Raw genomic sequence first — 144,179 nt, 5'->3', positions numbered from 1 at the left:
GTTTCTAGGGCGGGAAAAGACTGTTTCTGCATTCTCCAAAGAAACGGTTTCTGAACTGCTGCAAACACACTTGTGTTTAACTCTGGAAGTTGAATACACATATTGACAACCATTCTGCTAGATAGCTCCGTTTTGGTTTTAGAGCAAGGTATTTCTCTTTACAGCCTGTTCTCCCATCCACTCTGGAATGTCCAAACGCAGCTTTTAGAAGAAACGTGTTTCTATCTCGCTGAATCTAAACAAAGATGAAACTTCCTAAAAGGAACCAACACACAGCAGATGAGTTCGTAAGAAGCGGGTCTTCTCTGTTTAAAACGCATTCTTACTGCTAACTCTCATAAGCGTCTCTAGAGCTGGAAAAGACTGTTTCTGCATTCTCCAAAGAAAGGGTTTCTGAACTGCTGCAAACAAACATCAGTTTAACTCTGGAAGTTGAATACACACATTGACAACCATTCTGCTAGATAGCTCTGTTTTGGTTTTAGAGCAAGGTATTTCTCTTTACAGCCTGTTCTCCCATCCACTCTGGAATATCCAAACGCAGCTTTTAGAAGAAACGTGTTTCTACCTCGCTGAATCTAAACATAGATGCAACTTCCTAAAAGGAACCAACACACAGCAGATGAGTTCGTAAGAAGCGGGTCTTCTGTGTTTTAAACGCATTCTTACTGCTAACTCCTATAAGCGTCTCTAGGGCGGGAAAAGACTGTTTCTGCATTCTCCAAAGAAAGGGTTCCTGAACTGCTGCAAACACACATATGTTTAACTCTGGAAGTTGAATACACACATTGACAACCATTCTGCTAGATAGCTCCGTTTTGGTTTTAGAGCAAGGTATTTCTCTTTACAGCCTCTTCTCCTATCCACTCTGGAATATCCAAACGCAGCTTTTAGAAGAAACGTGTTTCTACCTCGCTGAATCTAAACATAGATGCAACTTCCTAAAAGGAACCAACACACAGCAGATGAGTTCGTAAGAAGCGGGTCTTCTATGTTTTAAACGCATTCTTACTGCTAACTCTTATATGCGTCTCTAGTTCTTGAAATGACTGATTCTGCATTCTCCAAAGAAAGGGTTTCTAACCTGCTGCAAACACACATCAGTGTAACTCTGGCTTTTGAATATACACATTGACAACCATTCTGCTAGATAGCTCCGTTTTGGTTTTAGAGCAAGGTATTTCTCTTTACAGCCTGTTTTCCCATCCACTCTGGAATGTCCAAACGCAGCTTTTAGAAGAAACGTGTTTCTACCTCGCTGAATCTAAACATAGATGCAACTTCCTAAAAGGAACCAACACACAGCAGATGAGTTCGTAAGAAGCGGGTCTTCTGTGTTTTAAACGCATTCTTACTGCTAACTTTTATAAGCGTTTCTAGGGCGGGAAAAGACTGTTTCTGCATTCTCCAAAGAAACGGTTTCTGAACTGCTGCAAACACACTTGTGTTTAACTCTGGAAGTTGAATACACACATTGACAACCATTCTGCTAGATAGCTCCGTTTTGGTTTTAGAGCAAGGTATTTCTCTTTACAGCCTGTTCTCCCATCCACTCTGGAATGTCCAAACGCAGCTTTTAGAAGAAACGTGTTTCTACCTCGCTGAATTTAAACATAGATTCAACTTCCTAAAAGGAACCAACACACAGCAGATGAGTTCGTAATAAGCGGGTCTTCTGTGTTTTAAACGCATTCTTACTGCTAACTCTTATATGCGTCTCTAGGGCTTGAAATGACTGTTTCTGCACTCTCCAAAGAAAGTGTTTCTGAACTGCTGCAAACACACATCAGTTTAACTATGGCTGTTGAATACACACATTGACAACCATTCTGCTAGATAGCTCCGTTTTGGTTTTAGAGCAAGATATTTCTCTTTACAGCCTGTTCTCCCATCCACTCTGGAATGTCCAAACGCAGCTTTTAGAAGAAACGTGTTTCTACCTCGCTGAATCTAAACATAGATGCAACTTCCTAAAAGGAACCAACACACAGCAGATGAGTTCGTAATAAGCGGGTCTTCTGTGTTTTAAACGCATTCTTACTGCTAACTCTTATAAGCGTTTTTAGTGCGGGAAAAGACTGTTTCTGCATTCTCCAAAGAAAGGGTTTCTGAACTGCTGCAAACACACATATGTTTAACTCTGGAAGTTGAATACACACATTGACAACCATTCTGCTAGATAGCTCCGTTTTGGTTTTAGAGCAAGGTATTTCTCTTTACAGCCTCTTCTCCTATCCACTCTGGAATATCCAAACGCAGTTTTTAGAAGAAACGTGTTTCTACCTCGCTGAATCTAAACATAGATGCAACTTCCTAAAAGGAACCAACACACAGCAGATGAGTTCGTAAGAAGCGGGTCTTCTGTGTTTTAAACGCATTCTTACTGCTAACTCTTATATGCGTCTCTAGGGCTTGAAATGACTGATTCTGCATTCTCCAAAGAAAGGGTTTCTAAACTGCTGCAAACACACATCAGTGTAACTCTGGCTGTTGAATACACACATTGACAACCATTCTGCTAGATAGCTCCGTTTTGGTTTTAGAGCAAGGTATTTCTCTTTACAGCCTGTTCTCCCATCCACTCTGGAATGTCCAAACGCAGCTTTTAGAAGAAACGTGTTTCAACCTCCCTGATTCTAAGCATAGATGCAACTTCCTAAAAGGAACCAACACACAGCAGATGAGTTCGTAAGAAGCGGGTCTTCTGTGTTTTAAACGCATTCTTACTGCTAACTCTTATATGCGTCTCTAGGGCGGGAAAAGACTGTTTCTGCATTCTCCAAAGAAAGGGTTTCTAAACTGCTGGAAGCACACATCAGTGTAACTCTGGAAGTTGAATACACACATTGACAACCATTCTGCTAGATAGCTCCGTTTTGGTTTTAGAGCAAGGTATATCTCTTTACAGCCTGTTCTCCCATCCACTCTGGAATGTCCAAACGCAGCTTTTAGAAGAAACGTGTTTCAACCTCGCTGAATCTAAGCATAGATGCAACTTCCTAAAAGGAACCAACACACAGCAGATGAGTTCGTAAGCAGCGGGTCTTCTGTGATTTAAACGCATTCCTACTGCTAACTCTTATAAGCGTCTCTTGGGCGGGGAAAGACTGTTTCTGCATTCTCCAAAGAAAGGGTTTCTGAACTGCTGCAAACATACATATGTTTAACTCTGGAAGTTGAATACACACATTGACAACCATTCTGCTAGATAGCTCCGTTTTGGTTTTAGAGCAAGGTATTTCTCTTTACAGCCTGTTCTCCCATCCACTCTGGAATGTCCAAACGCAGCTTTTAGAAGAAACGTGTTTCTCCCTCGCTGAATCTAAACATAGATGCAACTTCCTAAAAGGAACCAACACACAGCAGATGAGTTCGTAAGAAGCGGGTCTTCTGTGTTTTAAACGCATTCTTACTGCTAACTCTTATATGCGTCTCTAGGGCTTGAAATGACTGTTTCTGCATTCTCCAAAGAAAGTGTTTCTGAATTGCTGCAAACAAACATCAGTTTAATTATGGCTGTTGAATACACACATTGACAACCATTCTGCTAGATAGCTCCGTTTTGGTTTTAGAGCAAGATATTTCTCTTTACAGCCTGTTCTCCCATCCACTCTGGAATGTCCAAACGCAGCTTTTAGAAGAAACGTGTTTCTACCTCGCTGAATCTAAACATAGATGCAACTTCCTAAAAGGAACCAACACACAGCAGATGAGTTCGTAATAAGCGGGTCTTCTGTGTTTTAAACGCATTCTTACTGCTAACTCTTATAAGCGTTTTTAGTGTGGGAAAAGACTGTTTCTGCATTCTCCAAAGAAAGGGTTTCTGAACTGCTGCAAACACACATATGTTTAAATCTGGAAGTTGAATACACACATTGACAACCATTCTGCTAGATAGCTCCGTTTTGGTTTTAGAGCAAGGTATTTCTCTTTACAGCCTCTTCTCCTATCCACTCTGGAATATCCAAACGCAGCTTTTAGAAGAAACGTGTTTCTACCTCGCTGAATCTAAACATAGATGCAACTTCCTAAAAGGAACCAACACACAGCAGATGAGTTCGTAAGAAGCGGGTCTTCTATGTTTTAAACGCATTCTTACTGCTAACTCTTATATGCGTCTCTAGTCCTTGAAATGACTGATTCTGCATTCTCCAAAGAAAGGGTTTCTAACCTGCTGCAAACACACATCAGTGTAACTCTGGCTTTTGAATATACGCATTGACAACCATTCTGCTAGATAGCTCCGTTTTGGTTTGAGAGCAAGGTATTTCTCTTTACAGCCTGTTTTCCCATCCACTCTGGAATGTCCAAACGCAGCTTTTAGAAGAAACGTGTTTCTACCTCGCTGAATCTAAACATAGATGCAACTTCCTAAAAGGAACCAACACACAGCAGATGAGTTCGTAAGAAGCGGGTCTTCTGTGTTTTAAACGCATTCTTACTGCTAACTCTTATAAGCGTTTCTAGGGCGGGAAAAGACTGTTTCTGCATTCTCCAAAGAAACGGTTTCTGAACTGCTGCAAACACACTTATGTTTAACTCTGGAAGTTGAATACACACATTGACAACCATTCTGCTAGATAGCTCCGTTTTGGTTTTAGAGCAAGGTACTTCTCTTTACAGCCTGTTCTCCCATCCACTCTGGAATGTCCAAACGCAGCTTTTAGAAGAAACGTGTTTCTATCTCGCTGAATCTAAACAAAGATGAAACTTCCTAAAAGGAACCAACACACAGCAGATGAGTTCGTAAGAAGCGGGTCTTCTCTGTTTAAAACGCATTCTTACTGCTAACTCTCATAAGCGTCTCTAGAGCTGGAAAAGACTGTTTCTGCATTCTCCAAAGAAAGGGTTTCTGAACTGCTGCAAACAAACATCAGTTTAACTCTGGAAGTTGAATACACACATTGACAACCATTCTGCTAGATAGCTCTGTTTTGGTTTTAGAGCAAGGTATTTCTCTTTACAGCCTGTTCTCCCATCCACTCTGGAATATCCACACGCAGCTTTTAGAAGAAACGTGTTTCTACCTCGCTGAATCTAAACATAGATGCAACTTCCTAAAAGGAACCAACACACAACAGATGAGTTCGTAAGAAGCGGGTCTTCTGTGTTTTAAACGCATTCTTACTGCTAACTCCTATAAGCGTCTCTAGGGCGGGAAAAGACTCTTTCTGCATTCTCCAAAGAAAGGGTTCCTGAACTGCTGCAAACACACATATGTTTAACTCTGGAAGTTGAATACACACATTGACAACCATTCTGCTAGATAACTCCGTTTTGGTTTTAGAGCAAGGTATTTCTCTTTACAGCCTGTTCTCCCATCCACTCTGGAATGTCCAAACGCAGCTTTTAGAAGAAACGTGTTTCTACCTCGCTGAATTTAAACATAGATTCAACTTCCTAAAAGGAACCAACACACAGCAGATGAGTCCGTAATAAGCGGGTCTTCTGTGTTTTAAACGCATTCTTACTGCTAACTCTTATATGCGTCTCTAGGGCTTGAAATGACTGTTTCTGCATTCTCCAAAGAAAGTGTTTCTGAACTGCTGCAAACACACATCAGTTTAACTATGGCTGTTGAATACACACATTGACAACCATTCTGCTAGATAGCTCCGTTTTGGTTTTAGAGCAAGATATTTCTCTTTACAGCCTGTTCTCCCATCCACTCTGGAATGTCCAAACGCAGCTTTTAGAAGAAACGTGTTTCTACCTCGCTGAATCTAAACATAGATGCAACTTCCTAAAAGGAACCAACACACAGCAGATGAGTTCGTAATAAGCGGGTCTTCTGTGTTTTAAACGCATTCTTACTGCTAACTCTTATAAGCGTTTTTAGTGCGGGAAAAGACTGTTTCTGCATTCTCCAAAGAAAGGGTTTCTGAACTGCTGCAAACACACATATGTTTAACTCTGGAAGTTGAATACACACATTGACAACCATTCTGCTAGATAGCTCCGTTTTGGTTTTAGAGCAAGGTATTTCTCTTTACAGCCTCTTCTCCTATCCACTCTGGAATATCCAAACGCAGTTTTTAGAAGAAACGTGTTTCTACCTCGCTGAATCTAAACATAGATGCAACTTCCTAAAAGGAACCAACACACAGCAGATGAGTTCGTAAGAAGCGGGTCTTCTGTGTTTTAAACGCATTCTTACTGCTAACTCTTATATGCGTCTCTAGGGCTTGAAATGACTGATTCTGCATTCTCCAAAGAAAGGGTTTCTAAACTGCTGCAAACACACATCAGTGTAACTCTGGCTGTTGAATACACACATTGACAACCATTCTGCTAGATAGCTCCGTTTTGGTTTTAGAGCAAGGTATTTCTCTTTACAGCCTGTTCTCCCATCCACTCTGGAATGTCCAAACGCAGCTTTTAGAAGAAACGTGTTTCAACCTCCCTGATTCTAAGCATAGATGCAACTTCCTAAAAGGAACCAACACACAGCATATGAGTTCGTAAGAAGCGGGTCTTCTGTGTTTTAAACGCATTCTTACTGCTAACTCTTATAAGCGTCTCTAGGGCGGGAAAAGACTGTTTCTGCATTCTCCAAAGAAAGGGTTTCTGAACTGCTGGAAGCACACATCAGTTTAACTCTGGAAGTTGAATACACACATTGACAACCATTCTGCTAGATAGCTCCGTTTTGGTTTTAGAGCAAGGTATTTCTCTTTACAGCCTGTTTTCCCATCCACTCTGGAATGTCCAAACGCAGCTTTTAGAAGAAACGTGTTTCTACCTCGCTGAATCTAAACATAGATGCAACTTCCTAAAAGGAACCAACACACAGCAGATGAGTTCGTAAGAAGCGGGTCTTTTGTGTTTTAAACGCATTCCTACTGCTAACTCTTATAAGCGTCTCTAGGGCGGGAAAAGACTGTTTCTGCATTCTCCAAAGAAAGGGTTTCTGAACTGCTGCAAACACACATATGTTTAACTCTGGAAGTTGAATACACACATTGACAACCATTCTGCTAGATAGCTCCGTTTTGGTTTTAGAGCAAGGTATTTCTCTTTACAGCCTGTTCTCCCATCCACTCTGGAATGTCCAAACGCAGCTTGTAGAAGAAACGTGTTTCTCCCTCGCTGAATCTAAACATAGATGCAACTTCCTAAAAGGAACCAACACACAGCAGATGAGTTCGTAAGAAGCGGGTCTTCTGTGTTTTAAACGCATTCTTACTGCTAACTCTTATATGTGTCTCTAGGGCTAGAATTGACGGTTTCTGCATTCTGCAAAGAAAGGGTTTCTGAACTGCTGCAAACACACCTATGTTTAACTCTGGAAGTTGAATACACACTTTGACAACCATTCTGCTAGATAGCTCCGTTTTGGTTTTAGAGCAAGGTATTTCTCTTTACAGCCTGTTTTCCCATCCACTCTGGAATGTCCAAACGCAGCTTTTAGAAGAAACGTGTTTCTACCTCGCTGAATCTAAACATAGATGCAACTTCCTAAAAGGAACCAACACACAGCAGATGAGTTCGTAAGAAGCGGGTCTTCTGTGTTTTAAACGCATTCTTACTGCTAACTCTTATAAGCGTTTCTAGGGCGGGAAAAGACTGTTTCTGCATTCTCCAAAGAAACGGTTTCTGAACTGCTGCAAACACATATGTTTAACTCTGGAAGTTGAATACACACATTGACAACCATTCTGCTAGATAGCTCCGTTTTGGTTTTAGAGCAAGGTATTTCTCTTTACAGCCTGTTCTCCCATCCACTCTGGAATGTCCAAACGCAGCTTTTAGAAGAAACGTGTTTCTACCTCGCTGAATCTAAACAAAGATGAAACTTCCTAAAAGGAACCAACACAGAGCAGATGAGTTCATAAGAAGCGGGTCTTCTCTGTTTAAAACGCATTCTTACTGCTAACCCTTTTATGCGTCTCTAGGGCTGGAAAAGACTGTTTCTGCATTCTCCAAAGAAAGGGTTTCTGAACTGCTGCAAACAAACATCAGTTTAACTCTGGAAGTTGAATACACACATTGACAACCATTCTGCTAGATAGCTCCGTTTTGATTTTAGAGCAAGGTATTTCTCTTTACAGCCTGTTCTCCCATCCACTATGCAATGTCCAAACGCAGCTTTTAGAAGAAACGTGTTTCTACCTCGCTGAATCTAAACATAGATGCAACTTCCTAAAAGGAACCAACACACAACAGATGAGTTCGAAAGAAGCGGGTCTTCTGTGTTTTAAACGCATTCTTACTGCTAACTCCTACAAGCGTCTCTAGGGCGGGAAAAGACTGTTTCTGCATTCTCCAAAGAAAGGGTTCCTGAACTGCTGCAAACACACATATGTTTAACTCTAGAAGTTGAATACACACATTGACAACCATTCTGCTAGATAGCTCCGTTTTGGTTTTAGAGCAAGGTATTTCCCTTTACAGCCTCTTTTCCCATCCACTCTGGAATGTCCAAACGCAGCTTTTAGAAGAAACGTGTTTCTACCTCGCTGAATTTAAACATAGATTCAACTTCCTAAAAGGAACCAACACACAGCAGATGAGTTCGTAATAAGCGGGTCTTCTGTGTTTTAAACGCATTCTTACTGCTAACTCTTACATGCGTCTCTAGGGCTTGAAATGACTGTTTCTGCATTCTCCAAAGAAAGTGTTTCTGAACTGCTGCAAACACACATCAGTTTAACTATGGCTGTTGAATACACACATTGACAACCATTCTGCTAGATAGCTCCGTTTTGTTTTTAGAGCAAGATATTTCTCTTTACAGCCTGTTCTCCCATCCACTCTGGAATGTCCAAACGCAGCTTTTAGAAGAAACGTGTTTCTACCTCGCTGAATCTAAACATAGATGCAACTTCCTAAAAGGAAACAACACACAGCAGATGAGTTTGTAAGAAGCGGGTCTTCTGTGTTTTAAACGCATTCTTACTGCTAACTCTTACAAGCGTATTTAGTGCGGGAAAAGACAGTTTCTGCATTCTCCAAGGAAAGGGTTTCTGAACTGCTGCAAACACACATTTGTTTAACTCTGGAAGTTGAATACACACATTGACAACCATTCTGCTAGATAGCTCCGTTTTGGTTTTAGAGCAAGGTATTTCTCTTTACAGCCTGTTCTCCCATCCACTCTGGAATGTCCAAACGCAGCTTTTAGAAGAAACGTGTTTCAACCTCCCTGATTCTAAGCATAGATGCAACTTCCTAAAAGGAACCAACACACAGCATATGAGTTCGTAAGAAGCGGGTCTTCTGTGTTTTAAACGCATTCTTACTGCTAACTCTTATAAGCGTCTCTAGGGCGGGAAAAGACTGTTTCTGCATTCTCCAAAGAAAGGGTTTCTGAACTGCTGGAAGCACACATCAGTTTAACTCTGGAAGTTGAATACACACATTGACAACCATTCTGCTAGATAGCTCCGTTTTGGTTTTAGAGCAAGGTATTTCTCTTTACAGCCTGTTTTCCCATCCGCTCTGGAATGTCCAAACGCAGCTTTTAGAAGAAACGTGTTTCTACCTCGCTGAATCTAAACATAGATGCAACTTCCTAAAAGGAACCAACACACAGCAGATGAGTTCGTAAGCAGCGGGTCTTCTGTGATTTAAACGCATTCCTACTGCTAACTCTTATAAGCGTCTCTTGGGCGGGGAAAGACTGTTTCTGCATTCTCCAAAGAAAGGGTTTCTGAACTGCTGCAAACACACATATGTTTAACTCTGGAAGTTGAATACACACATTGACAACCATTCTGCTAGATAGCTCCGTTTTGGTTTTAGAGCAAGGTATTTCTCTTTACAGCCTGTTCTCCCATCCACTCTGGAATGTCCAAACGCAGCTTTTAGAAGAAACGTGTTTCTCCCTCGCTGAATCTAAACATAGATGCAACTTCCTAAAAGGAACCAACACCCAGCAGATGAGTTCGTAAGAAGCGGGTCTTATGTGTTTTAAACGCATTCTTACTGCTAACTCTTATATGTGTCTCTAGGGCTAGAATTGACGGTTTCTGCATTCTGCAAAGAAAGGGTTTCTGAACTGCTGCAAACACACATATGTTTAACTCTGGAAGTTGAATACACACTTTGACAACCATTCTGCTAGATAGCTCCGTTTTGGTTTTAGAGCAAGGTATTTCTCTTTACAGCCTGTTTTCCCTTCCACTCTGGAATGTCCAAACGCAGCTTTTAGAAGAAACGTGTTTCTACTTCGCTGAATCTAAACATAGATGCAACTTCCTAAAAGGAACCAACACACAGCAGATGAGTTCGTAAGAAGCGGGTCTTCTCTGTTTAAAACGCATTCTTACTGCTAACTCTTATAAGCGTTTCTAGGGCGGGAAAAGACTGTTTCTGCATTCTCCAAAGAAACGGTTTCTGAACTGCTGCAAACACACATATGTTTAACTCTGGAAGTTGAATACACACATTGACAACCATTCTGCTAGATAGCTCCGTTTTGGTTTTAGAGCAAGGTATTTCTCTTTACAGCCTGTTTTCCCTTCCACTCTGGAATGTCCAAACGCAGCTTTTAGAAGAAACGTGTTTCTACCTCGCTGAATCTAAACAAAGTTGAAACTTCCTAAAAGGAACCAACACAGAGCAGATGAGTTCGTAAGAAGCGGGTCTTCTCTGTTTAAAACGCATTCTTACTGCTAACCCTTTTATGCGTCTCTAGGGCTGGAAAAGACTGTTTCTGCATTCTCCAAAGAAAGGGTTTCTGAACTGCTGCAAACAAACATCAGTTTAACTCTGGAAGTTGAATACACACATTGACAACCATTCTGCTAGATACCTCCGTTTTGGTTTTAGAGCAAGGTATTTCTCTTTACAGCCTGTTCTCCCATCCACTCTGCAATGTCCAAACGCAGCTTTTAGAAGAAACGTGTTTCTACCTCGCTGAATCTAAACATAGATGCAACTTCCTAAAAGGAACCAACACACAGCAGATGAGTTCGTAAGAAGCGGGTCTTCTGTGTTTTAAACGCATTCTTACTGCTAACTCTTATAAGCGTTTTTAGTGCGGGAAAAGACTGTTTCTGCATTCTCCAAAGAAAGGGTTTCTGAACTGCTGCAAACACACATATGTTTAACTCTGGAAGTTGAATACACACATTGACAACCATTCTGCTAGATAGCTCCGTTTTGGTTTTAGAGCAAGGTATTTCTCTTTACAGCCTCTTCTATCCACTCTGGAATATCCAAACGCAGCTTTTAGAAGAAACGTGTTTCTACCTCGCTGAATCTAAACATAGATGCAACTTCCTAAAAGGAACCAACACACAGCAGATGAGTTCGTAAGAAGCGGGTCTTCTGTGTTTTAAACGCGTTCTTACTGCTAACTCTTATATGCGTCTCTAGTTCTTGAAATGACTGATTCTGCATTCTCCAAAGAAAGGGTTTCAAACCTGCTGCAAACACACATCAGTGTAACTCTGGCTTTTGAATACACACATTGACAACCATTCTGCTAGATAGCTCCGTTTTGGTTTTAGAGCAAGGTATTTCTCTTTACAGCCTGTTTTCCCATCCACTCTGGAATGTCCAAACGCAGCTTTTAGAAGAAACGTGTTTCTACCTCGCTGAATCTAAACATAGATGCAACTTCCTAAAAGGAACCAACACACAGCAGATGAGTTCGTAAGAAGCGGGTCTTCTTTGTTTTAAACGCATTCCTACTGCTAACTCTTATAAGCGTCTCTAGGGCGGGAAAAGACTGTTTCTGCATTCTCCAAAGAAACGGTTTCTGAACTGCTGCAAACACACCTATGTTTAACTCTGGAAGTTGAATACACACATTGACAACCATTCTGCTAGATAGCTCCGTTTTGGTTTTAGAGCAAGGTATTTCTCTTTACAGCCTGTTCTCCCATCCACTCTGGAATGTCCAAACGCAGCTTTTAGAAGAAACGTGTTTCTCCCTCGCTGAATCTAAACATAGATGCAACTTCCTAAAAGGAACCAACACACAGCAGATGAGTTCGTAAGAAGCGGGTCTTCTGTGTTTTAAACGCATTCTTACTGCTAACTCTTATATGTGTCTCTAGGGCTAGAATTGACGGTTTCTGCATTCTGCAAAGAAAGGGTTTCTGAACTGCTGCAAACACACATATGTTTAACTCTGGAAGTTGAATACACACTTTGACAACCATTCTGCTAGATAGCTCCGTTTTGGTTTTAGAGCAAGGTATTTCTCTTTACAGCCTGTTTTCCCTTCCACTCTGGAATGTCCAAACGCAGCTTTTAGAAGAAACGTGTTTCTACCTCGCTGAATCTAAACATAGATGCAACTTCCTAAAAGGAACCAACACACAGCAGATGAGTTCGTAAGAAGCGGGTCTTCTCTGTTTAAAACGCATTCTTACTGCTAACTCTTATAAGCGTTTCTAGGGCGGGAAAAGACTGTTTCTGCATTCTCCAAAGAAACGGTTTCTGAACTGCTGCAAACACACATATGTTTAACTCTGGAAGTTGAATACACACATTGACAACCATTCTGCTAGATAGCTCCGTTTTGGTTTTAGAGCAAGGTATTTCTCTTTACAGCCTGTTCTCCCATCCACTCTGGAATGTCCAAACGCAGCTTTTAGAAGAAACGTGTTTCTACCTCGCTGAATCTAAACAAAGATGAAACTTCCTAAAAGGAACCAACACAGAGCAGATGAGTTCGTAAGAAGCGGGTCTTCTCTGTTTAAAACGCATTCTTACTGCTAACCCTTTTATGCGTCTCTAGGGCTGGAAAAGACTGTTTCTGCATTCTCCAAAGAAAGGATTTCTGAACTGCTGCAAACAAACATCAGTTTAACTCTGGAAGTTGACTACACACATCGACAACCATTCTGCTAGATACCTCCGTTTTGGTTTTAGAGCAAGGTATTTCTCTTTACAGCCTGTTCTCCCATCCACTCTGCAATGTCCAAACGCAGCTTTTAGAAGAAACGTGTTTCTACCTCGCTGAATCTAAACATAGATGCAACTTCCTAAAAGGAACCAACACACAGCAGATGAGTTCGTAAGAAGCGGGTCTTCTGTGTTTTAAACGCATTCTTACTGCTAACTCTTATAAGCGTTTTTAGTGCGGGAAAAGACTGTTTCTGCATTCTCCAAAGAAAGGGTTTCTGAACTCCTGCAAACACACATATGTTTAACTCTGGAAGTTGAATACACACATTGACAACCATTCTGCTAGATAGCTCCGTTTTGGTTTTAGAGCAAGGTATTTCTCTTTACAGCCTCTTCTATCCACTCTGGAATATCCAAACGCAGCTTTTAGAAGAAACGTGTTTCTACCTCGCTGAATCTAAACATAGATGCAACTTCCTAAAAGGAACCAACACACAGCAGATGAGTTCGTAAGAAGCGGGTCTTCTGTGTTTTAAACGCGTTCTTACTGCTAACTCTTATATGCGTCTCTAGTTCTTGAAATGACTGATTCTGCATTCTCCAAAGAAAGGGTTTCAAACCTGCTGCAAACACACATCAGTGTAACTCTGGCTTTTGAATACACACATTGACAACCATTCTGCTAGATAGCTCCGTTTTGGTTTTAGAGCAAGGTATTTCTCTTTACAGCCTGTTTTCCCATCCACTCTGGAATGTCCAAACGCAGCTTTTAGAAGAAACGTGTTTCTACCTCGCTGAATCTAAACATAGATGCAACTCCCTAAAAGGAACCAACACACAGCAGATGAGTTCGTAAGAAGCGGGTCTTCTTTGTTTTAAACGCATTCCTACTGTTAACTCTTATAAGCGTCTCCAGGGCGGGAAAAGACTGTTTCTGCATTCTCCAAAGAAACGGTTTCTGAACTGCTGCAAACACACCTATGTTTAACTCTGGAAGTTGAATACACACATTGACAACCATTCTGCTAGATAGCTCCGTTTTGGTTTTAGAGCAAGGTATTTCTCTTTACAGCCTGTTCTCCCATCCACTCTGGAATGTCCAAACGCAGCTTTTAGAAGAAACGTGTTTCTCCCTCGCTGAATCTAAACATAGATGCAACTTCCTAAAAGGAACCAACACACAGCAGATGAGTTCGTAAGAAGCGGGTCTTCTGTGTTTTAAACGCATTCTTACTGCTAACTCTCATAAGCGTCTCTAGGGCTGGAAAAGACTGTTTCTGCATTCTCCAAAGAAAGGGTTTCTGAACTGCTGCAAACACACATATGTTTAACTCTAGAAGTTGAATACACACATTGACAACCATTCTGCTAGATAGCTCCGCTTTGGTTTGAGAGCAAGGTATTTCTCTTTACAGCCTGTTCTCCCATCCACTCTGGAATGTCCAAACGCAGCTTTTAGAAGAAACGTGTTTCTACCTCGCTGAATTTAAACATAGATTCAACTTCCTAAAAGGAACCAACACACAGCAGATGAGTTCGTAATAAGCGTATCTTCCGTGTTTTAAACGCATTCTTACTGCTAACTCTTATATGCGTCTCTAGGGCTTGAAATGACTGTTTCTGCATTCTCCAAAGAAAGTGTTTCTGAACTGCTGCAAACACACATATGTTTAACTCTGGAAGTTGAATACACACATTGACAACCATTCTGCTAGATAGCTCCGTTTTGGTTTTAGAGCAAGGTATTTCTCTTTACAGCCTGTTCTCCCATCCACTCTGGAATGTCCAAACGCAGCTTTTAGAAGAAACGTGTTTCTATCTCGCTGAATCTAAACAAAGATGAAACTTCCTAAAAGGAACCAACACACAGCAGATGAGTTCGTAAGAAGCGGGTCTTCTCTGTTTAAAACGCATTCTTACTGCTAACCCTTTTATGCGTCTCTAGGGCTGGAAAAGACTGTTTCTGCATTCTCCAAAGAAAGGGTTTCTGAACTGCTGCAAACAAACATCAGTTTAACTCTGGAAGTTGAATACACACATTGACAACCATTCTGCTAGATATCTCCGTTTTGGTTTTAGAGCAAGGTATTTCTCTTTACAGCCTGTTCTCCCATCCACTCTGCAATGTCCAAACGCAGCTTTTAGAAGAAACGTGTTTCTACCTCGCTGAATCTAAACATAGATGCAACTTCCTAAAAGGAACCAACACACAGCAGATGAGTTCGTAAGAAGCGGGTCTTCTGTGTTTTAAACGCATTCTTACTGCTAACTCTTATATGCGTCTCTAGTTCTTGAAATGACTGATTCTGCATTCTCCAAAGAAAGGGTTTTAAACCTGCTGCAAACACACATCAGTGTAACTCTGGCTTTTGAATACACACATTGACAACCATTCTGCTAGATAGCTCCGTTTTGGTTTTAGAGCAAGGTATTTCTCTTTACAGCCTGTTTTCCCATCCACTCTGGAATGTCCAAACGCAGCTTTTAGAAGAAACGTGTTTCTACCTCGCTGAATCTAAACATAGATGCAACTTCCTAAAAGGAACCAACACACAGCTGATGAGTTCGTGAGAAGCGGGTCTTCTTTGTTTTAAACGCATTCCTACTGCTAACTCTTATAAGCGTCTCTAGGGCGGGAAAAGACTGTTTCTGCATTCTCCAAAGAAACGGTTTCTGAACTGCTGCAAACACACCTATGTTTAACTCTGGAAGTTGAATACACACATTGACAACCATTCTGCTAGATAGCTCCGTTTTGGTTTTAGAGCAAGGTATTTCTCTTTACAGCCTGTTCTCCCATCCACTCTGGAATGTCCAAACGCAGCTTTTAGAAGAAACGTGTTTCTCCCTCGCTGAATCTAAACATAGATGCAACTTCCTAAAAGGAACCAACACACAGCAGATGAGTTCGTAAGAAGCGGGTCTTCTGTGTTTTAAACGCATTCTTACTGCTAACTCTTATATGTGTCTCTAGGGCTAGAATTGACGGTTTCTGCATTCTGCAAAGAAAGGGTTTCTGAACTGCTGCAAACACACATATGTTTAACTCTGGAAGTTGAATACACACTTTGACAACCATTCTGCTAGATAGCTCCGTTTTGGTTTTAGAACAAGGTATTTCTCTTTACAGCCTGTTTTCCCTTCCACTCTGGAATGTCCAAACGCAGCTTTTAGAAGAAACGTGTTTCTACCTCGCTGAATCTAAACATAGATGCAACTTCCTAAAAGGAACCAACACACAGCAGATGAGTTCGTAAGAAGCGGGTCTTCTCTGTTTAAAACGCATTCTTACTGCTAACTCTTATAAGCGTTTCTAGGGCGGGAAAAGACTGTTTCTGCATTCTCCAAAGAAACGGTTTCTGAACTGCTGCAAACACACATATGTTTAACTCTGGAAGTTGAATACACACATTGACAACCATTCTGCTAGATAGCTTCGTTTTGGTTTTAGAGCAAGGTATTTCTCTTTACAGCCTGTTCTCCCATCCACTCTGGAATGTCCAAACGCAGCTTTTAGAAGAAACGTGTTTCTACCTCGCTGAATCTAAACAAAGATGAAACTTCCTAAAAGGAACCAACACAGAGCAGATGAGTTCGTAAGAAGCGGGTCTTCTCTGTTTAAAACGCATTCTTACTGCTAACCCTTTTATGCGTCTCTAGGGTTGGAAAAGACTGTTTCTGCATTCTCCAAAGAAAGGGTTTCTGAACTGCTGCAAACAAACATCAGTTTAACTCTGGAAGTTGAATACACACATTGACATCCATTCTGCTAGATACCTCCGTTTTGGTTTTAGAGCAAGGTATTTCTCTTTACAGCCTGTTCTCCCATCCACTCTGCAATGTCCAAACGCAGCTTTTAGAAGAAACGTGTTTCTACCTCGCTGAATCTAAACATAGATGCAACTTCCTAAAAGGAACCAACACACAGCAGATGAGTTCGTAAGAAGCGGGTCTTCTGTGTTTTAAACGCATTCTTACTGCTAACTCTTATAAGCGTTTTTAGTGCGGGAAAAGACTGTTTCTGCATTCTCCAAAGAAAGGGTTTCTGAACTCCTGCAAACACACATATGTTTAACTCTGGAAGTTGAATACACACATTGACAACCATTCTGCTAGATAGCTCCGTTTTGGTTTTAGAGCAAGGTATTTCTCTTTACAGCCTCTTCTATCCACTCTGGAATATCCAAACGCAGCTTTTAGAAGAAACGTGTTTCTACCTCGCTGAATCTAAACATAGATGCAACTTCCTAAAAGGAACCAACACACAGCAGATGAGTTCATAAGAAGCGGGTCTTCTGTGTTTTAAACGCGTTCTTACTGCTAACTCTTATATGCGTCTCTAGTTCTTGAAATGACTGATTCTGCATTCTCCAAAGAAAGGGTTTCAAACCTGCTGCAAACACACATCAGTGTAACTCTGGCTTTTGAATACACACATTGACAACCATTCTGATAGATAGCTCCGTTTTGGTTTTAGAGCAAGGTATTTCTCTTTACAGCCTGTTTTCCCATCCACTCTGGAATGTCCAAACGCAGCTTTTAGAAGAAACGTGTTTCTACCTCGCTGAATCTAAACATAGATGCAACTTCCTAAAAGGAACCAACACACAGCAGATGAGTTCGTAAGAAGCGGGTCTTCTTTGTTTTAAACGCATTCCTACTGCTAACACTTATAAGCGTCTCTAGGGCGGGAAAAGACTGTTTCTGCATTCTCCAAAGAAACGGTTTCTGAACTGCTGCAAACACACCTATGTTTAACTCTGGAAGTTGAATACACACATTGACAACCATTCTGCTAGATAGCTCCGTTTTGGTTTTAGAGCAAGGTATTTCTCTTTACAGCCTGTTCTCCCATCCACTCTGGAATGTCCAAACGCAGCTTTTAGAAGAAACGTGTTTCTCCCTCGCTGAATCTAAACATAGATGCAACTTCCTAAAAGGAACCAACACACAGCAGATGAGTTCGTAAGAAGCGGGTCTTCTGTGTTTTAAACGCATTCTTACTGCTAACTCTTATATGTGTCTCTAGGGCTAGAATTGACGGTTTCTGCATTCTGCAAAGAAAGGGTTTCTGAACTGCTGCAAACACACATATGTTTAACTCTGGAAGTTGAATACACACTTTGAGAACCATTCTGCTAGATAGCTCCGTTTTGGTTTTAGAGCAAGGTATTTCTCTTTACAGCCTGTTTTCCCTTCCACTCTGGAATGTCCAAACGCAGCTTTTAGAAGAAACGTGTTTCTACCTCGCTGAATCTAAACATAGATGCAACTTCCTAAAAGGAACCAACACACAGCAGATGAGTTCGTAAGAAGCGGGTCTTCTCTGTTTAAAACGCATTCTTACTGCTAACCCTTTTATGCGTCTCTAGGGCTGGAAAAGACTGTTTCTGCATTCTCCAAAGAAAGGGTTTCTGAACTGCTGCAAACAAACATCAGTTTAACTCTGGAAGTTGAATACACACATTGACAACCATTCTGCTAGATACCTCTGTTTTGGTTTTAGAGCAAGGTATTTCTCTTTACAGCCTGTTCTCCCATCCACTCTGCAATGTCCAAACGCAGCTTTTAGAAGAAACGTGTTTCTACCTCGCTGAATCTAAACATAGATGCAACTTCCTAAAAGGAACCAACACACAGCAGATGAGTTCGTAAGAAGCGGGTCTTCTGTGTTTTAAACGCATTCTTACTGCTAACTCTTATAAGCGTTTTTAGTGCGGGAAAAGACTGTTTCTGCATTCTCCAAAGAAAGGGTTTCTGAACTCCTGCAAACACACATATGTTTAACTCTGGAAGTTGAATACACACATTGACAACCATTCTGCTAGATAGCTCCGTTTTGGTTTTAGAGCAAGGTATTTCTCTTTACAGCCTCTTCTATCCACTCTGGAATATCCAAACGCAGCTTTTAGAAGAAACGTGTTTCTACCTCGCTGAATCTAAACATAGATGCAACTTCCTAAAAGGAACCAACACACAGCAGATGAGTTCGTAAGAAGCGGGTCTTCTGTGTTTTAAACGCATTCTTACTGCTAACTCTTATAAGCGTCTCTAGGGCGGGAAAAGACTGTTTCTGCATTCTCCAAAGAAAGGGTTTCTGAACTGCTGGAAGCACACATCAGTTTAACTCTGGAAGTTGAATAAACACATTGACAACCATTCTGCTAGATAGCTCCGTTTTCGTTTTAGAGCAAGGTATTTCTCTTTACAGCCTGTTCTCCCATCCACTCTGGAATGTCCAAACGCAGCTTTTAGAAGAAACGTGTTTCTTCCTCGCTGAATCTAAACATAGATGCAACTTCCTAAAAGGAACAAACACACAGCAGATGAGTTCGTAAGAAGCGGGTCTTCTGTGTTTTAAACGCATTCTTACTGCTAACTCTTATATGTGTCTCTAGGGCTAGAATTGACGGTTTCTGCATTCTGCAAAGAAAGGGTTTCTGAACTGCTGCAAACACACATATGTTTAACTCTGGAAGTTGAATACACACTTTGACAACCATTCTGCTAGATAGCTCCGTTTTGGTTTTAGAGCAAGGTATTTCTCTTACAGCCTGTTTTCCCTTCCACTCTGGAATGTCCAAACGCAGCTTTTAGAAGAAACGTGTTTCTACCTCGCTGAATCTAAACATAGATGCAACTTCCTAAAAGGAACCAACACACAGCAGATGAGTTCGTAAGAAGCGGGTCTTCTCTGTTTAAAACGCATTCTTACTGCTAACTCTTATAAGCGTTTCTAGGGCGGGAAAAGACTGTTTCTGCATTCTCCAAAGAAACGGTTTCTGAACTGCTGCAAACACACATATGTTTAACTCTGGAAGTTGAATACACACATTGACAACCATTCTGCTAGATAGCTCCGTTTTGGTTTTAGAGCAAGGTATTTCTCTTTACAGCCTGTTCTCCCATCCACTCTGGAATGTCCAAACGCAGCTTTTAGAAGAAACGTGTTTCTACCTCGCTGAATCTAAACAAAGATGAAACTTCCTAAAAGGAACCAACACAGAGCAGATGAGTTCGTAAGAAGCGGGTCTTCTCTGTTTAAAACGCATTCTTACTGCTAACCCTTTTATGCGTCTCTAGGGCTGGAAAAGACTGTTTCTGCATTCTCCAAAGAAAGGGTTTCTGAACTGCTGCAAACAAACATCAGTTTAACTCTGGAAGTTGAATACACACATTGACAACCATTCTGCTAGATACCTCCGTTTTGGTTTTAGAGCAAGGTATTTCTCTTTACAGCCTGTTCTCCCATCCACTCTGCAATGTCCAAACGCAGCTTTTAGAAGAAACGTGTTTCTACCTCGCTGAATCTAAACATAGATGCAACTTCCTAAAAGGAACCAACACACAGCAGATGAGTTCGTAAGAAGCGGGTCTTCTGTGTTTTAAACGCATTCTTACTGCTAACTCTTATAAGCGTTTTTAGTGCGGGAAAAGACTGTTTCTGCATTCTCCAAAGAAAGGGTTTCTGAACTCCTGCAAACACACATATGTTTAACTCTGGAAGTTGAATACACACATTGACAACCATTCTGCTAGATAGCTCCGTTTTGGTTTTAGAGCAAGGTATTTCTCTTTACAGCCTCTTCTATCCACTCTGGAATATCCAAACGCAGCTTTTAGAAGAAACGTGTTTCTACCTCGTTGAATCTAAACATAGATGCAACTTCCTAAAAGGAACCAACACACAGCAGATGAGTTCGTAAGAAGCGGGTCTTCTGTGTTTTAAACGCGTTCTTACTGCTAACTCTTATATGCGTCTCTAGTTCTTGAAATGACTGATTCTGCATTCTCCAAAGAAAGGGTTTCAAACCTGCTGCAAACACACATCAGTGTAACTCTGGCTTTTGAATACACACATTGACAACCATTCTGCTAGATAGCTCCGTTTTGGTTTTAGAGCACGGTATTTCTCTTTACAGCCTGTTTTCCCATCCACTCTGGAATGTCCAAACGCAGCTTTTAGAAGAAACGTGTTTCTACCTCGCTGAATCTAAACATAGATGCAACTTCCTAAAAGGAACCAACACACAGCAGATGAGTTCGTAAGAAGCGGGTCTTCTTTGTTTTAAACGCATTCCTACTGCTAACTCTTATATGCGTCTCTAGGGCGGGAAAAGACTGTTTCTGCATTCTCCAAAGAAACGGTTTCTGAACTGCTGCAAACACACCTATGTTTAACTCTGGAAGTTGAATACACACATTGACAACCATTCTGCTAGATAGCTCCGTTTTGGTTTTAGAGCAAGGTATTTCTCTTTACAGCCTGTTCTCCCATCCACTCTGGAATGTCCAAACGCAGCTTTTAGAAGAAACGTGTTTCTCCCTCGCTGAATCTAAACATAGATGCAACTTCCTAAAAGGAACCAACACACAGCAGATGAGTTCGTAAGAAGCGGGTCTTCTGTGTTTTAAACGCATTCTTATTGCTAACTCTTATATGTGTCTCTAGGGCTAGAATTGATGGTTTCTGCATTCTGCAAAGAAAGGGTTTCTGAACTGCTGCAAACACACATATGTTTAACTCTGGAAGTTGAATACACACTTTGACAACCATTCTGCTAGATAGCTCCGTTTTGGTTTTAGAGCAAGGTATTTCTCTTTACAGCCTGTTTTCCCTTCCACTCTGGAATGTCCAAACGCAGCTTTTAGAAGAAACGTGTTTCTACCTCGCTGAATCTAAACATAGATGCAACTTCCTAAAAGGAACCAACACACAGCAGATGAGTTCGTAAGAAGCGGGTCTACTCTGTTTAAAACGCATTCTTACTGCTAACTCTTATAAGCGTTTCTAGGGCGGGAAAAGACTGTTTCTGCATTCTCCAAAGAAACGGTTTCTGAACTGCTGCAAACACACATATGTTTAACTCTGGAAGTTGAATACACACATTGACAACCATTCTGCTAGATAGCTCCGTTTTGGTTTTAGAGCAAGGTATTTCTCTTTACAGCCTGTTCTCCCATCCACTCTGGAATGTCCAAACGCAGCTTTTAGAAGAAACGTGTTTCTACCTCGCTGAATCTAAACAAAGATGAAACTTCCTAAAAGGAACCAACACACAGCAGATTAGTTCGTAAAAAGCGGGTCTTCTCTGTTTAAAACGCATTCTTACTGCTAACCCTTTTATGCGTCTCTAGGGCTGGAAAAGACTGTTTCTGCATTCTCCAAAGAAAGGGTTTCTGAACTGCTGCAAACAAACATCAGTTTAACTCTGGAAGTTGAATACACACATTGACAACCATTCTGCTAGATACCTCCGTTTTGGTTTTAGAGCAAGGTATTTCTCTTTACAGCCTGTTCTCCCATCCACTCTGCAATGTCCAAACGCAGCTTTTAGAAGAAACGTGTTTCTACCTCGCTGAATCTAAACATAGATGCAACTTCCTAAAAGGAACCAACACACAGCAGATGAGTTCGTAAGAAGCGGGTCTTCTGTGTTTTAAACGCATTCTTACTGCTAACTCTTATAAGCGTTTTTAGTGCGGAAAAAGACTGTTTCTGCATTCTCCAAAGAAAGGGTTTCTGAACTCCTGCAAACACACATATGTTTAACTCTGGAAGTTGAATACACACATTGACAACCATTCTGCTAGATAGCTCCGTTTTGGTTTTAGAACAAGGTATTTCTCTTTACAGCCTCTTCTATCCACTCTGGAATATCCAAACGCAGCTTTTAGAAGAAACGTGTTTCTACCTCGCTGAATCTAAACATAGATGCAACTTCCTAAAAGGAACCAACACACAGCAGATGAGTTAGTAAGAAGCGGGTCTTCTGTGTTTTAAACGCGTTCTTACTGCTAACTCTTATATGCGTCTCTAGTTCTTGAAATGACTGATTCTGCATTCTCCAAAGAAAGGGTTTCAAACCTGCTGCAAACACACATCAGTGTAACTCTGGCTTTTGAATACACACCTTGACAACCATTCTGCTAGATAGCTCCGTTTTGGTTTTAGAGCAAGGTATTTCTCTTTACAGCCTGTTTTCCCATCCACTCTGGAATGTGCAAACGCAGCTTTTAGAAGAAACGTGTTTCTACCTCGCTGAATCTAAACATAGATGCAACTTCCTAAAAGGAACCAACACACAGCAGATGAGTTCGTAAGAAGCGGGTATTCTTTGTTTTAAACGCATTCCTACTGCTAACTCTTATAAGCGTCTCTAGGGCGGGAAAAGACTGTTTCTGCATTCTCCAAAGAAACGGTTTCTGAACTGCTGCAAACACACCTATGTTTAACTCTGGAAGTTGAATACACACATTGACAACCATTCTGCTAGATAGCTCCGTTTTGGTTTTAGAGCAAGGTATTTCTCTTTACAGCCTGTTCTCCCATCCACTCTGGAATGTCCAAACGCAGCTTTTAGAAGAAACGTGTTTCTATCTCGCTGAATCTAAACAAAGATGAAACTTCCTAAAATGAACCAACACAGAGCAGATGAGTTCGTAAGAAGCGGGTCTTCTCTGTTTAAAACGCATTCTTACTGCCAACTCTCATAAGCGTCTCTAGGGCTGGAAAAGACTGTTTCTGCATTCTCCAAAGAAAGGGTTTCTGAACTGCTGCAAACACACATATGTTTAACTCTAGAAGTTGAATACACACATTGACAACCATTCTGCTAGATAGCTCCGCTTTGGTTTGAGAGCAAGGTATTTCTCTTTACAGCCTGTTCTCCCATCCACTCTGGAATGTCCAAACGCAGCTTTTAGAAGAAACGTGTTTCTACCTCGCTGAATTTAAACATAGATTCAACTTCCTAAAAGGAACCAACACACAGCAGATGAGTTCGTAATAAGCGTATCTTCCGTGTTTTAAACGCATTCTTACTGCTAACTCTTATATGCGTCTCTAGGGCTTGAAATGACTGTTTCTGCATTCTCCAAAGAAAGTGTTTCTGAACTGCTGCAAACACACATATGTTTAACTCTGGAAGTTGAATACACACATTGACAACCATTCTGCTAGATAGCTCCGTTTTGGTTTTAGAGCAAGGTATTTCTCTTTACAGCCTGTTCTCCCATCCACTCTGGAATGTCCAAACGCAGCTTTTAGAAGAAACATGTTTCTACCTCGCTGAATCTAAACAAAGATGAAACTTCCTAAAAGGAACCAACACAGAGCAGATGAGTTCGTAAGAAGCGGGTCTTCTCTGTTTAAAACGCATTCTTACTGCTAACCCTTTTATGCGTCTCTAGGGCTGGAAAAGACTGTTTCTGCATTCTCCAAAGAAAGGGTTTCTGAACTGCTGCAAACAAACATCAGTTTAACTCTGGAAGTTGAATACACATATTGACAACCATTCTGCTAGATACCTCCGTTTTGGTTTTAGAGCAAGGTATTTCTCTTTACAGCCTGTTCTCCCATCCACTCTGCAATGTCCAAACGCAGCTTTTAGAAGAAACGTGTTTCTACCTCGCTGAATCTAAACATAGATGCAACTTCCTAAAAGGAACCAACACACAGCAGATGAGTTCGTAAGAAGCGGGTCTTCTGTGTTTTAAACGCATTCTTACTGCTAACTCTTATAAGCGTTTTTAGTGCGGGAAAAGACTGTTTCTGCATTCTCCAAAGAAAGGGTTTCTGAACTGCTGCAAACACACATATGTTTAGCTCTGGAAGTTGAATACACACATTGACAACCATTCTGCTAGATAGCTCCTTTTTGGTTTTAGAGCAAGGTATTTCTCTTTACAGCCTGTTCTCCCATCCACTCTGGAATGTCCAAACGCAGCTTTTAGAAGAAACGTGTTTCTATCTCGCTGAATCTAAACAAAGATGAAACTTCCTAAAAGGAACCAACACAGAGCAGATGAGTTCGTAAGAAGCGGGTCTTCTCTGTTTAAAACGCATTGTTACTGCTAACTCCCATAAGCGTCTATAGGATTGGAAAAGACTGTTTCTGCATTCTCCAAAGAAAGGGTTTCTGAACTGCTGCACACACACATATGTTTAACTCTAGAAGTTGAATACACACATTGACAACCATTCTGCTAGATAGCTCCGTTTTGGTTTTAGAGCAAGGTATTTCTCTTTACAGCCTGTTCTCCCATCCACTCTGGAATGTCCAAACGCAGCTTTTAGAAGAAACGTGTTTCTACCTCGCTGAATTTAAACATAGATTCAACTTCCTAAAAGGAACCAACACACAGCAGATGAGTTCGTAATAAGCGTATCTTCCGTGTTTTAAACGCATTCTTACTGCTAACTCTTATATGCGTCTCTAGGGCTTCAAATGACTGTTTCTGCATTCTCCAAAGAAAGTGTTTCTGAACTGCTGCAAACACACATCAGTTTAACTATGGCTGTTGAATACACACATTGACAACCATTCTGCTAGATAGCTCCGTTTTGGTTTTAGAGCAAGATATTTCTCTTTACAGCCTGTTCTCCCATCCACTCTGCAATGTCCAAACGCAGCTTTTAGAAGAAACGTGTTTCTACCTCGCTGAATCTAAACATAGATGCAACTTCCTAAAAGGAACCAACACAGAGCAGATGAGTTCGTAAGAAGCGGGTCTTCTCTGTTTAAAACGCATTCTTACTGCTAACTCTCATAAGCGTCTCTAAGGCTGGAAAAGACTGTTTCTGCATTCTCCAAAGAAAGGGTTTCTGAACTGCTGCAAACAAACATCAGTTTAACTCTGGAAGTTGAATACACACATTGACAACCATTCTGCTAGATAGCTCTGTTTTGGTTTTAGAGCAAGGTATTTCTCTTTACAGCCTGTTCTCCCATCCACTCTGGAATATCCAAACGCAGCTTTTAGAAGAAACGTGTTTCTACCTCGCTGAATCTAAACATAGATGCAACTTCCTAAAAGGAACCAACACACAGCAGATGAGTTCGTAAGAAGCGGGTCTTCTCTGTTTTAAACGCATTCTTACTGCTAACTCTTATATGCGTCTCTAGGGCTTGAAATGACTTATTCTGCATTCTCCAAAGAGTTTCTGAACTGCTGCAAACACACATCAGTTTAACGCTGGCTGTTGAATACACACATTGACAACCATTCTGCTAGATAGCTCCGTTTTGGTTTTAGAGCAAGATATTTCTCTTTACAGCCTGTTCTCCCATCCACTCTGGAATGTCCAAACGCAGCTTTTAGAAGAAACGTGTTTCTCCCTCGCTGAATCTAAACATAGATGCAACTTCCTAAAAGGAACCAACACACAGCAGATGACTTCGTAAGAAGCGGGTCTTCTGTGTTTTAAACGCATTCTTACTGCTAACTCTTATATGCGTCTCAAGGGCTTGAAATGACTGATTCTGCATTCTCCAAAGAAAGGGTTTCTAAACTGCTGCAAACACACGTCAGTGTAACTCTGGCTGTTGAATACACACATTGACAACCATTCTGCTAGATAGCTCCGTTTTGGTTTTAGAGCAAGGTATTTCTGTTTACAGCCTATTCTCCCATCCACTCTGGAATGTCGAAACGCAGCTTTTAGAAGAAACGTGTTTCAACCTCCCTGAATCTAAGCATAGATGCAACTTCCTAAAAGGAACCAACACACAGCAGATGAGTTCGTAAGAAGCGGGTCTTCTGTGTTTTAAACGCATTCTTACTGCTAACTCTTATAAGCGTCTCTAGGGCGGGAAAAGACTGTTTCTTCATTCTCCAAAGAAAGGGTTTCTGAACTGCTGGAAGCACACATCAGTTTAACTCTGGAAGTTGAATAAACACATTGACAACCATTCTGCTAGATAGCTCCGTTTTCGTTTTAGAGCAAGGTATTTCTCTTTACAGCCTGTTCTCCCATCCACTCTGGAATGTCCAAACACAGCTTTTAGAAGAAACGTGTTTCTTCCTCGCTGAATCTAACCATAGATGCAACTTCCTAAAAGGAACAAACACACAGCAGATGAGTTCGTAAGAAGCGGGTCTTCTGTGTTTTAAACGCATTCTTACTGCTAACTCTTTTATGTGTCTCTAGGGCTAGAATTGACGGTTTCTGCATTCTGCAAAGAAAGGGTTTCTGAACTGCTGCAAACACACATATGTTTAAATCTGGAAGTTGAATAGACACATTGACAACCATTCTGCTAGATAGCTCCGTTTTGGTTTTAGAGCAAGGTATTTCTCTTTACAGCCTGTTCTCCCATCCACTCTGGAATGTCCAAACGCAGCTTTTAGAAGAAACGTGTTTCTACCTCGCTGAATCTAAACATAGATGCAACTTCCTAAAAGCAACCAACACAAAACAGATGAGTTCGTAAGAAGCGGGTCTTCTGTGTTTTAAACGCATTCTTACTGCTAACTCTTATAAGCGTTTCTAGGGCGGGAAAAGACTGTTTCTGCATTCTCCAAAGAAAGGGTTTCTGAACTGCTGCAAACACACATATGTTTAACTCTGGAAGTTGAATACACACATTGACAACCATTCTGCTAGATAGCTCCGTTTTGGTTTTAGAGCAAGGTATTTCTCTTTACAGCCTGTTCTCCCATCCACTCTGGAATGTCCAAACGCAGCTTTTAGAAGAAACGTGTTTCTACCTCGCTGAATCTAAACATAGATGCAACTTCCTAAAAGGAACCAACACACAGCAGATTAGTTCGTAAGAAGCGGGTTTTCTGTGTTTTAAACACATTCTTACTGCTAACTCTTATATGTGTGTCTAGGGCTTGAAATGACAGTTTCTGTATTCTCCAAAGAAAGGGTTTCTGAACTGCTGCAAACACAAATCAGTTAAGCTCAGGAAGTTGAATACACACATTGACAACCATTCTGCTAGATAGCTCCGTTTTGGTTTTAGAGCAAGGTATTTGTCTTTACAGCCTCTTCTCCTATCCACTCTGGAATATCCAAACGCAGCTTTTAGAAGAAACGTGTTTCTACCTCGCTGAATCTAAACATAGATGCAACTTCCTAAAAGGAACCAACACACAGCAGATGAGTTCGTAATAAGCGGGTCTTCTGTGTTTTAAACGCATTCTTACTGCTAACTCTTATATGCGTCTCAAGGGCTTGAAATGACTGATTCTGCATTCTCCAAAGAAAGGGTTTCTAAACTGCTGCAAACACACATCAGTGTAACTCTGGCTGTTGAATACACACATTGACAACCATTCTGCTAGATAGCTCCGTTTTGGTTTTAGAGCAAGGTATTTCTGTTTACAGCCTATTCTCCCATCCACTCTGGAATGTCGAAACTCAGCTTTTAGAAGAAACGTGTTTCAACCTCCCTGAATCTCAGCATAGATGCAACTTCCTAAAAGGAACCAACACACAGCATATGAGTTCGTAAGAAGCGGGTCTTCTGTGTTTTAAACGCATTCTTACTGCTAACTCTTATAAGCGTCTCTAGGGCGGGAAAAGACTGTTTCTGCATTCTCCAAAGAAAGGGTTTCTGAACTGCTGGAAGCACACATCAGTTTAACTCTGGAAGTTGAATACACACATTGACAACCATTCTGCTAGATAGCTCCGTTTTGGTTTTAGAGCAAGGTATTTCTCTTTACAGCCTGTTCTCCCATCCTCTCTGGAATGTCCAAACGCAGCTTTTAGAAGAAACGTGTTTCTACCTCGCTGAATCTAAACATAGATGCAACTTCCTAAAAGGAACCAACACACAACAGATGAGTTCGTAAGAAGCGGGTCTTCTGTGTTTTAAACGCATTCTTACTGCTAACTCTTATATGCGTCTCTAGGGCTTGAAATGACTTATTCTGCATTCTCCAAAGAAAGAGTTTCTGAACTGCTGCAAACACACATCAGTTTAACTCTAGCTGTTGAATACACACATTGACAACCATTCTGCTTGTTAGCTCCGTTTTGGTTTTAGAGCAAGATATTTCTCTTTACAGCCTGTTCTCCCATCCACTCTGGAATGTCCAAACGCAGCTTTTAGAAGAAACGTGTTTCTACCTCGCTGAATCTAAACATAGATGCAACTTCCTAAAAGGAACAAACACACATCAGATGACTTCGTAAAAAGCGGGTCTTCTGTGTTTTAAACGCATTCTTACTGCTAAATCTTATAAGCGTTTCTAGGGCGGGAAAAGACTGTTTCTGCATTCTCCAAAGAAAGGGTTTCTGAAATGCTGCAAACACACATATGTTTAACTCTGGAAGTTGAATACACACATTGACAACCATTCTGCTAGATAGCTCCGTTTTGGTTTTAGAGCAAGGTATTTCTCTTTACAGCCTGTTCTCCCATCCACTCTGGAATGTCCAAAAGCAGCTTTTAGAAGAAACGTGTTTCTACCTCGCTGAATCTAAACATAGATGCAACTTCCTAAAAGGAACCAACACACAGCAGATTAGTTCGTAAGAAGCGGGTCTTCTGTGTTTTAAACGCATTCTTACTGCTAACTCTTATATGCGTCTCAAGGGCTTGAAATGACTGATTCTGCATTCTCCAAAGAAAGGGTTTCTGAACTGCTGCAAACACACATCAGTGTAACTCTGGCTGTTGAATACACACATTGACAACCATTCTGCTAGATAGCTCCGTTTTCGTTTTAGAGCAAGGTATTTCTGTTTACAGCCTATTCTCCCATCCACTCTGGAATGTCGAAACGCAGCTTTTAGAAGAAACGTGTTTCAACCTCCCTGAATCTCAGCATAGATGCAACTTCCTAAAAGGAACCAACACACAGCATATGAGTTCGTAAGAAGCGGGTCTTCTGTGTTTTAAACGCATTCTTACTGCTAACTCTTATAAGCGTCTCTAGGGCGGGAAAAGACTGTTTCTGCATTCTCCAAAGAAAGGGTTTCTGAACTGCTGGAAGCACACATCAGTTTAACTCTGGAAGTTGAATACACACATTGACAACCATTCTGCTAGATAGCTCCGTTTTGGTTTTAGAGCAAGGTATTTCTCTTTACAGCCTGTTCTCCCATCCACTCTGGAATGTCCAAACGCAGCTTTTAGAAGAAACGTGTTTCTACCTCGCTGAATCTAAACATAGATGCAACTTCCTAAAAGGAACCAACACACAACAGATGAGTTCGTAAGAAGCGGGTCTTCTGTGTTTTAAACGCATTCTTACTGCTAACTCTTATATGCGTCTCTAGGGCTTGAAATGACTTATTCTGCATTCTCCAAAGAAAGAGTTTCTGAACTGCTGCAAACACACATCAGTTTAACTCTGGCTGTTGAATACACACATTGACAACCATTCTGCTAGATAGCTCCGTTTTGGTTTTAGAGCAAGATATTTCTCTTTACAGCCTGTTCTCCCATCCACTCTGGAATGTCCAAACGCAGCTTTTAGAAGAAACGTGTTTCTACCTCGCTGAATCTAAACATAGATGCAACTTCCTAAAAGGAACAAACACACATCAGATGACTTCGTAAAAAGCGGGTCTTCTGTGTTTTAAACGCATTCTTACTGCTAAATCTTATAAGCGTTTCTAGGGCGGGAAAAGACTGTTTCTGCATTCTCCAAAGAAAGGGTTTCTGAAATGCTGCAAACACACATATGTTTAACTCTGGAAGTTGAATACACACATTGACAACCATTCTGCTAGATAGCTCCGTTTTGGTTTTAGAGCAAGGTATTTCTCTTTACAGCCTGTTCTCCCATCCACTCTGGAATGTCCAAACGCAGCTTTTAGAAGAAACGTGTTTCTACCTCGCTGAATGTAAACATAGATGCAACTTCCTAAAAGGAACCAACACACAGCAGATTAGTTCGTAAGAAGGGGGTTTTCTGTGTATAAACGCATTCTTACTGCTAACTCTTATAAGTGTCTCTAGGGCTTGAAATGACAGTTTCTGCATTCTCCAAAGAAAGGGTTTCTGAACTGCTGCAAACACAGATCAGTTAATCTCAGGAAGTTGAATACACACATTGACAACCATTCTGCTAGATAGCTCCGTTTTGGTTTTAGAGCAAGGTATTTCTCTTTACAGCCTCTTCTCCTATCCACTCTGGAATATCCAAACGCAGCTTTTAGAAGAAACGTGTTTCTACCTCGCTGAATCTAAACATAGATGCAACTTCCTAAAAGGAACCAACACACAGCAGATGAGTTCGTAAGAAGCGGGTCTTCTGTGTTTTAAACGCATTCTTACTGCTAACACTTATATGCGTCTCAAGGGCTTGAAATGACTGATTCTGCATTCTCCAAAGAAAGGGTTTCTAAACTGCTGCAAACACACGTCAGTGTAACTCTGGCTGTTGAATACACACATTGACAACCATTCTGCTAGACAGCTCCGTTTCGGTTTTAGAGCAAGGTATTTCTCTTTACAGCCTGTTCTCCCATCCACTCTGGAATGTCCAAACGCAGCTTTTAGAAGAAACGTGTTTCTTCCTCGCTGAATCTAAACATAGATGCAACTTCCTAAAAGGAACCAACACACAGCAGATGACTTCGTAAGAATCGGGTCTTCTGTGTTTTAAACGTATTCTTACTGCTAACTCTTATATGTTTCTCTAGGGCTAGAATTGACTGTTTCTGCATTCTCCAAAGAAAGGGTTTCTGAACTGCTGCAAACAAACATCAGTTTAACTCTGGAAGTTGAATACACACATTGACAACCATTCTGCTAGATAGCTCTGTTTTGGTTTTAGAGCAAGGTATTTCTCTTTACAGCCTGTTCTCCCATCCACTGTGGAATATCCAAACGCAGCTTTTAGAAGAAACGTGTTTCTACCTCGCTGAATCTAAACATAGATGCAACTTCCTAAAAGGAACCAACACACAGCAGATGAGTTCGTAATAAGCGGGTCTTCTGTGTTTTAAACGCATTCTTACTGCTAACTCTTATATGCGTCTCTAGGGCTTGAAATGACTTATTCTGCATTCTCCAAAGAAAGAGTTTCTGAACTGCTGCAAACACACATCAGTTTAACTCTGGCTGTTGAATACACACATTGACAACCATTCTGCTAGATAGCTCCGTTTTGGTTTTAGAGCAAGATATTTCTCTTTACAGCCTGTTCTCCCATCCACTCTGGAATGTCCAAACGCAGCTTTTAGAAGAAACGTGTTTCTCCCTCGCTGAATCTAAACATAGATGCAACTTCCTAAAAGGAACCAACACACAGCAGATGACTTCGTAAGAAGCGGGTCTTCTGTGTTTTAAACGCATTCTTACTGCTAACTCTTGTATGCGTCTCAAGGGCTTGAAATGACTGATTCTGCATTCTCCAAAGAAAGGGTTTCTAAACTGCTGCAAACACACGTCAGTGTAACTCTGGCTGTTGAATACACACATTGACAACCATTCTGCTAGATAGCTCCGTTTTGGTTTTAGAGCAAGGTATTTCTGTTTACATCCTATTCTCCCATCCACTCTGGAATGTCGAAACGCAGCTTTTAGAAGAAACGTGTTTCAACCTCCCTGAATCTAAGCATAGATGCAACTTCCTAAAAGGAACCAACACACAGCATATGAGTACGTAAGAAGCGGGTCTTCTGTGTTTTAAACGCATTCTTACTGCTAACTCTTATAAGCGTTTCTAGGGCGGGAAAAGACTGTTTCTGCATTCTCCAAAGAAAGGGTTTCTGAACTGCTGGAAGCACACATCAGTTTAACTCTGGCTGTGGAATACACACATTGACAACCATTCTGCTAGATAGCTCCGTTTTGGTTTTAGAGCAAGATATTTCTCTTTACAGCCTGTTCTCCCATCCACTCTGGAATGTCCAAACGCAGCTTTTAGAAGAAACGTGTTTCTACCTCGCTGAATCTAAACATAGATGCAACTTCCTAAAAGGAACCAACACACAGCAGATGAGTTCGTAAGAAGCGGGTCTTCTGTGTTTTAAACGCATTCTTACTGCTAACTCTTATAAGCGTTTTTAGTGCGGGAAAAGACTGTTTCTGCATTCTCCAAAGAAAGGGTTTCTGAACTGCTGCAAACACATATACGTTTAACTCTGGAAGTTGAATACACACATTGACAACCATTCTGCTAGATAGCTCCGTTTTGGTTTTAGAGCAAGGTATTTCTCTTTACAGCCTCTTCTCCTATCCACTCTGGAATATCCAAACGCAGCTTTTAGAAGAAACGTGTTTCTACCTCGCTGAATCTAAACATAGATGCAACTTCCTAAAAGGAACCAACACACAGCAGATGAGTTCGTAAGAAGCGGGTCTTCTGTGTTTTAAACGCATTCTTACTGCTAACTCTTATATGCGTCTCTAGGGCTTGAAATGACTGATTCTGCATTCTCCAAAGAAAGGGTTTCTAAACTGCTGCAAACACACATCAGTGTAACTCTGGCTGTTGAATACACACATTGACAACCATTCTGCTAGATAGCTCCGTTTTGGTTTTAGAGCAAGGTATTTCTCTTTACAGCCTGTTCTCCCATCCACTCTGGAATGTCCAAACGCAGCTTTTAGAAGAAACGTGTTTCAACCTCCCTGATTCTAAGCATAGATGCAACTTCCTAAAAGGAACCAAAACACAGCATATGAGTTCGTAAGAAGCGGGTCTTCTGTGTTTTAAACGCATTCTTACTGCTAACTCTTTTAAGCGTCTCTAGGGCGGGAAAAGACTGTTTCTGCATTCTCCAAAGAAAGGGTTTCTGAACTGCTGGAAGCACACATCAGTTTAACTCTGGAAGTTGAATAAACACATTGACAACCATTCTGCTAGATAGCTCCGTTTTGGTTTTAGAGCAAGGTATTTCTCTTTACAGCCTGTTTTCCCATCCACTCTGGAATGTCCAAACGCAGCTTTTAGAAGAAACGTGTTTCTACCTCGCTGAATCTAAACATAGATGCAACTTCCTAAAAGGAACCAACACACAGCAGATGAGTTCGTAAGAAGCGGGTCTTCTGTGTTTTAAACGCATTCTTACTGCTAAATCTTATAAGCGTCTCTAGGGCGGGAAAAGACTGTTTCCGCATTCTCCAAAGAAAGGGTTTCTGAACTGCTGCAAACACACATATGTTTAACTCTGGAAGTTGAATACACACATTGACAACCATTCTGCTAGATAGCTCCGTTTTGGTTTTAGAGCAAGGTATTTCTCTTTACAGCCTGTTCTCCCATCCACTCTGGAATGTCCAAACGCAGCTTTTAGAAGAAACGTGTTTCTACCTCGCTGAATGTAAACATAGATGCAACTTCCTAAAAGGAACCAACACACAGCAGATTAGTTCGTAAGAAGGGGGTTTTCTGTGTATAAACGCATTCTTACTGCTAACTCTTATAAGTGTCTCTAGGGCTTGAAATGACAGTTTCTGCATTCTCCAAAGAAAGGGTTTCTGAACTGCTGCAAACACAGATCAGTTAATCTCAGGAAGTTGAATACACACATTGACAACCATTCTGCTAGATAGCTCCGTTTTGGTTTTAGAGCAAGGTATTTCTCTTTACAGCCTCTTCTCCTATCCACTCTGGAATATCCAAACGCAGCTTTTAGAAGAAACGTGTTTCTACCTCGCTGAATCTAAACATAGATGCAACTTCCTAAAAGGAACCAACACACAGCAGATGAGTTCGTAAGAAGCGGGTCTTCTGTGTTTTAAACGCATTCTTACTGCTAACACTTATATGCGTCTCAAGGGCTTGAAATGACTGATTCTGCATTCTCCAAAGAAAGGGTTTCTAAACTGCTGCAAACACACGTCAGTGTAACTCTGGCTGTTGAATACACACATTGACAACCATTCTGCTAGACAGCTCCGTTTCGGTTTTAGAGCAAGGTATTTCTCTTTACAGCCTGTTCTCCCATCCACTCTGGAATGTCCAAACGCAGCTTTTAGAAGAAACGTGTTTCTTCCTCGCTGAATCTAAACATAGATGCAACTTCCTAAAAGGAACCAACACACAGCAGATGACTTCGTAAGAAGCGGGTCTTCTGTGTTTTAAACGTATTCTTACTGCTAACTCTTATATGTTTCTCTAGGGCTAGAATTGACGGTTTCTGCATTCTCCAAAGAAAGGGTTTCTGAACTGCTGCAAACAAACATCAGTTTAACTCTGGAAGTTGAATACACACATTGACAACCATTCTGCTAGATAGCTCTGTTTTGGTTTTAGAGCAAGGTATTTCTCTTTACAGCCTGTTCTCCCATCCACTGTGGAATATCCAAACGCAGCTTTTAGAAGAAACGTGTTTCTACCTCGCTGAATCTAAACATAGATGCAACTTCCTAAAAGGAACCAACACACAGCAGATGAGTTCGTAATAAGCGGGTCTTCTGTGTTTTAAACGCATTCTTACTGCTAACTCTTATATGCGTCTCTAGGGCTTGAAATGACTTATTCTGCATTCTCCAAAGAAAGAGTTTCTGAACTGCTGCAAACACACATCAGTTTAACTCTGGCTGTTGAATACACACATTGACAACCATTCTGCTAGATAGCTCCGTTTTGGTTTTAGAGCAAGATATTTCTCTTTACAGCCTGTTCTCCCATCCACTCTGGAATGTCCAAACGCAGCTTTTAGAAGAAACGTGTTTCTCCCTCGCTGAATCTAAACATAGATGCAACTTCCTAAAAGGAACCAACACACAGCAGATGACTTCGTAAGAAGCGGGTCTTCTGTGTTTTAAACGCATTCTTACTGCTAACTCTTGTATGCGTCTCAAGGGCTTGAAATGACTGATTCTGCATTCTCCAAAGAAAGGGTTTCTAAACTGCTGCAAACACACGTCAGTGTAACTCTGGCTGTTGAATACACACATTGACAACCATTCTGCTAGATAGCTCCGTTTTGGTTTTAGAGCAAGGTATTTCTGTTTACATCCTATTCTCCCATCCACTCTGGAATGTCGAAACGCAGCTTTTAGAAGAAACGTGTTTCAACCTCCCTGAATCTAAGCATAGATGCAACTTCCTAAAAGGAACCAACACACAGCATATGAGTACGTAAGAAGCGGGTCTTCTGTGTTTTAAACGCATTCTTACTGCTAACTCTTATAAGCGTTTCTAGGGCGGGAAAAGACTGTTTCTGCATTCTCCAAAGAAAGGGTTTCTGAACTGCTGGAAGCACACATCAGTTTAACTCTGGCTGTGGAATACACACATTGACAACCATTCTGCTAGATAGCTCCGTTTTGGTTTTAGAGCAAGATATTTCTCTTTACAGCCTGTTCTCCCATCCACTCTGGAATGTCCAAACGCAGCTTTTAGAAGAAACGTGTTTCTACCTCGCTGAATCTAAACATAGATGCAACTTCCTAAAAGGAACCAACACACAGCAGATGAGTTCGTAAGAAGCGGGTCTTCTGTGTTTTAAACGCATTCTTACTGCTAACTCTTATAAGCGTTTTTAGTGCGGGAAAAGACTGTTTCTGCATTCTCCAAAGAAAGGGTTTCTGAACTGCTGCAAACACATATACGTTTAACTCTGGAAGTTGAATACACACATTGACAACCATTCTGCTAGATAGCTCCGTTTTGGTTTTAGAGCAAGGTATTTCTCTTTACAGCCTCTTCTCCTATCCACTCTGGAATATCCAAACGCAGCTTTTAGAAGAAACGTGTTTCTACCTCGCTGAATCTAAACATAGATGCAACTTCCTAAAAGGAACCAACACACAGCAGATGAGTTCGTAAGAAGCGGGTCTTCTGTGTTTTAAACGCATTCTTACTGCTAACTCATATGCGTCTCTAGGGCTTGAAATGACTGATTCTGCATTCTCCAAAGAAAGGGTTTCTAAACTGCTGCAAACACACATCAGTGTAACTCTGGCTGTTGAATACACACATTGACAACCATTCTGCTAGATAGCTCCGTTTTGGTTTTAGAGCAAGGTATTTCTCTTTACAGCCTGTTCTCCCATCCACTCTGGAATGTCCAAACGCAGCTTTTAGAAGAAACGTGTTTCAACCTCCCTGATTCTAAGCATAGATGCAACTTCCTAAAAGGAACCAACACACAGCATATGAGTTCGTAAGAAGCGGGTCTTCTGTGTTTTAAACGCATTCTTACTGCTAACTCTTTTAAGCGTCTCTAGGGCGGGAAAAGACTGTTTCTGCATTCTCCAAAGAAAGGGTTTCTGAACTGCTGAAGCACACATCAGTTTAACTCTGGAAGTTGAATAAACACATTGACAACCATTCTGCTAGATAGCTCCGTTTTGGTTTTAGAGCAAGGTATTTCTCTTTACAGCCTGTTTTCCCATCCACTCTGGAATGTCCAAACGCAGCTTTTAGAAGAAACGTGTTTCTACCTCGCTGAATCTAAACATAGATGCAACTTCCTAAAAGGAACCAACACACAGCAGATGAGTTCGTAAGAAGCGGGTCTTCTGTGTTTTAAACGCATTCTTACTGCTAAATCTTATAAGCGTCTCTAGGGCGGGAAAAGACTGTTTCCGCATTCTCCAAAGAAAGGGTTTCTGAACTGCTGCAAACACACATATGTTTAACTCTGGAAGTTGAATACACACATTGACAACCATTCTGCTAGATAGCTCCGTTTTCGTTTTAGAGCAAGGTATTTCTCTTTACAGCCTGTTCTCCCATCCACTCTGGAATGTCCAAACGCAGCTTTTAGAAGAAACGTGTTTCTCCCTCGCTGAATCTAAACATAGATGCAACTTCCTAAAAGGAACCACCACACAGCAGATGAGTTCGTAAGAAGCGGGTCTTCTGTGTTTTAAACGCATTCTTACTGCTAACTCTTATATGTGTCTCTAGGGCTAGAATTGACGGTTTCTGCATTCTGCAAAGAAAGGGTTTCTGAACTGCTGCAAACACACATATGTATAACTCTGGAAGTTGAATACACACTTTGACAACCATTCTGCTAGATAGCTCCGTTTTGGTTTTAGAGCAAGGTATTTCTCTTTGCAGCCTGTTTTCCCATCCACTCTGGAATGTCCAAACGCAGCTTTTAGAAGAAACGTGTTTCTACCTCGCTGAATCTAAACATAGATGCAACTTCCTAAAAGGAACCAACACACAGCAGATGAGTTCGTAAGAAGCGGGTCTTCTGTGTTTTAAACGCATTCTTACTGCTAACTCTTATAAGCGTTTCTAGGGCGGGAAAAGACTGTTTCTGCATTCTCCAAAGAAACGGTTTCTGAACTGCTGCAAACACACATATGTTTAACTCTGGAAGTTGAATAAACACATTGACAACCATTCTGCTAGATAGCTCCGTTTTGGTTTTAGAGCAAGGTATTTCTCTTTACAGCCTGTTCTCCCATCCACTCTGGAATGTCCAAACGCAGCTTTTAGAAGAAACGTGTTTCTACCTCGCTGAATCTAAACAAAGATGAAACTTCCTAAAAGGAACCAACACAGAGCAGATGAGTTCGTAAGAAGCGGGTCTTCTCTGTTTAAAACGCATTCTTACTGCTAACCCTTTTATGCGTCTCTAGGGCGGGAAAAGACTGTTTCTGCATTCTCCAAAGAAAGGGTTTCTGAACTGCTGTAAACAAACATCAGTTTAACTCTGGAAGTTGAATACACACATTGACAACCATTCTGCTAGATACCTCCGTTTTGGTTTTAGAGCAAGGTATTTCTCTTTACAGCCTGTTCTCCCATCCACTCTGCAATGTCCAAACGCAGCTTTTAGAAGAAACGTGTTTCTACCTCGCTGAATCTAAACATAGTTGCAACTTCCTAAAAGGAACCAATACACAACAGATGAGTTCGTAAGAAGCGGGTCTTCTGTGTTTTAAACGCATTCTTACTGCTAACTCTTATAAGCGTCTCTAGGGCGGGAAAAGACTGTTTCTGCATTCTCCAAAGAAAGGGTTTCTGAACTGCTGCAAACACACATATGTTTAACTCTGGAAGTTGAATAAACACATTGACAACCATTCTGCTAGATAGCTCCGTTTTGGTTTTAGAGCAAGGTATTTCTCTTTACAGCCTCTTCTCCCATCTACTCTGGAATGTCCAAACGCAGCTTTTAGAAGAAACGTGTTTCTACCTCGCTGAATCTAAACATAGATGCAACTTCCTAAAAGGAACCAACACACAGCAGATGACTTCGTAAGAAGCGGGTCTTCTGTGTTTTAAACGCATTCTTACTGCTAACTCTTATATGCGTCTCAAGGGCTTGAAATGACTGATTCTGCATTCTCCAAAGAAAGGGTTTCTAAACTGCTGCAAACACACGTCAGTGTAACTCTGGCTGTGGAATACACACATTGACAACCATTCTGCTAGATAGCTCCGTTTTGGTTTTAGAGCAAGGTATTTCTCTTTACAGCCTCTTCTCCCATCTACTCTGGAATGTCCAAACGAAGCTTTTAGAAGAAACGTGTTTCTACCTCGCTGAATCTAAACATAGATGCAACTTCCTAAAAGGAACCAACACACAGCAGATGAGTTCGTAAGAAGCGGGTCTTCTGTGTTTTAAACGCATTCTTACTGCTAACTCTTATATGCGTCTGTAGTTCTTGAAATGACTGATTCTGCATTCTCCAAAGAAAGGGTTTCTAACCTGCTGCAAACACACATCAGTGTAACTCTGGCTGTTGAATACACACATTGACAACCATTCTGCTAGATAGCTCCGTTTTGGTTTTAGAGCAAGGTATTTCTCTTTACAGCCTGTTTTCCCATCCACTCTGGAATGTCCAAACGCAGCTTTTAGAAGAAACGTGTTTCTACCTCGCTGAATCTAAACGTAGATGCAACTTCCTAAAAGGAACCAACACACAGCAGATGAGTTCGTAAGAAGCGGGTCTTCTGTGTTTTAAACGCATTCTTACTGCTAACTCTTATAAGCGTTTCTAGGGCGGGAAAAGACTGTTTCTGCATTCTCCAAAGAAACGGTTTCTGAACTGCTGCAAACACACATATGTTTAACTCTGGAAGTTGAATACACATATTGACAACCATTCTGCTAGATAGCTCCGTTTTGGTTTTAGAGCAAGGTATTTCTCTTTACAGCCTGTTCTCCCATCCACTCTGGAATGTCCAAACGCAGCTTTTAGAAGAAACGTGTTTCTACCTCGCTGAATCTAAACATAGATTCAACTTCCTAAAAGGAACCAACACACAGCAGATGAGTTCGTAAGAAGCGGGTCTTCTCTGTTTAAAACGCATTCTTACTGCTAACTCTCATAAGCGTCTCTAGGGCTGGAAAAGACTGTTTCTGCATTCTCCAAAGAAAGGGTTTCTGAACTGCTGCAAACAAACATCAGTTTAGCTCTGGAAGTTGAATACACACATTGACAACCATTCTGCTAGATAGCTCTGTTTTGGTTTTAGAGCAAGGTATTTCTCTTTACAGCCTGTTCTCCCATCCACTCTGGAATATACAAACGCAGCTTTTAGAAGAAACGTGTTTCTACCTCGCTGAATCTAAACATAGATGCAACTTCCTAAAAGGAACCAACACACAACAGATGAGTTCGTAAGAAGCGGGTCTTCTGTGTTTTAAACGCATTCTTACTGCTAACTCTTATAAGCGTCTCTAGGGCGGGAAAAGACTGTTTCTGCATTCTCCAAAGAAAGGGTTTCTGAACTGCTGCAAACACACATATGTTTAACTCTAGAAGTTGAATACACACATTGACAACCATTCTGCTAGATAGCTCCGTTTTGGTTTTAGAGCAAGGTATTTCTCTTTACAGCCTGTTCTCCCATCCACTCTGGAATGTCCAAACGCAGCTTTTAGAAGAAACGTGTTTCTACCTCGCTGAATCTAAACATAGATTCAACTTCCTAAAAGGAACCAACACACAGCAGATGAGTTCGTAAGAAGCGGGTCTTCTGTGTTTTAAACGCATTCTTACTGCTAACTCTTATATGTGTCTCTAGGGCTAGAATTGACGGTTTCTGCATTCTGCAAAGAAAGGGTTTCTGAACTGCTGCAAACACACATATGTTTAACTTTGGAAGTTGAATACACACATTGACAACCATTCTGCTAGATAGCTCCGTTTTGGTTTTAGAGCAAGGTATTTCTCTTTACAGCCTCTTCTCCTATCCACTCTGGAATGTCCAAACGCAGCTTTTAGAAGAAACGTGTTTCTACCTCGCTGAATCTAAACATAGATGCAACTTCCTAAAAGGAACCAACACACAGCAGATGAGTTCGTAAGAAGCGGGTCTTCTGTGTTTTAAACGCATTCTTACTGCTAACTCTTATAAGCGTTTCTAGGGCGGGAAAAGACTGTTTCTGCATTCTCCAAAGAAACGGTTTCTGAACTGCTGCAAACACACATATGTTTAACTCTGGAAGTTGAATACACATATTGACAACCATTCTGCTAGATAGCTCCGTTTTGGTTTTAGAGCAAGGTATTTCTCTTTACAGCCTGTTCTCCCATCCACTCTGGAATGTCCAAACGCAGCTTTTAGAAGAAACGTGTTTCTATCTCGCTGAATCTAAACAAAGATGAAACTTCCTAAAAGGAACCAACACAGAGCAGATGAGTTCGTAAGAAGCGGGTCTTCTCTGTTTAAAACGCATTCTTACTGCTAACTCTCATAAGCGTCTCTAGGGCTGGAAAAGACTGTTTCTGCATTCTCCAAAGAAAGGGTTTCTGAACTGCTGCAAACAAACATCAGTTTAGCTCTGGAAGTTGAATACACACATTGACAACCATTCTGCTAGATAGCTCTGTTTTGGTTTTAGAGCAAGGTATTTCTCTTTACAGCCTGTTCTCCCATCCACTCTGGAATATACAAACGCAGCTTTTAGAAGAAACGTGTTTCTACCTCGCTGAATCTAAACATAGATGCAACTTCCTAAAAGGAACCAACACACAACAGATGAGTTCGTAAGAAGCGGGTCTTCTGTGTTTTAAACGCATTCTTACTGCTAACTCTTATAAGCGTCTCTAGGGCGGGAAAAGACTGTTTCTGCATTCTCCAAAGAAAGGGTTTCTGAACTGCTGCAAACACACATATGTTTAACTCTAGAAGTTGAATACACACATTGACAACCATTCTGCTAGATAGCTCCGTTTTGGTTTTAGAGCAAGGTATTTCTCTTTACAGCCTGTTCTCCCATCCACTCTGGAATGTCCAAACGCAGCTTTTAGAAGAAACGTGTTTCTACCTCGCTGAATTTAAACATAGATTCAACTTCCTAAAAGGAACCAACACACAGCAGATGAGTTCGTAATAAGCGGGTCTTCTGTGTTTTAAACGCATTCTTACTGCTAACTCTTATATGCGTCTCTAGGGCTTGAAATGACTGTTTCTGCATTCTCCAAAGAAAGTGTTTCTGAACTGCTGCAAACACACATCAGTTTAACTATGGCTGTTGAATACACACATTGACAACCATTCTGCTAGATAGCTCCGTTTTGGTTTTAGAGCAAGATATTTCTCTTTACAGCCTGTTCTCCCATCCACTCTGGAATGTCCAAACGCAGCTTTTAGAAGAAACGTGTTTCTACCTCGCTGAATCTAAACATAGATGCAACTTCCTAAAAGGAACCAACACACAGCAGATGAGTTAGTAAGAAGCGGGTCTTCTGTGTTTTAAACGCATTCTTACTGCTAACTCTTTTATGTTTCTCTAGGGCTAGAATTGACGGTTTCTGCATTCTGCGAAGAAAGGGTTTCTGAACTGCAGCAAACACACATATGTTTAACTCTGGAAGTTGAATACACACATTGACAACCATTCTGCTAGATAGCTCCGTTTTGGTTTTAGAGCAAGGTATTTCTCTTTACAGCCTCTTCTCCTATCCACTCTGGAATATCCAAACGCAGCTTTTAGAAGAAACGTGTTTCTACCTCGCTGAATCTAAACATAGATGCAACTTCCTAAAAGGAACCAACACACAGCCGATGAGTTCGTAAGAAGCGGGTCTTCTGTGTTTTAAACGCATTCTTACTGCTAACTCTTATATGCGTCTCTAGGGCTTGAAATGACTGATTCTGCATTCTCCAAAGAAAGGGTTTCTAAACTGCTGCAAACACACATCAGTGTAACTCTGGCTGTTGAATACACACATTGACAACCATTCTGCTAGATAGCTCCGTTTTTGTTTTACAGCAAGGTATTTCTCTTTACAGCCTGTTCTCCAATCCACTCTGGAATGTCCAAACGCAGCTTTTAGAAGAAACGTGTTTCTACCTCGCTGAATTTAAATATAGATTCAACTTCCTAAAAGGAACCAACACACAGCAGATGAGTTCGTAATAAGCGGGTCTTCTGTGTTTTAAACGCATTCTTACTGCTAACTCTTATATGCGTCTCTAGGGCTTGAAATGACTGTTTCTGCATTCTCCAAAGAAAGTGTTTCTGAACTGCTGCAAACACACATCAGTTTAACTCTGGCTGTGGAATACACACATTGACAACCATTCTGCTAGATAGCTCCGTTTTGGTTTTAGAGCAAGATATTTCTCTTTACAGCCTGTTCTCCCATCCACTCTGGAATGTCCAAACGCAGCTTTTAGAAGAAACGTGTTTCTACCTCGCTGAATCTAAACATAGATGCAACTTCCTAAAAGGAACCAACACACAGCAGATGAGTTCGTAAGAAGCGGGTCTTCTGTGTTTTAAACGCATTCTTACTACTAACTCTTATAAGCGTTTTTAGTGCGGGAAAAGACTGTTTCTGCATTCTCCAAAGAAAGGGTTTCTGAACTGCTGCAAACACATATACGTTTAACTCTGGAAGTTGAATACACACATTGACAACCATTCTGCTAGATAGCTCCGTTTTGGTTTTAGAGCAAGGTATTTCTCTTTACAGCCTCTTCTCCTATCCACTCTGGAATATCCAAACGCAGCTTTTAGAAGAAACGTGTTTCTACCTCGCTGAATCTAAACATAGATGCAACTTCCTAAAAGGAACCAACACACAGCAGATGAGTTCGTAAGAAGCGGGTCTTCTGTGTTTTAAACGCATTCTTACTGCTAACTCTTATATGCGTCTCTAGGGCTTGAAATGACTGATTCTGCATTCTCCAAAGAAAGGGTTTCTAAACTGCTGCAAACACACATCAGTGTAACTCTGGCTGTTGAATACACACATTGACAACCATTCTGCTAGATAGCTCCGTTTTGGTTTTAGAGCAAGGTATTTCTCTTTACAGCCTGTTCTCCCATCCACTCTGGAATGTCCAAACGCAGCTTTTAGAAGAAACGTGTTTCTATCTCGCTGAATCTAAACAAAGATGAAACTTCCTAAAAGGAACCAACACAGAGCAGATGAGTTCGTAAGAATCGGGTCTTCTCTGTTTAAAACGCATTCTTACTGCTAACTCTCATAAGCGTCTCTAGGGCTGGAAAAGACTGTTTCTGCATTCTCCAAAGAAAGGGTTTCTGAACTGCTGCAAACAAACATCAGTTTAGCTCTGGAAGTTGAATACACACATTGACAACCATTCTGCTAGATAGCTCTGTTTTGGTTTTAGAGCAAGGTATTTCTCTTTACAGCCTGTTCTCCCATCCACTCTGGAATATACAAACGCAGCTTTTAGAAGAAACGTGTTTCTACCTCGCTGAATCTAAACATAGATGCAACTTCCTAAAAGGAACCAACACACAACAGATGAGTTCGTAAGAAGCGGGTCTTCTGTGTTTTAAACGCATTCTTACTGCTAACTCTTATAAGCGTCTCTAGGGCGGGAAAAGACTGTTTCTGCATTCTCCAAAGAAAGGGTTTCTGAACTGCTGCAAACACACATATGTTTAACTCTAGAAGTTGAATACACACATTGACAACCATTCTGCTAGATAGCTCCGTTTTGGTTTTAGAGCAAGGTATTTCTCTTTACAGCCTGTTCTCCCATCCACTCTGGAATGTCCAAACGCAGCTTTTAGAAGAAACGTGTTTCTACCTCGCTGAATTTAAATATAGATGCAACTTCCTAAAAGGAACCAACACACAGCAGATGAGTTCGTAATAAGCGGGTCTTCTGTGTTTTAAACGCATTCTTACTGCTAACTCTTATATGCGTCTCTAGGGCTTGAAATGACTGTTTCTGCATTCTCCAAAGAAAGTGTTTCTGAACTGCTGCAAACACACATCAGTTTAACTCTGGCTGTGGAATACACACATTGACAACCATTCTGCTAGATAGCTCCGTTTTGGTTTTAGAGCAAGATATTTCTCTTTACAGCCTGTTCTCCCATCCACTCTGGAATGTCCAAACGCAGCTTTGAGAAGAAACGTGTTTCTACCTCGCTGAATCTAAACATAGATGCAACTTCCTAAAAGGAACCAACACACAGCAGATGAGTTCGTAAGAAGCGGGTCTTCTGTGTTTTAAACGCATTCTTACTGCTAACTCTTATATGCGTCTCTAGGGCTTGAAATGACTGATTCTGCATTCTCCAAAGAAAGGGTTTCTAAACTTCTGCAAACACACATCAGTGTAACTCTGGCTGTTGAATACACACATTGACAACCATTCTGCTAGATAGCTCCGTTTTGGTTTTAGAGCAAGGTATTTCTCTTTACAGCCTGTTCTCCCATCCACTCTGGAATGTCCAAACGCAGCTTTTAGAAGAAACGTGTTTCAACCTCCCTGATTCTAAGCATAGATGCAACTTCCTAAAAGGAACCAACACACAGCATATGAGTTCGTAAGAAGCGGGTCTTCTGTGTTTTAAACGCATTCTTACTGCTAACTCTTTTAAGCGTCTCTAGGGCGGGAAAAGACTGTTTCTGCATTCTCCAAAGAAAGGGTTTCTGAACTGCTGGAAGCACACATCAGTTTAACTCTGGAAGTTGAATAAACACATTGACAACCATTCTGCTAGATAGCTCCGTTTTGGTTTTAGAGCAAGGTATTTCTCTTTACAGCCTGTTTTCCCATCCACTCTGGAATGTCCAAACGCAGCTTTTAGAAGAAACGTGTTTCTACCTCGCTGAATCTAAACATAGATGCAACTTCCTAAAAGGAACCAACACACAGCAGATGAGTTCGTAAGAAGCGGGTCTTCTGTGTTTTAAACGCATTCTTACTGCTAAATCTTATAAGCGTCTCTAGGGCGGGAAAAGACTGTTTCTGCATTCTCCAAAGAAAGGGTTTCTGAACTGCTGCAAACACACATATGTTTAACTCTGGAAGTTGAATACACACATTGACAACCATTCTGCTAGATAGCTCCGTTTTCGTTTTAGAGCAAGGTATTTCTCTTTACAGCCTGTTCTCCCATCCACTCTGGAATGTCCAAACGCAGCTTTTAGAAGAAACGTGTTTCTCCCTCGCTGAATCTAAACATAGATGCAACTTCCTAAAAGGAACCAACACACAGCAGATGAGTTCGTAAGAAGCGGGTCTTCTGTGTTTTAAACGCATTCTTACTGCTAACTCTTATATGTGTCTCTAGGGCTAGAATTGACGGTTTCTGCATTCTGCAAAGAAAGGGTTTCTGAACTGCTGCAAACACACATATGTATAACTCTGGAAGTTGAATACACACTTTGACAACCATTCTGCTAGATAGCTCCGTTTTGGTTTTAGAGCAAGGTATTTCTCTTTACAGCCTGTTTTCCCATCCACTCTGGAATGTCCAAACGCAGCTTTTAGAAGAAACGTGTTTCTACCTCGCTGAATCTAAACATAGATGCAACTTCCTAAAAGGAACCAACACACAGCAGATGAGTTCGTAAGAAGCGGGTCTTCTGTGTTTTAAACGCATTCTTACTGCTAACTCTTATAAGCGTTTCTAGGGCGGGAAAAGACTGTTTCTGCATTCTCCAAAGAAACGGTTTCTGAACTGCTGCAAACACACATATGTTTAACTCTGGAAGTTGAATACACACATTGACAACCATTCTGCTAGATAGCTCCGTTTTGGTTTTAGAGCAAGGTATTTCTCTTTACAGCCTGTTCTCCCATCCACTCTGGAATGTCCAAACGCAGCTTTTAGAAGAAACGTGTTTCTACCTCGCTGAATCTAAACAAAGATGAAACTTCCTAAAAGGAAGCAACACAGAGCAGATGAGTTCGTAAGAAGCGGGTCTTCTCTGTTTAAAACGCATTCTTACTGCTAACCCTTTTATGCGTCTCTAGGGCTGGAAAAGACTGTTTCTGCATTCTCCAAAGAAAGGGTTTCTGAACTGCTGCAAACAAACATCAGTTTAACTCTGGAAGTTGAATACACACATTGACAACCATTCTGCTAGATACCTCCGTTTTGGTTTTAGAGCAAGGTATTTCTCTTTACAGCCTGTTCTCCCATCCACTCTGCAATGTCCAAACGCAGCTTTTAGAAGAAACGTGTTTCTACCTCGCTGAATCTAAACATAGTTGCAACTTCCTAAAAGGAACCAATACACAACAGATGAGTTCGTAAGAAGCGGGTCTTCTGTGTTTTAAACGCATTCTTACTGCTAACTCTTATAAGCGTCTCTAGGGCGGGAAAAGACTGTTTCTGCATTCTCCAAAGAAAGTGTTTCTGAACTGCTGCAAACACACATATGTTTAACTCTGGAAGTTGAATACACACATTGACAACCATTCTGCTAGATAGCTCCGTTTTGGTTTTAGAGCAAGGTATTTCTCTTTACAGCCTCTTCTCCCATCTACTCTGGAATGTCCAAACGCAGCTTTTAGAAGAAACGTGTTTCTACCTCGCTGAATCTAAACATAGATGCAACTTCCTAAAAGGAACCAACACACAGCAGATGACTTCGTAAGAAGCGGGTCTTCTGTGTTTTAAACGCATTCTTACTGCTAACTCTTATATGCGTCTCAAGGGCTTGAAATGACTGATTCTGCATTCTCCAAAGAAAGGGTTTCTAAACTGCTGCAAACACACGTCAGTGTAACTCTGGCTGTGGAATACACACATTGACAACCATTCTGCTAGATAGCTCCGTTTTGGTTTTAGAGCAAGGTATTTCTGTTTACAGCCTATTCTCCCATCCACTCTGGAATGTCGAAATGCAGCTTTTAGAAGAAACGTGTTTCAACCTCCCTGAATCTAAGCATAGATGCAACTTCCTAAAAGGAACCAACACACAGCATATGAGTTCGTAAGAAGCGGGTCTTCTGTGTTATAAACGCATTCTTACTGCTAACTCTTATAAGCGTCTCTAGGGCGGGAAAAGACTGTTTCTGCATTCTCCAAAGAAAGGGTTTCTGAACTGCTGGAAGCACACATCAGTTTAACTCTGGAAGGTGAATAAACACATTGACAACCATTCTGCTAGATAGCTCCGTTTTCGTTTTAGAGCAAGGTATTTCTCTTTACAGCCTGTTCTCCCATCCACTCTGGAATGTCCAAACGCAGCTTTTAGAAGAAACGTGTTTCTTCCTCGCTGAATCTAAACATAGATGCAACTTCCTAAAAGGAACCAACACACAGCAGATGAGTTCGTAAGAAGCGGGTCTTCTGTGTTTTAAACGCATTCTTACTGCTAACTCTTTTATGTGTCTCTAGGGCTAGAATTGACGGTTTCTGCATTCTGCAAAGAAAGGGTTTCTGAACTCCTGCAAACACACATATGTTTAACTCTGGAAGTTGAATACACACATTGACAACCATTCTGCTAGATAGCTCCGTTTTGGTTTTAGAGCAAGGTATTTCTCTTTACAGCCTGTTCTCCCATCCACTCTGGAATGTCCAAACGCAGCTTTTAGAAGAAACGTGTTTCTACCTCGCTGAATCTAAACATAGATGCAACTTCCTAAAAGGAACCAACACACAACAGATGAGTTCGTAAGAAGCGGGTCTTCTGTGTTTTAAACGCATTCTTACTGCTAACTCTTATATGCGTCTCTAGGGCTTGAAATGACTTATTCTGCATTCTCCAAAGAAAGAGTTTCTGAACTGCTGCAAACACACATCAGTTTAACTCTGGCTGTTGAATACACACATTGACAACCATTCTGCTAGATAGCTCCGTTTTGGTTTTAGAGCAAGATATTTCTCTTTACAGCCTGTTCTCCCATCCACTCTGGAATGTCCAAACGCAGCTTTTAGAAGAAACGTGTTTCTACCTCGCTGAATCTAAACATAGATGCAACTTCCTAAAAGGAACCAACACACATCAGATGACTTCGTAAAAAGCGGGTCTTCTCTGTTTTAAACGCATTCTTACTGCTAACTCTTATAAGCGTCTCTAGGGCGGGAAAAGACTGTTTCTGCATTCTCCAAAGAAAGGGTTTCTGAACTGCTGCAAACACACATATGTTTAACTCTGGAAGTTGAATACACACATTGACAACCATTCTGCTAGATAGCTCCGTTTTGGTTTTAGAGCAAGGTATTTCTCTTTACAGCCTCTTCTCCCATCTACTCTGGAATGTCCAAACGCAGCTTTTAGAAGAAACGTGTTTCTACCTCCCTGAATCTAAACATAGATGCAACTTCCTAAAAGGAACCAACACACAGCAGATGACTTCGTAAGAAGCGGGTCTTCTGTGTTTTAAACGCATTCTTACTGCTAACTCTTATATGCGTCTCAAGGGCTTGAAATGACTGATTCTGCATTCTCCAAAGAAAGGGTTTCTAAACTGCTGCAAACACACGTCAGTGTAACTCTGGCTGTGGAATACACACATTGACAACCATTCTGCTAGATAGCTCCGTTTTGGTTTTAGAGCAAGGTATTTCTGTTTACAGCCTATTCTCCCATCCACTCTGGAATGTCGAAATGCAGCTTTTAGAAGAAACGTGTTTCAACCTCCCTGAATCTAAGCATAGATGCAACTTCCTAAAAGGAACCAACACACAGCATATGAGTTCGTAAGAAGCGGGTCTTCTGTGTTATAAACGCATTCTTACTGCTAACTCTTATAAGCGTCTCTAGGGCGGGAAAAGACTGTTTCTGCATTCTCCAAAGAAAGGGTTTCTGAACTGCTGGAAGCACACATCAGTTTAACTCTGGAAGGTGAATAAACACATTGACAACCATTCTGCTAGATAGCTCCGTTTTCGTTTTAGAGCAAGGTATTTCTCTTTACAGCCTGTTCTCCCATCCACTCTGGAATGTCCAAACGCAGCTTTTAGAAGAAACGTGTTTCTTCCTCGCTGAATCTAAACATAGATGCAACTTCCTAAAAGGAACCAACACACAGCAGATGAGTTCGTAAGAAGCGGGTCTTCTGTGTTTTAAACGCATTCTTACTGCTAACTCTTTTATGTGTCTCTAGGGCTAGAATTGACGGTTTCTGCATTCTGCAAAGAAAGGGTTTCTGAACTCCTGCAAACACACATATGTTTAACTCTGGAAGTTGAATACACACATTGACAACCATTCTGCTAGATAGCTCCGTTTTGGTTTTAGAGCAAGGTATTTCTCTTTACAGCCTGTTCTCCCATCCACTCTGGAATGTCCAAACGCAGCTTTTAGAAGAAACGTGTTTCTACCTCGCTGAATCTAAACATAGATGCAACTTCCTAAAAGGAACCAACACACAACAGATGAGTTCGTAAGAAGCGGGTCTTCTGTGTTTTAAACGCATTCTTACTGCTAACACTTATATGCGTCTCTAGGGCTTGAAATGACTTATTCTGCATTCTCCAAAGAAAGAGTTTCTGAACTGCTGGAAACACACATCAGTTTAACTCTGGCTGTTGAATACACACATTGACAACCATTCTGCTAGATAGCTCCGTTTTGGTTTTAGAGCAAGATATTTCTCTTTACAGCCTGTTCTCCCATCCACTCTGGAATGTCCAAACGCAGCTTTTAGAAGAAACGTGTTTCTACCTCGCTGAATCTAAACATAGATGCAACTTCCTAAAAGGAACCAACACACATCAGATGACTTCGTAAAAAGCGGGTCTTCTCTGTTTTAAACGCATTCTTACTGCTAACTCTTATAAGCGTTTCTAGGGCGGGAAAAGACTGTTTCTGCATTCTCCAAAGAAAGGGTTTCTGAACTGCTGCAAACACACATATGTTTAACTCTGGAAGTTGAATACACACATTGACAACCATTCTGCTAGATAGCTCCGTTTTGGTTTTAGAGCAAGGTATTTCTCTTTACAGCCTGTTCTCCCATCCACTCTGGAATGTCCAAACGCAGCTTTTAGAAGAAACGTGTTTCTACCTCGCTGAATCTAAACATAGATGCAACTTCCTAAAAGGAACCAACACACAGCAGATTAGTTCGTAAGAAGCGGGTTTTCTGTGTTTTAAACGCATTCTTACTGCTAACTCTTATATGTGTCTCTAGGGCTTTAAATGACAGTTTCTGCATTCTCCAAAGAAAGGGTTTCTGAACTGCTGCAAACACAAATCAGTTAATCTCAGGAAGTTGAATACACACATTGACAACCATTCTGCTAGATAGCTCCGTTTTGGTTTTAGAGCAAGGTATTTCTCTTTACAGCCTCTTCTCCTATCCACTCTGGAATATCCAAACGCAGCTTTTAGAAGAAACGTGTTTCTACCTCGCTGAATCTAAACATAGATGTAACTTCCTAAAAGGAACCAACACACAGCAGATGAGTTCGTAAGAAGCGGGTCTTCTGTGTTTTAAACGCATTCTTACTGCTAACTCTTATATGCGTCTCAAGGGCTTGAAATGACTGATTCTGCATTCTCCAAAGAAAGGGTTTCTGAACTGCTGGAAGCACACATCAGTTTAACTCTGGAAGGTGAATAAACACATTGACAACCATTCTGCTAGATAGCTCCGTTTTCGTTTTAGAGCAAGGTATTTCTCTTTACAGCCTGTTCTCCCATCCACTCTGGAATGTCCAAACGCAGCTTTTAGAAGAAACGTGTTTCTTCCTCGCTGAATCTAAACATAGATGCAACTTCCTAAAAGGAACCAACACACAGCAGATGAGTTCGTAAGAAGCGGGTCTTCTGTGTTTTAAACGCATTCTTACTGCTAACTCTTATATGTGTCTCTAGGGCTAGAATTGACGGTTTCTGCATTCTGCAAAGAAAGGGTTTCTGAACTGCTGCAAACACACATATGTATAACTCTGGAAGTTGAATACACACTTTGACAACCATTCTTCTAGATAGCTCCGTTTTGGTTTTAGAGCAAGGTATTTCTCTTTACAGCCTGTTTTCCCATCCACTCTGGAATGTCCAAACGCAGCTTTTAGAAGAAACGTGTTTCTACCTCGCTGAATCTAAACATAGATGCAACTTCCTAAAAGGAACCAACACACAGCAGATGAGTTCGTAAGAAGCGGGTCTTCTGTGTTTTAAACGCATTCTTACTGCTAACTCTTATAAGCGTTTCTAGGGCGGGAAAAGACTGTTTCTGCATTCTCCAAAGAAACGGTTTCTGAACTGCTGCAAACACACATATGTTTAACTCTGGAAGTTGAATACACACATTGACAACCATTCTGCTAGATAGCTCCGTTTTGGTTTTAGAGCAAGGTATTTCTCTTTACAGCCTGTTCTCCCATCCACTCTGGAATGTCCAAACGCAGCTTTTAGAAGAAACGTGTTTCTACCTCGCTGAATCTAAACAAAGATGAAACTTCCTAAAAGGAACCAACACAGAGCAGATGAGTTCGTAAGAAGCGGGTCTTCTCTGTTTAAAACGCATTCTTACTGCTAACCCTTTTATGCGTCTCTAGGGCTGGAAAAGACTGTTTCTGCATTCTCCAAAGAAAGGGTTTCTGAACTGCTGCAAACAAACATCAGTTTAACTCTGGAAGTTGAATACACACATTGACAACCATTCTGCTAGATACCTCCGTTTTGGTTTTAGAGCAAGGTATTTCTCTTTACAGCCTGTTCTCCCATCCACTCTGCAATGTCCAAACGCAGCTTTTAGAAGAAACGTGTTTCTACCTCGCTGAATCTAAACATAGTTGCAACTTCCTAAAAGGAACCAATACACAACAGATGAGTTCGTAAGAAGCGGGTCTTCTGTGTTTTAAACGCATTCTTACTGCTAACTCTTATAAGCGTCTCTAGGGCGGGAAAAGACTGTTTCTGCATTCTCCAAAGAAAGGGTTTCTGAACTGCTGCAAACACACATATGTTTAACTCTGGAAGTTGAATACACACATTGACAACCATTCTGCTAGATAGCTCCGTTTTGGTTTTAGAGCAAGGTATTTCTCTTTACAGCCTGTTCTCCCATCCACTCTGGAATGTCCAAACGCAGCTTTTAGAAGAAACGTGTTTCTACCTCGCTGAATCTAAACATAGATGCAACTTCCTAAAAGGAACCAACACACAACAGATGAGTTCGTAAGAAGCGGGTCTTCTGTGTTTTAAACGCATTCTTACTGCTAACTCTTATATGCGTCTCTAGGGCTTGAAATGACTTATTATGCATTCTCCAAAGAAAGAGTTTCTGAACTGCTGCAAACACACATCAGTTTAACTCTGGCTGTTGAATACACACATTGACAACCATTCTGCTAGATAGCTCCGTTTTGGTTTTAGAGCAAGATATTTCTCTTTACAGCCTGTTCTCCCATCCACTCTGGAATGTCCAAACGCAGCTTTTAGAAGAAACGTGTTTCTACCTCGCTGAATCTAAACATAGATGCAACTTCCTAAAAGGAACCAACACACATCAGATGACTTCGTAAAAAGCGGGTCTTCTCTGTTTTAAACGCATTCTTACTGCTAACTCTTATAAGCGTCTCTAGGGCGGGAAAAGACTGTTTCTGCATTCTCCAAAGAAAGGGTTTCTGAACTGCTGCAAACACACATATGTTTAACTCTGGAAGTTGAATACACACATTGACAACCATTCTGCTAGATAGCTCCGTTTTGGTTTTAGAGCAAGGTATTTCTCTTTACAGCCTCTTCTCCCATCTACTCTGGAATGTCCAAACGCAGCTTTTAGAAGAAACGTGTTTCTACCTCGCTGAATCTAAACATAGATGCAACTTCCTAAAAGGAACCAACACACAGCAGATGACTTCGTAAGAAGCGGGTCTTCTGTGTTTTAAACGCATTCTTACTGCTAACTCTTATATGCGTCTCAAGGGCTTGAAATGACTGATTCTGCATTCTCCAAAGAAAGGGTTTCTAAACTGCTGCAAACACACGTCAGTGTAACTCTGGCTGTGGAATACACACATTGACAACCATTCTGCTAGATAGCTCCGTTTTGGTTTTAGAGCAAGGTATTTCTGTTTACAGCCTATTCTCCCATCCACTCTGGAATGTCGAAATGCAGCTTTTAGAAGAAACGTGTTTCAACCTCCCTGAATCTAAGCATAGATGCAACTTCCTAAAAGGAACCAACACACAGCATATGAGTTCGTAAGAAGCGGGTCTTCTGTGTTATAAACGCATTCTTACTGCTAACTCTTATAAGCGTCTCTAGGGCGGGAAAAGACTGTTTCTGCATTCTCCAAAGAAAGGGTTTCTGAACTGCTGGAAGCACACATCAGTTTAACTCTGGAAGGTGAATAAACACATTGACAACCATTCTGCTAGATAGCTCCGTTTTCGTTTTAGAGCAAGGTATTTCTCTTTACAGCCTGTTCTCCCATCCACTCTGGAATGTCCAAACGCAGCTTTTAGAAGAAACGTGTTTCTTCCTCGCTGAATCTAAACATAGATGCAACTTCCTAAAAGGAACCAACACACAGCAGATGAGTTCGTAAGAAGCGGGTCTTCTGTGTTTTAAACGCATTCTTACTGCTAACTCTTTTATGTGTCTCTAGGGCTAGAATTGACGGTTTCTGCATTCTGCAAAGAAAGGGTTTCTGAACTCCTGCAAACACACATATGTTTAACTCTGGAAGTTGAATACACACATTGACAACCATTCTGCTAGATAGCTCCGTTTTGGTTTTAGAGCAAGGTATTTCTCTTTACAGCCTGTTCTCCCATCCACTCTGGAATGTCCAAACGCAGCTTTTAGAAGAAACGTGTTTCTACCTCGCTGAATCTAAACATAGATGCAACTTCCTAAAAGGAACCAACACACAACAGATGAGTTCGTAAGAAGCGGGTCTTCTGTGTTTTAAACGCATTCTTACTGCTAACACTTATATGCGTCTCTAGGGCTTGAAATGACTTATTCTGCATTCTCCAAAGAAAGAGTTTCTGAACTGCTGGAAACACACATCAGTTTAACTCTGGCTGTTGAATACACACATTGACAACCATTCTGCTAGATAGCTCCGTTTTGGTTTTAGAGCAAGATATTTCTCTTTACAGCCTGTTCTCCCATCCACTCTGGAATGTCCAAACGCAGCTTTTAGAAGAAACGTGTTTCTACCTCGCTGAATCTAAACATAGATGCAACTTCCTAAAAGGAACCAACACACATCAGATGACTTCGTAAAAAGCGGGTCTTCTCTGTTTTAAACGCATTCTTACTGCTAACTCTTATAAGCGTTTCTAGGGCGGGAAAAGACTGTTTCTGCATTCTCCAAAGAAAGGGTTTCTGAACTGCTGCAAACACACATATGTTTAACTCTGGAAGTTGAATACACACATTGACAACCATTCTGCTAGATAGCTCCGTTTTGGTTTTAGAGCAAGGTATTTCTCTTTACAGCCTGTTCTCCCATCCACTCTGGAATGTCCAAACGCAGCTTTTAGAAGAAACGTGTTTCTACCTCGCTGAATCTAAACATAGATGCAACTTCCTAAAAGGAACCAACACACAGCAGATTAGTTCGTAAGAAGCGGGTTTTCTGTGTTTTAAACGCATTCTTACTGCTAACTCTTATATGTGTCTCTAGGGCTTTAAATGACAGTTTCTGCATTCTCCAAAGAAAGGGTTTCTGAACTGCTGCAAACACAAATCAGTTAATCTCAGGAAGTTGAATACACACATTGACAACCATTCTGCTAGATAGCTCCGTTTTGGTTTTAGAGCAAGGTATTTCTCTTTACAGCCTCTTCTCCTATCCACTCTGGAATATCCAAACGCAGCTTTTAGAAGAAACGTGTTTCTACCTCGCTGAATCTAAACATAGATGTAACTTCCTAAAAGGAACCAACACACAGCAGATGAGTTCGTAAGAAGCGGGTCTTCTGTGTTTTAAACGCATTCTTACTGCTAACTCTTATATGCGTCTCAAGGGCTTGAAATGACTGATTCTGCATTCTCCAAAGAAAGGGTTTCTAAACTGCTGCAAACACACATCAGTGTAACTCTGGCTGTTGAATACACACATTGACAACCATTCTGCTAGATAGCTCCGTTTTGGTTTTAGAGCAAGGTATTTCTCTTTACAGCCTGTTCTCCCATCCACTCTGGAATGTCCAAACGCAGCTTTTAGAAGAAACGTGTTTCAACCTCCCTGAATCTAAGCATAGATGCATCTTCCTAAAAGGAACCAACACACAGCATATGAGTTCGTAAGAAGCGGGTCTTCTGTGTTTTAAACGCATTCTTACTGCTAACTCTTATAAGCGTCTCTAGGGCGGGAAAAGACTGTTTCTGCATTCTCCAAAGAAAGGGTTTCTGAACTGCTGGAAGCACACATATGTTTAACTCTGGAAGTTGAATACACACATTGACAACCATTCTGCTAGATAGCTCCGTTTTCGTTTTAGAGCAAGGTATTTCTCTTTACAGCCTGTTCTCCCATCCACTCTGGAATGTCCAAACGCAGCTTTTAGAAGAAACGTGTTTCTTCCTCGCTGAATCTAAACATAGATGCAACTTCCTAAAAGGAACCAACACACAGCAGATGAGTTCGTAAGAAGCGGGTCTTCTGTGTTTTAAACGCATTCTTACTGCTAACTCTTATATGTGTCTCTAGGGCTAGAATTGACGGTTTCTGCATTCTGCAAAGAAAGGGTTTCTGAACTGCTGCAAACACACATATGTATAACTCTGGAAGTTGAATACACACTTTGACAACCATTCTTCTAGATAGCTCCGTTTTGGTTTTAGAGCAAGGTATTTCTCTTTACAGCCTGTTTTCCCATCCACTCTGGAATGTCCAAACGCAGCTTTTAGAAGAAACGTGTTTCTACCTCGCTGAATCTAAACATAGATGCAACTTCCTAAAAGGAACCAACACACAGCAGATGAGTTCGTAAGAAGCGGGTCTTCTGTGTTTTAAACGCATTCTTACTGCTAACTCTTATAAGCGTTTCTAGGGCGGGAAAAGACTGTTTCTGCATTCTCCAAAGAAACGGTTTCTGAACTGCTGCAAACACACATATGTTTAACTCTGGAAGTTGAATACACACATTGACAACCATTCTGCTAGATAGCTCCGTTTTGGTTTTAGAGCAAGGTATTTCTCTTTACAGCCTGTTCTCCCATCCACTCTGGAATGTCCAAACGCAGCTTTTAGAAGAAACGTGTTTCTTCCTCGCTGAATCTAAACAAAGATGAAACTTCCTAAAAGGAACCAACACAGAGCAGATGAGTTCGTAAGAAGCGGGTCTTCTCTGTTTAAAACGCATTCTTACTGCTAACCCTTTTATGCGTCTCTAGGGCTGGAAAAGACTGTTTCTGCATTCTCCAAAGAAAGGGTTTCTGAACTGCTGCAAACAAACATCAGTTTAACTCTGGAAGTTGAATACACACATTGACAACCATTCTGCTAGATACCTCCGTTTTGGTTTTAGAGCAAGGTATTTCTCTTTACAGCCTGTTCTCCCATCCACTCTGCAATGTCCAAACGCAGCTTTTAGAAGAAACGTGTTTCTACCTCGCTGAATCTAAACATAGTTGCAACTTCCTAAAAGGAACCAATACACAACAGATGAGTTCGTAAGAAGCGGGTCTTCTGTGTTTTAAACGCATTCTTACTGCTAACTCTTATAAGCGTCTCTAGGGCGGGAAAAGACTGTTTCTGCATTCTCCAAAGAAAGGGTTTCTGAACTGCTGCAAACACACATATGTTTAACTCTGGAAGTTGAATACACACATTGACAACCATTCTGCTAGATAGCTCCGTTTTGGTTTTAGAGCAAGGTATTTCTCTTTACAGCCTCTTCTCCCATCTACTCTGGAATGTCCAAACGCAGCTTTTAGAAGAAACGTGTTTCTACCTCGCTGAATCTAAACATAGATGCAACTTCCTAAAAGGAACCAACACACAGCAGATGACTTCGTAAGAAGCGGGTCTTCTGTGTTTTAAACGCATTCTTACTGCTAACTCTTATATGCGTCTCAAGGGCTTGAAATGACTGATTCTGCATTCTCCAAAGAAAGGGTTTCTAAACTGCTGCAAACACACGTCAGTGTAACTCTGGCTGTGGAATACACACATTGACAACCATTCTGCTAGATAGCTCCGTTTTCGTTTTAGAGCAAGGTATTTCTCTTTACAGCCTGTTCTCCCATCCACTCTGGAATGTCCAAACGCAGCTTTTAGAAGAAACGTGTTTCTTCCTCGCTGAATCTAAACATAGATGCAACTTCCTAAAAGGAACCAACACACAGCAGATGAGTTCGTAAGAAGCGGGTCTTCTGTGTTTTAAACGCATTCTTACTGCTAACTCTTATATGTTTCTCTAGGGCTAGAATTGACGGTTTCTGCATTCTGCAAAGAAAGGGTTTCTGAACTCCTGCAAACACACATATGTTTAACTCTGGAAGTTGAATACACACATTGACAACCATTCTGCTAGATAGCTCCGTTTTGGTTTTAGAGCAAGGTATTTCTCTTTACAGCCTGTTCTCCCATCCACTCTGGAATGTCCAAACGCAGCTTTTAGAAGAAACGTGTTTCTACCTCGCTGAATCTAAACATAGATGCAACTTCCTAAAAGGAACCAACACACAACAGATGAGTTCGTAAGAAGCGGGTCTTCTGTGTTTTAAACGCATTCTTACTGCTAACTCTTATATGAGTCTCTAGGGCTTGAAATGACTTATTCTGCATTCTCCAAAGAAAGAGTTTCTGAACTGCTGCAAACACACATCAGTTTAACTCTGGCTGTTGAATACACACATTGACAACCATTCTGCTAGATAGCTCCGTTTTGGTTTTAGAGCAAGATATTTCTCTTTACAGCCTGTTCTCCCATCCACTCTGGAATGTCCAAACGCAGCTTTTAGAAGGAACGTGTTTCTACCTCGCTGAATCTAAACGTAGATGCAACTTCCTAAAAGGAACCAATACACATCAGATGACTTCGTAAAAAGCGGGTCTTCTCTGTTTTAAACGCATTCTTACTGCTAACTCTTATAAGCGTTTCTAGGGCGGGAAAAGACTGTTTCTGCATTCTCCAAAGAAAGGGTTTCTGAACTGCTGCAAACACACATATGTTTAACTCTGGAAGTTGAATACACACATTGACAACCATTCTGCTAGATAGCTCCGTTTTTGTTTTAGAGCAAGGTATTTCTCTTTACGGCCTGTTCTCCCATCCACTCTGGAATGTCCAAACGCAGCTTTTAGAAGAAACGTGTTTCTACCTCGCTGAATCTAAACATAGATGCAACTTCCTAAAAGGAACCAACACACAGCAGATTAGTTCGTAAGAAGCGGGTTTTCTGTGTTTTAAACGCATTCTTACTGCTAACTCTTATATGTGTCTCTAGGGCTTGAAATGACAGTTTCTGCATTCCCCAAAGAAAGGGTTTCTGAACTGCTGCAAACACAAATCAGTTAATCTCAGGAAGTTGAATACACACATTGACAACCATTCTGCTAGATAGCTCCGTTTTGGTTTTAGAGCAAGGTATTTCTCTTTACAGCCTCTTCTCCTATCCACTCTGGAATATCCAAACGCAGCTTTTAGAAGAAACGTGTTTCTACCTCGCTGAATCTAAACATAGATGCAACTTCCTAAAAGGAACCAACACACAGCAGATGAGTTCGTAAGAAGCGGGTCTTCTGTGTTTTAAACGCATTCTTACTGCTAACTCTTATATGCGTCTCAAGGGCTTGAAATGACTGATTCTGCATTCTCCAAAGAAAGGGTTTCGAAACTGCTGCAAACACACGTCAGTGTAACTCTGGCTGTTGAATACACACATTGACAACCATTCTGCTAGATAGCTCCGTTTTGGTTTTAGAGCAAGGTATTTCTCTTTACAGCCTGTTCTCCCATCCACTCTGGAATGTCCAAACGCAGCTTTTAGAAGAAACGTGTTTCTTCCTCGCTGAATCTAAACATAGATGCAACTTCCTAAAAGGAACCAACACACAGCAGATGAGTTCGTAAGAAGCGGGTCTTCTGTGTTTTAAACGCATTCTTACTGCTAACTCTTATATGTTTCTCTAGGGCTAGAATTGACGGTTTCTGCATTCTGCAAAGAAAGGGTTTCTGAACTGCTGCAAACACACATATGTTTAACTCTGGAAGTTGAATACACACTTTGACAACCATTCTGCTAGATAGCTCCGTTTTGGTTTTAGAGCAAGGTATTTCTCCTTACAGCCTGTTTTCCCATCCACTCTGGAATGTCCAAACGCAGCTTTTAGAAGAAACGTGTTTCTACCTCGCTGAATCTAAATATAGATGCAACTTCCTAAAAGGAACCAACACACAGCAGATGAGTTCGTAAGAAGCGGGTCTTCTGTGTTTTAAACGCATTCTTACTGCTAACTCTTATAAGCGTCTCTAGGGCGGGAAAAGACTGTTTCTGCATTCTCCAAAGAAAGGGTTTCTGAACTGCTGGAAGCACACATCAGTTTAACTCTGGAAGTTGAATACACACATTGACAAGCATTCTGCTAGATAGCTCCGTTTTGGTTTTAGAGCAAGGTATTTCTCTTTACAGCCTGTTCTCCCATCCACTCTGGAATGTCCAAACGCAGCTTTTAGAAGAAACGTGTTTCTTCCTCGCTGAATCTAAACATAGATGCAACTTCCTAAAAGGAACCAACACACAGCAGATGAGTTCGTAAGAAGCGGGTCTTCTGTGTTTTAAACGCATTCTTACTGCTAACTCTTATAAGAGTTTCTAGGGCGGGAAAAGACTGTTTCTGCATTCTCCAAAGAAACGGTTTCTGAACTGCTGCAAACACACATATGTTTAACTCTGGAAGTTGAATACACAAATTGACAACCATTGTGCTAGATACCTCCGTTTTGGTTTTAGAGCAAGGTAATTCTCCTTACAGCCTGTTCTCCCATCCACTCTGGAATGTACAAACGCAGCTTTTAGAAGAAACGTGTTTCTACCTCGCTGAATCTAAACAAAGATGAAACTTCCTAAAAGGAACCAACACAGAGCAGATGAGTTCCTAAGAAGCGGGTGTTCTCTGTTTAAAACGCATTCTTACTGCTAACCCTTTTATGCGTCTCTAGGGCTGGAAAAGACTGTTTCTGCCTTCTCCAAAGAAAGGGTTTCTGAACTGCTGCAAACAAACATCAGTTTAACTCTGGAAGTTGAATACACACATTGACAACCATTCTGCTAGATAGCTCCGTTTTCGTTTTAGAGCAAGGTATTTCTCTTTACAGCCTGTTCTCCCATCCACTCTGGAATGTCCAAACGCAGCTTTTAGAAGAAACGTGTTTCTACCTCGCTGAATCTAAACATAGATGCAACTTCCTAAAAGGAACCAACACACAGCAGATGACTTCGTAAGAAGCGGGTCTTCTGTGTTTTAAACGCTTTCTTACTTCTAACTCTTATATGCGTCTCAAGGGCTTGAAATGACTGATTCTGCATTCTCCAAAGAAAGGGTTTCTAAACTGCTGCAAACACACGTCAGTGTAACTCTGGCTGTGGAATACACACATTGACAACCATTCTGCTAGATAGCTCCGTTTTGGTTTTAGAGCAAGGTATTTCTGTTTACAGCCTATTCTCCCATCCACTCTGGAATGTCGAAACGCAGCTTTTAGAAGAAACGTGTTTCAACCTCCCTGAATCTAAGCATAGATGCAACTTCCTAAAAGGAACCAACACACAGCATATGAGTTCGTAAGAAGCGGGTCTTCTGTGTTATAAACGCATTCTTACTGCTAACTCTTATAAGCGTCTCTAGGGCGGGAAAAGACTGTTTCTGCATTCTCCAAAGAAAGGGTTTCTGAACTGCTGGAAGCACACATCAGTTTAACTCTGGAAGGTGAATAAACACATTGACAACCATTCTGCTAGATAGCTCCGTTTTCGTTTTAGAGCAAGGTATTTCTCTTTACAGCCTGTTCTCCCATCCACTCTGGAATGTCCAAACGCAGCTTTTAGAAGAAACGTGTTTCTTCCTCGCTGAATCTAAACATAGATGCAACTTCCTAAAAGGAACCAACACACAGCAGATGAGTTCGTAAGAAGCGGGTCTTCTGTGTTTTAAACGCATTCTTACTGCTAACTCTTTTATGTGTCTCTAGGGCTAGAATTGACGGTTTCTGCATTCTGCAAAGAAAGGGTTTCTGAACTCCTACAAACACACATATGTTTAACTCTGGAAGTTGAATACACACATTGACAACCATTCTGCTAGATAGCTCCGTTTTGGTTTTAGAGCAAGGTATTTCTCTTTACAGCCTGTTCTCCCATCCACTCTGGAATGTCCAAACGCAGCTTTTAGAAGAAACGTGTTTCTACCTCGCTGAATCTAAACATAGATGCAACTTCCTAAAAGGAACCAACACACAACAGATGAGTTCGTAAGAAGCGGGTCTTCTGTGTTTTAAACGCATTCTTACTGCTAACTCTTATATGCGTCTCTAGGGCTTGAAATGACTTATTCTGCATTCTCCAAAGAAAGAGTTTCTGAACTGCTGCAAACACACATCAATTTAACTCTGGCTGTTGAATACACACATTGACAACCATTCTGCTAGATAGCTCCGTTTTGGTTTTAGAGCAAGATATTTCTCTTTACAGCCTGTTCTCCCATCCACTCTGGAATGTCCAAACGCAGCTTTTAGAAGAAACGTGTTTCTACCTCGCTGAATCTAAACATAGATGCAACTTCCTAAAAGGAACCAACACACATCAGATGACTTCGTAAAAAGCGGGTCTTCTCTGTTTTAAACGCATTCTTACTGCTAACTCTTATAAGCGTTTCTAGGGCGGGAAAAGACTGTTTCTGCATTCTCCAAAGAAAGGGTTTCTGAACTGCTGCAAACACACATATGTTTAACTCTGGAAGTTGAATACACACATTGACAACCATTCTGCTAGATAGCTCCGTTTTTGTTTTAGAGCAAGGTATTTCTCTTTACAGCCTGTTCTCCCATCCACTCTGGAATGTCCAAACGCAGCTTTTAGAAGAAACGTGTTTCTACCTCGCTGAATCTAAACATAGATGCAACTTCCTAAAAGGAACCAACACACATCAGATGACTTCGTAAAAAGCGGGTCTTCTCTGTTTTAAACGCATTCTTACTGCTAACTCTTATAAGCGTTTCTAGGGCGGGAAAAGACTGTTTCTGCATTCTCCAAAGAAAGGGTTTCTGAACTGCTGCAAACACACATATGTTTAACTCTGGAAGTTGAATACACACATTGACAACCATTCTGCTAGATAGCTCCGTTTTGGTTTTAGAGCAAGGTATTTCTCTTTACAGCCTGTTCTCCCATCCACTCTGGAATGTCCAAACGCAGCTTTTAGAAGAAACGTGTTTCTACCTCGCTGAATCTAAACATAGATGCAACTTCCTAAAAGGAACCAACGCACAGCAGATTAGTTCGTAATAAGTGGGTTTTCTGTGTTTTAAACGCATTCTTACTGCTAACTCTTATATGTGTCTCTAGGGCTTGAAATGACAGTTTCTGCATTCTCCAAAGAAAGGGTTTCTGAACTGCTGCAAACACAAATCAGTTAATCTCAGGAAGTTGAATACACACATTGACAACCATTCTGCTAGATAGCTCCGTTTTGGTTTTAGAGCAAGGTATTTCTCTTTACAGCCTCTTCTCCTATCCACTCTGGAATATCCAAACGCAGCTTTTAGAAGAAACGTGTTTCTACCTCGCTGAATCTAAACATAGATGCAACTTCCTAAAAGGAACCAACACACAGCAGATGAGTTCGTAAGAAGCGGGTCTTCTGTGTTTTAAACGCATTCTTACTGCTAACTCTTATATGCGTCTCAAGGGCTTGAAATGACTGATTCTGCATTCTCCAAAGAAAGGGTTTCTAAACTGCTGCAAACACACATCAGTGTAACTCTGGCTGTTGAATACACACATTGACAACCATTCTGCTAGATACCTCCGTTTTGGTTTTAGAGCAAGGTATTTCTCTTTACAGCCTGTTCTCCCATCCACTCTGGAATGTCCAAACGCAGCTTTTAGAAGAAACGTGTTTCAACCTCCCTGAATCTAAGCATAGATGCATCTTCCTAAAAGGAACCAACACACAGCAGATGAGTTCGTAAGAAGCGGGTCTTCTGTGTTTTAAACGCATTCTTACTGCTAACTCTTATATGTTTCTCTAGGGCTAGAATTGACGGTTTCTGCATTCTGCAAAGAAAGGGTTTCTGAACTGCTGCAAACACACATATGTTTAACTCTGGAAGTTGAATACACACTTTGACAACCATTCTGCTAGATAGCTCCGTTTTGGTTTTAGAGCAAGGTATTTCTCCTTACAGCCTGTTTTCCCATCCACTCTGGAATGTCCAAACGCAGCTTTTAGAAGAAACGTGTTTCTACCTCCCTGAATCTAAATATAGATGCAACTTCCTAAAAGGAACCAACACACAGCAGATGAGTTCGTAAGAAGCGGGTCTTCTGTGTTTTAAACGCATTCTTACTGCTAACTCTTATAAGAGTTTCTAGGGCGGGAAAAGACTGTTTCTGCATTCTCCAAAGAAACGGTTTCTGAACTGCTGCAAACACACATATGTTTAACTCTGGAAGTTGAATACACACATTGACAACCATTGTGCTAGATACCTCCGTTTTGGTTTTAGAGCAAGGTATTTCTCTTTACAGCCTGTTCTCCCATCCACTCTGGAATGTACAAACGCAGCTTTTAGAAGAAACGTGTTTCTACCTCGCTGAATCTAAACAAAGATGAAACTTCCTAAAAGGAACCAACACAGAGCAGATGAGTTCGTAAGAAGCGGGTCTTCTCTGTTTAAAACGCATTCTTACTGCTAACCCTTTTATGCGTCTCTAGGGCTGGAAAAGACTGTTTCTGCCTTCTCCAAAGAAAGGGTTTCTGAACTGCTGCAAACAAACATCAGTTTAACTCTGGAAGTTGAATACACACATTGACAACCATTCTGCTAGATAGCTCCGTTTTGGTTTTAGAGCAAGGTATTTCTCTTTACAGCCTGTTCTCCCATCCACTCTGGAATGTCCAAACGCAGCTTTTAGAAGAAACGTGTTTCTCCCTCGCTGAATCTAAACATAGATGCAACTTCCTAAAAGGAACCAACACACAGCAGATGAGTTCGTAATAAGCGGGTCTTCTGTGTTTTAAACGCATTCTTTCTGCTAACTTTTATATGCGTCTCTAGGGCTTGAAATGACTGTTTCTGCATTCTCCAAAGAAAGTTTTTCTGAGCTGCTGCAAACACACATCAGTTTAACTCTGGCTGTTGAATACACACATTGACAACCATTCTGCTAGATAGCTCCGTTTTGGTTTTAGAGCAAGGTATTTCTCTTTACAGCCTCTTCTCCTATCCACTCTGGAATATCCAAACGCAGCTTTTAGAAGAAACGTGTTTCTACCTCGCTGAATCTAAACATAGATGCAACTTCCTAAAAGGAACCAACACACAGCAGATGACTTCGTAAGAAGCGGGTCTTCTGTGTTTTAAACGCTTTCTTACTGCTAACTCTTATATGCGTCTCAAGGGCTTGAAATGACTGATTCTGCATTCTCCAAAGAAAGGGTTTCTAAACTGCTGCAAACACACGTCAGTGTAACTCTGGCTGTGGAATACACACATTGACAACCATTCTGCTAGATAGCTCCGTTTTGGTTTTAGAGCAAGGTATTTCTGTTTACAGCCTATTCTCCCATCCACTCTGGAATGTCGAAACGCAGCTTTTAGAAGAAACGTGTTTCAACCTCCCTGAATCTAAGCATAGATGCAACTTCCTAAAAGGAACCAACACACAGCATATGAGTTCGTAAGAAGCGGGTCTTCTGTGTTATAAACGCATTCTTACTGCTAACTCTTATAAGCGTCTCTAGGGCGGGAAAAGACTGTTTCTGCATTCTCCAAAGAAAGGGTTTCTGAACTGCTGGAAGCACACATCAGTTTAACTCTGGAAGGTGAATAAACACATTGACAACCATTCTGCTAGATAGCTCCGTTTTCGTTTTAGAGCAAGGTATTTCTCTTTACAGCCTGTTCTCCCATCCACTCTGGAATGTCCAAACGCAGCTTTTAGAAGAAACGTGTTTCTTCCTCGCTGAATCTAAACATAGATGCAACTTCCTAAAAGGAACCAACACACAGCAGATGAGTTCGTAAGAAGCGGGTCTTCTGTGTTTTAAACGCATTCTTACTGCTAACTCTTTTATGTGTCTCTAGGGCTAGAATTGACGGTTTCTGCATTCTGCAAAGAAAGGGTTTCTGAACTCCTGCAAACACACATATGTTTAACTCTGGAAGTTGAATACACACATTGACAACCATTCTGCTAGATAGCTCCGTTTTGGTTTTAGAGCAAGGTATTTCTCTTTACAGCCTGTTCTCCCATCCACTCTGGAATGTCCAAACGCAGCTTTTAGAAGAAACGTGTTTCTACCTCGCTGAATCTAAACATAGATGCAACTTCCTAAAAGGAACCAACACACAACAGATGAGTTCGTAAGAAGCGGGTCTTCTGTGTTTTAAACGCATTCTTACTGCTAACTCTTATATGCGTCTCTAGGGCTTGAAATGACTTATTCTGCATTCTCCAAAGAAAGAGTTTCTGAACTGCTGCAAACACACATCAATTTAACTCTGGCTGTTGAATACACACATTGACAACCATTCTGCTAGATAGCTCCGTTTTGGTTTTAGAGCAAGATATTTCTCTTTACAGCCTGTTCTCCCATCCACTCTGGAATGTCCAAACGCAGCTTTTAGAAGAAACGTGTTTCTACCTCGCTGAATCTAAACATAGATGCAACTTCCTAAAAGGAACCAACACACATCAGATGACTTCGTAAAAAGCGGGTCTTCTCTGTTTTAAACACATTCTTACTGCTAACTCTTATAAGCGTTTCTAGGGCGGGAAAAGACTGTTTCTGCATTCTCCAAAGAAAGGGTTTCTGAACTGCTGCAAACACACATATGTTTAACTCTGGAAGTTGAATACACACATTGACAACCATTCTGCTAGATAGCTCCGTTTTTGTTTTAGAGCAAGGTATTTCTCTTTACAGCCTGTTCTCCCATCCACTCTGGAATGTCCAAACGCAGCTTTTAGAAGAAACGTGTTTCTACCTCGCTGAATCTAAACATAGATGCAACTTCCTAAAAGGAACCAACACACATCAGATGACTTCGTAAAAAGCGGGTCTTCTCTGTTTTAAACGCATTCTTACTGCTAACTCTTATAAGCGTTTCTAGGGCGGGAAAAGACTGTTTCTGCATTCTCCAAAGAAAGGGTTTCTGAACTGCTGCAAACACACATATGTTTAACTCTGGAAGTTGAATACACACATTGACAACCATTCTGCTAGATAGCTCCGTTTTGGTTTTAGAGCAAGGTATTTCTCTTTACAGCCTGTTCTCCCATCCACTCTGGAATGTCCAAACGCAGCTTTTAGAAGAAACGTGTTTCTACCTCGCTGAATCTAAACATAGATGCAACTTCCTAAAAGGAACCAACGCACAGCAGATTAGTTCGTAAGAAGCGGGTTTTCTGTGTTTTAAACGCATTCTTACTGCTAACTCTTATATGTGTCTCTAGGGCTTGAAATGACAGTTTCTGCATTCTCCAAAGAAAGGGTTTCTGAACTGCTGCAAACACAAATCAGTTAATCTCAGGAAGTTGAATACACACATTGACAACCATTCTGCTAGATAGCTCCGTTTTGGTTTTAGAGCAAGGTATTTCTCTTTACAGCCTCTTCTCCTATCCACTCTGGAATATCCAAACGCAGCTTTTAGAAGAAACGTGTTTCTACCTCGCTGAATCTAAACATAGATGCAACTTCCTAAAAGGAACCAACACACAGCAGATGAGTTCGTAAGAAGCGGGTCTTCTGTGTTTTAAACGCATTCTTACTGCTAACTCTTATATGCGTCTCAAGGGCTTGAAATGACTGATTCTGCATTCTCCAAAGAAAGGGTTTCTAAACTGCTGCAAACACACATCAGTGTAACTCTGGCTGTTGAATACACAAATTGACAACCATTCTGCTAGATACCTCCGTTTTGGTTTTAGAGCAAGGTATTTCTCTTTACAGCCTGTTCTCCCATCCACTCTGGAATGTCCAAACGCAGCTTTTAGAAGAAACGTGTTTCAACCTCCCTGAATCTAAGCATAGATGCATCTTCCTAAAAGGAACCAACACACAGCAGATGAGTTCGTAAGAAGCGGGTCTTCTGTGTTTTAAACGCATTCTTACTGCTAACTCTTATATGTTTCTCTAGGGCTAGAATTGACGGTTTCTGCATTCTGCAAAGAAAGGGTTTCTGAACTGCTGCAAACACACATATGTTTAACTCTGGTAGTTGAATACACACTTTGACAACCATTCTGCTAGATAGCTCCGTTTTGGTTTTAGAGCAAGGTATTTCTCCTTACAGCCTGTTTTCCCATCCACTCTGGAATGTCCAAACGCAGCTTTTAGAAGAAACGTGTTTCTACCTCCCTGAATCTAAATATAGATGCAACTTCCTAAAAGGAACCAACACACAGCAGATGAGTTCGTAAGAAGCGGGTCTTCTGTGTTTTAAACGCATTCTTACTGCTAACTCTTATAAGAGTTTCTAGGGCGGGAAAAGACTGTTTCTGCATTCTCCAAAGAAACGGTTTCTGAACTGCTGCAAACACACATATGTTTAACTCTGGAAGTTGAATACGCACATTGACAACCATTGTGCTAGATACCTCCGTTTTGGTTTTAGAGCAAGGTATTTCTCTTTACAGCCTGTTCTCCCATCCACTCTGGAATGTACAAACGCAGCTTTTAGAAGAAACGTGTTTCTACCTCGCTGAATCTAAACAAAGATGAAACTTCCTAAAAGGAACCAACACAGAGCAGATGAGTTCGTAAGAAGCGGGTCTTCTCTGTTTAAAACGCATTCTTACTGCTAACCCTTTTATGCGTCTCTAGGGCTGGAAAAGACTGTTTCTGCCTTCTCCAAAGAAAGGGTTTCTGAACTGCTGCAAACAAACATCAGTTTAACTCTGGAAGTTGAATACACACATTGACAACCATTCTGCTAGATAGCTCCGTTTTGGTTTTAGAGCAAGGTATTTCTCTTTACAGCCTGTTCTCCCATCCACTCTGGAATGTCCAAACGCAGCTTTTAGAAGAAACGTGTTTCTACCTCGCTGAATCTAAACATAGATGCAACTTCCTAAATGGAACCAACACACAACAGATTAGTTCGTAAGAAGCGGGTCTTCTGTGTTTTAAACGCATTCTTACTGCTAACACTTATAAGCGTCTCTAGGGCGGGAAAAGACTGTTTCTGCATTCTCCAAAGAAAGGGTTTCTGAACTGCTGCAAACACACATATGTTTAACTCTGGAAGTTGAATACACACATTGACAACCATTCTGCTAGATAGCTCCGTTTTGGTTTTAGAGCAAGGTATTTCTCTTTACAGCCTGTTCTCCCATCCACTCTGGAATGTCCAAACGCAGCTTTTAGAAGAAACGTGTTTCTCCCTCGCTGAATCTAAACATAGATGCAACTTCCTAAAAGGAACCAACACACAGCAGATGAGTTCGTAATAAGCGGGTCTTCTGTGTTTTAAACGCATTCTTTCTGCTATCTTTTATATGCGTCTCTAGGGCTTGAAATGACTGTTTCTGCATTCTCCAAAGAAAGTTTTTCTGAGCTGCTGCAAACACACATCAGTTTAACTCTGGCTGTTGAATACACACATTGACAACCATTCTGCTAGATAGCTCCGTTTTGGTTTTAGAGCAAGGTATTTCTCTTTACAGCCTCTTCTCCTATCCACTCTGGAATATCCAAACGCAGCTTTTAGAAGAAACGTGTTTCTACCTCGCTGAATCTAAACATAGATGCAACTTCCTAAAAGGAACCAACACACAGCAGATGACTTCGTAAGAAGCGGGTCTTCTGTGTTTTAAACGCTTTCTTACTGCTAACTCTTATATGCGTCTCAAGGGCTTGAAATGACTGATTCTGCATTCTCCAAAGAAAGGGTTTCTAAACTGCTGCAAACACACGTCAGTGTAACTCTGGCTGTGGAATACACACATTGACAACCATTCTGCTAGATAGCTCCGTTTTGGTTTTAGAGCAAGGTATTTCTGTTTACAGCCTATTCTCCCATCCACTCTGGAATGTCGAAACGCAGCTTTTAGAAGAAACGTGTTTCAACCTCCCTGAATCTAAGCATAGATGCAACTTCCTAAAAGGAACCAACACACAGCATATGAGTTCGTAAGAAGCGGGTCTTCTGTGTTATAAACGCATTCTTACTGCTAACTCTTATAAGCGTCTCTAGGGCGGGAAAAGACTGTTTCTGCATTCTCCAAAGAAAGGGTTTCTGAACTGCTGGAAGCACACATCAGTTTAACTCTGGAAGTTGAATAAACACATTGACAACCATTCTGCTAGATAGCTCCGTTTTCGTTTTAGAGCAAGGTATTTCTCTTTACAGCCTGTTCTCCCATCCACTCTGGAATGTCCAAACGCAGCTTTTAGAAGAAACGTGTTTCTTCCTCGCTGAATCTAAACATAGATGCAACTTCCTAAAAGGAACCAACACACAGCAGATGAGTTCGTAAGAAGCGGGTCTTCTGTGTTTTAAACGCATTCTTACTGCTAACTCTTTTATGTGTCTCTAGGGCTAGAATTGACGGTTTCTGCATTCTGCAAAGAAAGGGTTTCTGAACTCCTGCAAACACACATATGATTAACTCTGGAAGTTGAATACACACATTGACAACCATTCTGCTAGATAGCTCCGTTTTGGTTTTAGAGCAAGGTATTTCTCTTTACAGCCTGTTCTCCCATCCACTCTGGAATGTCCAAACGCAGCTTTTAGAAGAAATGTGTTTCTACCTCGCTGAATCTAAACATAGATGCAACTTCCTAAAAGGAACCAACACACAACAGATGAGTTCGTAAGAAGCGGGTCTTCTGTGTTTTAAACGCATTCTTACTGCTAACTCTTATATGCGTCTCTAGGGCTTGAAATGACTTATTCTGCATTCTCCAAAGAAAGAGTTTCTGAACTGCTGCAAACACACATCAGTTTAACTCTGGCTGTTGAATACACACATTGACAACCATTCTGCTAGATAGCTCCGTTTTGGTTTTAGAGCAAGATATTTCTCTTTACAGCCTGTTCTCCCATCCACTCTGGAATGTCCAAACGCAGCTTTTAGAAGAAACGTGTTTCTACCTCGCTGAATCTAAACATAGATGCAACTTCCTAAAAGGAACCAACACACATCAGATGACTTCGTAAAAAGCGGGTCTTCTCTGTTTTAAACGCATTCTTACTGCTAACTCTTATAAGCGTTTCTAGGGCGGGAAAAGACTGTTTCTGCATTCTCCAAAGAAAGGGTTTCTGAACTGCTGCAAACACACATCAGTGTAACTCTGGCTGTTGAATACACACATTGACAACCATTCTGCTAGATAGCTCCGTTTTGGTTTTAGAGCAAGGTATTTCTCTTTACAGCCTGTTCTCCCATCCACTCTGGAATGTCCAAACGCAGCTTTTAGAAGAAACGTGTTTCTACCTCGCTGAATCTAAACATAGATGCAACTTCCTAAAAGGAACCAACACACAGCAGATGACTTCGTAAGAAGCGGGTCTTCTGTGTTTTAAACGCTTTCTTACTGCTAACTCTTATATGCGTCTCAAGGGCTTGAAATGACTGATTCTGCATTCTCCAAAGAAAGGGTTTCTAAACTGCTGCAAACACACGTCAGTGTAACTCTGGCTGTGGAATACACACATTGACAACCATTCTGCTAGATAGCTCCGTTTTTGTTTTAGAGCAAGGTATTTCTGTTTACAGCCTATTCTCCCATCCACTCTGGAATGTCGAAATGCAGCTTTTAGAAGAAACGTGTTTCAACCTCGCTGAATCTAAACATAGATGCAACTTCCTAAAAGGAACCAACACACAGCATATGAGTTCTTAAGAAGCGGGTCTTCTGTGTTATAAACGCATTCTTACTGCTAACTCTTATAAGCGTCTCTAGGGCCGGAAAAGACTGTTTCTGCATTCTCCAAAGAAAGGGTTTCTGAACTGCTGGAAGCACACATCAGTTTAACTCTGGAAGGTGAATAAACACATTGACAACCATTCTGCTAGATAGCTCCGTTTTCGTTTTAGAGCAAGGTATTTCTCTTTACAGCCTGTTCTCCCATCCACTCTGGAATGTCCAAACACAGCTTTTAGAAGAAACGTGTTTCTTCCTCGCTGAATCTAAACATAGATGCAACTTCCTAAAAGGAACCAACACACAGCAGATGAGTTCGTAAGAAGCGGGTCTTCTGTGTTTTAAACGCATTCTTACTGCTAACTCTTTTATGTGTCTCTAGGGCTAGAATTGACGGTTTCTGCATTCTGCAAAGAAAGGGTTTCTGAACTCCTGCAAACACACATATGTTTAACTCTGGAAGTTGAATACACACATTGACAACCATTCTGCTAGATAGCTCCGTTTTGGTTTTAGAGCAAGGTATTTCTCTTTACAGCCTGTTCTCCCATCCACTCTGGAATGTCCAAACGCAGCTTTTAGAAGAAACGTGTTTCTACCTCGCTGAATCTAAACATAGATGCAACTTCCTAAAAGGAACCAACACACAACAGATGAGTTCGTAAGAAGCGGGTCTTCTGTGTTTTAAACGCATTCTTACTGCTAACTCTTATATGCGTCTCTAGGGCTTGAAATGACTTATTCTGCATTCTCCAAAGAAAGAGTTTCTGAACTGCTGCAAACACACATCAGTTTAACTCTGGCTGTTGAATACACACATTGACAACCATTCTGCTAGATAGCTCCGTTTTGGTTTTAGAGCAAGATATTTCTCTTTACAGCCTGTTCTCCCATCCACTCTGGAATGTCCAAACGCAGCTTTTAGAAGAAACGTGTTTCTACCTCGCTGAATCTAAACATAGATGCAACTTCCTAAAAGTAACCAACACACATCAGATGACTTCGTAAAAAGTGGGTCTTCTCTGTTTTAAACGCATTCTTACTGCTAACTCTTATAAGCGTTTCTAGGGCGGGAAAAGACTGTTTCTGCATTCTCCAAAGAAAGGGTTTCTGAACTGCTGCAAACAAACATCAGTTTAACTCTGGAAGTTGAATACACACATTGACAACCATTCTGCTAGATACCTCCGTTTTGGTTTTAGAGCAAGGTATTTCTCTTTACAGCCTGTTCTCCCATCCACTCTGCAATGTCCAAACGCAGCTTTTAGAAGAAACGTGTTTCTACCTCGCTGAATCTAAACATAGTTGCAACTTCCTAAAAGGAACCAATACACAACAGATGAGTTCGTAAGAAGCGGGTCTTCTGTGTTTTAAACGCATTCTTACTGCTAACTCTTATAAGCGTCTCTAGGGCGGGAAAAGACTGTTTCTGCCTTCTCCAAAGAAAGGGTTTCTGAACTGCTGCAAACACACATATGTTTAACTCTGGAAGTTGAATACACACATTGACAACCATTCTGCTAGATAGCTCCGTTTTGGTTTTAGAGCAAGGTATTTCTCTTTACAGCCTCTTCTCCCATCTACTCTGGAATGTACAAACGCAGCTTTTAGAAGAAACGTGTTTCTACCTCGCTGAATCTAAACATAGATGCAACTTCCTAAAAGGAACCAACACACAGCAGATGACTTCGTAAGAAGCGGGTCTTCTGTGTTTTAAACGCATTCTTACTGCTAACTCTTATATGCGTCTCAAGGGCTTGAAATGACTGATTCTGCATTCTCCAAAGAAAGGGTTTCTAAACTGCTGCAAACCCACGTCAGTGTAACTCTGGCTGTGGAATACACACATTGACAACCATTCTGCTAGATAGCTCCGTTTTGGTTTTAGAGCAAGGTATTTCTGTTTACAGCCTATTCTCCCATCCACTCTGGAATGTCGAAATGCAGCTTTTAGAAGAAACGTGTTTCAACCTCCCTGAATCTAAGCATAGATGCAACTTCCTAAAAGGAACCAACACACAGCATATGAGTTCGTAAGAAGCGGGTCTTCTGTGTTATAAACGCATTCTTACTGCTAACTCTTATAAGCGTCTCTAGGGCGGGAAAAGACTGTTTCTGCATTCTCCAAAGAAAGGGTTTCTGAACTGCTGGAAGCACACATCAGTTTAACTCTGGAAGGTGAATAAACACATTGACAACCATTCTGCTAGATAGCTCCGTTTTCGTTTTAGAGCAAGGTATTTCTCTTTACAGCCTGTTCTCCCATCCACTCTGGAATGTCCAAACGCAGCTTTTAGAAGAAACGTGTTTCTTCCTCGCTGAATCTAAACATAGATGCAACTTCCTAAAAGGAACCAACACACAGCAGATGAGTTCGTAAGAAGCGGGTCTTCTGTGTTTTAAACGCATTCTTACTGCTAACTCTTTTATGTGTCTCTAGGGCTAGAATTGACGGTTTCTGCATTCTGCAAAGAAAGGGTTTCTGAACTCCTGCAAACACACATATGTTTAACTCTGGAAGTTGAATACACACATTGACAACCATTCTGCTAGATAGCTCCGTTTTGGTTTTAGAGCAAGGTATTTCTCTTTACAGCCTGTTCTCCCATCCACTCTGGAATGTCCAAATGCAGCTTTTAGAAGAAACGTGTTTCTACCTCGCTGAATCTAAACATAGATGCAACTTCCTAAAAGGAACCAACACACAACAGATGAGTTCGTAAGAAGCGGGTCTTCTGTGTTTTAAACGCATTCTTACTGCTAACTCTTATATGCGTCTCTAGGGCTTGAAATGACTTATTCTGCATTCTCCAAAGAAAGAGTTTCTGAACTGCTGCAAACACACATCAGTTTAACTCTGGCTGTTGAATACACACATTGACAACCATTCTGCTAGATAGCTCCGTTTTGGTTTTAGAGCAAGATATTTCTCTTTACAGCCTGTTCTCCCATCCACTCTGGAATGTCCAAACGCAGCTTTTAGAAGAAACGTGTTTCTACCTCGCTGAATCTAAACATAGATGCAACTTCCTAAAAGGAACCAACACACATCAGATGACTTCGTAAAAAGCGGGTCTTCTCTGTTTTAAACGCATTCATACTGCTAACTCTTATAAGCGTTTCTAGGGCGGGAAAAGACTGTTTCTGCATTCTCCAAAGAAAGGGTTTCTGAACTGCTGCAAACACACATATGTTTAACTCTGGAAGTTGAATACACACATTGACAACCATTCTGCTAGATAGCTCCGTTTTGGTTTTAGAGCAAGGTATTTCTCTTTACAGCCTGTTCTCCCATCCACTCTGGAATGTCCAAACGCAGCTTTTAGAAGAAACGTGTTTCTACCTCGCTGAATCTAAACATAGATGCAACTTCCTAAAAGGAACCAACACACAGCAGATTAGTTCGTAAGAAGCGGGTTTTCTGTGTTTTAAACGCATTCTTACTGCTAACTCTTATATGTGTCTCTAGGGCTTGAAATGACAGTTTCTGCATTCTCCAAAGAAAGGGTTTCTGAACTGCTGCAAACACAAATCAGTTAATCTCAGGAAGTTGAATACACACATTGACAACCATTCTGCTAGATAGCTCCGTTTTGGTTTTAGAGCAAGGTATTTCTCTTTACAGCCTCTTCTCCTATCCACTCTGGAATATCCAAACGCAGCTTTTAGAAGAAACGTGTTTCTACCTCGCTGAATCTAAACATAGATGCAACTTCCTAAAAGGAACCAACACACAGCAGATGAGTTCGTAAGAAGCGGGTCTTCTGTGTTTTAAACGCATTCTTACTGCTAACTCTTATATGCGTCTCAAGGGCTTGAAATGACTGATTCTGCATTCTCCAAAGAAAGGGTTTCTAAACTGCTGCAAACACACATCAGTGTAACTCTGGCTGTTGAATACACACATTGACAACCATTCTGCTAGATACCTCCGTTTTGGTTTTAGAGCAAGGTATTTCTCTTTACAGCCTGTTCTCCCATCCACTCTGGAATGTCCAAACGCAGCTTTTAGAAGAAACGTGTTTCAACCTCCCTGAATCTAAGCATAGATGCATCTTCCTAAAAGGAACCAACACACAGCATATGAGTTCGTAAGAAGCGGGTCTTCTGTGTTTTAAACGCATTCTTACTGCTAACTCTTATAAGCGTCTCTAGGGCGGGAAAAGACTGTTTCTGCATTCTCCAAAGAAAGGGTTTCTGAACTGCTGGAAGCACACATCAGTTTAACTCTGGAAGTTGAATACACACATTGACAACCATTCTGCTAGATAGCTCCGTTTTCGTTTTAGAGCAAGGTATTTCTCTTTACAGCCTGTTCTCCCATCCACTCTGGAATGTCCAAACGCAGCTTTTAGAAGAAACGTGTTTCTTCCTCGCTGAATCTAAACATAGATGCAACTTCCTAAAAGGAACCAACACACAGCAGATGAGTTCGTAAGAAGCGGGTCTTCTGTGTTTTAAATGCATTCTTACTGCTAACTCTTTTATGTGTCTCTAGGGCTAGAATTGACGGTTTCTGCATTCTGCAAAGAAAGGGTTTCTGAACTCCTGCAAACACACATATGTTTAACTCTGGAAGTTGAATACACACATTGACAACCATTCTGCTAGATAGCTCCGTTTTGGTTTTAGAGCAAGGTATTTCTCTTTACAGCCTGTTCTCCCATCCACTCTGGAATGTCCAAACGCAGCTTTTAGAAGAAACGTGCTTCTACCTCGCTGAATCTAAACATAGATGCAACTTCCTAAAAGGAACCAACACACAACAGATGAGTTCGTAAGAAGCGGGTCTTCTGTGTTTTAAACGCATTCTTACTGCTAACTCTTATATGCGTCTCTAGGGCTTGAAATGACTTATTCTGCATTCTCCAAAGAAAGAGTTTCTGAACTGCTGCAAACACACATCAGTTTAACTCTGGCTGTTGAATACACACATTGACAACCATTCTGCTAGATAGCTCCGTTTTGGTTTTAGAGCAAGATATTTCTCTTTACAGCCTGTTCTCCCATCCACTCTGGAATGTCCAAACACAGCTTTTAGAAGAAACGTGTTTCTACCTCGCTGAATCTAAACATAGATGCAACTTCCTAAAAGGAACCAACACACAGCAGATGAGTTCGTAAGAAGCGGGTCTTCTGTGTTTTAAACGCATTCTTACTGCTAACTCTTATATGCGTCTCAAGGGCTTGAAATGACTGATTCTGCATTCTCCAAAGAAAGGGTTTCTAAACTGCTGCAAACACACATCAGTGTAACTCTGGCTGTTGAATACACACATTGACAACCATTCTGCTAGATAGCTCCGTTTTGGTTTTAGAGCAAGGTATTTCTCTTTACAGCCTGTTCTCCCATCCACTCTGGAATGTCCAAACGCAGCTTTTAGAAGAAACGTGTTTCTACCTCGCTGAATCTAAACATAGATGCAACTTCCTAAATGGAACCAACACACAACAGATTAGTTCGTAAGAAGCGGGTCTTCTGTGTTTTAAACGCATTCTTACTGCTAACTCTTATAAGCGTCTCTAGGGCGGGAAAAGACTGTTTCTGCATTCTCCAAAGAAACGGTTTCTGAACTGCTGGAAGCACACATCAGTTTAACTCTGGAAGTTGAATACACACATTGACAACCATTCTGCTAGATAGCTCCGTTTTCGTTTTAGAATAAGTTATTTCTCTTTACAGCCTGTTCTCCCATCGACTCTGGAATGTCCAAACGCAGCTTTTAGAAGAAACGTGTTTCTACCTCGCTGAATCTAAACATAGATGCAACTTCCTAAAAGGAACCAACACACAGCAGATGAGTTCGTAAGAAGCGGGTCTTCTGTGTTTTAAACGCATTCTTACTGCTAACTCTTATATGTTTCTCTAGGGCTAGAATTGACGGTTTCTGCATTCTGCAAAGAAAGGGTTTCTGAACTGCTGCAAACACACATATGTTTAACTCTGGAAGTTGAATACACACTTTGACAACCATTCTGCTAGATAGCTCCGTTTTGGTTTTAGAGCAAGGTATTTCTCCTTACAGCCTGTTTTCCCATCCACTCTGGAATGTCCAAACGCAGCTTTTAGAAGAAACGTGTTTCTACCTCCCTGAATCTAAATATAGATGCAACTTCCTAAAAGGAACCAACACACAGCAGATGAGTTCGTAAGAAGCGGGTCTTCTGTGTTTTAAACGCATTCTTACTGCTAACTCTTATAAGAGTTTCTAGGGCGGGAAAAGACTGTTTCTGCATTCTCCAAAGAAACGGTTTCTGAACTGCTGCAAACACACATATGTTTAACTCTGGAAGTTGAATACACACATTGACAACCATTCTGCTAGATAGCTCCGTTTTGGTTTTAGAGCAAGGTATTTCCCTTTACAGCCTGTTCTCCCATCCACTCTGGAATGTCCAAACGCAGCTTTTAGAAGAAACGTGTTTCTACCTCGCTGAATCTAAACAAAGATGAAACTTCCTAAAAGGAACCAACACAGAGCAGATGAGTTCGTAAGAAGCGGGTCTTCTGTGTTTTAAACGCATTCTTACTGCTAACTCTTATATGCATCTCAAGGGCTTGAAATGACTGATTCTGCATTCTCCAAAGAAAGGGTTTCTAAACTGCTGCAAACACACATCAGTGTAACTCTGGCTGTTGAATACACACATTGACAACCATTCTGCTAGATAGCTCCGTTTTGGTTTTAGAGCAAGGTATTTCTCTTTACAGCCTGTTCTCCCATCCACTCTGGAATGTCCAAACGCAGCTTTTAGAAGAAACGTGTTTCAACCTCCCTGAATCTAAGCATAGATGCATCTTCCTAAAAGGAACCAACACACAGCAGATGAGTTCGTAAGAAGCGGGTCTTCTGTGTTTTAAACGCATTCTTACTGCTAACTCTTATAAGCGTCTCTAGGGCGGGAAAAGACTGTTTCTGCATTCTCCAAGGAAAGGGTTTCTGAACTGCTGGAAGCACACATCAGTTTAACTCGGGAAGTTGAATACACACTTTGACAACCATTCTGCTAGATACCTCCGTTTTGGTTTTAGAGCAAGGTATTTCTCTTTACAGCCTGTTCTCCCATCCACTCTGGAATGTACAAACGCAGCTTTTAGAAGAAACGTGTTTCTACCTCGCTTAATCTAAACAAAGATGAAACTTCCTAAAAGGAACCAACACAGAGCAGATGAGTTCGTAAGAAGCGGGTCTTCTCTGTTTAAAACGCATTCTTACTGCTAACCCTTTTATGCGTCTCTAGGGCTGGAAAAGACTGTTTCTGCCTTCTCCAAAGAAAGGGTTTCTGAACTGCTGCAAACAAACATCAGTTTAACTCTGGAAGTTGAATACACACATTGACAACCATTCTGCTAGATAGCTCCGTTTTGGTTTTAGAGCAAGGTATTTCTCTTTACAGCCTGTTCTCCCATCCACTCTGGAATGTCCAAACGCAGCTTTTAGAAGAAACGTGTTTCTACCTCTCTGAATCTAAACATAGATGCAACTTCCTAAATGGAACCAACACACAACAGATTAGTTCGTAAGAAGCGGGTCTTCTGTGTTTTAAACGCATTCTTACTGCTAACTCTTATAAGCGTCTCTAGGGCGGGAAAAGACTGTTTCTGCATTCTCCAAAGAAAGGGTTTCTGAACTGCTGCAAACACACATATGTTTAACTCTGGAAGTTGAATACACACATTGACAACCATTCTGCTAGATAGCTCCGTTTTGGTTTTAGAGCAAGGTATTTCTCTTTACAGCCTGTTCTCCCATCGACTCTGGAATGTCCAAACGCAGCTTTTAGAAGAAACGTGTTTCCCCCTCGCTGAATCTAAACATAGATGCAACTTCCTAAAAGGAACCAACACACAGCAGATGAGTTCGTAATAAGCGGGTCTTCTGTGTTTTAAACGCATTCTTTCTGCTAACTTTTATATGCGTCTCTAGGGCTTGAAATGACTGTTTCTGCATTCTCCAAAGAAAGTTTTTCTGAACTGCTGCAAACACACATCAGTTTAACTCTGGCTGTTGAATACACACATTGACAACCATTCTGCTAGATAGCTCCGTTTTGGTTTTAGAGCAAGGTATTTCTCTTTACAGCCTCTTCTCCTATCCACTCTGGAATATCCAAACGCAGCTTTTAGAAGAAACGTGTTTCTACCTCGCTGAATCTAAACATAGATGCAACTTCCTAAAAGGAACCAACACACAGCAGATGAGTTCGTAAGAAGCGGGTCTTCTGTGTTTTAAACGCTTTCTTACTGCTAACTCTTATATGCGTCTCAAGGGCTTGAAATGACTGATTCTGCATTCTCCAAAGAAAGGGTTTCTAAACTGCTGCAAACACACGTCAGTGTAACTCTGGCTGTGGAATACACACATTGACAACCATTCTGCTAGATAGCTCCGTTTTGGTTTTAGAGCAAGGTATTTCTGTTTACAACCTATTCTCCCATCCACTCTGGAATGTCGAAACGCAGCTTTTAGAAGAAACGTGTTTCAACCTCCCTGAATCTAAGCATAGATGCAACTTCCTAAAAGGAACCAACACAGCATATGAGTTCGTAAGAAGCGGGTCTTCTGTGTTATAAACGCATTCTTACTGCTAACTCTTATAAGCGTCTCTAGGGCGGGAAAAGACTGTTTCTGCATTCTCCAAAGAAAGGGTTTCTGAACTGCTGGAAGCACACATCAGTTTAACTCTGGAAGGTGAATAAACACATTGACAACCATTCTGCTAGATAGCTCCGTTTTCGTTTTAGAGCAAGGTATTTCTCTTTACAGCCTGTTCTCCCATCCACTCTGGAATGTCCAAACGCAGCTTTTAGAAGAAACGTGTTTCTTCCTCGCTGAATCTAAACATAGATGCAACTTCCTAAAAGGAACCAACACACAGCAGATGAGTTCGTAAGAAGCGGGTCTTCTGTGTTTTAAACGCATTCTTACTGCTAACTCTTTTATGTGTCTCTAGGGCTAGAATTGACGGTTTCTGCATTCTGCAAAGAAAGGGTTTCTGAACTCCTGCAAACACACATATGTTTAACTCTGGAAGTTGAATACACACATTGACAACCATTCTGCTAGATAGCTCCGTTTTGGTTTTAGAGCAAGGTATTTCTCTTTACAGCCTGTTCTCCCATCCACTCTGGAATGTCCAAACGCAGCTTTTAGAAGAAACGTGTTTCTACCTCGCTGAATCTAAACATAGATGCAACTTCCTAAAAGGAACCAACACACAACAGATGAGTTCGTAAGAAGCGGGTCTTCTGTGTTTTAAACGCATTCTTACTGCTAACTCTTATATGCGTCTCTAGGGCTTGAAATGACTTATTCTGCATTCTCCAAAGAAAGAGTTTCTGAACTGCTGCAAACACACATCAGTTTAACTCTGGCTGTTGAATACACACATTGACAACCATTCTGCTAGATAGCTCCGTTTTGGTTTTAGAGCAAGATATTTCTCTTTACAGCCTGTTCTCCCATCCACTCTGGAATGTCCAAACACAGCTTTTAGAAGAAACGTGTTTCTACCTCGCTGAATCTAAACATAGATGCAACTTCCTAAAAGGAACCAACACACAGCAGATGAGTTCGTAAGAAGCGGGTCTTCTGTGTTTTAAACGCATTCTTACTGCTAACTCTTATATGCGTCTCAAGGGCTTGAAATGACTGATTCTGCATTCTCCAAAGAAAGGGTTTCTAAACTGCTGCAAACACACATCAGTGTAACTCTGGCTGTTGAATACACACATTGACAACCATTCTGCTAGATAGCTCCGTTTTGGTTTTAGAGCAAGGTATTTCTCTTTACAGCCTGTTCTCCCATCCACTCTGGAATGTCCAAACGCAGCTTTTAGAAGAAACGTGTTTCTACCTCGCTGAATCTAAACATAGATGCAACTTCTTAAATGGAACCAACACACAACAGATTAGTTCGTAAGAAGCGGGTCTTCTGTGTTTTAAACGCATTCTTACTGCTAACTCTTATAAGCGTCTCTAGGGCGGGAAAAGACTGTTTCTGCATTCTCCAAAGAAACGGTTTCTGAACTGCTGGAAGCACACATCAGTTTAACTCTGGAAGTTGAATACACACATTGACAACCATTCTGCTAGATAGCTCCGTTTTCGTTTTAGAATAAGGTATTTCTCTTTACAGCCTGTTCTCCCATCGACTCTGGAATGTCCAAACGCAGCTTTTAGAAGAAACGTGTTTCTACCTCGCTGAATCTAAACATAGATGCAACTTCCTAAAAGGAACCAACACACAGCAGATGAGTTCGTAAGAAGCGGGTCTTCTGTGTTTTAAACGCATTCTTACTGCTAACTCTTATATGTTTCTCTAGGGCTAGAATTGACGGTTTCTGCATTCTGCAAAGAAAGGGTTTCTGAACTGCTGCAAACACACATATGTTTAACTCTGGAAGTTGAATACACACTTTGACAACCATTCTGCTAGATAGCTCCGTTTTGGTTTTAGAGCAAGGTATTTCTCCTTACAAGCTGTTTTCCCATCCACTCTGGAATGTCCAAACGCAGCTTTTAGAAGAAACGTGTTTCTACCTCCCTGAATCTAAATATAGATGCAACTTCCTAAAAGGAACCAACACACAGCAGATGAGTTCGTAAGAAGCGGGTCTTCTGTGTTTTAAACGCATTCTTACTGCTAACTCTTATAAGAGTTTCTAGGGCGGGAAAAGACTGTTTCTGCATTCTCCAAAGAAACGGTTTCTGAACTGCTGCAAACACACATATGTTTAACTCTGGAAGTTGAATAAACACATTGACAACCATTCTGCTAGATAGCTCCGTTTTGGTTTTAGAGCAAGGTATTTCTCTTTACAGCCTGTTCTCCCATCCACTCTGGAATGTCCAAACGCAGCTTTTAGAAGAAACGTGTTTCTACCTCGCTGAATCTAAACAAAGATGAAACTTCCTAAAAGGAACCAACACAGAGCAGATGAGTTCGTAAGAAGCGGGTCTTCTGTGTTTTAAACGCATTCTTACTGCTAACTCTTATATGCGTCTCAAGGGCTTGAAATGACTGATTCTGCATTCTCCAAAGAAAGGGTTTCTAAACTGCTGCAAAAACACATCAGTGTAACTCTGGCTGTTGAATACACACATTGACAACCATTCTGCTAGATAGCTCCGTTTTGGTTTTAGAGCAAGGTATTTCTCTTTACAGCCTGTTCTCCCATCCACTCTGGAATGTCCAAACGCAGCTTTTAGAAGAAACGTGTTTCAACCTCCCTGAATCTAAGCATAGATGCATCTTCCTAAAAGGAACCAACACACAGCATATGAATTCGTAAGAAGCGGGTCTTCTGTGTTTTAAACGCATTCTTACTGCTAACTCTTATAAGCGTCTCTAGGGCGGGAAAAGACTGTTTCTGCATTCTCCAAGGAAAGGGTTTCTGAACTGCTGGAAGCACACATCAGTTTAACTCGGGAAGTTGAATACACACTTTGACAACCATTCTGCTAGATACCTCCGTTTTGGTTTTAGAGCAAGGTATTTCTCTTTACAGCCTGTTCTCCCATCCACTCTGGAATGTCCAAACGCAGCTTTTAGAAGAAACGTGTTTCTACCTCGCTGAATCTAAACAAAGATGAAACTTCCTAAAAGGAACCAACACAGAGCAGATGAGTTCGTAAGAAGCGGGTCTTCTCTGTTTAAAACGCATTCTTACTGCTAACCCTTTTATGCGTCTCTAGGGCTGGAAAAGACTGTTTAGGCCTTCTCCAAAGAAAGGGTTTCTGAACTGCTGCAAACAAACATCAGTTTAACTCTGGAAGTTGAATACACAGATTGACAACCATTCTGCTAGATAGCTCCGTTTTGGTTTTAGAGCAAGGTATTTCTCTTTACAGCCTGTTCTCCCATCCACTCTGGAATGTCCAAACGCAGCTTTTAGAAGAAACGTGTTTCAACCTCCCTGAATCTAAGCATAGATGAAACTTCCTAAAAGGAACCAACACACAGCATATGAGTTCGTAAGAAGCGGGTCTTCTGTGTTTTAAACGCATTCTTACTGCTAACTCTTATAAGCGTCTCTAGGGCGGGAAGAGACTGTTTCTGCATTCTCCAAAGAAAGGGTTTCTGAACTGCTGGAAGCACACATCAGTTTAACTCTGGAAGTTGAATACACACATTGACAACCATTCTGCTAGATAGCTCCGTTTTCGTTTTAGAGCAAGGTATTTCTCTTTACAGCCTGTTCTCCCATCCACTCAGGAATGTCCAAACCCAGCTTTTAGAAGAAATGTGTTTCTTCCTCGCTGAATCTAAACATAGATGCAACTTCCTAAAAGGAACCAACACACAGCAGATGAGTTCGTAAGAAGCGGGTCTTCTGTGTTTTAAACGCATTCTTACTGCTAACTCTTTTATGTTTCTCTAGGGCTAGAATTGACGGTTTCTGCATTCTGCGAAGAAAGGGTTTCTGAACTGCAGCAAACACACATATGTTTAACTCTGGAAGTTGAATACACACATTGACAACCATTCTGCTAGATAGCTCCGTTTTGGTTTTAGAGCAAGGTATTTCTCCTTACAGCCTGTTTTCCCATCCACTCTGGAATGTCCAAACGCAGCTTTTAGAAGAAACGTGTTTCTACCTCCCTGAATCTAAATATAGATGCAACTTCCTAAAAGGAACCAACACACAGCAGATGAGTTCGTAAGAAGCGGGTCTTCTGTGTTTTAAACGCATTCTTACTGCTAACTCTTATAAGAGTTTCTAGGGCGGGAAAAGACTGTTTCTGCATTCTCCAAAGAAACGGTTTCTGAACTGCTGCAAACACACATATGTTTAACTCTGGAAGTTGAATAAACACATTGACAACCATTCTGCTAGATAGCTCCGTTTTGGTTTTAGAGCAAGGTATTTCTCTTTACAGCCTGTTCTCCCATCCACTCTGGAATGTCCAAACGCAGCTTTTAGAAGAAACGTGTTTCTACCTCGCTGAATCTAAACAAAGATGAAACTTCCTAAAAGGAACCAACACAGAGCAGATGAGTTCGTAAGAAGCGGGTCTTCTGTGTTTTAAACGCATTCTTACTGCTAACTCTTATATGCGTCTCAAGGGCTTGAAATGACTGATTCTGCATTCTCCAAAGAAAGGGTTTCTAAACTGCTGCAAACACACATATGTTTAACTCTGGAAGTTGAATACACACATTGACAACCATTCTGCTAGATACCTCCGTTTTGGTTTTAGAGCAAGGTATTTCTCTTTACAGCCTGTTCTCCCATCCACTCTGGAATGTACAAACGCAGCTTTTAGAAGAAACGTGTTTCTACCTCGCTGAATCTAAACAAAGATGAAACTTCCTAAAAGAACCAACACAGAGCAGATGAGTTCGTAAGAAGCGGGTCTTCTCTGTTTAAAACGCATTCTTACTGCTAACCCTTTTATGCGTCTCTAGGGCTGGAAAAGACTGTTTCTGCCTTCTCCAAAGAAAGGGTTTCTGAACTGCTGCAAACAAACATCAGTTTAACTCTGGAAGTTGAATACACACATTGACAACCATTCTGCTAGATAGCTCCGTTTTCGTTTTAGAATAAGGTATTTCTCTTTACAGCCTGTTCTCCCATCCACTCTGGAATGTCCAAACGCAGCTTTTAGAAGAAACGTGTTTCTTCCTCGCTGAATCTAAACATAGATGCAACTTCCTAAAAGGAACCAACACACAGCAGATGAGTTCGTAAGAAGCGGGTCTTCTGTGTTTTAAACGCATTCTTACTGCTAACTCTTATATGTTTCTCTAGGGCTAGAATTGACGGTTTCTGCATTCTGCAAAGAAAGGGTTTCTGAACTGCTGCAAACACACATATGTTTAACTCTGGAAGTTGAATACACACTTTGACAACCATTCTGCTAGATAGCTCCGTTTTCGTTTTAGAGCAAGGTATTTTTCTTTACAGCCTGTTTTCCCATCCACTCTGGAATGTACAAACGCAGCTTTTAGAAGAAACGTGTTTCTTCCTCGCTGAATCTAAACATAGATGCAACTTCCTAAAAGGAACCAACACACAGCAGATGAGTTCGTAAGAAGCGGGTCTTCTGTGTTTTAAACGCATTCTTACTGCTAACTCTTTTATGTTTCTCTAGGGCTAGAATTGACGGTTTCTGCATTCTGCAAAGAAAGGGTTTCTGAACTGCTGCAAACACCCATATGTTTAACTCTGGAAGTTGAATACACACTTTGACAACCATTCTGCTAGATAGCTCCGTTTTTGTTTTAGAGCAAGGTATTTCTCCTTACAGCCTGTTTTCCCATCCACTCTGGAATGTCCAAACGCAGCTTTTAGAAGAAACGTGTTTCTACCTCGCTGAATCTAAATATAGATGCAACTTCCTAAAAGGAACCAACACACAGCAGATGAGTTCGTAAGAAGCGGGTCTTCTGTGTTTTAAACGCATTCTTACTGCTAACTCTTATAAGAGTTTCTAGGGCGGGAAAAGACTGTTTCTGCATTCTCCAAAGAAACGGTTTCTGAACTGCTGCAAACACACATATGTTTAACTCTGGAAGTTGAATACACACATTGACAACCATTCTGCTAGATACCTCCGTTTTGGTTTTAGAGCAAGGTATTTCTCTTTACAGCCTGTTCTCCCATCCACTCTGGAATGTACAAACGCAGCTTTTAGAAGAAACGTGTTTCTACCTCGCTGAATCTAAACAAAGATTAAACTTCCTAAAAGGAACCAACACAGAGCAGATGAGTTCGTAAGAAGCGGGTCTTCTCTGTTTAAAACGCATTCTTACTGCTAACCCTTTTATGCGTCTCTAGGGCTGGAAAAGACTGTATAGGCCTTCTCCAAAGAAAGGGTTTCTGAACTGCTGCAAACAAACATCAGTTTAACTCTGGAAGTTGAATACACACATTGACAACCATTCTGCTAGATAGCTCCGTTTTGGTTTTAGAGCAAGGTATTTCTCTTTACAGCCTGTTCTCCCATCCACTCTGGAATGTCCAAACGCAGCTTTTAGAAGAAACGTGTTTCAACCTCCCTGAATCTAAGCATAGATGAAACTTCCTAAAAGGAACCAACACACAGCATATGAGTTCGTAAGAAGCGGGTCTTCTGTGTTTTAAACGCATTCTTACTGCTAACTCTTATAAGCGTCTCTAGGGCGGGAAGAGACTGTTTCTGCATTCTCCAAAGAAAGGGTTTCTGAACTGCTGGAAGCACACATCAGTTTAACTCTGGAAGTTAAATACACACATTGACAACCATTCTGCTAGATAGCTCCGTTTTCGTTTTAGAGCAAGGTATTTCTCTTTACAGCCTGTTCTCCCATCCACTCAGGAATGTCCAAACCCAGCTTTTAGAAGAAATGTGTTTCTTCCTCGCTGAATCTAAACATAGATGCAACTTCCTAAAAGGAACCAACACACAGCAGATGAGTTAGTAAGAAGCGGGTCTTCTGTGTTTTAAACGCATTCTTACTGCTAACTCTTTTATGTTTCTCTAGGGCTAGAATTGACGGTTTCTGCATTCTGCGAAGAAAGGGTTTCTGAACTGCAGCAAACACACATATGTTTAACTCTGGAAGTTGAATACACACATTGACAACCATTCTGCTAGATAGCTCCGTTTTGGTTTTAGAGCAAGGTATTTCTCCTTACAGCCTGTTTTCCCATCCACTCTGGAATGTCCAAACGCAGCTTTTAGAAGAAACGTGTTTCTACCTCGCTGAATCTAAACATAGATGCAACTTCCTAAAAGGAACAAACACACAGCAGATGAGTTCGTAAGAAGCGGGTCTTCTGTGTTTTAAACGCATTCTTACTGCTAACTCTTATAAGAAGTTCTAGGGCGGGAAAAGACTGTTTCTGCATTCTCCAAAGAAACGGTTTCTGAACTGCTGCAAACACACATATGTTTAACTCTGGAAGTTGAATACACACATTGACAACCATTCTGCTAGATAGCTCCGTTTTGGTTTTAGAGCAAGGTATTTCTCTTTACAGCCTGTTCTCCCATCCACTCTGGAATGTCCAAACGCAGCTTTTAGAAGAAACGTGTTTCAACCTCCCTGAATCTAAGCATAGATGCAACTTCCTAAAAGGAACCAACACACAGCATATGAGTTCGTAAGAAGCGGGTCTTCTGTGTTTTAAACGCATTCTTACTGCTAACTCTTATATGTGTCTCTAGGGCTTGAAATGACAGTTTCTGCATTCTCCAAAGAAAGGGTTTCTGAACTGCTGTAAACACAAATCAGTTAATCTCAGGAAGTTGAATACACACATTGACAACCATTCTGCTAGATAGCTCCGTTTTGGTTTTAGAGCAAGTTATTTTTCTTTACAGCCTGTTTTCCCATCCACTCTGGAATGTACAAACGCAGCTTTTAGAAGAAACGTGTTTCTACCTCGCTGAATCTAAACATAGATGCAACTTCCTAAAAGGAACCAACACACATCAGATGAGTTCGTAAGAAGCGGGTCTTCTGTGTTTTAAACGCATTCTTACTGCTAACTCTTATATGCGTCTCAAGGGCTTGAAATGACTGATTCTGCATTCTCCAAAGAAAGGGTTTCTAAACTGCTGCAAACACACATCAGTGTAACTCTGGCTGTTGAATACGCACATTGACAACCATTCTGCTAGATAGCTCCGTTTTCGTTTTAGAGCAAGGTATTTCTCTTTACAGCCTGTTCTCCCATCCACTCTGGAATGTCCAAACGCAGCTTTTAGAAGAAACGTGTTTCAACCTCCCTGAATCGAAGCATAGATGCATCTTCCTAAAAGGAACCAACACACAGCATATGAGTTCGTAAGAAGCGGGTCTTCTGTGTTTTAAACGCATTCTTACTGCTAACTCTTATAAGCGTTTTTAGTGCGGGAAAAGACTGTTTCTGCATTCTCCAAAGAAAGGGTTTCTGAACTGCTGGAAGCACACATCAGTTTAACTCTGGAAGTTGAATACACACATTGACAACCATTCTGCTAGATAGCTCCGTTTTCGTTTTAGAGCAAGGTATTTCTCTTTACAGCCTGTTCTCCCATCCACTCTGGAATGTCCAAACGCAGCTTTTAGAAGAAAAGTGTTTCTTCCTCGCTGAATCTAAACATAGATGCAACTTCCTAAAAGGAACCAACACACAGCAGATGAGTTCGTAAGAAGCGGGTCTTCTGTGTTTTAAACGCATTCTTACTGCTAACTCTTATATGTTTCTCTAGGGCTAGAATTGACGGTTTCTGCATTCTGCAAAGAAAGGGTTTCTGAACTGCTGCAAACACACATATGTTTAACTCTGGAAGTTGAATACACACTTTGACAACCATTCTGCTAGATAGCTCCTTTTTGGTTTTAGAGCAAGGTATTTTTCCTTACAGCCTGTTTTCACATCCACTCTGGAATGTCCAAACGCAGCTTTTAGAAGAAACGTGTTTCTACCTCGCTGAATCTAAATATAGATGAAACTTCCTAAAAGGAACCAACACACAGCAGATGAGTTCGGAAGAAGCGGGTCTTCTGTGTTTTAAACGCATTCTTACTGCTAACTCTTATAAGAGTTTCTAGGGCGGGAAAAGACTGTTTCTGCATTCTCCAAAGAAACGGTTTCTGAACTGCTGCAAACACACATATGTTTAACTCTGGAAGTTGAATACACACATTGACAACCATTCTGCTAGATACCTCCGTTTTGGTTTTAGAGCAAGGTATTTCTCTTTACAGCCTGTTCTCCCATCCACTCTGGAATGTACAAACGCAGCTTTTAGAAGAAACGTGTTTCTACCTCGCTGAATCTAAACAAAGATGAAACTTCCTAAAAGAACCAACACAGAGCAGATGAGTTCGTAAGAAGCGGGTCTTCTCTGTTTAAAACGCATTCTTACTGCTAACCCTTTTATGCGTCTCTAGGGCTGGAAAAGACTGTTTCTGCCTTCTCCAAAGAAAGGGTTTCTGAACTGCTGCAAACAAACATCAGTTTAACTCTGGAAGTTGAATACACACATTGACAACCATTCTGCTAGATAGCTCCGTTTTGGTTTTAGAGCAAGGTATTTCTCTTTACAGCCTGTTCTCCCATCCACTCTGGAATGTCCAAACGCAGCTTTTAGAAGAAACGTGTTTCTACCTCGCTGAATCTAAACATAGATGCAACTTCCTAAATGGAACCAACACACAACAGATTAGTTCGTAAGAAGCGGGTCTTCTGTGTTTTAAACGCATTCTTACTGCTAACTCTTATAAGCGTCTCTAGGTCGGGAAAAGACTGTTTCTGCATTCTCCAAAGAAAGGGTTTCTGAACTGCTGCAAACACACATATGTTTAACTCTGGAAGTTGAATACACACATTGACAACCATTCTGCTAGATAGCTCCGTTTTGGTTTTAGAGCAAGGTATTTCTCTTTACAGCCTGTTCTCCCATCCACTCTGGAATGTCCAAACGCAGCTTTTAGAAGAAACGTGTTTCTACCTCGCTGAATCTAAACATAGATGCAACTTCCTATAAGGAACCAACACACAGCAGATGAGTTCGTAATAAGCGGGTCTTCTGTGTTTTAAACGCATTCTTACTGCTAACTTTTATATGCGTCTCTAGGGCTTGAAATGACTGTTTCTGCATTCTCCAAAGAAAGTTTTTCTGAACTGCTGCAAACACACATCAGTTTAACTCTGGCTGTTGAATACACACATTGACAACCATTCTGCTAGATAGCTCCGTTTTGGTTTTAGAGCAAGGTATTTCTCTTTACAGCCTGTTCTCCCATCCACTCTGGAATGTCCAAACGCAGCTTTTAGAAGAAACGTGTTTCAACCTCCCTGAATCTAAGCATAGATGAAACTTCCTAAAAGGAACCAACACACAGCATATGAGTTCGTAAGAAGCGGGTCTTCTGTGTTTTAAACGCATTCTTACTGCTAACTCTTATAAGCGTCTCTAGGGCGGGAAGAGACTGTTTCTGCATTCTCCAAAGAAAGGGTTTCTGAACTGCTGGAAGCACACATCAGTTTAACTCTGGAAGTTGAATACACACATTGACAACCATTCTGCTAGATAGCTCCGTTTTCGTTTTAGAGCAAGGTATTTCTCTTTACAGCCTGTTTTCCCATCCACTCTGGAATGTCCAAACGCAGCTTTTAGAAGAAATGTGTTTCTTCCTCGCTGAATCTAAACATAGATGCAACTTCCTAAAAGGAACCAACACACAGCAGATGAGTTAGTAAGAAGCGGGTCTTCTGTGTTTTAAACGCATTCTTACTGCTAACTCTTTTATGTTTCTCTAGGGCTAGAATTGACGGTTTCTGCATTCTGCGAAGAAAGGGTTTCTGAACTGCAGCAAACACACATATGTTTAACTCTGGAAGTTGAATACACACATTGACAACCATTCTGCTAGATAGCTCCGTTTTGGTTTTAGAGCAAGGTATTTCTCCTTACAGCCTGTTTTCCCATCCACTCTGGAATGTCCAAACGCAACTTTTAGAAGAAACGTGTTTCTACCTCGCTGAATCTAAACATAGATGCAACTTCCTAAAAGGAACAAACACACAGCAGATGAGTTCGTAAGAAGCGGGTCTTCTGTGTTTTAAACGCATTCTTACTGCTAACTCTTATAAGAATTTCTAGGGCGGGAAAAGACTGTTTCTGCATTCTCCAAAGAAAGGGTTTCTGAACTGCTGCAAACACACATATGTTTAACTCTGGAAGTTGAATACACACATTGACAACCATTCTGCTAGATAGCTCTGTTTTGGTTTTAGAGCAAGGTATTTCTCTTTACAGCCTGTTCTCCCATCCACTCTGGAATGTCCAAACGCAGCTTTTAGAAGAAACGTGTTTCAACCTCCCTGAATCTAAGCATAGATGCAACTTCCTAAAAGGAACCAACACACAGCATATGAGTTCGTAAGAAGCGGGTCTTCTGTGTTTTAAACGCATTCTTACTGCTAACTCTTATATGTGTCTCTAGGGCTTGAAATGACAGTTTCTGCATTCTCCAAAGAAAGGGTTTCTGAACTGCTGTAAACACAAATCAGTTAATCTCAGGAAGTTGAATACACACATTGACAACCATTCTGCTAGACAGCTCCGTTTTGGTTTTAGAGCAAGGTATTTTTCTTTACTGCCTGTTTTCCCACCACTCTGGAATGTACAAACGCAGCTTTTAGAAGAAACGTGTTTCTACCTCGCTGAATCTAAACATAGATGCAACTTCCTAAAAGGAACCAACACACATCAGATGAGTTCGTAAGAAGCGGATCTTCTGTGTTTTAAACGCATTCTTACTGCTAACTCTTATATGCGTCTCAAGGGCTTGAAATGACTGATTCTGCATTCTCCAAAGAAAGGGTTTCTAAACTGCTGCAAACACACATCAGTGTAACTCTGGCTGTTGAATACGCACATTGACAACCATTCTGCTAGATAGCTCCGTTTTGGTTTTAGAGCAAGGTATTTCTCTTTACAGCCTGTTCTCCCATCCACTCTGGAATGTCCAAACGCAGCTTTTAGAAGAAACGTGTTTCAACCTCCCTGAATCGAAGCATAGATGCATCTTCCTAAAAGGAACCAACACACAGCATATGAGTTCGTAATAAGCGGGTCTTCTGTGTTTTAAACGCATTCTTACTGCTAACTCTTATAAGCGTTTTTAGTGCGGGAAAAGACTGTTTCTGCATTCTCCAAAGAAAGGGTTTCTGAACTGCTGGAAGCACACATCAGTTTAACTCTGGAAGTTGAATACACACATTGACAACCATTCTGCTAGATAGCTCCGTTTTCGTTTTAGAGCAAGGTATTTCTCTTTACAGCCTGTTCTCCCATCCACTCTGGAATGTCCAAACGCAGCTTTTAGAAGAAACGTGTTTCTTCCTCGCTGAATCTAAACATAGATGCAACTTCCTAAAAGGAACCAACACACAGCAGATGAGTTCGTAAGAAGCGGGTCTTCTGTGTTTTAAACGCATTCTTACTGCTAACTCTTATATGTTTCTCTAGGGCTAGAATTGACGGTTTCTGCATTCTGCAAAGAAAGGGTTTCTGAACTGCTGCAAACACACATATGTTTAACTCTGGAAGTTGAATACACACTTTGACAACCATTCTGCTAGATAGCTCCGTTTTGGTTTTAGAGCAAGGTATTTCTCCTTACAGCCTGTTTTCACATCCACTCTGGAATGTCCAAACGCAGCTTTTAGAAGAAACGTGTTTCTACCTCGCTGAATCTAAATATAGATGCAACTTCCTAAAAGGAACCAACACACAGCAGATGAGTTCGTAAGAAGCGGGTTTTCTGTGTTTTAAACGCATTCTTACTGCTAACTCTTATATGTGTCTCTAGGGCTTGAAATGACAGTTTCTGCATTCTCCAAAGAAAGGGTTTCTGAACTGCTGTAAACAAAAATCAGTTAATCTCAGGAAGTTGAATACACACATTGACAACCATTCTGCTAGATAGCTCCGTTTTGGTTTTAGAGCAAGGTATTTTTCTTTACAGCCTGTTTTCCCATCCACTCTGGAATGTCCAAACGCAGCTTTTAGAAGAAACGTGTTTCTACCTCGCTGAATCTAAACAAAGATGAAACTTCCTAAAAGGAACCAACACAGAGCAGATGAATTCGTAAGAAGCGGGTCTTCTGTGTTTTAAACGCATTCTTACTGCTAACTCTTATATGCGTCTCAAGGGCTTGAAATGACTGATTCTGCATTCTCCAAAGAAAGGGTTTCTAAACTGCTGCAAACACACATCAGTGTAACTCTGGCTGTTGAATACACACATTGACAACAATTCTGCTAGATAGCTCCGTTTTGGTTTTAGAGCAAGGTATTTCTCTTTACAGCCTGTTCTCCCATCCACTCTGGAATGTCCAAACGCAGCTTTTAGAAGAAACGTGTTTCAACCTCCCTGAATCTAAGCATAGATGCATCTTCCTAAAAGGAACCAACACACAGCATATGAGTTCGTAAGAAGCGGGTCTTCTGTGTTTTAAACGCATTCTTACTGCTAACTCTTATAAGCGTCTCTAGGGCGGGAAAAGACTGTTTCTGCATTCTCCAAAGAAAGGGTTTCTGAACTGCTGGAAGCACACATCAGTTTAACTCGGGAAGTTGAATACACACATTGACAACCATTCTGCTAGATAGCTCCGTTTTCGTTTTAGAATAAGGTATTTCTCTTTACAGCCTGTTCTCCCATCCACTCTGGAATGTCCAAACGCAGCTTTTAGAAGAAACGTGTTTCTTCCTCGCTGAATCTAAACATAGATGCAACTTCCTAAAAGGAACCAAAACACAGCAGATGAGTTCGTAAGAAGCGGGTCTTCTGTGTTTTAAACGCATTCTTACTGCTAACTCTTATAAGAGTTTCTAGGGCGGGAAAAGACTGTTTCTGCATTCTCCAAAGAAACGGTTTCTGAACTGCTGCAAACACACATATGTTTAACTCTGGAAGTTGAATACACACATTGACAACCATTCTGCTAGATACCTCCGTTTTGGTTTTAGAGCAAGGTAATTCTCTTTACAGCCTGTTCTCCCATCCACTCTGGAATGTACAAACGCAGCTTTTAGAAGAAACGTGTTTCTACCTCGCTGAATCTAAACAAAGATGAAACTTCCTAAAAGGAACCAACACAGAGCAGATGAGTTCGTAAGAAGCGGGTCTTCTCTGTTTAAAACGCATTCTTACTGCTAACCCTTTTATGCGTCTCTAGGGCTGGAAAAGACTGTTTCTGCCTTCTCCAAAGAAAGGGTTTCTGAACTGCTGCAAACAATCATCAGTTTAACTCTGGAAGTTGAATACACACATTGACAACCATTCTGCTAGATAGCTCCGTTTTGGTTTTAGAGCAAGGTATTTCTCTTTACAGCCTGTTCTCCCATCCACTCTGGAATGTCCAAACGCAGCTTTTAGAAGAAACGTGTTTCAACCTCCCTGAATCTAAGCATAGATGAAACTTCCTAAAAGGAACCAACACACAGCATATGAGTTCGTAAGAAGCGGGTCTTCTGTGTTTTAAACGCATTCTTACTGCTAACTCTTATAAGCGTCTCTAGGGCGGGAAGAGACTGTTTCTGCATTCTCCAAAGAAAGGGTTTCTGAACTGCTGGAAGCACACATCAGTTTAACTCTGGAAGTTGAATACACACTTTGACAACCATTCTGCTAGATAGCTCCGTTTTGGTTTTAGAGCAAGGTATTTCTCCTTACAGCCTGTTTTCCCATCCACTCTGGAATGTCCAAACGCAGCTTTTAGAAGAAACGTGTTTCTACCTCGCTGAATCTAAACATAGATGCAACTTCCTAAAAGGAACAAACACACAGCAGATGAGTTCGTAAGAAGCGGGTCTTCTGTGTTTTAAACGCATTCTTACTACTAACTCTTATAAGAGTTTCTAGGGCGGGAAAAAACTGTTTCTGCATTCTCCAAAGAAACGGTTTCTGAACTGCTGCAAACACACATATGTTTAACTCTGGAAGTTGAATACACACATTGACAACCATTCTGCTAGATAGCTCCGTTTTGGTTTTAGAGCAAGGTATTTCTCTTTACAGCCTGTTCTCCCATCCACTCTGGAATGTCCAAACGCAGCTTTTAGAAGAAACGTGTTTCAACCTCCCTGAATCTAAGCATAGATGCAACTTCCTAAAAGGAACCAACACACAGCATATGAGTTCGTAAGAAGCGGGTCTTCTGTGTTTTAAACGCATTCTTACTGCTAACTCTTATAAGCGTCTCTAGGGCGGGAAAAGACTGTTTCTGCATTCTCCAAAGAAAGGGTTTCTGAACTGCTGCAAACAAACATCAGTTTAACTCTGGAAGTTGAATACACACATTGACAACCATTCTGCTAGATAGCTCTGTTTTGGTTTTAGAGCAAGGTATTTCTCTTTACAGCCTGTTCTCCCATCCACTCTGGAATATCCAAACGCAGCTTTTAGAAGAAACGTGTTTCTACCTCGCTGAATCTAAACATAGATGCAACTTCCTAAAAGGAACCAACACACAACAGATTAGTTCGTAAGAAGCGGGTCTTCTGTGTTTTAAACGCATTCTTACTGCGAACTCTTATAAGCGTCTCTAGGGCGGGAAAAGACTGTTTCTGCATTCTCCAAAGAAAGGGTTTCTGAACTGCTGCAAACACACATATGTTTAACTCTAGAAGTTGAATACACACATTGACAACCATTCTGCTAGATAGCTCCGTTTTGGTTTTAGAGCAAGGTATTTCTCTTTACAGCCTGTTCTCCTATCCACTCTGGAATGTCCAAACGCAGCTTTTAGAAGAAACGTGTTTCTACCTCGCTGAATCTAAACATAGATTCAACTTCCTAAAAGGAACCAACACACAGCAGATGAGTTTGTAATAAGCGGGTCTTCTGTGTTTTAAACGCATTCTTACTGCTAACTCTTATATGCGTCTCTAGGGCTTGAAATGACTGTTTCTGCATTCTCCAAAGAAAGTGTTTCTGAACTGCTGCAAACACACATCAGTTTAACTCTGGCTGTTGAATACACACATTGACAACCATTCTGCTAGATAGCTCCGTTTTGGTTTTAGAGCAAGGTATTTCTCTTTACAGCCTGTTCTCCCATCCACTCTGGAATGTCCAAACGCAGCTTTTAGAAGAAACGTGTTTCTACCTCGCTTAATCTAAACATAGATGCAACTTCCTAAAAGGAACCAACACACAGCAGATGACTTCGTAAAAAGCGGGTCTTCTGTGTTTTAAACGCATTCTTACTGCTAACTCTTATAAGCGTTTCTAGGGCGGGAAAAGACTGTTTCTGCATTCTCCAAAGAAAGAGTTTCTGAACTGCTGCAAAAACACATACGTTTAACTCTGGAAGTTGAATACACACATTGACAACCATTCTGCTAGATAGCTCCGTTTTGGTTTTAGAGCAAGGTATTTCTCTTTACAGCCTGTTCTCCCATCCACTCTGGAATGTCCAAACGCAGCTTTTAGAAGAAACGTGTTTCTACCTCGCTGAATCTAAACATAGATGCAACTTCCTAAAAGGAACCAACACACAGCAGATTAGTTCATAAGAAGCGGGTTTTCTATGTTTTAAACGCATTCTTACTGCTAACTCTTATATGTGTCTCTAGGGTTTGAAATGACGGTTTCTGCATTCACCAAAGAAAGGGTTTCTGAACTGCTGCAAACACAAATCAGTTAATCTCAGGAAGTTGAATACACACATTGACAACCAGTCTGCTAGATAGCTCCGTTTTGGTTTTAGAGCAAGGTATTTCTCTTTACAGCCTGTTCTCCCATCCACTCTGGAATGTCCAAACGCAGCTTTTAGAAGAAATGTGTTTCTTCCTCGCTGAATCTAAACATAGATGCAACTTCCTAAAAGGAACCAACACACAGCAGATGAGTTCGTAAGAAGCGGGTCTTCTGTGTTTTAAACGCATTCTTACTGCTAACTCTTATAAGAGTTTCTAGGGCGGGAAAAGACTGTTTCTGCATTCTCCAAAGAAACGGTTTCTGAACTGCTGCAAACACACATATGTTTAACTCTGGAAGTTGAATACACACATTGACAACCATTCTGCTAGATAGCTCCGTTTTGGTTTTAGAGCAAGGTATTTCTCTTTACAGCCTGTTCTCCCATCCACTCTGGAATGTCCAAACGCAGCTTTTAGAAGAAACGTGTTTCAACCTCCCTGAATCTAAGCGTAGATGCAACTTCCTAAAAGGAACCAACACACAGCATATGAGTTCGTAAGAAGCGGGTCTTCTGTGTTTTAAACGCATTCTTACTGCTAACTCTTATAAGCGTCTCTAGGGCGGGAAATGACTGTTTCTGCATTCTCCAAAGAAAGGGTTTCTGAACTGCTGGAGGCACATATCAGTTTAACTCTGGAAGTTGAATAAACACATTGACAACCATTCTGCTAAATAGCTCCGTTTTCGTTTTAGAGCAAGGTATTTCTCTTTACAGCCTGTTCTCCCATCCACTCTGGAATGTCCAAACGCAGCTTTTAGAAGAAACGTGTTTCTTCCTCGCTGAATCTAAACATAGATGCAACTTCCTAAAAGGAACCAACACACAGCAGATGAGTTCGTAAGAAGCAGGTCTTCTGTGTTTTAAACGCATTCTTACTGCTAACTCTTATATGTGTCTCTAGGGCTGGAATTGACGGTTTCTGCATTCTGCAAAGAAAGGGTTTCTGAACTGCTGCAAACACACATCAGTTTAACTCTGGAAGTTGAATACACACATTGACAACCATTCTGCTAGATAGCTCCGTTTTGGTTTTAGAGCAAGGTATTTCTCTTTACAGCCTGTTCTCCCATCCACTCTGGAATGTCCAAACGCAGATTTTAGAAGAAACGTGTTTCTACCTCGCTGAATCTAAACATAGATGCAACTTCCTAAAAGGAACCAACACACAGCAGATGAGTTCGTAAGAAGCGGGTCTTCTCTGTTTAAAACGCATTCTTACTGCTAACTCTTATAAGCGTTTTTAGGGCGGGAAAAGACTGTTTCTGCATTCTCCAAAGAAAGGGTTTCTGAACTGCTGCAAACACACATATGTTTAACTCTGGAAGTTGAATACACACATTGACAACCATTCTGCTAGATAGCTCCGTTTTGGTTTTAGAGCAAGGTATTTCTCTTTACAGCCTGTTCTCCCATCCACTCTGGAATGTCCAAACGCAGCTTTTAGAAGAAACGTGTTTCTACCTCACTGAATTTAAACATAGATGCAACTTCCTAAAAGGAACCAACACACAGCAGATGAGTTCGTAATAAGCGGGTCTTCTGTGTTTTAAACGCATTCTTACTGCTAACTCTTATATGCCTCTCTAGGGCTTGAAATGCCTGTTTCTGCATTCTCCAAAGAAAGTTTTTCTGAACTGCTGCAAACACACATCAGTTTAACTCTGGCTGTTGAATACACACATTGACAACCATTCTGCTAGATAGCTCCGTTTTGGTTTTAGAGCAACGTATTTCTCTTTACAGCCTCTTCTCCTATCCACTCTGGAATATCCAAACGCAGCTTTTAGAAGAAACGTGTTTCTACCTCGCTCAATCTAAACATAGATGCAACTTCCTAAAAGGAACCAACACACAGCAGATGAGTTCGTAAGAAGAGGGTCTTCTGTGTTTTAAACGCTTTCTTACTGCTAACTCTTATATGCGTCTCTATGGCTTGAAATGACTGATTCTGCATTCTCCAAAGAAAGGGTTTCTAAACTGCTGCAAACACACATCAGTGTAACTCTGGCTGTTGAATACACACATTGACAACCATTCTGCTAGATAGCTCCGTTTTGGTTTTAGAGCAAGGTATTTCTCTTTACAGCCTGTTCTCCCATCCACTCTTGAATGTCCAAACGCAGCTTTTAGAAGAAACGTGTTTCAACCTCCCGGAATCTAAGCATAGATGCAACTTCCTAAAAGGAACCAACACACAGCAGATGAGTTCGTAAGAAGCGGGTCTTCTGTGTTTTAAACGCATTCTTACTGCTAACTCTTATAAGCGTCTCTAGGGCGGGAAGAGACTGTTTCTGCATTCTCCAAAGAAAGGGTTTCTGAACTGCTGGAAGCACACATCAGTTTAACTCTGGAAGTTGAATACACACATTGACAACCATTCTGCTAGATAGCTCCGTTTTCGTTTTAGAGCAAGGTGTTTCTCTTTACAGCCTGTTCTCCCATCCACTCTGGAATGTCCAAACGCAGCTTTTAGAAGAAATGTGTTTCTTCCTCGCTGAATCTAAACATAGATGCAACTTCCTAAAAGGAACCAACACACAGCAGATGACTTCGTAAGAAGCGGGTCTTCTGTGTTTTAAACGCATTCTTACTGCTAACTCTTATAAGAGTTTCTAGGGCGGGAAAAGACTGTTTCTGCATTCTCCAAAGAAACGGTTTCTGAACTGCTGCAAACACACATATGTTTAACTCTGGAAGTTGAATACACACATTGACAACCATTCTGCTAGATAGCTCCGTTTTGGTTTTAGAGCAAGGTATTTCTCTTTACAGCCTGTTCTCCCATCCACTCTGGAATGTCCAAACGCAGCTTTTAGAAGAAACGTGTTTCAACCTCCCTGAATCTAAGCATAGATGCAACTTCCTAAAAGGAACCAACACACAGCAGATGAGTTCGTAAGAAGCGGGTCTTCTGTGTTTTAAACGCATTCTTACTGCTAACTCTTATAAGCGTCTCTAGGGCGGGAAATGACTGTTTCTGCATTCTCCAAAGAAAGGGTTTCTGAACTGCTGTAGGCACATATCAGTTTAACTCTGGAAGTTGAATAAACACATTGACAACCATTCTGCTAGATAGCTCCGTTTTCGTTTTAGAGCAAGGTATTTCTCTTTACAGCCTGTTCTCCCATCCACTCTGGAATATCCAAACGCAGCTTTTAGAAGAAACGTGTTTCTTCCTCGCTGAATCTAAACATAGATGCAACTTCCTAAAAGGAACCAACACACAGCAGATGAGTTCGTAAGAAGCAGGTCTTCTGTGTTTTAAACGCATTCTTACTGCTAACTCTTATATGTGTCTCTAGGGCTGGAATTGTCGGTTTCTGCATTCTGCAAAGAAAGGGTTTCTGAACTGCTGCAAACACACATCAGTTTATCTCTGGAAGTTGAATACACACATTGACAACCATTCTGCTAGATAGCTCCGTTTTGGTTTTAGAGCAAGGTATTTTTCTATACAGCCTGTTTTCCCATCCACTCTGGAATGTACAAACGCAGCTTTTAGAAGAAACGTGTTTCTACCTCGCTGAATCTAAACATAGATGCAACTTCCTAAAAGGAACCAACACACAGCAGATGAGTTCGTAAGAAGCGGGTCTTCTGTGTTTTAAACGCATTCTTACTGCTAACTCTTATAAGCGTTTTTAGGGCGGGAAAAGACTGTTTCTGCATTCTCCAAAGAAAGGGTTTCTGAACTGCTGCAAACACACATATGTTTAACTCTGGAAGTTGAATACACACATTGACAACCATTCTGCTAGATAGCTCCGTTTTGGTTTTAGAGCAAGGTATTTCTCTTTACAGCCTGTTCTCCCATCCACTCTGGAATGTCCAAACGCAGCTTTTAGAAGAAACGTGTTTCTACCTCACTGAATTTAAACATAGATGCAACTTCCTAAAAGGAACCAACACACAGCAGATGAGTTCGTAATAAGCGGGTCTTCTGTGTTTTAAACGCATTCTTACTGCTAACTCTTATATGCGTCTCTAGGGCTTGAAATGCCTGTTTCTGCATTCTCCAAAGAAAGTTTTTCTGAACTGCTGCAAACACACATCAGTTTAACTCTGGCTGTTGAATACACACATTGACAACCATTCTGCTAGATAGCTCCGTTTTGGTTTTAGAGCAACGTATTTCTCTTTACAGCCTCTTCTCCTATCCACTCTGGAATATCCAAACGCAGCTTTTAGAAGAAACGTGTTTCTACCTCGCTCAATCTAAACATAGATGCAACTTCCTAAAAGGAACCAACACACAGCAGATGAGTTCGTAAGAAGAGGGTCTTCTGTGTTTTAAACGCTTTCTTACTGCTAACTCTTATATGCCTCTCTAGGGCTTGAAATGACTGATTCTGCATTCTCCAAAGAAAGGGTTTCTAAACTGCTGCAAACACACATCAGTGTAACTCTGGCTGTTGAATACACACATTGACAACCATTCTGCTAGATAGCTCCGTTTTGGTTTTAGAGCAAGGTATTTCTCTTTACAGCCTGTTCTCCCATCCACTCTGGAATGTCCAAACGCAGCTTTTAGAAGAAACGTGTTTCAACCTCCCTGAATCTAAGCATAGATGCAACTTCCTAAAAGGAACCAACACACAGCATATGAGTTCGTAAGAAGCGGGTCTTCTGTGTTTTAAACGCATTCTTACTGCTAACTCTTATAAGCGTCTCTAGGGCGGGAAAAGACTGTTTCTGCATTCTCCAAAGAAAGGGTTTCTGAACTGCTGCAAACAAACATCAGTTTAACTCTGGAAGTTGAATACACACATTGACAACCATTCTGCTAGATAGCTCCGTTTTGGTTTTAGAGCAAGGTATTTCTCTTTACAGCCTGTTCTCCCATCCACTCTGGAATGTCCAAACGCAGCTTTTAGAAGAAATGTGTTTCTTCCTCGCTGAATCTAAACATAGATGCAACTTCCTAAAAGGAACCAACACACAGCAGATGACTTCGTAAGAAGCGGGTCTTCTGTGTTTTAAACGCATTCTTACTGCTAACTCTTATAAGAGTTTCTAGGACGGGAAAAGACTGTTTCTGCATTCTCCAAAGAAACGGTTTCTGAACTGCTGCAAACACACATATGTTTAACTCTGGAAGTTGAATACACACATTGACAACCATTCTGCTAGATAGCTCCGTTTTGGTTTTAGAGCAAGGTATTTCTCTTTACAGCCTGTTCTCCCATCCACTCTGGAATGTCCAAACGCAGCTTTTAGAAGAAACGTGTTTCAACCTCCCTGAATCTAAGCATAGATGCAACTTCCTAAAAGGAACCAACACACAGCATATGAGTTCGTAAGAAGCGGGTCTTCTGTGTTTTAAACGCATTCTTACTGCTAACTCTTATAAGCGTCTCTAGGGCGGGAAATGACTGTTTCTGCATTCTCCAAAGAAAGGGTTTCTGAACTGCTGTAGGCACATATCAGTTTAACTCTGGAAGTTGAATAAACACATTGACAACCATTCTGCTAGATAGCTCCGTTTTCGTTTTAGAGCAAGGTATTTCTCTTTACAGCCTGTTCTCCCATCCACTCTGGAATGTCCAAACGCAGCTTTTAGAAGAAACGTGTTTCTTCCTCGCTGAATCTAAACATAGATGCAACTTCCTAAAAGGAACCAACACACAGCAGATGAGTTCGTAAGAAGCAGGTCTTCTGTGTTTTAAACGCATTCTTACTGCTAACTCTTATATGTGTCTCTAGGGCTGGAATTGACGGTTTCTGCATTCTGCAAAGAAAGGGTTTCTGAACTGCTGCAAACACACATCAGTTTAACTCTGGAAGTTGAATACACACATTGACAACCATTCTGCTAGATAGCTCCGTTTTGGTTTTAGAGCAAGGTATTTTTCTTTACAGCCTGTTTTCCCATCCACTCTGGAATGTACAAACGCAGCTTTTAGAAGAAACGTGTTTCTACCTCGCTGAATCTAAACATAGATGCAACTTCCTAAAAGGAACCAACACACAGCAGATGAGTTCGTAAGAAGCGGGTCTTCTGTGTTTTAAACGCATTCTTACTGCTAACTCTTATAAGCGTTTTTAGGGCGGGAAAAGACTGTTTCTGCATTCTCCAAAGAAAGGGTTTCTGAACTGCTGCAAACACACATATGTTTAACTCTGGAAGTTGAATACACACATTGACAACCATTCTGCTAGATAGCTCCGTTTTGGTTTTAGAGCAAGGTATTTCTCTTTACAGCCTGTTCTCCCATCCACTCTGGAATGTCCAAACGCAGCTTTTAGAAGAAACGTGTTTCAACCTCCCGGAATCTAAGCATAGATGCAACTTCCTAAATGGAACCAACACACAGCAGATGAGTTCGTAAGAAGCGGGTCTTCTGTGTTTTAAACGCATTCTTACTGCTAACTCTTATAAGCGTCTCTAGGGCGGGAAGAGACTGTTTCTGCATTCTCCAAAGAAAGGGTTTCTGAACTGCTGGAAGCACACATCAGTTTAACTCTGGAAGTTGAATACACACACTGACAACCATTCTGCTAGATAGCTCCGTTTTCGTTTTAGAGCAAGGTATTTCTCTTTACAGCCTGTTCTCCCATCCACTCTGGAATGTCCAAACGCAGCTTTTAGAAGAAATGTGTTTCTTCCTCGCTGAATCTAAACATAGATGCAACTTCCTAAAAGGAACCAACACACAGCAGATGAGTTCGTAAGAAGCGGGTCTTCTGTGTTTTAAACGCATTCTTACTGCTAACTCTTTTATGTTTCTCTAGGGCTAGAATTGACGGTTTCTGCATTCTGCAAAGAAAGGGTTTCTGAACTGCAGCAAACACACATATGTTTAACTCTGGAAGTTGAATACACACATTGACAACCATTCTGCTAGATAGCTCCGTTTTGGTTTTAGAGCAAGGTATTTCTCCTTACAGTCTGTTTTCCCATCCACTCTGGAATGTCCAAACGCAGCTTTTAGAAGAAACGTGTTTCTACCTCGCTGAATCTAAACATAGATGCAACTTCCTAAAAGGAACAAACACACAGCAGATGAGTTCGTAAGAAGCGGGTCTTCTGTGTTTTAAACGCATTCTTACTGCTAACTCTTATAAGAGTTTCTAGGGCGGGAAAAAACTGTTTCTGCATTCTCCAAAGAAACGGTTTCTGAACTGCTGCAAACACACATATGTTTAACTCTGGAAGTTGAATACACACATTGACAACCATTCTGCTAGATAGCTCCGTTTTGGTTTTAGAGCAAGGTATTTCTCTTTACAGCCTGTTCTCCCATCCACTCTGGAATGTCCAAACGCAGCTTTTAGAAGAAACCTGTTTCAACCTCCCTGAATCTAAGCATAGATGCAACTTCCTAAAAGGAACCAACACACAGCATATGAGTTCGTAAGAAGCGGGTCTTCTGTGTTTTAAACGCATTCTTACTGCTAACTCTTATAAGCGTCTCTAGGGCGGGAAAAGACTGTTTCTGCATTCTCCAAAGAAAGGGTTTCTGAACTGCTGCAAACAAACATCAGTTTAACTCTGGAAGTTGAATACACACATTGACAACCATTCTGCTAGATAGCTCTGTTTTGGTTTTAGAGCAAGGTATTTCTCTTTACAGCCTGTTCTCCCATCCACTCTGGAATATCCAAACGCAGCTTTTAGAAGAAACGTGTTTCTACCTCGCTGAATCTAAACATAGATGCAACTTCCTAAAAGGAACCAACACACAACAAATTAGTTCGTAAGAAGCGGGTCTTCTGTGTTTTAAACGCATTCTTACTGCTAACTCTTATAAGCGTCTCTAGAGCGGGAAAAGACTGTTTCTGCATTCTCCAAAGAAAGGGTTTCTGAACTGCTGCAAACACACATATGTTTAACTCTAGAAGTTGAATACACACATTGACAACCATTCTGCTAGATAGCTCCGTTTTGGTTTTAGAGCAAGGTATTTCTCTTTACAGCCTGTTCTCCTATCCACTCTGGAATGTCCAAACGCAGCTTTTAGAAGAAACGTGTTTCTACCTCGCTGAATCTAAACATAGATTCAACTTCCTAAAAGGAACCAACACACAGCAGATGAGTTCGTAATAAGCGGGTCTTCTGTGTTTTAAACGCATTCTTACTGCTAACTCTTATATGCGTCTCTAGGGCTTGAAATGACTGTTTCTGCATTCTCCACAGAAAGTGTTTCTGAACTGCTGCAAACACACATCAGTTTAACTATGGCTGTTGAATACACACATTGACAACCATTCTGCTAGATAGCTCCGTTTTGGTTTTAGAGCAAGGTATTTCTCTTTACAGCCTGTTCTCCCATCCACTCTGGAATGTCCAAACGCAGCTTTTAGAAGAAACGTGTTTCTACCTCGCTGAATCTAAACATAGATGCAACTTCCTAAAAGGAACCAACACACAGCAGATGAGTTCGTAATAAGTGGGTCTTCTGTGTTTTAAACGCATTGTTACTGCTAACCCTTATAAGCGTTTTTAGTGCGGGAAAAGACTGTTTCTGCATTCTCCAAAGAAAGGGTTTCTGAACTGCTGCAAACACACATATGTTTAACTCTGGAAGTTGAATACACACATTGACAACCATTCTGCTAGATAGCTCCGTTTTGGTTTTAGAGCAAGGTATTTCTCTTTACAGCCTTTTCTCCTATCCACTCTGGAATATCCAAACGCAGCTTTTAGAAGAAACGTGTTTCTACCTCGCTGAATCTAAACATAGATGCAACTTCCTAAAAGGAACCAACACACAGCAGATGAGTTCGTAAGAAGCGGGTCTTCTGTGTTTTAAACGCATTCTTACTGCTAACTCTTATATGCGAATCTAGGGCTTGAAATGACTTATTCTGCATTCTCCAAAGAAAGAGTTTCTGAACTGCTGCAAACACACATCAGTTTAACTCTGGCTGTTGAATACACACATTGACAACCATTCTGCTAGATAGCTCCGTTTTGGTTTTAGAGCAAGGTATTTCTCTTTACAGCCTGTTCTCCCATCCACTCTGGAATGTCCAAATGCAGCTTTTAGAAGAAACGTGTTTCAACTTCCCTGATTCTAAGCATAGATGCAACTTCCTAAAAGGATCCAACACACAGCAGATGAGTTCGTAAGAAGCGGGTCTTCTGTGTTTTAAACGCATTCTTACTGCTAACTCTTATAAGCGTCTCTAGGGCGGGAAAAGACTGTTTCTGCATTCTCCAAAGAAAGGGTTTCTGAACTGCTGGAAGCACACATCAGTTTAACTCTGGAAGTTGAATACACACATTGACAACCATTCTGCTAGATAGCTCCGTTTTCGTTTTAGAGCAAGGTATTTCTCTTTACAGCCTGTTCTCCCATCCACTCTGGAATGTCCAAACGCAGCTTTTAGAAGAAACGTGTTCCTTCCTCGCTGAATCTAAACATAGATGCAACTTCCTAAAAGGAACCAACACACAGCAGATGAGTTCGTAAGAAGCGGGTCTTCTGTGTTTTAAACGCATTCTTACTGCTAACTCTTATATGTGTCTCTAGGGCTAGAATTGACGGTTTCTGCATTCTGCAAAGAAAGGGTTTCTGAACTGCTGCAAACACACATATGTTTACCTCTGGAAGTTGAATACACACATTGACAACCATTCTGCTAGATAGCTCCGTTTTGGTTTTAGAGCAAGGTATTTCTCTTTACAGCCTGTTTTCCCATCCACTCTGGAATGTCCAAACGCAGCTTTTAGAAGAAACGTGTTTCTACCTCGCTGAATCTAAACATAGATGCAACTTCCTAAAAGGAACCAACACACAGCAGATGAGTTCGTAAGAAGCGGGTTTTCTGTGTTTTAAACGCATTCTTACTGCTAACTCTTATATGTGTCTCTAGGGCTTGAAATGACGGATTCTGCATTCTCCAAAGAAAGGGTTTCTGAACTGCTGCAAACACAAATCAGTTAATCTCAGGAAGTTGAATACACACATTGACAACCATTCTGCTATATAGCTCCGTTTTGGTTTTAGAGCAAGATATTTCTCTTTACAGCCTCTTCTCCTATCCACTCTGGAATATCCAAACGCAGCTTTTAGAAGAAACGTGTTTCTACCTCGCTGAATCTAAACATAGATGCAACTTCCTAAAAGGAAACAAAAACACAGCAGATGACTTCGTAAGAAGCGGGTGTTTTGTGTTTTAAACGCATTCTTACTGCTAACTCTTATATGCGAATCTAGGGCTTGAAATGACTTATTCTGCATTCTCCAAAGAAAGAGTTTCTGAACTGCTGCAAACACACATCAGTTTAACTCTGGCTGTTGAATACACACATTGACAACCATTCTGCTAGATAGCTCCGTTTTGGTTTTAGAGCAAGATATTTCTCTTTACACCCTGTTCTCCAATCCACTCTGGAATGTCCAAACGCAGCTTTTAGAAGAAACCTGTTTCTACCTCGCTGAATCTAAACATAGATGCAACTTCCTAAAAGGAACCAACACACAGCAGATGACTTCGTAAAAAGCGGGTCTTCTGTGTTTTAAACGCACTCTTACTGCTAACTCTTATAAGCGTTTCTAGGGCGGGAAAAGACTGTTTCTGCATTCTCCAAAGAAAGGGTTTCTAAACTGCTGCAAACACACATATGTTTAACTCTGGAAGTTGAATACACACATTGACAACCATTCTGCTAGATAGCTCCGTTTTGGTTTTAGAGCAAGGTATTTCTCTTTACAGCCTCTTCTCCTATCCACTCTGGAATATCCAAACGCAGCTTTTAGAAGAAACGTGTTTCTACCTCGCTGAATCTAAACATAGATGCAACTTCCTAAAAGGAACCAACACACAGCAGATGAGTTCGTAAGAAGCGGGTCTTCTGTGTTTTAAACGCATTCTTACTGCTAACTCTTATATGCGTCTCTAGGGCTTGAAATGACTGATTCTGCATTCTCCAAAGAAAGAGTTTCTGAACTGCTGCAAACACACATCAGTTTAACTCTGGCTGTTGAATACACACATTGACAACCATTCTGCTAGATAGCTCCATTTTGGTTTTAGAGCAAGATATTTCTCTTTACAGCCTGTTCTCCCATCCACTCTGGAATGTCCAAAAGCAGCTTTTAGAAGAAACGTGTTTCTACCTCGCTGAATCTAAACATAGATGCAACTTCCTAAAAGGAACCAACACACATCAGATGACTTCGTAAAAAGCGGGTCTAATGTGTTTTAAACGCATTCTTACTGCTAACTCTTATAAGCGTTTCTAGGGCGGGAAAAGACTGTTTCTGCATTCTCCAAAGAAAGGGTTTCTGAACTGCTGCAAACACACATATGTTTAACTCTGGAAGTTGAATACACACATTGACAACCATTCTGCTAGATAGCTCCGTTTTGGTTTTAGAGCAAGGTATTTCTCTTTACAGCCTGTTCTCCCATCCACTCTGGAATGTCCAAACGCAGCTTTTAGAAGAAACGTGTTTCTACCTCGCTGAATCTAAACATAGATGCAACTTCCTAAAAGGAACAAACACACAGCAGATGAGTTCGTAAGAAGCGGGTTTTCTGTGTTTTAAACGCATCCTTACTGCTAACTCTTATATGTGTCCCTAGGGCTTGAAATGACGGATTCTGCATTCTCCAAAGAAAGGGTTTCTGAACTGCTGCAAACACAAATCTGTTAATCTCAGGAAGTTGAATACACACATTGACAACCATTCTGCTAGATAGCTCCGTTTTGGTTTTAGAGCAAGGTATTTCTCTTTACAGCCTCTTCTCCTATCCACTCTGGAATATCCAAACGCAGCTTTTAGAAGAAACGTGTTTCTACCTCGCTGAATCTAAACATTGATGCAACTTCCTAAAAGGAACCAACACACAGCAGATGAGTTCGTAAGAAGCGGGTCTTCTGTGTTTTAAACGCATTCTTACTGCTAACTCTTATATGCGTCTCAAGGGCTTGAAATGACTGATTCTGCATTCTCCAAAGAAAGGGTTTCTAAACTGCTGCAAACACACATCAGTGTAACTCTGGCTGTTGAATACACACATTGACAAACATTCTGCTAGATAGCTCCGTTTTGGTTTAAGAGCAAGGTATTTCTCTTTACAGCCTGTTCTCCCATCCACTCTGGAATGTCCAAACGCAGCTTTTAGAAGAAACGTGTTTCAACCTCCCTGAATCTAAGCATAGATGCAACTTCCTAAAAGGGACCAACACACAGCATATGAGTTCGTAAGAAGCGGGTCTTCTGTGTTTTAAACGCATTCTTACTGCTAACTCTTATAAGCGTCTCTAGGGCGGGAAAAGACTGTTTCTGCATTCTCCAAAGAAAGGGTTTCTGAACTGCTGGAAGCACACATCAGTTTAACTCTGGAAGTTGAATACACACATTGACAACCATTCTGCTAGATAGCTCCGTTTTCGTTTTAGAGCAAGGTATTTCTCTTTACAGACTGTTCTCCCATCCACTCTGGAATGTCCAAACGCAGCTTTTAGATGAAACGTGTTTCTTCCTCGCTGAATCTAAACATAGATGCAACTTCCTAAAAGGAACCAACACACAGCAGATGAGTTCGTAAGAAGCGGGTCTTCTGTGTTTTAAACGCATTCTTACTGCTAACTCTTATATGTGTCTCTAGGGCTAGAATTGACGGTTTCTGCATTCTGCAAAGAAAGGGTTTCTGAACTGCTGCAAACACACATCAGTTTAACTCTGGAAGTTGAATAGACACATTGACAACCATTCTGCTAGATAGCTCCGTTTTGGTTTTAGAGCAAGGTATTTCTCTTTACAGCCTGTTTTCCCATCCACTCTGGAATGTCCAAACGCAGCTTTTAGAAGAAACGTGTTTCTACCTCGCGGAATCTAAACATAGATGCAACTTCCTAAAAGGAACCAACACACAGCAGATGAGTTCGTAAGAAGCGGGTCTTCTGTGTTTTAAACGCATTCTTACTGCTAACTCTTATAAGAGTTTCTAGGGCGGGAAAAGACTGTTTCTGCATTCTCCAAAGAAACGGTTTCTGAACTGCTGCAAACACACATATGTTTAACTCTGGAAGTTGAATACACACATTGACAACCATTCTGCTAGATAGCTCCGTTTTGGTTTTAGAGCAAGGTATTTCTCTTTACAGCCTGTTCTCCCATCCACTCTGGAATGTCCAAACGCAGCTTTTAGAAGAAACGTGTTTCTTCCTCGCTGAATCTAAACATAGATGCAACTTCCTAAAAGGAAACAACACACAGCAGATGAGTTCGTAAGAAGCGGGTCTTCTGTGTTTTAAACGCATTCTTACTGCTAACTCTTTTATGTGTCTCTAGGGCTAGAATTGACGGTTTCTGCATTCTGCAAAGAAAGGGTTTCTGAACTGCTGCAAACACACATCAGTTTAACTCTGGAAGTTGAATACACACATTGACAACCATTCTGCTAGATAGCTCCGTTTTGGTTTTAGAGCAAGGTATTTCTCTTTATAGCCTGTTTTCCCATCCACTCTGGAATGTCCAAAAGCAGCTTTTAGAAGAAACGTGTTTCTACCTCGCTGAATCTAAACGTAGATGCAACTTCCTAAAAGGAACCAACACACAGCAGATGAGTTCGTAATAAGCGGGTCTTCTGTGTTTTAAACGCATTCTTACTGCTAACTCTTATAAGCGTCTCTAGGGCGGGAAAAGACTGTTTCTGCATTCTCCAAAGAAAGGGTTTCTGAACTGCTGCAAACACACATATGTTTAACTCTGGAAGTTGAATACACACATTGACAACCATTCTGCTAGATAGCTCCGTTTTGGTTTTAGAGCAAGGTATTTCTCTTTACAGCCTGTTCTCCCATCCACTCTGGAATGTCCAAACGCAGCTTTTAGAAGAAACGTGTTTCTACCTCGCTGAATCTAAACATAGATGCAACTTCCTAAAAGGATCCAACACACAGCAGATGAGTTCGTAAGAAGCGGGTCTTCTGTGTTTTAAACGCATTCTTGCTGCTAACTCTTATAAGCGTTTTTAGTGCGGGAAAAGACTGTTTCTGCATTCTACAAAGAAAGGGTTTCTGAACTGCTGCAAACACACATATGTTTAACTCTGGAAGTTGAATACACACATTGACAACCATTCTGCTAGATAGCTCCGTTTTGGTTTTAGAGCAAGGTATTTCTCTTTACAGCCTCTTCTCCTATCCACTCTGGAATATCCAAACGCAGCTTTTAGAAGAAACGTGTTTCTACCTCGCTGAATCTAAACATAGATGCAACTTCCTAAAAGGAACCAACACACAGCAGATGAGTTCGTAAGAAGCGGGTCTTCTGTGTTTTAAACGCATTCTTACTGCTAACTCTTATATGCGTCTCTAGGGCTTGAAATGACTGATTCTGCATTCTCCAAAGAAAGAGTTTCTGAACTGCTGCAAACACACATCAGTTTAACTCTGGCTGTTGAATACACACATTGACAACCATTCTGCTAGATAGCTCCGTTTTGGTTTTAGAGCAAGATATTTCTCTTTACAGCCTGTTCTCCCATCCACTCTGGAATGTCCAAAAGCAGCTTTTAGAAGAAACGTGTTTCTACCTCGCTGAATCTAAACATAGATGCAACTTCCTAAAAGGAACCAACACACATCAGATGACTTCGTAAAAAGCGGGTCTAATGTGTTTTAAACGCATTCTTACTGCTAACTCTTATAAGCGTTTCTAGGGCTGGAAAAGACTGTTTCTGCATTCTCCAAAGAAACGGTTTCTGAACTGCTGCAAACACACATATGTTTAACTCTGGAAGTTGAATACACACATTGATAACCATTCTGCTAGATAGCTCCGTTTTGGTTTTAGAGCAAGGTATTTCTCTTTACAGCCTCTTCTCCTATCCACTCTGGAATATCCAAACGCAGCTTTTAGAAGAAACGTGTTTCTACCTCGCTGAATCTAAACATAGATGCAACTTCCTAAAAGGAACCAACACACAACAGATGAGTTCGTAAGAAGCGGGTCTTCTGTGTTTAAAACCCATTCTTACTGCTAACTCTTATAAGCGTCTCTAGGGCGGGAAAAGACTGTTTCTGCATTCTCCAAAGAAAGGGTTTCTGAACTGCTGCAAACACACATATGTTTAACTCTAGAAGTTGAATACACACATTGACAACCATTCTGCTAGATAGCTCCGTTTTGGTTTTAGAGCAAGGTATTTCTCTTTACAGCCTGTTCTCCCATCCACTCTGGAATGTCCAAACGCAGCTTTTAGAAGAAACGTGTTTCTACCTCGCTGAATCTAAACATAGATTCAACTTCCTAAAAGGAACCAACACACAGCAGATGAGTTCGTAATAAGCGGGTCTTCTGTGTTTTAAACGCATTCTTACTGCTAACTCTTATATGCGTCTCTAGGGCTTGAAATGACTGATTCTGCATTCTCCAAAGAAAGTGTTTCTGAACTGCTGCAAACACACATCAGTTTAACTATGGCTGTTGAATACACACATTGACAACCATTCTGCTAGATAGCTCCGTTTTGGTTTTAGAGCAAGATATTTCTCTTTACAGCCTGTTCTCCCATCCACTCTGGAATGTCCAAACGCAGCTTTTAGAAGAAACGTGTTTCTACCTCGCTGAATCTAAACATAGATGCAACTTCCTAAAAGGATCCAACACACAGCAGATGAGTTCGTAATAAGCGGGTCTTCTGTGTTTTAAACGCATTCTTACTGCTAACTCTTATAAGCGTTTCTAGGGCGGGAAAAGACTGTTTCTGCATTCTCCAAAGAAAGGGTTTCTGAACTGCTGCAAACACACATATGTTTAACTCTGGAAGTTGAATACACACATTGACAACCATTCTGCTAGATAGCTCCGTTTTGGTTTTAGAGCAAGGTATTTCTCTTTACAGCCTGTTCTCCCATCCACTCTGGAATGTCCAAACGCAGCTTTTAGAAGAAACGTGTTTCTACCTCGCTGAATCTAAACATAGATGCAACTTCCTAAAAGGAACCAACACACAGCAGATGAGTTCGTAAGAAGCGGGTTTTCTGTGTTTTAAACGCATCCTTACTGCTAACTCTTATATGTGTCTCTAGGGCTTGAAATGACGGATTCTGCATTCTCCAAAGAAAGGGTTTCTGAACTGCTGCAAACACAAATCAGTTAATCTCAGGAAGTTGAATACACACTTTGACAACCATTCTGCTACATAGCTCCGTTTTGCTTTTAGAGCAAGGTATTTCTCTTTACAGCCTCTTCTCCTATCCACTCTGGAATATCCAAACGCAGATTTTAGAAGAAACGTGTTTCTACCTCGCTGAATCTAAACATAGATGCAACTTCCTAAAAGGAACCAACACACAGCAGATGACTTCGTAAGAAGCGGGTCTTCTGTGTTTTAAACGCATTCTTACTGCTAACTCTTATATGCGTCTCAAGGGCTTGAAATGACTGATTCTGCATTCTCCAAAGAAAGGGTTTCTAAACTGCTGCAAACACACGTCAGTGTAACTCTGGCTGTTGAATACACACATTGACAACCATTCTGCTAGATAGCTCCGTTTTCGTTTTAGAGCAAGGTATTTCTCTTTACAGCCTATTCTCCCATCCACTCTGGAATGTCGAAACGCAGCTTTTAGAAGAAACGTGTTTCAACCTCCCTGAGTCTAAGCATAGATGCAACTTCCTAAAAGGAACCAACACACAGCAGATGAGTTCGTAAGAAGCGGGTCTTCTGTGTTTTAAACGCATTCTTACTGCTAACTCTTATATGCGTCTCAAGGGCTTGAAATGACTGATTCTGCATTCTCCAAAGAAAGGGTTTCTAAACTGCTGCAAACACACATCAGTGTAACTCTGGCTGTTGAATACACACATTGACAAACATTCTGCTAGATAGCTCCGTTTTGGTTTAAGAGCAAGGTATTTCTCTTTACAGCCTGTTCTCCCATCCACTCTGGAATGTCCAAACGCAGCTTTTAGAAGAAACGTGTTTCAACCTCCCTGAATCTAAGCATAGATGCAACTTCCTAAAAGGAACCAACACACAGCAGATTAGTTCGTAAGAAGCGGGTATTCTGTGTTTTAAACGCATTCTTACTGCTAACTCTTATAAGCGTCTCTAGGGCGGGAAAAGACTGTTTCTGCATTCTCCAAAGAAAGGGTTTCTGAACTGCTGGAAGCACACATCAGTTTAACTCTGGAAGTTGAATACACACATTGACAACCATTCTGCTAGATAGCTCCGTTTTCGTTTTAGAGCAAGGTATTTCTCTTTACAGCCTGTTCTCCCATCCACTCTGGAATGTCCAAACGCAGCTTTTAGATGAAACGTGTTTCTTCCTCGCTGAATCTAAACATAGATGCAACTTCCTAAAAGGAACCAACACACAGCAGATGAGTTCGTAAGAAGCGGGTCTTCTGTGTTTTAAACGGATTCTTACTGCTAACTCTTATATGTTTCTCAAGGGCTAGAATTGACGGTTTCTGCATTCTGCAAAGAAAGGGTTTCTGAACTGCTGCAAACACACATATGTTTAACTCTGGAAGTTGAATACACACTTTGACAACCATTCTGCTAGATAGCTCCGTTTTGGTTTTAGAGCAAGGTATTTCTCCTTACAGCCTGTTTTCCCATCCACTCTGGAATGTCCAAACGCAGCTTTTAGAAGAAACGTGTTTCTACCTCGCTGAATCTAAACATAGATGCAACTTCCTAAAAGGAACAAAAACACAGCAGATGAGTTCGTAAGAAGCGAGTCTTCTTTGTTTTGGACGCATTCTTACTGCTAACTCTTATAAGAGTTTCTAGGGCTGGAAATGACTGTTTCTGCATTCTCCAAAGAAACGTTTTCTGAACTGCTGCAAACACACATATGTTTAACTCTGGAAGTTGAATACACACATTGACAACCATTCTGCTAGATAGCTCCGTTTTGGTTTTAGAGCAAGGTATTTCTCTTTACAGCCTGTTCTCCCATCCACTCTGGAATGTCCAAACGCAGCTTTTAGAAGAAACCTGTTTCAACCTCCCTGAATCGAAGCATAGAAGCAACTTCCTAAAAGGAACCAACACACAGCATATGAGTTCGTAAGAAGCGGGTCTTCTGTGTTTTAAACGCATTCTTACTGCTAACTCTTATAAGCGTCTCTAGGGCGGGAAAAGACTGTTTCTGCATTCTCCAAAGAAAGGGTTTCTGAACTGCTGGAGGCACATATCAGTTTAACTCTGGAAGTTGAATAAACACATTGACAACCATTCTGCTAGATAGCTCCGTTTTGGTTTTAGAGCAAGGTATTTCTCTTTACAGCCTGTTCTCCCATCCACTCTGGAATGTCCAAACGCAGCTTTTAGAAGAAACGTGTTTCTACCTCGCTGAATCTAAACATAGATGCAACTTCCTAAAAGGATCCAACACAAAGCAGATGAGTTCGTAATAAGCGGGTCTTCTGTGTTTTAAACGCATTCTTACTGCTAACTCTTATAAGCGTTTTTAGTGCGGGAAAAGACTGTTTCTGCATTCTCCAAAGAAAGGGTTTCTGAACTGCTGCAAACACACATATGTTTAACTCTGGAAGTTGAATACACACATTGACAACCATTCTGCTAGATAGCTCCGTTTTGGTTTTAGAGCAAGGTATTTCTCTTTACAGCCTCTTCTCCTATCCACTCTGGAATATCCAAACGCAGCTTATAGAAGAAACGTGTTTCTACCTCGCTGAATCTAAACATAGATGCAACTTCCTAAAAGGAACCAACACACAGCAGATGAGTTCGTAAGAAGCGGGTTTTCTGTGTTTTAAACGCATCCTTACTGCTAACTCTTATATGTGTCTCTAGGGCTTGAAATGACGGATTCTGCATTCTCCAAAGAAAGGGTTTCTGAACTGCTGCAAACACAAATCAGTTAATCTCAGGAAGTTGAATACACACTTTGACAACCATTCTGCTACATAGCTCCGTTTTGCTTTTAGAGCAAGGTATTTCTCTTTACAGCCTCTTCTCCTATCCACTCTGGAATATCCAAACGCAGATTTTAGAAGAAACGTGTTTCTACCTCGCTGAATCTAAACATAGATGCAACTTCCTAAAAGGAACCAACACACAGCAGATGACTTCGTAAGAAGCGGGTCTTCTGTGTTTTAAACGCATTCTTACTGCTAACTCTTATATGCGTCTCAAGGGCTTGAAATGACTGATTCTGCATTCTCCAAAGAAAGGGTTTCTAAACTGCTGCAAACACAGGTCAGTGTAACTCTGGCTGTTGAATACACACATTGACAACCATTCTGCTAGATAGCTCCGTTTTCGTTTTAGAGCAAGGTATTTCTCTTTACAGCCTATTCTCCCATCCACTCTGGAATGTCGAAACGCAGCTTTTAGAAGAAACGTGTTTCAACCTCCCTGAGTCTAAGCATAGATGCAACTTCCTAAAAGGAACCAACACACAGCAGATGAGTTCGTAAGAAGCGGGTCTTCTGTGTTTTAAACGCATTCTTACTGCTAACTCTTATATGCGTCTCAAGGGCTTGAAATGACTGATTCTGCATTCTCCAAAGAAAGGGTTTCTAAACTGCTGCAAACACACATCAGTGTAACTCTGGCTGTTGAATACACACATTGACAAACATTCTGCTAGATAGCTCCGTTTTGGTTTTAGAGCAAGGTATTTCTCTTTACAGCCTGTTCTCCCATCCACTCTGGAATGTCCAAACGCAGCTTTTAGAAGAAACGTGTTTCTACCTCGCTGAATCTAAACATAGATGCAACTTCCTAAAAGGATCCAACACAAAGCAGATGAGTTCGTAATAAGCGGGTCTTCTGTGTTTTAAACGCATTCTTACTGCTAACTCTTATAAGCGTTTTTAGTGCGGGAAAAGACTGTTTCTGCATTCTCCAAAGAAAGGGTTTCTGAACTGCTGCAAACACACATATGTTTAACTCTGGAAGTTGAATACACACATTGACAACCATTCTGCTAGATAGCTCCGTTTTGGTTTTAGAGCAAGGTATTTCTCTTTACAGCCTCTTCTCCTATCCACTCTGGAATATCCAAACGCAGCTTATAGAAGAAACGTGTTTCTACCTCGCTGAATCTAAACATAGATGCAACTTCCTAAAAGGAACCAACACACAGCAGATGAGTTCGTAAGAAGCGGGTCTTCTGTGTTTTAAACGCATTCTTACTGCTAACTCTTATATGCGTCTCTAGGGCTTGAAATGACTGATTCTGCATTCTCCAAAGAAAGAGTTTCTGAACTGCTGCAAACACACATCAGTTTAACTCTCGCTGTTGAATACACACATTGACAGCCATTCTGCTAGATAGCTCCGTTTTGGTTTTAGAGCAAGATATTTCTCTTTACAGACTGTTCTCCCATCCACTCTGGAATGTCCAAAAGCAGCTTTTAGAAGAAACGTGTTTCTACCTCGCTGAATCTAAACATAGATGCAACTTCCTAAAAGGAACCAACACACATCAGATGACTTCGTAAAAAGCGGGTCTAATGTGTTTTAAACGCATTCTTACTGCTAACTCTTATAAGCGTTTCTAGGGCGGGAAAAGACTGTTTCTGCATTCTCCAAAGAAACGGTTTCTGAACTGCTGCAAACACACATATGTTTAACTCTGGAAGTTGAATACACACATTGACAACCATTCTGCTAGATAGCACCGTTTTGGTTTTAGAGCAAGGTATTTCTCTTTACAGCCTCTTCTCCTATCCACTCTGGAATATCCAAACGCAGCTTTTAGAAGAAACGTGTTTCTACCTCGCTGAATCTAAACATAGATGCAACTTCCTAAAAGGAACCAACACACAACAGATGAGTTCGTAAGAAGCGGGTCTTCTGTGTTTAAAACCCATTCTTACTGCTAACTCTTATAAGCGTCTCTAGGGCGGGAAAAGACTGTTTCTGCATTCTCCAAAGAAAGGGTTTCTGAACTGCTGCAAACACACATATGTTTAACTCTAGAAGTTGAATACACACATTGACAACCATTCTGCTAGATAGCTCCGTTTTGGTTTTAGAGCAAGGTATTTCTCTTTACAGCCTGTTCTCCCATCCACTCTAGAATGTCCAAACGCAGCTTTTAGAAGAAACGTGTCTCTACCTCGCTGAATCTAAACATAGATTCAACTTCCTAAAAGGAACCAACACACAGCAGATGAGTTCGTAATAAGCGGGTCTTCTGTGTTTTAAACGCCTTCTTACTGCTAACTCTTATATGCGTCTCTAGGGCTTGAAATGACTGTTTCTGCATTCTCCAACGAAAGTGTTTCTGAACTGCTGCAAACACACATCAGTTTAACTATGGCTGTTGAATACACACATTGACAACAATTCTTCTAGATAGCTCCGTTTTGGTTTTAGAGCAAGATATTTCTCTTTACAGCCTGTTCTCCCATCCACTCTGGAATGTCCAAACACAGCTTTTAGAAGAAACGTGTTTCTACCTCGCTGAATCTAAACATAGATGCAACTTCCTAAAAGGATCCAACACACAGCAGATGAGTTCGTAATAAGCGGGTCTTCTGTGTTTTAAACGCATTCTTACTGCTAACTCTTATAAGCGTTTCTAGGGCGGGAAAAGACTGTTTCTGCATTCTCCAAAGAAAGGGTTTCTGAACTGCTGCAAACACACATATGTTTAACTCTGGAAGTTGAATACACACATTGACAACCATTCTGCTAGATAGCTCCGTTTTGGTTTTAGAGCAAGGTATTTCTCTTTACAGCCTGTTCTCCCATCCACTCTGGAATGTCCAAACGCAGCTTTTAGAAGAAACGTGTTTCTACCTCGCTGAATCTAAACATAGATTCAACTTCCTAAAAGGAACCAACACACAGCAGATGAGTTCGTAAGAAGCGGGTTTTCTGTGTTTTAAACGCATCCTTACTGCTAACTCTTATATGTGTCTCTAGGGCTTGAAATGACGGATTCTGCATTCTCCAAAGAAAGGGTTTCTGAACTGCTGCAAACACAAATCAGTTAATCTCAGGAAGTTGAATACACACATTGACAACCATTCTGCTACATAGCTCCGTTTTGCTTTTAGAGCAAGGTATTTCTCTTTACAGCCTCTTCTCCTATCCACTCTGGAATATCCAAACGCAGCTTTTAGAAGAAACGTGTTTCTACCTCGCTGAATCTAAACATAGATGCAACTTCCTAAAAGGAACCAACACACAGCAGATGACTTCGTAAGAAGCGGGTCTTCTGTGTTTTAAACGCATTCTTACTGCTAACTCTTATATGCGTCTCAAGGGCTTGAAATGACTGATTCTGCATTCTCCAAAGAAAGGGTTTCTAAACTGCTGCAAACACACGTCAGTGTAACTCTGGCTGTTGAATACACACATTGACAACCATTCTGCTAGATAGCTCCGTTTTCGTTTTAGAGCAAGGTATTTCTATTTACAGCCTATTCTCCCATCCACTCTGGAATGTCGAAACGCAGCTTTTAGAAGAAACGTGTTTCAACCTCCCTGAATCTAAGCATAGATGCAACTTCCTAAAAGGAACCAACACACAGCAGATGAGTTCGTAAGAAGCGGGTCTTCTGTGTTTTAAACGCATTCTTACTGCTAACTCTTATATGCGTCTCAAGGGCTTGAAATGACTGATTCTGCATTCTCCAAAGAAAGGGTTTCTAAACTGCTGCAAACACACATCAGTGTAACTCTGGTTGTTGAATACACACATTGACAAACATTCTGCTAGATAGCTCCGTTTTGGTTTAAGAGCAAGGTATTTCTCTTTACAGCCTGTTCTCCCATCCACTCTGGAATGTCCAAACGCAGCTTTTAGAAGAAACGTGTTTCAACCTCCCTGAATCTAAGCATAGATGCAACTTCCTAAAAGGAACCAACACACAGCATATGAGCTCGTAAGAAGCGGGTCTTCTGTGTTTTAAACGCATTCTTACTGCTAACTCTTATAAGCGTCTCTAGGGCGGGAAAAGACTGTTTTTGCATTCTCCAAAGACAGGGTTTCTGAACTGCTGGAAGCACACATCAGTTTACCTCTGGAAGTTGAATACACACATTGACAACCATTCTGCTAGATAGCTCCGTTTTCGTTTTAGAGCAAGGTATTTCTCTTTACAGCCTGTTCTCCCATCCACTCTGGAATGTCCAAACGCAGCTTTTAGATGAAACGTGTTTCTTCCTCGCTGAATCTAAACATAGATGCAACTTCCTAAAAGGAACCAACACACAGCAGATGAGTTCGTAAGAAGCGGGTCTTCTGTGTTTTAAACGGATTCTTACTGCTAACTCTTATATGTGTCTCTAGGGCTAGAATTGACGGTTTCTGCATTCTGCAAAGAAAGGGTTTCTGAACTGCTGCAAACACACATCAGTTTACCTCTGGAAGTTGAATACACACATTGACAACCATTCTGCTAGATAGCTCCGTTTTGGTTTTAGAGCAAGGTATTTCTCTTTACAGCCTCTTCTCCTATCCACTCTGGAATATCCAAACGCAGCTTTTAGAAGAAACGTGTTTCTACCTCGCTGAATCTAAACATAGATGCAACTTCCTAAAGGGAACCAACACACAGCAGATGAGTTCGTAAGAAGCGGGTCTTCTGTGTTTTAAACGCATTCTTACTGCTAACTCTTATATGCGTCTCTAGGGCTTGAAATGACTGATTCTGCATTCTCCAAAGAAAGAGTTTCTGAACTGCTGCAAACACACATCAGTTTAACTCTGGCTGTTGAATACACACATTGACAGCCATTCTGCTAGATAGCTCCGTTTTGGTTTTAGAGCAAGGTATTTCTCTTTACAGCCTGTTCTCCCATCCACTCTGGAATGTCCCAAAGCAGCTTTTAGAAGAAACGTGTTTCTACCTCGCTGAATCTAAACATAGATGCAACTTCCTAAAAGGAACCAACACACATCAGATGACTTCGTAAAAAGCGGGTCTAATGTGTTTTAAACGCATTCTTACTGCTAACTCTTATAAGCGTTTCTAGGGCGGGAAAAGACTGTTTCTGCATTCTCCAAAGAAACGGTTTCTGAACTGCTGCAAACACACATATGTTTAACTCTGGAAGTTGAATACACACATTGACAACCATTCTGCTAGATAGCTCCGTTTTGGTTTTAGAGCAAGGTATTTCTCTTTACAGCCTCTTCTCCTATCCACTCTGGAATATCCAAACGCAGCTTTTAGAAGAAACGTGTTTCTACCTCGCTGAATCTAAACATAGATGCAACTTCCTAAAAGGAACCAACACACAACAGATGAGTTCGTAAGAAGCGGGTCTTCTGTGTTTAAATCCCATTCTTACTGCTAACTCTTATAAGCGTCTCTAGGGCGGGAAAAGACTGTTTCTGCATTCTCCAAAGAAACGGTTTCTGAACTGCTGCAAACACACATATGTTTAACTCTGGAAGTTGAATACACACATTGACAACCATTCTGCTAGATAGCTCCGTTTTGGTTTTAGAGCAAGGTATTTCTCTTTACAGCCTGTTCTCCCATCCACTCTGGAATGTCCAAACGCAGCTTTTAGAAGAAACGTGTTTCTACCTCGCTGAATCTAAACATAGATGCAACTTCCTAAAAGGAACCAACACACAGCAGATGAGTTCGTAAGAAGCGGGTCTTCTGTGTTTTAAACCCATTCTTACTGCTAACTCTTATATGCGTCTCTAGGGCTTGAAATGACTTATTCTGCATTCTCCAAAGAAAGAGTTTCTGAACTGCTGCAAACACAAATCAGTTTAACTCTGGCTGTTGAATACACACATTGACAACCATTCTGCTAGATAGCTCCGTTTTGGTTTTAGAGCAAGATATTTCTCTTTACACCCTGTTCTCCCATCCACTCTGGAATGTCCAAACGCAGCTTTTAGAAGAAACGTGTTTCTACCTCGCTGTATCTAAACATAGATGCAACTTCCTAAAAGGAACAAACACACAGCAGATGACTTCGTAAAAAGCGGGACTTCTGTGTTTTCAACGCATTCTTACTGCTAACTCTTATAAGCGTTTCTAGGGCGGGAAAAGACTGTTTCTGCATTCTCCAAAGAAAGGGTTTCTGAACTGCTGCAAACACACATATGTTTAACTCTGGAAGTTGAATACACACATTGACAACCATTGTGCTAGATAGCTCCGTTTTGGTTTTAGAGCAAGGTATTTCTCTTTACAGCCTGTTCTCCCATCCACTCTGGAATGTCCAAACGCAGCTTTTAGAAGAAACGTGTTTCTACCTCGATGAATCTAAACATAGATGCAACTTCCTAAAAGGAACCAACACACAGCAGATGAGTTCGTAATAAGCGGGTCTTCTGTGTTTTAAACGCATTCTTACTGCTAACTCTTATATGCGTTTCTAGGGCTTGAAATGACTGTTTCTGCATTCTCCAAAGAAAGTGTTTCTGAACTGCTGCAAACACACATATGTTTAACTCTGGAAGTTGAATACACACATTGACAACCATTCTGCTAGATAGCTCCGTTTTGGTTTTAGAGCAAGGTATTTCTCTTTACAGCCTCTTCTCCCATCCACTCTGGAATGTCCAAAGGCAGCTTTTAGAAGAAACGTGTTTCTACCTCGCTGAATCTAAACATAGATGCAACTTCCTAAAAGGAACCAACACACAACAGATGAGTTCGTAAAAAGCGGGTCTTCTGTGTTTTAAACGCATTCTTACTGCTAACTCTTATATTCGTCTCTAGGGCTTGAAATGACTTATTTTGCATTCTCCAAAGAAAGAATTTCTGAACTGCTGCAAACACACATCAGTTTAACTCTGGCTGTTGAATACACACATTGACAACCATTCTGCTAGATAGCTCCGTTTTGGTTTTAGAGCAAGATATTTCTCTTTACACCCTGTTCTCCCATCCACTCTGGAATGTCCAAACGCAGCTTTTAGAAGAAACGTGTTTCTACCTCGCTGAATCTAAACATAGATGCAACTTCCTAAAAGGAACCAACACACAGCAGATTAGTTCGTAAGAAGCGGGTTTTCTGTGTTTTAAACGCATTCTTACTGCTAACTCTTATATGGGTCTCTAGGGCTTGAAATGACGGTTTCTGCATTCTCCAAAGAAAGGGTTTCTGAACTGCTGCAAACACAAATCAGTTAATCTCAGGAAGTTGAATAAAAACATTGACAACCATTCTGCTAGATAGCTCCGTTTTGGTTTTAGAGCAAGGTATTTCTCTTTACAGCCTCTTCTCCTATCCACTCTGGAATATCCAAACGCAGCTTTTAGAAGAAACGTGTTTCTACCTCGCTGAATCTAAACATAGATGCAACTTCCTAAAAGGAACCAACACACAGCAGATGAGTTCGTAAGAAGCGGGTCTTCTGTGTTTTAAACGCATTCTTACTGCTAACTCTTATATGCGTCTCTAGGGCTTGAAATGACTGATTCTGCATTCTCCAAAGAAAGTGTTTCTGAACTGCTGCAAACACACATCAGTTTAACTATGGCTGTTGAATACACACATTGACAACCATTCTGCTAGATAGCTCCGTTTTGGTTTTAGAGCAAGGTATTTCTCTTTACAGCCTGTTCTCCCATCCACTCTGGAATGTCCAAACGCAGCTTTTAGAAGAAACGTGTTTCTACCTCGCTGAATCTAAACATAGATGCAACTTCCTAAAAGGAACCAACACACAGCAGATGAGTTCGTAAGAAGCGGGTCTTCTGTGTTTTAAACGCATTCTTACTGCTAACTCTTATATGCGTCTCTAGGGCTTGAAATGACTTATTTTGCATTCTCCAAAGAAAGAATTTCTGAACTGCTGCAAACACACATCAGTTTAACTCTGGCTGTTGAATACACACATTGACAACCATTCTGCTAGATAGCTCCGTTTTGGTTTTAGAGCAAGGTATTTCTCTTTACAGCCTGTTCTCCCATCCACTCTGGAATGTCCAAACGCAGCTTTTAGAAGAAACGTGTTTCTACCTCGCTGAATCTAAACATAGATGCAACTTCCTAAAAGGAACCAACACACAGCAGATTAGTTCGTAAGAAGCGGGTTTTCTGTGTTTTAAACGCATTCTTACTGCTAACTCTTATATGTGTCTCTAGGGCTTGAAATGACGGTTTCTGCATTCGCCAAAGAAAGGGTTTCTGAACTGCTGCAAACACAAATCAGTTAATCTCAGGAAATTGAATACACACATTGACAACCATTCTGCTAGATAGCTCCGTTTTGGTTTTAGAACAAGATATTTCTCTTTACAGCCTCTTCTCCTATCCACTCTGGAATATCCAAACGCAGCTTTTAGAAGAAACGTGTTTCTACCTCGCTGAATCTAAACATAGATGCAACTTCCTAAAAGGAACCAACACACAGCAGATGAGTTCGTAAGAAGCGGGTCTTCTGTGTTTTAAACGCATTCTTACTGCTAACTCTTATATGCATCTCTAGGGCTTGAAATGACTGATTCTGCATTCTCCAAAGAAAGGGTTTCTAAACTGCTGCAAACACACATCAGTGTAACTCTGGCTGTTGAATACACACATTGACAACCATTCTGCTAGATAGCTCCGTTTTGGTTTTAGAGCAAGGTATTTCTCTTTACAGCCTGTTCTCCCATCCACTCTGGAATGTCCAAACGCAGCTTTTAGAAGAAACGTGTTTCAACCTCCCTGAATCTAAGCATAGATGCAACTTCCTAAAAGGAACCAACACACAGCAGATGAGTTCGTAAGAAGCGGGTCTTCTGTGTTTTAAACGCATTCTTACTGCTAACTCTTATAAGCGTCTCTAGGGCGGGAAAAGACTGTTTCTGCATTCTCCAAAGAAAGGGTTTCTGAACTGCTGGAAGCACACATCAGTTTAACACTGGAAGTTGAATACACACATTGACAACCATTCTGCTAGATAGCTCCGTTTTCCTTTTAGAGCAAGGTATTTCTCTTTACAGCCTGTTCTCCCATCCACTCTGGAATGTCCAAAGGCAGCTTTTAGAAGAAACGTGTTTCTTCCTCGCTGAATCTAAACATAGATGCAACTTCCTAAAAGGAACCAACACACAGCAGATGAGTTCGTAAGAAGCGGGTCTTCTGTGTTTTAAACGCATTCTTACTGCTAACTCTTATAAGCGTTTTTAGGGCGGGAAAAGACTGTTTCTGCATTCTCCAAAGAAAGGGTTTCTGAACTGCTGCAAACACACATATGTTTAACTCTGGAAGTTGAATACACACATTGACAACCATTCTGCTAGATAGCTCCGTTTTTGTTTTAGAGCAAGGTATTAATCTTTACAGCCTCTTCTCCCATCCACTCTGGAATGTCCAAACGCAGCTTTTAGAAGAAACGTGTTTCTACCTCGCTGAATCTAAACATAGATGCAACTTCCTAAAAGGAACCAACACACAGCAGATGAGTTCGTAAGAAGCGGGTCTTCTGTGTTTTAAACGCATTCTTACTGCTAACTCTTATATGCGTCTCAAGGGCTTGAAATGACTGATTCTGCATTCTCCAAAGAAAGGGTTTCTAAACTGCTGCAAACACACATCAGTGTAACTCTGGCTGTTGAATATACACATTGACAAGCATTCTGCTAGATAGCTCCGTTTTGGTTTTAGAGCAAGGTATTTCTCTTTACAGCCTGTTCTCCCATCCACTCTGGAATGTCCAAACGCAGCTTTTAGAAGAAACGTGTTTCTACCTCGCTGAATCTAAACATAGATGAAACTTCCTAAAAGGAACCAACACACAGCAGATGACTTCATAAAAAGCGGGTCTTCTGTGTTTGAAACGCATTCTTACTGCTAACTCTTATAAGCGTTTCTAGGGCGGGAAAACACTGTTTCTGCATTCTCCAAAGAAAGGGTTTCTGAACTGCTGCAAACACACTTATGTTTTACTCTGGAAGTTGAATACACACATTGACAACCATTCTGCTAGATAGCTCCGTTTTGGTTTTAGAGCAAGGTATTTCTCTTTACAGCCTGTTCTCCCATCCACTCTGGAATGTCCAAACGCAGCATTTAGAAGAACCCTGTTTCTACCTCGCTGAATCTAAACATAGATGCAACTTCCTAAAAGGAACCAACACACAGCAGATGAGTTCGTAAGAAGCGGGTTTTCTGTGTTTTAAACGCATTCTTACTGCTAACTCTTATATGTTTCTCTAGGGCTTGAAATGACGTTTTCTGCATTCTCCAAAGAAAGGGTTTCTGAACTGCTGCAAACACACATTTGTTTAACTCTGGAAGTTGAATACACACATTGACAACCATTCTGCTAGATAGCTTCGTTTTGGTTTTAGAGCAAGGTATTAATCTTTACAGCCTCTTCTCCCATCCACTCTGGAATGTCCAAACGCAGCTTTTAGAAGAAACGTGTTTCTACCTCGCTGAATCTAAACATAGATGCAACTTCCTAAAAGGAACCAACACACAGCAGATGAGTTCGTAAGAAGCGGGTCTTCTGTGTTTTAAACGCATTCTTACTGCTAACTCTTATATGCGTCTCTAGGGCTTGAAATGACTTATTCTGCATTCTCCAAAGAAAGAATTTCTGAACTGCTGCAAACACACATCAGTTTAACTCTGGCTGTTGAATACACACATTGACAACCATTCTGCTAGATAGCTCCGTTTTGGTTTTAGAGCAAGATATTTCTCTTTACAGCCTGTTCTCCCACCCACTCTGGAATGTCCAAACGCAGCTTTTAGAAGAAACGTGTTTCTACCTCGCTGAATCTAAACATAGATGCAACTTCCTAAAAGGAACCAACACACAGCAGATGACTTCGTAAAAAGCGGGTCTTCTGTGTTTTCAACGCATTCTTACTGCTAACTCTTATATGTTTCTCTAGGGCTAGAACTGACGGTTTCTGCATTCTGCAAAGAAAGGGTTTCTGAACTGCTGCTAACACACATATGTTTAACTCTGGAAGTTGAATACACACATTGACAACCATTCTGCTAGATAGCTCCGTTTTGGTTTTAGAGCAAGGTATTTCTCCTTACAGCCTGTTTTCCCATCCACTCTGGAATGTCCAAACGCAGCTTTTAGAAGAAACGTGTTTCTACCTCCCTGAATCTAAACATAAATGCAACTTCCTAAAAGGAATCAACACACAGCAGATGAGTTCGTAAGAACCGGGTCTTCTGTGTTTTAAACGCATTCTTACTGCTAACTCTTATAAGCGTTTTTAGGGCGGGAAAAGACTGTTTCTGCATTCTCCAAAGAAAGGGTTTCTGAACTGCTGCAAACACACATATGTTTAACTCTGGAAGTTGAATACACACATTGACAACCATTCTGCTAGATAGCTCCGTTTTGGTTTTAGAGCAAGGTATTTCTCTTTACAGCCTCTTCTCCCATCCACTCTGGAATGTCCAAACGCAGCTTTTAGAAGAAACGTGTTTCTACCTCGCTGAATCTAAACATAGATGCAACTTCCTAAAAGGAACCAACACACAGCAGATGAGTTCGTAAAAAGCGGGCCTTCTGTGTTTTCAACGCATTCTTACTGCTAACTCTTATATGCGTCTCTAGGGCTTGAAATGACTGTTTCTGCATTCTCCAAAGAAAGTGTTTCTGAACTGCTGCAAACACACATCAGTTTAACTCTGGCTGTGGAATACACACATTGACAACCATTCTGCTAGATAGCTCCGTTTTGGTTTTAGAGCAAGATATTTCTCTTTACAGCCTGTTCTCCCATCCACTCTGGAATGTCCAAACGCAGCTTTTAGAAGAAACGTGTTTCTACCTCGCTGAATCTAAACATAGATGCAACTTCCTAAAAGGAACCAACACACAGCAGATGAGTTCGTAAGAAGCGGGTCTTCTGTGTTTTAAACGCATTCTTACTGCTAACTCTTATAAGCGTTTTTAGTGCGGGAAAAGACTGTTTCTGCATTCTCCAAAGAAAGGGTTTCTGAACTGCTGCAAACACAAATACGTTTAACTCTGGAAGTTGAATACACACATTGACAACCATTCTGCTAGATAGCTCCGTTTTGGTTTTAGAGCAAGGTATTTCTCTTTACAGCCTCTTCTCCTATCCACTCTGGAATATCCAAACGCAGCTTTTAGAAGAAACGTGTTTCTACCTCGCTGAATCTAAACATAGATGCAACTTCCTAAAAGGAACCAACACACAGCAGATGAGTTCGTAAGAAGCGGGTCTTCTGTGTTTTAAACGCATTCTTACTGCTAACTCTTATATGCGTCTCTAGGGCTTGAAATGACTGATTCTGCATTCTACAAAGAAAGGGTTTCTAAACTGCTGCAAACACACATCAGTGTAACTCTGGCTGTTGAATACACACATTGACAACCATTCTGCTAGATAGCTCCGTTTTGGTTTTAGAGCAAGGTATTTCTCTTTACAGCCTGTTCTCCCACCCACTCTGGAATGTCCAAACGCAGCTTTTAGAAGAAACGTGTTTCAACCTCCCTGATTCTAAGCATAGATGCAACTTCCTAAAAGGAACCAACACTCAGCATATGAGTTCGTAAGAAGCGGGTCTTCTGTGTTTTAAACGCATTCTTACTGCTAACTCTTTTAAGCGTCTCTAGGGCGGGAAAAGACTGTTTCTGCATTCTCCAAAGAAAGGGTTTCTGAACTGCTGGAAGCACACATCAGTTTAACTCTGGAAGTTGAATAAACACATTGACAACCATTCTGCTAGATAGCTCCTTTTTGGTTTTAGAGCAAGGTATTTCTCTTTACAGCCTGTTTTCCCATCCACTCTGGAATGTCCAAACGCAGCTTTTAGAAGAAACGTGTTTCTACCTCGCTGAATCTAAACATAGATGCAACTTCCTAAAAGGAACCAACACACAGCAGATGAGTTCGTAAGAAGCGGGTCTTCTGTGTTTTAAACGCATTCTTACTGCTAAATCTTATAAGCGTCTCTAGGGCGGGAAAAGACTGTTTCTGCATTCTCCAAAGAAAGGGTTTCTGAACTGCTGCAAACACACATATGTTTAACTCTGGAAGTTGAATACACACATTGACAACCATTCTGCTAGATAGCTCCGTTTTCGTTTTAGAGCAAGGTATTTCTCTTTACAGCCTGTTCTCCCATCCACTCTGGAATGTCCAAACGCAGCTTTTAGAAGAAACGTGTTTCTCCCTCGCTGAATCTAAACATAGATGCAACTTCCTAAAAGGAACCAACACACAGCAGATGAGTTCGTAAGAAGCGGGTCTTCTGTGTTTTAAACGCATTCTTACTGCTAACTCTTATATGTGTCTCTAGGGCTAGAATTGACGGTTTCTGCATTCTGCAAAGAAAGGGTTTCTGAACTGCTGCAAACACACATATGTATAACTCTGGAAGTTGAATACACACTTTGACAACCATTCTGCTAGATAGCTCCGTTTTGGTTTTAGAGCAAGGTATTTCTCTTTACAGCCTGTTTTCCCATCCACTCTGGAATGTCCAAACGCAGCTTTTAGAAGAAACGTGTTTCTACCTCGCTGAATCTAAACATAGATGCAACTTCCTAAAAGGAACCAACACACAGCAGATGAGTTCGTAAGAAGCGGGTCTTCTGTGTTTTAAACGCATTCTTACTGCTAACTCTTATAAGCGTTTCTAGGGCGGGAAAAGACTGTTTCTGCATTCTCCAAAGAAACGGTTTCTGAACTGCTGCAAACACACATATGTTTAACTCTGGAAGTTGAATACACACATTGACAACCATTCTGCTAGATAGCTCCGTTTTGGTTTTAGAGCAAGGTATTTCTCTTTACAGCCTGTTCTCCCATCCACTCTGGAATGTCCAAACGCAGCTTTTAGAAGAAACGTGTTTCTACCTCGCTGAATCTAAACAAAGATGAAACTTCCTAAAAGGAACCAACACAGAGCAGATGAGTTCGTAAGAAGCGGATCTTCTCTGTTTAAAACGCATTCTTACTGCTAACCCTTTTATGCGTCTCTAGGGCTGGAAAAGACTGTTTCTGCATTCTCCAAAGAAAGGGTTTCTGAACTGCTGCAAACAAACATCAGTTTAACTCTGGAAGTTGAATACACACATTGACAACCATTCTGCTAGGTACCTCCGTTTTGGTTTTAGAGCAAGGTATTTCTCTTTACAGCCTGTTCTCCCATCCACTCTGCAATGTCCAAACGCAGCTTTTAGAAGAAACGTGTTTCTACCTCGCTGAATCTAAACATAGATGCAACTTCCTAAAAGGAACCAACACACAGCAGATGACTTCGTAAGAAGCGGGTCTTCTGTGTTTTAAACGCATTCTTACTGCTAACTCTTATAAGCGTCTCTAGGGCGGGAAAAGACTGTTTCTGCATTCTCCAAAGAAAGGGTTTCTAAACTGCTGCAAACACACGTCAGTGTAACTCTGGCTGTGGAATACACACATTGACAACCATTCTGCTAGATAGCTCCGTTTTGGTTTTAGAGCAAGGTATTTCTCTTTACAGCCTCTTCTCCCATCTACTCTGGAATGTCCAAACGCAGCTTTTAGAAGAAACGTGTTTCTACCTCGCTGAATCTAAACATAGATGCAACTTCCTAAAAGGAACCAACACACAGCAGATGACTTCGTAAGAAGCGGGTCTTCTGTGTTTTAAACGCATTCTTACTGCTAACTCTTATATGCGTCTGTAGTTCTTGAAATGACTGATTCTGCATTCTCCAAAGAAAGGGTTTCTAACCTGCTGCAAACACACATCAGTGTAACTCTGGCTTTTGAATACACACATTGACAACCATTCTGCTAGATAGCTCCGTTTTGGTTTTAGAGCAAGGTATTTCTCTTTACAGCCTGTTTTCCCATCCACTCTGGAATGTCCAAACGCAGCTTTTAGAAGAAACGTGTTTCTACCTCGCTGAATCTAAACATAGATGCAACTTCCTAAAAGGAACCAACACACAGCAGATGAGTTCGTAAGAAGCGGGTCTTCTGTGTTTTAAACGCATTCTTACTGCTAACTCTTATAAGCGTTTCTAGGGCGGGAAAAGACTGTTTCTGCATTCTCCAAAGAAACGGTTTCTGAACTGCTGCAAACACACATATGTTTAACTCTGGAAGTTGAATACACATATTGACAACCATTCTGCTAGATAGCTCCGTTTTGGTTTTAGAGCAAGGTATTTCTCTTTACAGCCTGTTCTCCCATCCACTCTGGAATGTCCAAACGCAGCTTTTAGAAGAAACGTGTTTCTATCTCGCTGAATCTAAACAAAGATGAAACTTCCTAAAAGGAACCAACACAGAGCAGATGAGTTCGTAAGAAGCGGGTCTTCTCTTTTTAAAACGCATTCTTACTGCTAACTCTCATAAGCGTCTCTAGGGCTGGAAAAGACTGTTTCTGCATTCTCCAAAGAAAGGGTTTCTGAACTGCTGCAAACAAAAATCAGTTTAGCTCTGGAAGTTGAATACACACATTGACAACCATTCTGCTAGATAGCTCTGTTTTGGTTTTAGAGCAAGGTATTTCTCTTTACAGCCTGTTCTCCCATCCACTCTAGAATATACAAACGCAGCTTTTAGAAGAAACGTGTTTCTACCTCGCTGAATCTAAACATAGATGCAACTTCCTAAAAGGAACCAACACACAACAGATGAGTTCGTAAGAAGCGGGTCTTCTGTGTTTTAAACGCATTCTTACTGCTAACTCTTATAAGCGTCTCTAGGGCGGGAAAAGACTGTTTCTGCATTCTCCAAAGAAAGGGTTTCTGAACTGCTGCAAACACACATATGTTTAACTCTAGAAGTTGAATACACACATTGACAACCATTCTGCTAGATAGCTCCGTTTTGGTTTTAGAGCAAGGTATTTCTCTTTACAGCCTGTTCTCCCATCCACTCTGGAATGTCCAAACGCAGCTTTTAGAAGAAACGTGTTTCTACCTCGCTGAATTTAAACATAGATTCAACTTCCTAAAAGGAACCAACACACAGCAGATGAGTTCGTAATAAGCGGGTCTTCTGTGTTTTAAACGCATTCTTACTGCTAACTCTTATATGCGTCTCTAGGGCTTGAAATGACTGTTTCTGCATTCTCCAAAGAAAGTGTTTCTGAACTGCTGCAAACACACATCAGTTTAACTATGGCTGTTGAATACACACATTGACAACCATTCTGCTAGATAGCTCCGTTTTGGTTTTAGAGCAAGATATTTCTCTTTACAGCCTGTTCTCCCATCCACTCTGGAATGTCCAAACGCAGCTTTTAGAAGAAACGTGTTTCTACCTCGCTGAATCTAAACATAGATGCAACTTCCTAAAAGGAACCAACACACAGCAGATGAGTTCGTAAGAAGCGGGTCTTCTGTGTTTTAAACGCATTCTTACTGCTAACTCTTATAAGCGTTTTTAGTGCGGGAAAAGACTGTTTCTGCATTCTCCAAAGAAAGGGTTTCTGAACTGCTGCAAACACACATATGTTTAACTCTGGAAGTTGAATACACACATTGACAACCATTCTGCTAGATAGCTCCGTTTTGGTTTTAGAGCAAGGTATTTCTCTTTACAGCCTGTTCTCCCATCCACTCTGGAATGTCCAAACGCAGCTTTTAGAAGAAACGTGTTTCTACCTCGCTGAATCTAAACATAGATGCAACTTCCTAAAAGGAACCAACACACAGCAGATGAGTTCGTAAGAAGCGGGTCTTCTGTGTTTTAAACCCATTCTTACTGCTAACTCTTATATGCGTCTCTAGGGCTTGAAATGACTTATTCTGCATTCTCCAAAGAAAGAGTTTCTGAACTGCTGCAAACACAAATCAGTTTAACTCTGGCTGTTGAATACACACATTGACAACCATTCTGCTAGATAGCTCCGTTTTGGTTTTAGAGCAAGATATTTCTCTTTACACCCTGTTCTCCCATCCACTCTGGAATGTCCAAACGCAGCTTTTAGAAGAAACGTGTTTCTACCTCGCTGTATCTAAACATAGATGCAACTTCCTAAAAGGAACAAACACACAGCAGATGACTTCGTAAAAAGCGGGACTTCTGTGTTTTCAACGCATTCTTACTGCTAACTCTTATAAGCGTTTCTAGGGCGGGAAAAGACTGTTTCTGCATTCTCCAAAGAAAGGGTTTCTGAACTGCTGCAAACACACATATGTTTAACTCTGGAAGTTGAATACACACATTGACAACCATTGTGCTAGATAGCTCCGTTTTGGTTTTAGAGCAAGGTATTTCTCTTTACAGCCTGTTCTCCCATCCACTCTGGAATGTCCAAACGCAGCTTTTAGAAGAAACGTGTTTCTACCTCGATGAATCTAAACATAGATGCAACTTCCTAAAAGGAACCAACACACAGCAGATGAGTTCGTAATAAGCGGGTCTTCTGTGTTTTAAACGCATTCTTACTGCTAACTCTTATATGCGTTTCTAGGGCTTGAAATGACTGTTTCTGCATTCTCCAAAGAAAGTGTTTCTGAACTGCTGCAAACACACATATGTTTAACTCTGGAAGTTGAATACACACATTGACAACCATTCTGCTAGATAGCTCCGTTTTGGTTTTAGAGCAAGGTATTTCTCTTTACAGCCTCTTCTCCCATCCACTCTGGAATGTCCAAAGGCAGCTTTTAGAAGAAACGTGTTTCTACCTCGCTGAATCTAAACATAGATGCAACTTCCTAAAAGGAACCAACACACAACAGATGAGTTCGTAAAAAGCGGGTCTTCTGTGTTTTAAACGCATTCTTACTGCTAACTCTTATATTCGTCTCTAGGGCTTGAAATGACTTATTTTGCATTCTCCAAAGAAAGAATTTCTGAACTGCTGCAAACACACATCAGTTTAACTCTGGCTGTTGAATACACACATTGACAACCATTCTGCTAGATAGCTCCGTTTTGGTTTTAGAGCAAGATATTTCTCTTTACACCCTGTTCTCCCATCCACTCTGGAATGTCCAAACGCAGCTTTTAGAAGAAACGTGTTTCTACCTCGCTGAATCTAAACATAGATGCAACTTCCTAAAAGGAACCAACACACAGCAGATTAGTTCGTAAGAAGCGGGTTTTCTGTGTTTTAAACGCATTCTTACTGCTAACTCTTATATGGGTCTCTAGGGCTTGAAATGACGGTTTCTGCATTCTCCAAAGAAAGGGTTTCTGAACTGCTGCAAACACAAATCAGTTAATCTCAGGAAGTTGAATAAAAACATTGACAACCATTCTGCTAGATAGCTCCGTTTTGGTTTTAGAGCAAGGTATTTCTCTTTACAGCCTCTTCTCCTATCCACTCTGGAATATCCAAACGCAGCTTTTAGAAGAAACGTGTTTCTACCTCGCTGAATCTAAACATAGATGCAACTTCCTAAAAGGAACCAACACACAGCAGATGAGTTCGTAAGAAGCGGGTCTTCTGTGTTTTAAACGCATTCTTACTGCTAACTCTTATATGCGTCTCTAGGGCTTGAAATGACTGATTCTGCATTCTCCAAAGAAAGTGTTTCTGAACTGCTGCAAACACACATCAGTTTAACTATGGCTGTTGAATACACACATTGACAACCATTCTGCTAGATAGCTCCGTTTTGGTTTTAGAGCAAGGTATTTCTCTTTACAGCCTGTTCTCCCATCCACTCTGGAATGTCCAAACGCAGCTTTTAGAAGAAACGTGTTTCTACCTCGCTGAATCTAAACATAGATGCAACTTCCTAAAAGGAACCAACACACAGCAGATGAGTTCGTAAGAAGCGGGTCTTCTGTGTTTTAAACGCATTCTTACTGCTAACTCTTATATGCGTCTCTAGGGCTTGAAATGACTTATTTTGCATTCTCCAAAGAAAGAATTTCTGAACTGCTGCAAACACACATCAGTTTAACTCTGGCTGTTGAATACACACATTGACAACCATTCTGCTAGATAGCTCCGTTTTGGTTTTAGAGCAAGGTATTTCTCTTTACAGCCTGTTCTCCCATCCACTCTGGAATGTCCAAACGCAGCTTTTAGAAGAAACGTGTTTCTACCTCGCTGAATCTAAACATAGATGCAACTTCCTAAAAGGAACCAACACACAGCAGATTAGTTCGTAAGAAGCGGGTTTTCTGTGTTTTAAACGCATTCTTACTGCTAACTCTTATATGTGTCTCTAGGGCTTGAAATGACGGTTTCTGCATTCGCCAAAGAAAGGGTTTCTGAACTGCTGCAAACACAAATCAGTTAATCTCAGGAAATTGAATACACACATTGACAACCATTCTGCTAGATAGCTCCGTTTTGGTTTTAGAACAAGATATTTCTCTTTACAGCCTCTTCTCCTATCCACTCTGGAATATCCAAACGCAGCTTTTAGAAGAAACGTGTTTCTACCTCGCTGAATCTAAACATAGATGCAACTTCCTAAAAGGAACCAACACACAGCAGATGAGTTCGTAAGAAGCGGGTCTTCTGTGTTTTAAACGCATTCTTACTGCTAACTCTTATATGCATCTCTAGGGCTTGAAATGACTGATTCTGCATTCTCCAAAGAAAGGGTTTCTAAACTGCTGCAAACACACATCAGTGTAACTCTGGCTGTTGAATACACACATTGACAACCATTCTGCTAGATAGCTCCGTTTTGGTTTTAGAGCAAGGTATTTCTCTTTACAGCCTGTTCTCCCATCCACTCTGGAATGTCCAAACGCAGCTTTTAGAAGAAACGTGTTTCAACCTCCCTGAATCTAAGCATAGATGCAACTTCCTAAAAGGAACCAACACACAGCAGATGAGTTCGTAAGAAGCGGGTCTTCTGTGTTTTAAACGCATTCTTACTGCTAACTCTTATAAGCGTCTCTAGGGCGGGAAAAGACTGTTTCTGCATTCTCCAAAGAAAGGGTTTCTGAACTGCTGGAAGCACACATCAGTTTAACACTGGAAGTTGAATACACACATTGACAACCATTCTGCTAGATAGCTCCGTTTTCCTTTTAGAGCAAGGTATTTCTCTTTACAGCCTGTTCTCCCATCCACTCTGGAATGTCCAAAGGCAGCTTTTAGAAGAAACGTGTTTCTTCCTCGCTGAATCTAAACATAGATGCAACTTCCTAAAAGGAACCAACACACAGCAGATGAGTTCGTAAGAAGCGGGTCTTCTGTGTTTTAAACGCATTCTTACTGCTAACTCTTATAAGCGTTTTTAGGGCGGGAAAAGACTGTTTCTGCATTCTCCAAAGAAAGGGTTTCTGAACTGCTGCAAACACACATATGTTTAACTCTGGAAGTTGAATACACACATTGACAACCATTCTGCTAGATAGCTCCGTTTTTGTTTTAGAGCAAGGTATTAATCTTTACAGCCTCTTCTCCCATCCACTCTGGAATGTCCAAACGCAGCTTTTAGAAGAAACGTGTTTCTACCTCGCTGAATCTAAACATAGATGCAACTTCCTAAAAGGAACCAACACACAGCAGATGAGTTCGTAAGAAGCGGGTCTTCTGTGTTTTAAACGCATTCTTACTGCTAACTCTTATATGCGTCTCAAGGGCTTGAAATGACTGATTCTGCATTCTCCAAAGAAAGGGTTTCTAAACTGCTGCAAACACACATCAGTGTAACTCTGGCTGTTGAATATACACATTGACAAGCATTCTGCTAGATAGCTCCGTTTTGGTTTTAGAGCAAGGTATTTCTCTTTACAGCCTGTTCTCCCATCCACTCTGGAATGTCCAAACGCAGCTTTTAGAAGAAACGTGTTTCTACCTCGCTGAATCTAAACATAGATGAAACTTCCTAAAAGGAACCAACACACAGCAGATGACTTCATAAAAAGCGGGTCTTCTGTGTTTGAAACGCATTCTTACTGCTAACTCTTATAAGCGTTTCTAGGGCGGGAAAACACTGTTTCTGCATTCTCCAAAGAAAGGGTTTCTGAACTGCTGCAAACACACTTATGTTTTACTCTGGAAGTTGAATACACACATTGACAACCATTCTGCTAGATAGCTCCGTTTTGGTTTTAGAGCAAGGTATTTCTCTTTACAGCCTGTTCTCCCATCCACTCTGGAATGTCCAAACGCAGCATTTAGAAGAACCCTGTTTCTACCTCGCTGAATCTAAACATAGATGCAACTTCCTAAAAGGAACCAACACACAGCAGATGAGTTCGTAAGAAGCGGGTTTTCTGTGTTTTAAACGCATTCTTACTGCTAACTCTTATATGTTTCTCTAGGGCTTGAAATGACGTTTTCTGCATTCTCCAAAGAAAGGGTTTCTGAACTGCTGCAAACACACATTTGTTTAACTCTGGAAGTTGAATACACACATTGACAACCATTCTGCTAGATAGCTTCGTTTTGGTTTTAGAGCAAGGTATTAATCTTTACAGCCTCTTCTCCCATCCACTCTGGAATGTCCAAACGCAGCTTTTAGAAGAAACGTGTTTCTACCTCGCTGAATCTAAACATAGATGCAACTTCCTAAAAGGAACCAACACACAGCAGATGAGTTCGTAAGAAGCGGGTCTTCTGTGTTTTAAACGCATTCTTACTGCTAACTCTTATATGCGTCTCTAGGGCTTGAAATGACTTATTCTGCATTCTCCAAAGAAAGAATTTCTGAACTGCTGCAAACACACATCAGTTTAACTCTGGCTGTTGAATACACACATTGACAACCATTCTGCTAGATAGCTCCGTTTTGGTTTTAGAGCAAGATATTTCTCTTTACAGCCTGTTCTCCCACCCACTCTGGAATGTCCAAACGCAGCTTTTAGAAGAAACGTGTTTCTACCTCGCTGAATCTAAACATAGATGCAACTTCCTAAAAGGAACCAACACACAGCAGATGACTTCGTAAAAAGCGGGTCTTCTGTGTTTTCAACGCATTCTTACTGCTAACTCTTATATGTTTCTCTAGGGCTAGAACTGACGGTTTCTGCATTCTGCAAAGAAAGGGTTTCTGAACTGCTGCTAACACACATATGTTTAACTCTGGAAGTTGAATACACACATTGACAACCATTCTGCTAGATAGCTCCGTTTTGGTTTTAGAGCAAGGTATTTCTCCTTACAGCCTGTTTTCCCATCCACTCTGGAATGTCCAAACGCAGCTTTTAGAAGAAACGTGTTTCTACCTCCCTGAATCTAAACATAAATGCAACTTCCTAAAAGGAATCAACACACAGCAGATGAGTTCGTAAGAACCGGGTCTTCTGTGTTTTAAACGCATTCTTACTGCTAACTCTTATAAGCGTTTTTAGGGCGGGAAAAGACTGTTTCTGCATTCTCCAAAGAAAGGGTTTCTGAACTGCTGCAAACACACATATGTTTAACTCTGGAAGTTGAATACACACATTGACAACCATTCTGCTAGATAGCTCCGTTTTGGTTTTAGAGCAAGGTATTTCTCTTTACAGCCTCTTCTCCCATCCACTCTGGAATGTCCAAACGCAGCTTTTAGAAGAAACGTGTTTCTACCTCGCTGAATCTAAACATAGATGCAACTTCCTAAAAGGAACCAACACACAGCAGATGAGTTCGTAAAAAGCGGGCCTTCTGTGTTTTCAACGCATTCTTACTGCTAACTCTTATATGCGTCTCTAGGGCTTGAAATGACTGTTTCTGCATTCTCCAAAGAAAGTGTTTCTGAACTGCTGCAAACACACATCAGTTTAACTCTGGCTGTGGAATACACACATTGACAACCATTCTGCTAGATAGCTCCGTTTTGGTTTTAGAGCAAGATATTTCTCTTTACAGCCTGTTCTCCCATCCACTCTGGAATGTCCAAACGCAGCTTTTAGAAGAAACGTGTTTCTACCTCGCTGAATCTAAACATAGATGCAACTTCCTAAAAGGAACCAACACACAGCAGATGAGTTCGTAAGAAGCGGGTCTTCTGTGTTTTAAACGCATTCTTACTGCTAACTCTTATAAGCGTTTTTAGTGCGGGAAAAGACTGTTTCTGCATTCTCCAAAGAAAGGGTTTCTGAACTGCTGCAAACACAAATACGTTTAACTCTGGAAGTTGAATACACACATTGACAACCATTCTGCTAGATAGCTCCGTTTTGGTTTTAGAGCAAGGTATTTCTCTTTACAGCCTCTTCTCCTATCCACTCTGGAATATCCAAACGCAGCTTTTAGAAGAAACGTGTTTCTACCTCGCTGAATCTAAACATAGATGCAACTTCCTAAAAGGAACCAACACACAGCAGATGAGTTCGTAAGAAGCGGGTCTTCTGTGTTTTAAACGCATTCTTACTGCTAACTCTTATATGCGTCTCTAGGGCTTGAAATGACTGATTCTGCATTCTACAAAGAAAGGGTTTCTAAACTGCTGCAAACACACATCAGTGTAACTCTGGCTGTTGAATACACACATTGACAACCATTCTGCTAGATAGCTCCGTTTTGGTTTTAGAGCAAGGTATTTCTCTTTACAGCCTGTTCTCCCACCCACTCTGGAATGTCCAAACGCAGCTTTTAGAAGAAACGTGTTTCAACCTCCCTGATTCTAAGCATAGATGCAACTTCCTAAAAGGAACCAACACTCAGCATATGAGTTCGTAAGAAGCGGGTCTTCTGTGTTTTAAACGCATTCTTACTGCTAACTCTTTTAAGCGTCTCTAGGGCGGGAAAAGACTGTTTCTGCATTCTCCAAAGAAAGGGTTTCTGAACTGCTGGAAGCACACATCAGTTTAACTCTGGAAGTTGAATAAACACATTGACAACCATTCTGCTAGATAGCTCCTTTTTGGTTTTAGAGCAAGGTATTTCTCTTTACAGCCTGTTTTCCCATCCACTCTGGAATGTCCAAACGCAGCTTTTAGAAGAAACGTGTTTCTACCTCGCTGAATCTAAACATAGATGCAACTTCCTAAAAGGAACCAACACACAGCAGATGAGTTCGTAAGAAGCGGGTCTTCTGTGTTTTAAACGCATTCTTACTGCTAAATCTTATAAGCGTCTCTAGGGCGGGAAAAGACTGTTTCTGCATTCTCCAAAGAAAGGGTTTCTGAACTGCTGCAAACACACATATGTTTAACTCTGGAAGTTGAATACACACATTGACAACCATTCTGCTAGATAGCTCCGTTTTCGTTTTAGAGCAAGGTATTTCTCTTTACAGCCTGTTCTCCCATCCACTCTGGAATGTCCAAACGCAGCTTTTAGAAGAAACGTGTTTCTCCCTCGCTGAATCTAAACATAGATGCAACTTCCTAAAAGGAACCAACACACAGCAGATGAGTTCGTAAGAAGCGGGTCTTCTGTGTTTTAAACGCATTCTTACTGCTAACTCTTATATGTGTCTCTAGGGCTAGAATTGACGGTTTCTGCATTCTGCAAAGAAAGGGTTTCTGAACTGCTGCAAACACACATATGTATAACTCTGGAAGTTGAATACACACTTTGACAACCATTCTGCTAGATAGCTCCGTTTTGGTTTTAGAGCAAGGTATTTCTCTTTACAGCCTGTTTTCCCATCCACTCTGGAATGTCCAAACGCAGCTTTTAGAAGAAACGTGTTTCTACCTCGCTGAATCTAAACATAGATGCAACTTCCTAAAAGGAACCAACACACAGCAGATGAGTTCGTAAGAAGCGGGTCTTCTGTGTTTTAAACGCATTCTTACTGCTAACTCTTATAAGCGTTTCTAGGGCGGGAAAAGACTGTTTCTGCATTCTCCAAAGAAACGGTTTCTGAACTGCTGCAAACACACATATGTTTAACTCTGGAAGTTGAATACACACATTGACAACCATTCTGCTAGATAGCTCCGTTTTGGTTTTAGAGCAAGGTATTTCTCTTTACAGCCTGTTCTCCCATCCACTCTGGAATGTCCAAACGCAGCTTTTAGAAGAAACGTGTTTCTACCTCGCTGAATCTAAACAAAGATGAAACTTCCTAAAAGGAACCAACACAGAGCAGATGAGTTCGTAAGAAGCGGATCTTCTCTGTTTAAAACGCATTCTTACTGCTAACCCTTTTATGCGTCTCTAGGGCTGGAAAAGACTGTTTCTGCATTCTCCAAAGAAAGGGTTTCTGAACTGCTGCAAACAAACATCAGTTTAACTCTGGAAGTTGAATACACACATTGACAACCATTCTGCTAGGTACCTCCGTTTTGGTTTTAGAGCAAGGTATTTCTCTTTACAGCCTGTTCTCCCATCCACTCTGCAATGTCCAAACGCAGCTTTTAGAAGAAACGTGTTTCTACCTCGCTGAATCTAAACATAGATGCAACTTCCTAAAAGGAACCAACACACAGCAGATGACTTCGTAAGAAGCGGGTCTTCTGTGTTTTAAACGCATTCTTACTGCTAACTCTTATAAGCGTCTCTAGGGCGGGAAAAGACTGTTTCTGCATTCTCCAAAGAAAGGGTTTCTAAACTGCTGCAAACACACGTCAGTGTAACTCTGGCTGTGGAATACACACATTGACAACCATTCTGCTAGATAGCTCCGTTTTGGTTTTAGAGCAAGGTATTTCTCTTTACAGCCTCTTCTCCCATCTACTCTGGAATGTCCAAACGCAGCTTTTAGAAGAAACGTGTTTCTACCTCGCTGAATCTAAACATAGATGCAACTTCCTAAAAGGAACCAACACACAGCAGATGACTTCGTAAGAAGCGGGTCTTCTGTGTTTTAAACGCATTCTTACTGCTAACTCTTATATGCGTCTGTAGTTCTTGAAATGACTGATTCTGCATTCTCCAAAGAAAGGGTTTCTAACCTGCTGCAAACACACATCAGTGTAACTCTGGCTTTTGAATACACACATTGACAACCATTCTGCTAGATAGCTCCGTTTTGGTTTTAGAGCAAGGTATTTCTCTTTACAGCCTGTTTTCCCATCCACTCTGGAATGTCCAAACGCAGCTTTTAGAAGAAACGTGTTTCTACCTCGCTGAATCTAAACATAGATGCAACTTCCTAAAAGGAACCAACACACAGCAGATGAGTTCGTAAGAAGCGGGTCTTCTGTGTTTTAAACGCATTCTTACTGCTAACTCTTATAAGCGTTTCTAGGGCGGGAAAAGACTGTTTCTGCATTCTCCAAAGAAACGGTTTCTGAACTGCTGCAAACACACATATGTTTAACTCTGGAAGTTGAATACACATATTGACAACCATTCTGCTAGATAGCTCCGTTTTGGTTTTAGAGCAAGGTATTTCTCTTTACAGCCTGTTCTCCCATCCACTCTGGAATGTCCAAACGCAGCTTTTAGAAGAAACGTGTTTCTATCTCGCTGAATCTAAACAAAGATGAAACTTCCTAAAAGGAACCAACACAGAGCAGATGAGTTCGTAAGAAGCGGGTCTTCTCTTTTTAAAACGCATTCTTACTGCTAACTCTCATAAGCGTCTCTAGGGCTGGAAAAGACTGTTTCTGCATTCTCCAAAGAAAGGGTTTCTGAACTGCTGCAAACAAAAATCAGTTTAGCTCTGGAAGTTGAATACACACATTGACAACCATTCTGCTAGATAGCTCTGTTTTGGTTTTAGAGCAAGGTATTTCTCTTTACAGCCTGTTCTCCCATCCACTCTAGAATATACAAACGCAGCTTTTAGAAGAAACGTGTTTCTACCTCGCTGAATCTAAACATAGATGCAACTTCCTAAAAGGAACCAACACACAACAGATGAGTTCGTAAGAAGCGGGTCTTCTGTGTTTTAAACGCATTCTTACTGCTAACTCTTATAAGCGTCTCTAGGGCGGGAAAAGACTGTTTCTGCATTCTCCAAAGAAAGGGTTTCTGAACTGCTGCAAACACACATATGTTTAACTCTAGAAGTTGAATACACACATTGACAACCATTCTGCTAGATAGCTCCGTTTTGGTTTTAGAGCAAGGTATTTCTCTTTACAGCCTGTTCTCCCATCCACTCTGGAATGTCCAAACGCAGCTTTTAGAAGAAACGTGTTTCTACCTCGCTGAATTTAAACATAGATTCAACTTCCTAAAAGGAACCAACACACAGCAGATGAGTTCGTAATAAGCGGGTCTTCTGTGTTTTAAACGCATTCTTACTGCTAACTCTTATATGCGTCTCTAGGGCTTGAAATGACTGTTTCTGCATTCTCCAAAGAAAGTGTTTCTGAACTGCTGCAAACACACATCAGTTTAACTATGGCTGTTGAATACACACATTGACAACCATTCTGCTAGATAGCTCCGTTTTGGTTTTAGAGCAAGATATTTCTCTTTACAGCCTGTTCTCCCATCCACTCTGGAATGTCCAAACGCAGCTTTTAGAAGAAACGTGTTTCTACCTCGCTGAATCTAAACATAGATGCAACTTCCTAAAAGGAACCAACACACAGCAGATGAGTTCGTAAGAAGCGGGTCTTCTGTGTTTTAAACGCATTCTTACTGCTAACTCTTATAAGCGTTTTTAGTGCGGGAAAAGACTGTTTCTGCATTCTCCAAAGAAAGGGTTTCTGAACTGCTGCAAACACACATATGTTTAACTCTGGAAGTTGAATACACACATTGACAACCATTCTGCTAGATAGCTCCGTTTTGGTTTTAGAGCAAGGTATTTCTCTTTACAGCCTCTTCTCCTATCCACTCTGGAATATCCAAACGCAGCTTTTAGAAGAAACGTGTTTCTACCTCGCTGAATCTAAACATAGATGCAACTTCCTAAAAGGAACCAACACACAGCCGATGAGTTCGTAAGAAGCGGGTCTTCTGTGTTTTAAACGCATTCTTACTGCTAACTCTTATATGCGTCTCTAGGGCTTGAAATGACTGATTCTGCATTCTCCAAAGAAAGGGTTTCTAAACTGCTGCAAACACACATCAGTGTAACTCTGGCTGTTGAATACACACATTGACAACCATTCTGCTAGATAGCTCCGTTTTGGTTTTAGAGCAAGGTATTTCTCTTTACAGCCTGTTCTCCCATCCACTCTGGAATGTCCAAACGCAGCTTTTAGAAGAAACGTGTTTCAACCTCCCTGATTCTAAGCATAGATGCAACTTCCTAAAAGGAACCAACACACAGCATATGAGTTCGTAAGAAGCGGGTCTTCTGTGTTTTAAACGCATTCTTACTGCTAACTCTTTTAAGCGTCTCTAGGGCGGGAAAAGACTGTTTCTGCATTCTCCAAAGAAAGGGTTTCTGAACTGCTGGAAGCACACATCAGTTTAACTCTGGAAGTTGAATAAACACATTGACAACCATTCTGCTAGATAGCTCCGTTTTGGTTTTAGAGCAAGGTATTTCTCTTTACAGCCTGTTCTCCCATCCACTCTGGAATATACAAACGCAGCTTTTAGAAGAAACGTGTTTCTACCTCGCTGAATCTAAACATAGATGCAACTTCCTAAAAGGAACCAACACACAACAGATGAGTTCGTAAGAAGCGGGTCTTCTGTGTTTTAAACGCATTCTTACTGCTAACTCTTATAAGCGTCTCTAGGGCGGGAAAAGACTGTTTCTGCATTCTCCAAAGAAAGGGTTTCTGAACTGCTGCAAACACACATATGTTTAACTCTAGAAGTTGAATACACACATTGACAACCATTCTGCTAGATAGCTCCGTTTTGGTTTTAGAGCAAGGTATT

This window comes from Saimiri boliviensis, chromosome 18, assembly GCF_048565385.1.
Source record: "Saimiri boliviensis isolate mSaiBol1 chromosome 18, mSaiBol1.pri, whole genome shotgun sequence".
Lineage (NCBI taxonomy): Eukaryota > Metazoa > Chordata > Mammalia > Primates > Cebidae > Saimiri > Saimiri boliviensis.
Note: the sequence above shows the minus strand (reverse complement) of the source record.